This window comes from Diplotaxodon limnothrissa, linkage group LG6 (genome assembly GCF_057381915.1).
Source record: "Diplotaxodon limnothrissa isolate DT_005_m linkage group LG6, D_limnothrissa_male_GT1.1, whole genome shotgun sequence".
Taxonomy (NCBI): domain Eukaryota; kingdom Metazoa; phylum Chordata; class Actinopteri; order Cichliformes; family Cichlidae; genus Diplotaxodon; species Diplotaxodon limnothrissa.
The window spans coordinates 24,405,989-24,546,407 of record NC_140601.1 but is presented as its reverse complement, the minus strand read 5'-3'; the positions used below and the strand labels follow the sequence as shown (position 1 = coordinate 24,546,407).

General features: G+C 40.6%; 3 protein-coding genes across 3 annotated transcripts; all 3 read left to right on the top strand.

The window, feature by feature from the left end:
• The first annotated feature begins 16,371 nt into the window (after positions 1 to 16,371).
• zcchc7 (zinc finger, CCHC domain containing 7) lies at positions 16,372 to 68,048 on the top strand. The gene is made up of 10 exons (XM_085356998.1): positions 16,372 to 16,432; positions 21,078 to 21,627; positions 22,932 to 23,142; positions 46,109 to 46,158; positions 47,013 to 47,150; positions 47,238 to 47,408; positions 51,119 to 51,154; positions 63,287 to 63,382; positions 64,591 to 64,708; positions 66,170 to 68,048. The coding sequence occupies exons 2-10, from the start codon at positions 21,124 to 21,126 to the stop codon at positions 66,781 to 66,783; spliced, it is 1,938 nt and encodes a 645-aa protein (XP_085213124.1). The 5' UTR covers positions 16,372 to 16,432; positions 21,078 to 21,123; the 3' UTR covers positions 66,784 to 68,048.
• A 1,882-nt stretch (positions 68,049 to 69,930) lies between these two features.
• On the top strand, positions 69,931 to 81,735 carry pgm2 (phosphoglucomutase 2). Its single transcript, XM_085355986.1, has 13 exons — positions 69,931 to 70,136; positions 72,863 to 73,030; positions 73,653 to 73,844; positions 75,556 to 75,639; positions 75,795 to 75,988; positions 76,161 to 76,350; positions 76,833 to 76,930; positions 77,993 to 78,173; positions 78,446 to 78,539; positions 80,062 to 80,191; positions 80,287 to 80,479; positions 80,697 to 80,830; positions 81,145 to 81,735. The coding sequence occupies exons 1-13, from the start codon at positions 70,062 to 70,064 to the stop codon at positions 81,245 to 81,247; spliced, it is 1,836 nt and encodes a 611-aa protein (XP_085212112.1). The 5' UTR covers positions 69,931 to 70,061; the 3' UTR covers positions 81,248 to 81,735.
• A 418-nt stretch (positions 81,736 to 82,153) lies between these two features.
• tbc1d1 (TBC1 (tre-2/USP6, BUB2, cdc16) domain family, member 1) lies at positions 82,154 to 136,686 on the top strand. Its single transcript, XM_085356997.1, has 23 exons — positions 82,154 to 82,272; positions 83,107 to 83,761; positions 99,969 to 100,568; positions 106,276 to 106,365; positions 106,453 to 106,557; positions 107,541 to 107,673; positions 107,839 to 107,930; positions 108,803 to 108,919; positions 109,156 to 109,278; positions 110,107 to 110,249; positions 110,595 to 110,855; positions 111,926 to 112,042; positions 112,357 to 112,470; positions 115,353 to 115,486; positions 120,391 to 120,576; positions 123,501 to 123,662; positions 124,380 to 124,538; positions 126,889 to 126,989; positions 127,172 to 127,315; positions 129,373 to 129,532; positions 130,541 to 130,710; positions 135,066 to 135,242; positions 135,340 to 136,686. The coding sequence occupies exons 2-23, from the start codon at positions 83,147 to 83,149 to the stop codon at positions 135,541 to 135,543; spliced, it is 4,107 nt and encodes a 1,368-aa protein (XP_085213123.1). The 5' UTR covers positions 82,154 to 82,272; positions 83,107 to 83,146; the 3' UTR covers positions 135,544 to 136,686.
• Positions 136,687 to 140,419: the final 3,733 nt, after the last annotated feature.

The window sequence follows — 140,419 nt, the reverse complement described above, 5'->3', positions numbered from 1 at the left end:
GGGCCCCCTCCTCATGGGGATGGGACACAACAGCGGGTCTATTCTGGAGTCTCCTAAACCAGAGGAGGGAGACGACGGCGTAAGCTTTCATTCCTTCAGCTTCTCATTATCACCAAGTTGCACCAGTCCCGGGTCGTAAAAATATTGAGGTAATGTTAAAAGTTTTGCCAAAAAATAAAAAATAAATACGCAAAATAAACAAAGTAGCCTTCCCTCCTTTCTCTCCTTCTCGGTCCGCTGGCCGTGACCCCTGAACTGAGACTAACCCGGCGGAGGCTGAACTTTCTCCTCTCAGTCTGTTCAGAAATATTTAAAAAGACAAACATTAAAAAGAGCTTTTAAAAGACAAAAATATTCGTTACAGATCCACTCGCGGCTGTATTTTGTCCCAAGTTCTTTTTTGCACATTGCTTCTTGCGATAAGTCGTCCTCGGTTGCTTCTACTGGAAAACTCGGTTATCTCCCATCAACATAAAAAACCATGAAAGACAGCGGATAAGTGCTCACATCTTGAAGATTCACATCCCCCCAAAAAGAAAAGTAAAATACAGAAAAAGTGCACAGGAGGAGGGTGTGGGGGGACGCGCTCTCCCTCTTTCTCAACAGAAGGTACTGAAGATGACTTGATATCTGTTGCCTTGTTTGAAGGAACGAAAGGCAGCACTCAGCCCTCGGTCACTCTTTCTCCTTCCTCCTCCTTGCTGACCAGGAACCCTGCACAAACGAAGATGCGGGCTTGTGCGTGAGTTTTGATTTCTTTCGCGCCGGAGAAGAAAAACAGTTCTCTCCGAAATTTAAGGGAAAAAAAGATCTACTTTTCTCCGCGCTCAAAGCACAAAAAACGCCACAGACTGCGATTCAAGTCTGTACATAAACGGGCTTCTTTAACTATACAATAGAAAGCTGCCTGCGCCCAGCATCCGCGGTGGCGCACGGCGAGTTTCAGGACCTGGTCTCTTGCGGACAGCGCCCGCGCTCCCAACCCCCTGGAACCCTAACCTACACGCGCCGGCCAGCTGCCCGTCACTCACAGGGAATCTGGCCAATCACAGCGTGAGCGCGAGCCACACGTCACCGCCAGCCCCAGATAGAATCGGGCGGGGGAGGGTGGCGATTGGCTCGAGCGAATCCCGTAGACCAATGACGCCCCGCAGATTTACGCGTCAGCCAATGGTGAGGCTCAGCGAAGGGACGCCCGGCTCGGGGAGTAGATGATCATATGTTTAATTTCAATTAACGAAGTAAAAAAAAACTAATGCCTTTATACCCATTTGCGCTCAATTTATTCATGTCAATATTAAATGGCTAATTAATTGAGTATTACTAAAAATGAGGCTTAGTTGCAGCAGGCTTTTATAAATGAAGGGATGCTGAAGAACTTAAATAGCTAGTGTCCATCTTTGTGTTGCATGAGTAACTGTAGCTGTAAGTGGACAAAAGTAGATTTCATAGGCCCACAGCCTTTCTGGGAAACGCGTTTGAGTAAAAAATAAAAATAAATAAAATAAAAAAATAAAATAAATAAAATCTTTATATTCACGTAAGCACAGGTCTACCAAAGTCAGAGTGTTTTTGAAAACAACTGGCCCTGCATACTTTCTCTGTTTCCTCCCTCTTCCTTCAGCACAATGCTATAAATCTTTAGCTAGGGGGACAACTGGGAGAAAACATATGAAACATGCATTCCCACTCATTACCTAACTGATCGCGGATCCAAACGGATGTCGGTTTTTACGAAAAGCAATTGGCGAGCTGCGCGTTTACTCACCAAACTACAAGAGGGGATTCAATACGCGCTCGTCCCACCTGATTTGAGAGGGCATATCGAAGCCTCGCTCCGGTAATATTAACCAAGCAAATAGCCTAAAGCATGAGCCAAATTAAAAAGTGTTATTTCCCTTCTTCCTGTGTCTAGACATTTAATCGTTTTGGTGCATATGTGCCGCATGCACATAAACCCCTCTGATTAGATATATTTGTACAGTCATTCGCAGACACTTAAACAGGAGGCAGAATCGCACAAGTCATTTCTGCCCGTCTAACAGCATCACTAAGCATGCGGCTTTTGTGACAATCTGTCAAGTCAGTGTCACAATGGAGACCTAAACAACAACCACAACAGTCTTTAGGTTATTCTGCCTACCTGTCAAGCTTATCCTCAAAAGACCTACGAGCTCGATGTACCTCAAGGCAATGCACAGTTATGGAAAAGGTCAGTTTGTGATATGATTGAGTCTATTTAATTTTTTAGATTAGCAGATTTCTTGATTTGCAGTTGTTAGCGTCTTTCCTCTGCTCCTCTCATGATCTGCACTTCTGCTCATTTTAAAGCGCGCATCAGCCCAGAGAGCTCATGTAAACTCAAGTACAGCATAACTAGAAAATAAAAAGTTATCCCTAAAATGAAAAATAACACATTTTGACGCTGTTTCAGAAATCTTTCTGAAAAACTGGAAGCTTGGAGGCTTTGGGGTTTTGCTTTCTGGTTAGACTGGCTCCTCTGTATGGGATGTTTGCGGAACTAACCACGAGGGGGCGTTCAACCTTGGGCAACACCCCCTTACGCGCATGCAGGTGCACACACATACACACGAAGACAAGACGTGGCCTACAGGAACTTTACCATGAACATACCTTAAGTTAAGTCCTCCAAGTAGACCAGTGAAGGCCTAGAAGGACCAAAATATCTCCTAAAACAGGAAGAACAATAATCCCAGCACGGGATTACTGCATATCAAACATTTTCTTTCTTTCTATTCTTTTTTGTCTGTTTCACTAACCCAGACATCCAAAACACAAAATACGTTTTCATGAATCTCCATTGATTCCACGTCTCTGTTCTTTAATCCACTGAAAGTAGACCCTGTTTTCAGGATCCACGCTAATCCTCATTCATATTTCACATCTCTTTGCTGAGTATTCATCAGTTATGAGGCCTCGTGGAAAAACACGACAGACAGCAGACGAGCCTCATTCTGTTTTTAGCCTTGCATTTTTCTTAACATTAAAATAGAAAAAAAAATTAAAACACAAAGAAGTAGTAGTAATATTTTTAATTTTGATATTTAGATTTGCCACCTACACCTCAGGCCTGAATTTAGGCCACAAGACGAAACAAAATGTCGAAAAGCAGGGGACCGCTGATAATACTGAAAATTCTCTGAAGTGGGACCAAGAGTGGAAAAAAAAATCTCCTGGCCTCGTGACGTTTAAAATAGGCCTAAATGAACCTAGTTTTAAAATATGACAATATCTCATTTTACTTTCTATATAAATATAAACTACTAGTAGTAAATTCGTAATATATATTGTATTGGCGGAGCAGGTTATTTTGCTATCTTGGAGGGGTCTCCAAACAAAGACTCAAAAACAAAACCTGCCATATGATACTTTACGTATTTCTGTCACTGAATCCGTTCTCCTTCTGCACCCAGTCTGTTTTTATTTACTGAGATATAGACACGAGCGCTTCTCTCCCCACAGAAGTAAATTACAGCCGTCGCTCTTGTCTCTCCGATTTGCAAATTAAATACATAAGCAATTAAAAAATCCAAACACAATCAATCATGTATACAAATTGTTGTTGCTTTAGGGTTTGAAATTTGGAGAAAACTTCAATCAGGGTAGGATGACTTTAATCCGGGGATCCAAATCCATTACCATATTTCATTACCTCTCCACTGCTGGAAACGGGAGGATGGGAGGGTGGTAGTGGTGGAGGAGGAAGAAGAAGAGGAGGAGAAGGATGAAGGGTTTGTAGACTTTTTTAAACGTTAGTAAGAATGTGGTGGAGTTGTGCTAATCATTTGGAGGCAAATTGAACCCACTGTTGTTGTTTAGGAGTTCCCCCCTTTCACTCTTGCTCTCCCCTTTTCCCTCTATCCGCCAAGAAGGCTTCGGCTGTTTTGCTTTTTTACGCCCGAGCCTCAAAACGAAAAAGCAATGAAAAATTAATAGCGCATGTTAACTCCACCAGCTCGTTTATTACACGCCCGCTGACTGTAAACATAATGAGAAAGCTCCCGTATCTCTTCTTAAGTTTTCATTTGCTTATAAAATATAAAAGTCATAACTAATAAATAAAATATATGGACTAGAGAGTGAACCGTCTTGGACTTCCCGGGGTGGAACTCGACCGTGTGCCAAGCAGGTAAATCGCTGAGACTGCTTGTCCCACCCACAGGCCCGATCAGATGGTCCTATTTGTAATCATTTGGCTCTTTCATAATGCAAGTAAAGACCAGTCTGTCATCTGCCAGGTGGAATAGAAAGGCCTCATGGCCGTATATCAGCCTAGTTTCTCTACTATGATGGGGCACTTGAGGTCAAAGCTAAAGCAGGCTACGCCATGTGAGGTCATGGTTGTCTTTCTCCCTCCCCTCCCCTGCCTCACTTCTTTCTCTCTTCCATTTTCATGGTATCGGTTGTGCATCACATAGTGTACTCTGCACAGTTTAGTGAGCGTTTTGGTCAACAACTTTTATATGGTGGCGTGTCAGCTTTGACTTTTGGAAAACACAAATCCTGTAGCTGAAGCTTGAATGGTCAGAGTAGTGCAGAGCAGTTCACTGGGTTTCCGAGGCGCCTGCATAAAAACAGGCTGGTAGAGAATGACGCAGAAGAATATACGCAGAGAAACGATATCACTGAGTGGGTCGTATTACTCTCAATACACCTGTATTTTACTGTGGACAGAAGACAGGCCAAGGGGAGCTAACATCATATACGAGTGTTGAAAATGTCTTATAAGACAGATAAATGCCTTGCGTGTTGTTGTTGTTGTTGTTGTTTTAATAATAATTCACAGAAATAACAGCCAAGCTAAATGGAAAGAATCGAGCTTTTCTCTTTCACGCACTACCAGAAGCTTTTCTAGATTCATGTTCTTCCCCATTGATTCTCCTTTGTACTCCAGGCACGTATCTTAAAGTGAGAGGAAACATGGAGAGGCCGTAGGTACAGGCCCCGGGCCCAGAAGACTTTACACATCAGCATGGGAGGGGCCCTCCTTTAAACTCTGATTTCCTCAGTGGCTAAAAGGCTATCATCCAATTGCTACAAATCCCATCGTTTTCACCGTTTATCAGGGGCTAGGCCCACTCCACAAAAGACTGCAGAGGAGCCCTGGCTTGTCTTACAGAGCAGTGGCATCATCTGTAGAGAAATTTTCAAAGAAGGGTGACTCCAAGATTAAAAAAAAAAATTCTATTTCAAGACAAAGTGCCATGCTCTCAAAAGTCCTCCTTGACGCAATATAGTATAAATGAATGCGCAAAACAGCATTAACTGCAGTCTGAACCTCTATTAAAAATGTTATTCAACAGCTGTCTTAAATCTGTGAGCGTACATTTCAATATTCTTTCTAACAGGCAAAAGGAGGGGTCATGAAAGCAGATGTTGCTTTTCTGGAGGAAAAAAAGCTGCGTGGAGCCCGTTCAAAGAGGCTGATCACCTACCCACAGTTTCTTAATGACAAACGACGTTTTATCAATGCAGACACAGCGGGCAGCAATATGAAATGATGTGATATCCATTGGGTGCCATAACAAGGTCGATGGCCTGATCCATTGCTGTACCAGACCCTGCTGTTTTATGAATAGGCCTATAGGAGATTAACCTGTTGAATAAAATAATGGAGACACGAAGGAAAGAGTCGAGTTCACATCCTTTAGAGATTTGCATTTGACTGAAACGACCAGAGACGCCAACTTCTGTTTAACAAACTAGAAAAACAAATATCTCACATGGCCACCCTCACAAGACGCATTTTACACACATTTGTGAGACGTGGAGATACACAGGGACCACGATCTTGCGCAAATCCACGTTGCCTTTCAGTTCTAATCACCCACTCGGTACTAAGCTAACCCCATCAGGTGATTGACCAACACGTGGAGATGACCTGAAGCTCAATGCCACCCAAACCCAGCAACTTCAGCCACTTTTCCTTCTATGCCAGCAAATGACGAAAATAATAATAAATACAAAATAGCAAATAAACACCAAAACATATCTTTTAAAGAAGCAAAATTATAAACCGACAGCACTCAGGCACATTTTTTTTTATCTTCTTTATCTCTTTAAATGAAGCCTAAGGAATTTCTAAAAGACAGCAACACGAAGACTAAAAGTTTCTGCACTTGTCCACAAAAGTCACAAACTTGAGAGAAAACATTGCAAGTAAAGCACGTTTTACACTTCAAAGTTAGCACAAAAGTTTACGGAGTGTTTCATTGCAGAGATCAACTCCAGAAACTTTTGTATAGTTTTTGTAATAGTTTAATAACTTGGAACGGCTTTAAAGCAAGTTTTTTTTTTTAAAGAAACGTTTGTAAAAAGCTAAACTTTAACGTCAGTTTAAAAGTTTTGTCGTAAATAAAATTAAAAATCAAGAAAAGCACAAGTTCACTAGATAAGCAGATGAGTTCTAGCTCTTGATGAGAGCAAAAATATAGCCAGAGTGAGACGGCGCGACCCTACCTGCTCTTCCCAGCCGCAGCGCAGGACTCTTGGGCCCCTGGTCCATGTTACTCGGTTAGAACAGGGGGAGGCGATGGAGGGAGAAAAAAGGAAAAGATCAAAAACTTTTTTCCAGCGTCTCCCTCTCCTCCTCCTCCTCTCTCTCTCTCTCTCTCCCTCTCCCTATCTCTCTCCCTTTCTGGGGCAGTTTTCTTCTCTCCCCCTTTCTCCCCCCCCCCTTTTTTTTGTCCCCTACTTTTGGGGCGACTTGTAGGTTGAAATAATTCGACCCTTCCGCTCCCTATTGCACTCCCTGCAAGTGCTCAGTCAGCTGCAACTAAACGCTTTAGGTGGAAAAAAGGCTTCGGGGGGAAGCGTGAAATGATCACGCCGAGTAAAAGAGCCGCTTTCTCAATGTGCGCTCATGTCCTGTCCTTTTCCTGCACGAGCTTGCACACACAAATTCAATGGGTGTACGCGCTCACGTGCACACATTAACGTGCGCTCCGACGCACGCGCACGGCCCTGCATACATAACATGCAACTTACAACCGCCACCCTTCCCTTCAGGGCCGCGCCCCCTCCCTCGCATCTGTTACCAAGTTCCACTTTACTAAACTTTCCCGCCCACACCCCACTCTCCCTCTCTCTCTTTCTCCCTTTCATGTTAGATTCATTTCCTCTGATACCTCTGATTCATTCCCGGTTGATTGCTATGCAGGTTGATAGGTAACATTACAGCGCCGTGCGTAAAACTAGTGCGCTTTTTTCTTTTTTCCTTTTACTTAGAAATAAGAAAACGTTGGTTCACAGGTGGATTTCTGTTTAGTGTCCTTTCAGTGTCTCCCAAAAGAGTGCTCAAAGGAGTTTCTCCAACTTCTGTCCTCCTCTGCCGGTCTACACCTGTTACGCAGGATGCTCTTTACGCACGGACTCAGAGACTTTGGAGCAGGTGCAATACGTCGAGCTACAACTTCAGCTAACGTCACTGCTCTGCAGTTGGAGCGTACAGTCTTCCTCTGCGTGTATCTCGTGAAAAGAGTTTGTTACAAAATGGATAGTTCTGGTCCTTAGTCTTGATTGTCAGACACACACCTGTAAGCGCGTTACATTTAATTTAGAAATCGATTTTCCAACTGAAAATTTCCACTCATACTGATACTTACCGCTTTCTTTGGGTTTCTTAGAGTGTCTAGTGAAACACTGACGATATAGATCTCCTGATTTAGTGTTCCTTTGTAGGCTTTTCGTGTTATTACGGTCAGGTTTTGCTGTCGCTTTTCGTCAACAAGCCCAAACACGCAAATGCCCCCCCCCCCCCCCCCCCCCCCCATAAATTATTATAAATACATTTATTACATTTATTGATACATTTGCAACCTTTAAAATCAAACAGATATTAATCATAAGGCTGTGTAAATAATGACACTTGAAGACCAAAGTACCACTTTGAAGGAGCAATTTTAAAAGAGTTTCGCAGCAGCGTGTTCAGTAAAATTTTCACCAATAAGAGGGCATGAGGTAAAGCCGGAACGAAGGGGTGTCTCATGCAGCAAACAAACGCAATTGAATTATGCTTAAAAGAGGACTGATTCCAGGCGAAAAAACGTGGAAACAGCAGTACAAACGAAAGTGAATTTACTGTAAAAGACAAACACACAACAGTCCTAACTTAAGACTTCACCGCCAGTTCCTGCCGATCGTGACCATAAACAGGAATTAAGATTTAAGAGCGAAATTGAAGCAGTGGGTGTGTCTCTTTACTCGGTGTCTAACTTCTTCTTGCTTTCCTCCAGACAGCTGCGGGTCTCAGGGTTCACGCGCAGCCCCGAGACAATTGAGTGAGGAACAAAGCGCGAGACAGCGACCCATTTTGCTCTGCTTGTCGCCTCGCGCTGCAACACTACGACCCTGACCTTCGGCTCGCGCCCACAACATCAAAACATCAACATTAATGTTTCCTGTGTGGTGGCGAGAAAACAAAGAAGGAGGCTCTACTCTGACCTTCAGGCGGGGAAGCAGCCGCAGATAAATCAATTACAGACTTTTATGAGGAAAATATGAATTTATGCCGTGTTGGAATGGACTGTAGGCCACTTATGCGGGGAAAAGTTAGTCAACGGGATCTTTTGAACCCGCCTTTGCACATCGCACAGAGTGATTTGGTTAATAGTGCAGCCTGGTGTTGTCACTTTCCAGGCTAATGATGATTAGGCCTGCACACACTAACGTGGATTCTGTGTTTTGCCTGCAGGGGAAAGCTCTCGAATCCCCGGCAGAACTGTCTCATCCTTATCACTTCATGGACCCCCAAAAGTTGAATCTGTATGCAAGGCCACGGCTGCGGATTATTCACTACATTTCCTAAATGTGTGAGCTCGTGGAGAGAAAAATGTGCAATTATCTGCTATTGGGCTCTTTGAAGAAACCACACTATTGCATTCTGCTTGGTTTTAATTTGTGTGTTTTTCCTTAGTCTTTTCCAGAGACGCACATAAAGATGAAATGCACATCTTGCCACAATTATAATTTCAAACTACAAAACATAAAGCGGACACAGTTTGAGGGAGGGGGTATTTTTAAATCAGATTTGACTGGTAATTAATCTTCACTGTAGTGCAGTGAAATGCAGAAATGTGTAACGATTTTTATTAATCGCTCGAGGCAGTATAATAATAATAATTATTATTATTATTGTTATTGATGAAGATGATGATGTTAATAACGAGCTATAGACCATAAAAGGAAAAATTACTGTTTACATAGTGTATATGTAAAATACATATATACATCACGCATTTTAAATATATTTATGTAACAATGTGCACATAATTATTTGGGCTTATATGTTGCGTGTATGAAATATTTTACATGCAACAGGTTTTTTTTACATTATTTATTTATTTTGTTATTTTTTATTGTTTGTATTTCAAACATTTAGACAAGAAATAGTTTTTCCTAAATCCCTAAAATCCCATTTTTTTAATTAATGAATTTATTTCTTTTTTGCAGTCTTTCATTTGTCTCTCCACTTTTTTTTGTTTTTGTTTTTGTTTTTGTTGTTTTGGCCTGCAGGACCTCTTCAAAGAACTCTCCACAGTTTAGATATTAATCATCACTTGTTTGTTTTTCACCCCGTACTAATTAATGTAATTAATATGAGTGGGGAGTAGCTGGATCGGTGACCCGAGCTCTGACCGAGCGGAACCGGAAAGAATCGCATTAAAGCGCGAGATAGAAGAACTAAAGGGACGATTAAAACAATAAGTAAACACGTAAACACAGGCGGAAATGCTCCTCGTCTCTGTGGGACTTTTGGCTTTCACCAGACCGGTTTAATTTAGTGTAAACTACACGGAAAAGACAAAGGCTTATTGCAGGCCTGCAGTTCTGTGGGGTTTCATTGTGTCAGTGCAAAATTACACATGCATCTGTGTTATCTGTGGAAGTTCACAAGTTGCGTGTTAAAGGTCCCGCCTCCAAAATTTCACTTAGATGCAGGCTATGCAAATTAGATATCGACGTGATTTACTTTTAACTATTAAAAGTAAAGGCAGGGCATTTGGACAATGACAGTTTGATTATGCTGTATTTAAATGGGGATCCAACTATACACAGCTTTTAATCCTATGCCTGGAGCTAATGTGTGCCACTGTAATGCTGGGTTTAATTTATATTTAATAATAATAAATTTGTATATCAGGTGAAGCAATACACTTTACTGCATTTCCCATCAACTGTAGCAGAGAGGAAAGCATCAGAAATAGAAAGTAGTAGCACCTTAAAATATACTCAAGTGTTCATTAAAATATTTTGTCTAACTTCAAAATGAACTACATTTACATTTCAAAAGAAAATTTAACAAAAAACACCCAACTTTACCTGATAATGATGTTTTGTTTGCTACCTAAATGTTATTCTTAAGTCCAAAGCCTCACATTCATATCAACACTGTATTTTTTCATATTTAAAAATGAAAGGGACAGAACTATTTAAAAGCAGAGTATACTCTGGACTTATATCTTATATACTTCTTCATTTTACAATAAAGAAAAAATTAAAAAATTGTGGTTTTCCTGCTTTTATATATTTGTTAATCCTTCCTTAAATTCTGGAGTATTTAGTAACTTTTGTTTTTCAGCAATGTTATATGAATAAGTCTCACTCAGGGTTTCTAACTTGAGTGTGTATTAGGTATGAGTTAAAAAAATACTCCCTCTCATCCACTTATGTGTTACATTTCTTTACAGTACATCAGAGAAACCTAATACCGACAGCCTTACAAAAAACCCCAAAAACTTACCTCTGGTGCTCATTGTTTTCCTAGAAATACTCAGAGCCACAGTGCTGATTGAGCTTACCTCTATATCCCTGGGATTTAATTCAGAGTGGCACTTCACTGTGGCGACACAAGGTTCCCTTTCTGCGGCCATGGTGCCTGGGTATCGTTGTGGCTATAGAGGCTAGAAAGGGGGCTTAAGGGCTGCAGGGCGGATTGAGAAATGGGACACATTATTTGTCCATGAAACATTATGTGACACAACATGACACCAGGCCATTTGTATGTAAAGGTAAACATTTCAGCGTGACAATTCGACAAGAGCGGACAAGGCTCCTGTCAATGTGGTTTTATACTTGCAGCTGAGAAAGAGGTGTTGTGGCATCGTGTGGTGATGAAGTGTGTATGTGGGACTTTGTGTGTGTGTGTAGAGCTTGTGTTCACAAATTTAATCCCCATAGACACAAGTCACTTGGTCTGGCCTGAAAAGGTGTTGTCAGGCTTGCTCTCTTGTTTTTTTTTTTCCAATTGAAAGCATGGACAGACTGTTGATCACAGAGCTTCACAAAAACAGTTTCCTCTGGGTGTGCACACAAGCGTGTGTGTGTTTCACCTGTACTTGACATGCATTCAATATGAAAAAAGATCATCGTCAGAGAGTCCTGATAATGCAGGTTAGATTTTAAGCTGCAACCTGAAACAAATAAACCCTGGAGCATCCCGGTGGCATCGCTCTGGATCTCCACTCTTCTTTGTTGGCTTGTTGTCTCTTAATTTAAGAGATAGTTTAGTTGTGAGCCCTGATCAGATGCATTGTACTTTCTGGTGTCAACAGAGTGTCCAGCCACTGTGTTCAGTATTGTAAAACAACTCATTTTAAATGAATTTAGCATCGTATCATGAAGTACTTTAAGTGTCAGGTTTGTCATTTCATCCATATGGCCCAGGCATAATATGAGGTCATTTGTGGCTGATCTGTGTTACAAATTCTATGTCTGAAGAGAGGTTTGGAGATCAAGCTTGCTAAACTTTGTGTAGAACTGAGAAAACAAAGAAATATTCTCTTACATGGTACAAAATTACAAGCAATACCCCGGTGACGAGTTATCATTCCCCTCTGGTTGTGCTTTATCATTTGTTCCTTCCTGCCTGTGAGCTTTGCCACTGATTAGTACATGCTCTACTTGGCATATTAACTCCAGAATCTACTGAATCTCTCTAATACACCACCAGTTTCTTATCCCACAAAGCTATTTGACGCTGCAGTGTCTCTTAGAATTAATGAGAATGTAACACCTGCATTAATGTGACCAAAAAGATCAAACCTTGACTGAGGCGACAGATACGATAGATTACATGCGATGCAGTGAAAAAACCCCAGTGATGATGGGGCTTATACATTCTGTACATCCAGAATATGTGAATGACTTCAGCACTGAGGGCCCCATATGGGTGACGCACAGGAGCCGTTTTTGTTCAGAAGCGCTGATCCAGGGAGAGCCTTTTTTTTAAGGGAATTCCTTCTGCCCGGCTGCTTCGATACAGACCGGATGGTTGAATTTACATATATACAGTAACAAGAAAGCATGTGGCAACAGTAGAAAGGGAAGCAGACCTCTTTTAGAGAACTGAAACGAGCTGATGCAACCAGTTATGGATGGAGTAAACATCTGAGCAGATGCTGGACGCGTTTTTGAAACACCTTACTATTACTTCTAGATCTCCGCTATTATTTTCCTTTTTCAATACAAATCAGCTCCACAACTGTTTGGCTGCTATATTTAGATTTTTATTTTTTTAAAAACTTCTATAAACATTAAATGTGAAGCAAGAAGGCAAATGCAGAACATTTAAATTTGGAGTGGATGCCCATCATGTTAATTTTTGAGAGAATGAGCGCAGATTAATCTCTTAAACCCCAGTTTAGCTTTTTGGGGCTTGTTTTTGTTTTGTTTTTTTGGTTTACAGTTTGACTTGCACAAAATATCTCTCAAAATTTAAAAAGCTGGGAGACTGTAGGGCTAAAACTGGTCATATTATTTTGAGACACCTTTACTTATCACAAGGCCAGGATTGATTCAAGCTCACCTTCACCTGCTTTTAAAATTAGAGAGCGACATCAGCTCAACAATGAGTCACTAAAGACTGATGCTGTTATTGAACCTGTTCTGACAAAAAATTCTTAACTTGAGCTGCACCAAATAGAAATCAAACACTTCTGTAGGAATCTTATAGTTAGTAGAAAAAAATATGAGGTTTATTAAAAAACACGTTCCTGTTGGAGATACTCCATTGGTGGTATTCCAAACCTGCTGTTGAGAATAAAATATTTTTTGCTTTCTTAAAATATTCTGCTCTCTCTGGCCAACAGCAATATCTATCACAAACAAACTGACATGCATATTTCAAAACCAGTGACATTTTTTTTTATTTTTCATTCGGACTTATATAGTTGCCAACCATTGTCCTCACAACTGATTATTAATTGCATGCTTACTCTCAGGTAAGCATAGTCCATGGTTTCTCATAATGCAGTCAGAAGCTAGAGGTCAGATTTTTGCCAGAGAAAGCAAGTGTTCCACTCCATTTTGTACAGGTTCTTCAAATCACAACTGCAGACAAAAAGAACAGAATTGGGGCTTTTTTTGTCATCAGTTACACACTTACAAAACAAAAATGACCATCAGCTGTAGAATATCGCCTTTACACCGGAGCGGCTGACAAGAATCCAGCTTTGATAAAACATTCCGGAGAAAGCTTTTCCAAGTCGTCCGATACCAAATGGAAAGAAGGGGCCGCTATGGAACATACAAACACCACCAAATGAGAGCAATGACATGCTTCTTTTAACTTCTTCTCTTCAATAAAGATCATTCATCAGGCAGAACCATCCCTTCTGGAATGTGTGATTGGAAACGAGGGGACTTTAAATCCCTCTCCCGGACACTCCATCCATCTTCAACACGCCACTGGTCTGGGCACCACTGGCCTGGAGATGAATCGCTGAACCAGATGCCTCCATTCAGCCGATCTCTTCTACCTTCATTTAAAATAATAACAGTAAATACCACCAAATGCGTAGAACCCAAAATCAGGCAGTCACATCACAATTTCACTGGGGCAGTCAGGCATCTCGGACCTGCATCCAATTTAGAGAGATACAGGGAGGCAGAGGAAGCAGAGGGTCCCACGCCCACCCGTCTGCACCTCCTAAAAACAAAACAGGTGCACAATATTAAGTATGCACCTGTGTGTACGCACAGGTGTGTGTATGTGTATGTCAGAGGTATACATAGACTAGAAAAGGTGATAGTGTTGTGACATGAGGTATAGACTAACCTTTGGAAGGAAACAATCCAACTCTGTGATGGCCTTTCCTGTGATGACACGCATGGAGAAACCTCAGGAATCAGATGGCATTCACCCTCTGATTCCCTATCATAACGCCATTCTCTCACCACTATTATGATGGCGACATTTATAGCAGGATATACAGAGCTCGTAATTATTCTCATGATATGGAGGAGAGGAAGAGGGAGATGGATGTTAATGTTACACAGCTTGCACAAGAGCCAGGATGGCGTAATTTTGCTGTATTCTACGTGTCATAAATATGACTGATGGCGATACCCAGTCTGTTGAATTACATTTACATATAGATTTACATTCCCATCAACATGTAATAAAGGCACGGGCCTGAAGGTTCATACTAGTCACTCACACATTCATGCTCACACCAAGTGAGCATACCTACATATTCAGAGGATTTACAGCTGGTATTTGGACCTTACTGTAGATGTATACATCAGAGAAATGATGCAGTAAAACAACATATAGGGCCCTGAGGGATGTTTTGTTTGCAGAAACAATATTTTTGGAAGTAGAGCAGCCTGGCTGACTTCAGTGTCAAGTTTGACAATTAAAAGTTTAGCAGAGGAGGTTCGCGTTCATGAATCACAAAGAAAATCCACCTTAAGTACGCAAGACTTGAATACTAACTGTTGATGATGGAGGTCTCTTACTTTGTTGACAGTTTTGGACATTTTGTCTTTGTCAGCAAAAAGCTGGAAGCAAATGAGAGGAAATGGGTAGATTCCCCATTTGGACTTAAACCAAATGAGTATCTCCATTCCCTTGGCTGCCAGCACACTAACAAACTATTTAAACCAGTGGTTTCATATGATGATGCTTAGCAGTTAAAGTAAGAGAGAAAATATTAATGAAGCCTACCTGCGCAAGCAAACAACCTACAAACAACAACAAAAATCTTTTTTTCTTCTAATTCTTAATTGACAGCCTTCTTAAATTATCTTGTGGTACCATGAGGGATTATGACCTTCAGATCTTTTGAGATCAACACATTTTCATTTCATCTTTTCTTCATTGAATCAATGTTGGAATTTTGATAAGAAAATGAATTTCTAGTTGAATTGTTGTAAAAGAAATCCAAATCAAAGAAGAATAATCTCCTTTTATATCAGAATAGGCATCACAAGCAGGGGTGCCACCGGGGGGGGGGGGGGGGGGGGGGGGGGCAGAGGGGGCATTGGCCACTGCACCCACACTCTCTCTCTCTCTCACACACACACACACAATATAAGGCAGGGGAGACTGTCCTATATTGGTAATAATGTAATAATGTTACAGAAACGCTTGAGCCAATCCCTGGACACATCACTGGTGGATCTCAGGGCCAACACAGAAACAGGCAACAGTTCACACTCTAACATGATGTAATATTTATTTGAGAATCATTAAAGCAGTGGACTTCCAGTCAATCAATCATTCAAGACAGATTATTTTGGAATTCAAAGTCTTCTTTGGTTTTCATATAAACCTTTTTTTTTTTGGTAATATCAACTTTAATAGCAGGCAATTAACCAGGCATATAATTTTTTTCCTTCTCTTTTCATTGCGATATTTTTGAGTAACTTATACAGCATAATAAAACAGGAAGTTTTGTTTTTGGTGTGCCACCCCAATATTTTAGTAGACCGCATATGGCCAACCCTTTGAAAACATTTTGGAGGCACCTCTAATCATAAAATGAAAACATAGATAAGGAAAAACAAAACTAAATGTACAAGCAGGACTTGAAAAAACAGTGCATATCTTTGTCTCTATATAATCAATTATAATTCACTATAGTAATTTAGTAAAAAACATTTTACGAAACATTGTTTTTAAAAATTTGCTGCTTTAAATTTTAAATGTTGTGTTTGTAAAATGCTGTATTTTATTATTTTGTCTCTGTCTCTTTTTTGTTTAGTAAATTGCGTTTTTTCGTCGTTCTTTCTAGCTCTAAAAACCCCATAATTACTACCTACAATACTGACACAACACAGGCTTGTCAGTTGTTAGTAATGAAAATAAAAAGACAAAAATACTTATTTTAGGCAAAGGGGAGAAAACGAGCGAAATACAGTCTCAAATAACTATTTATAGAATAAAGGCTCTTCTTCTTGGTATCCTGTAAAAATTACCTGTGTTGGGGAAATCATGACCTTTCAGTGTCCGAGATGCACTTTGTTTCAACACTCATAACAGTCTTCGCATTCGACGTGAAATGTTACGGTCGGCCAACTTATTTTCCTCGGACAAACCCGGAAGTTGTTTGTCTGTCTCCTGTGCTGGAGGCGCAGGAAAAGCAGCTCCAGCCTCCGGTAGCAGTACCTTTCCAGTTTGTTTCCAAAGGTGAGCTCATACACACTGACATTATATATTAAGCACACACAGTGGTGGCCTTGAGTAGGGCTGCCTCAGCTCCTTGTATTTATGTTCTTTCATGTGTGTTTGAGGCTGAAACGCTCCATTGTTTACATCCGAGCAGTTGCTCTGCTGCTTAGAAACACGTGGATGGAGTGGACTGAGACATGTCAACCAGGGACTGCCGATACGCTAAAATAACTTTTAAAAGCCCAAAAAAAGCTTAGCGAAAATTTCCGAGCTACCTGTGTTTTATGGCGTGTTACTGTTTAGTGAAGCCTCGGTACTCTGATAAACAGCTCGCATGTTCCCCAGTAAGCTAGCTCGTTAGCATTGAGCTAGCCGGGGTTACCATTAGGCTAACTACAATTGGAGAGTACACAGTTATAAAACTGAAGTTTCTGTTTGTCACTGCAATGTAACCAGGCTGCTGGATGTCCGAGATGTCTGCCTGTCACTCTAGTCTGTTTTTGGCAACCTAACTTAAGTCAAATGACCGCTTGGATGTTATAAACTCCACATTGCAACCATAGCATAATCACACATTCACTAAAATTAAAGAAAAATGTATGTATAATCAAAAGGCCTCATTACACAGTTTTGTGCAAAAGGTGACTTCTGATGTTTGTGTGTGTTTTAAACTTGTTTTTTTTTCTTAAATTGTTAAATAAACTCTACTCAGCAGGGTTCTTGGAGGGGTTATATATATATATAAAATAAATAAATGACCTGTTTTGAAAGTATTTTTATAACTGTGTAATTGCACCTCCAATACAATCAATCCACTCCTTTTTGGTCACTAAATATATCTTTTGTAGAATTGTGATGTTCTACAAAACTGTGATGTTTACTGGGATACATAAATGATATCTAAAAGCTTCTTTGTCAGAAACTCATTGCATCTTCTACATTGTAGCAGGGAAGTTCTGGCTTAAAATTACTTATTATCATTCATGAAAGATATGTTTCACATAAGTTTCACAAATTACAGGCCAATAAGTCATTTACAACAGGTTAAATATGGGCAATCATTTTTTGGTAGACACTAGAAATCACCTTTTGGGAGATGATCACTCTTTTGCATGGCACTGGTTAAAAAGTGAATATCTAGCAAAACATTGTCTAGTATTCAAACTGCTGACCTGTAATATGTCAGACATATCTTCCTTGAATGATATCAAGGTATTTTGCGCCAGAAGTGCCATATGCCAAAATGGACAGTATTGGTTATAATGTAGAACACAGACTATGTACAAAATGCAGAATCTTAAGGACATTTGTCTTTATTTTATCTATTACTCCCTTCAAAAATCATGCTGAAGACAGTTTATGTAAGAAAAAGATATCAGACATAAAACACACAGAAACATAAGAAATCACTTTTGTCATAACGCTTGTTCAATACCTGGCTGATACTGATTTTTAAAGATTGCAGTGGGTGGTATGGTGGTGCAGTGTTACCTGTTGCCTCACAGCAAGAAAGTCCTAGGTTTGAATCAAGTCTGGAGCTTTTCTGTGTAGAGTTTGCATGCCTGCCTCGCAGCCTATGACAGCTTAGTTAGTTTCCAGCCTTCTTGCAACCCTGAAGAAAATAGGAGGATGGATGGATCTATTCCAATGTCAGTATATCAGCCAGTATGTTTTTGGATAGCATGTAGTACTGCAAAAGTGTTATATGTAATGTAGTCACCAGTCCTTAGCTGGGCAAACTACATGCAGACACCATTTAGTTACCTCAAGTTAATCCAAGCATCTTATAGGCCATTATCCTCCAACCAATACATTAATTGATTATATTAATAGATTATTATTGGTTCAATAGAGTTTGTCCATTCTTTTAGTATTGTAAGTATAAGATGGCCTCCTAATTATTAAGATGATGATGTGCTTTGTTTGAAGAATTGTGCTCTGAATGATATTAGAAAAGATCAGTTAAGTTGATTCAATGTTTTTTTTGTTTTTTTCTTTTCTTGAAACATAAAATGTACTTTTCTTAACTGCTCATCCAGCTCAGGTGGATCCCAGCTGTCTTTGGCTGAGAGGCGGATATCCGTTTGTCATGTCTGTAGGGACAAATGACCATTCACGCTCACGTTCACCTCTCTGGACAATTTAGAATCACCAGTTAACCTAACATGCCTGAATTTTACTTAAAGCTTCTCAGATACATGCACATTCACAATTGAGCCATATGTAGGTGTTTTCTGTTCTAATGATTAGTTAAATCTCACAGCTATGAAGTAAATTTTCAGAGTCCCCAGTTCACTTTTTTTTTTTTAACCAAAACTACAGATAAATTAAACCTTGTATTTCCTGTTTCGGTGTAAACCCATAGGGACTCACGTGTGAATATGCACAGCTGGCTAATAGAAACGTCAGTGCTTGATATTTGTTGATCTCTACTAAATTCATTGTGTCCTAATGCAGCATTTGTAAAACGCATTTCAGCTGCATTCATAGGTCTTATCATTCATAGGTCTGTCTGATCTATATTAAATCAGACATTTAGACTGTGAGCATGATTAGGATTGAAACTGAAGTAACTAAATAGAATTTAGACACCTTTGCATCTTGCCTGTTGTTTTTCTCTTCACTTTTTTTTCCTGGCATGTCAAAAAGTTTTCTGTGGAAAACCCCTCTCTGGTTTTGGTGAAGCTGAGTTGCTTCACCAAAACAGATGCAATGGAGCTAACAGAGTCCAGAGGTGTTGTTCAGGTAGCATTTTAATTGAGAAGATTAGGAGGAATCACCTGTGTTGTCAGACCATGACTGTACCCGGCCTTTAAGTATAGTACATTAAATTCCACTACTGTAAAACACAGTGAGTCATTTGTCGGCTCCCAGTCCCTGTGAGCTGCTGAAACTTTCAACACAACGGTCGCCCCTCACCAACCGGTAAGATTTTCTGTCCCTTTAATCCCTTGTGGCCGGCTTGTGACCGTGTAGCGTGGCTTTTATGCAGTGTGTGTGCGGCCTGGGAGCCAATCATCTCCAGCCATCATGGCACAGACACGCAGGACTGGACAGAGCAATGGGCCGGTGCCCCTTCTCTGTCCACTTTGTGTGTGTGTGTGTGTGACTGTGTGTGTTAGAAAAAGACAGACAAGCACTGGAAAAATTAACACCACAGTGCGTAACCAGCTAATTCAACAATTTTTTGGTGTCACGTTAAGTGTTATTTAAAGTCGTCACCTGGCAGGTAAAAAAACTTGGGTCTTGTTTGCTTGAGCCAATGAAGACAGCTCCGATGGGAAAAAAAAAAGTCTACATGTTAAAAAAAAAAAAAAAAAAATCTGAGTTCTCTTGAGCTGTGTCCGCTCAGATTTCTTAACAAGGCCTCATGGTTTTCCGAGTAAGATGGAAGTTTCCTGTAATTGATGTTGGCCTGTGTTTCCTTCAGTTCGACAGCGCTGTGGATACCCGCCATATAACTTAAGAGAGGAAAATGACGACAGCACAATTCTGGTAATAAAGTAGAGCTACTAATTAGTCTTGTATATTAGACCTGACGTGGTTGATCAGTGTTAAATATTTGAATGGTGGGATAAAGATTTCATGTGCACAGAAAAAAAAGAAGAAATTCTAAACATTACTAGAATTGGATTGGTATTGATGAAGATTTTGTAGCTGATATCAGGCAAAATGAAAACTAAATAAGTTTAATTTTTGTATTCAGTTTTGAATCTTTTGAAAAACACACTCAGTTAGGAGAAAGATTGGTTGCAGCAAAGGAGCACATCTTTTTCTAAAATTAACAAATGTACACTATTATGACACTAGTAAAAACACAATTTGCTATTTGTGCCTTATTTTCCCGAATAAACCGCTGAGCAGGTGAATCTGAATCCAAAGTGATGCTTTGCAAAGAGAATAAATAGAATAATCCTTTAATTGTCCCACAAGGGGAAATTTGGGTGTAACAGCAGCAAGAAAGACACATATGCAAACAAACAGTACATAAGACACAGAACAGAAACATACACAATTTTTACATATTTACATCAAGGACAATGGTTACCAAAAACAGAGTACTGTACCATTATTAAATTAAATTAAATGAAGTTAAGAGGCAAACCCTGGTTATAGTGTGACTCGGTTGATAAAATAGTGCAAGTTACAGCGCTGATGTAAACCTCTGTTTGTTGGGAGCAGTTTTGATTGTACAGTCTGACAGCTGCAGGGAGGAAGGACCTGCGGAAACGCATAAAGAGCTGCTGGTTGGTGAGCTGTTATGATTGCCTACTTAAAGCTGGTTTATGTTGGTGATGGTAACCAGTGTTAGCAGTTTAGAAATGAATTGTTAAAAAAAGTGAAGTTTCCCACGCGTAAGAATTTCTTTTGATTTTATTTTGACTTGCATAATAGAAAACTCTTTGATTTTTTTTTTATTGTGGGTAGATTAAGCCTTTTATTTCTTTGGGATTTTGGAAATGTGAAAAGAATTTGATTGACTCGTCTTTACAAACCAAATGATAATAACTAGTGGTCAATAACTGTAGGCTAAAGTAAACTGTCTGTTTGTTCTTCTTTTTCCAACTATAACACAGCAGTGTATTAATAATGTATAATTTGATGCTTGATAATGAGTTAGACAATGTGATGCTGTATTATGTTGATTTTGTGTGCTTTTCAGCCACTGAAGTCGCCATCTCCTCAGGTGTGTGCATGTGGTTGTGAGGATGTACAGTGTCTACCAGGACCGGGAGAGATTGGAGGATGATCTCTATCAAGAGGAAGAAGTGGACTCTGATGGGTCAGAGGCCAACAGCGAGGTGGAGTTCCACCTTTATAGCCAGCTCCACTACTCATCCAACCTTGGGGAACTAGAGGAGCAGGAGGGTGAAGAAGAGCAGAACCATGAAAGAGAGGACACCCGGCAAAATAGGGTTACAGATGGTGATAGAGGACTAGAGGAAAAAACAGGCATCAAGGCTCTGACACCTACTAATGGCAGCCTGCAGCAACACCTGAAGCAGAAGAAGAAGAAAGAGAAAAAGGACAAGCCGAAGAAGAAAAGTGACTCTAAAGGTCAGAGGTTGCCATCATCACTTTTCGAGGAGGTCATCGTGATCGACTCCGGCCCTGACGTCATCTCAATCTCTGACGATGACAGCGCTGAAGGTGATGAAGGGATCTGTGCTTTAAAGGGTCGAGGCATGCAGACTTCCACTCCAGCGCAGCAGGTAGAGCAAAAAGTGAACTGCTATCCGTGTGTCACATTTACTTTGTTAGCCAGTATTACCCTGCTGATGAACTGTAGATAAAGTCATTTTAACATCAGTCAACACAGTGGCAGAGTAACTAGAAAGTTTGCAGAGTAGTTGTTGACACAGAAGTATTTATATTTAAGATACGTTTAAAAAAATTAATTAAAAAAAAAAGGTAAATGCAAAAATAAAGACACATTTTATGAAACATATTATTTATGGTGTTTCCAGTTTATTAAAAAAAAAATCCGTCTGGCTTAGGGTAGTGTTAAACAATCTGCAAACTTGTCTCTGACATGCATAAACAAGAAAATGTGTTAAGAAGCACCTCTGAGCAGATTAAACATGCTAAGGAACAGATGCTTTACCTCTGAAACAATTCCTGTGGACACTGAAACAGCGCTGAAGCTCAGCACGTCAGTTTGCAGCTGCACCCTGTAGTCTTGGACTTAATTGCCCATCCAATTTGGTTACTCCTCCAGCCATCCAAGATCAGCTGCCTTTTGGTGCCTTGGGTATTAAGTCAAACCTTAACTTAACTTAAAATCTGAGTTTGTCAGTCATAATCAAAACTGACTGAATGTTGATGACAGTATGTGTGAGCGGTAAGTCTGCCAGATGTCCGTGTGAAGAGTAAAACCAATTTTTTTACTTCAGGTTTTGACACTAATGCAACTTTGACAAACTAGGCCAGCTGGGGCCTCATACTAGCAGCAGATAAATGTTTGCATATGGTCTTGCACAGAATGGGGTCAGGGGATTAAATCCACAGTTCCCAGTCACTTAAATATGAAGCTTATTACAAAAGGATGTCCAATGGCTCAAATGAGCTGTAAAAATAGATTACGCCCAGCATGTGGACATCTAACTTTGAAGACTTTTATGAACGTCTTCTTAGACATAGCAAAAGTCACCATAAAGTTAAAGCCCCTTTATTTTGTAATTTGTGAGACATTATCAGAAATCTGGCTTCCATCTTCATTTTTGATTTTTTTCTGTCCTTTGCAAGCTACTTCTCAGTGGTCACTGGCACCAGGCTTAATTACTGCTGTTTTCCATTTTGAGCTGTAGCATGGCTTGTGAATGACTAGGTGCTGCAGGTGTAATGCTAGCAGTGAAGTAATGATGTTTAACAAAGGACAAAGCAATTTCACAAACCATCACCTTTATCGCTGCTTTGTCATTTGATCAGTTCAGTAAAGCTGCAAGGTAAAAAAATAAATAAATAAAGGATTTGACATCTGATGCACACTAATTGCGTGTATAATTCATCCATGTAGGATGCTCAGAAAAGGAAAAGGACTCCAGGTGTGCCTGTGACTGTGGAGTCCAGAAGTTCACAATCGGATTCAGAAGAGTCAGAATCCGAATCTGAGTCCGATTCATCTGATTCGGATGGCCTGGAAAGCTGGATGATCCTGGGTCAAGGGAATCAGTTTGGCGACCACTCCATCTCACTCAACCTGGAAGGAGGGTCTCACAGCGAATTGGGTGTGTTGTGTGTCTGTCTTTTGTGACCTTATTTAATCGTGACTCCTGTTTGTACTGAGAAATAGTTAGACCTACAGTGCTGTGAAAAAGTGTTTGCCCCTTTCTAGATTTCTTATTTATTTGCATATTTGTCATGCTTACATATGGAAGCCCGTTTCCGCCACTAAATAAAAACAAAAAAGGTAGTATCCATAACTCAAAATTTCGAGTTACTTTTCTCAAAATTTCGAGTTAGCTCTGCCAATCAAAAATATATGTGAATGAGGTCGCTTTCTTGTTACCCGGAAGCATATGGCGCAGAGGAACGCGCACTCAAAAATGGATCCCAACAAATTGGCGCTTTCGCGAGTACGTTTGCTGATAGTAACACCATGTGATTCAGCTAATAACACAGGGATTTCATCATTTGTGAAGCCAGGCTGAAAACACTCAGCAATCTGTGCATTCACGACTGGATATAATACCGGTAGCTTAGCTGTAGCATTTGTAGCTGAGGGCTTCAGCTTCCAGGTAACAAGGAATTCACGTAGATTACTGATTGGCAGCGCTAACTCGAAATTTCAAGTTACTTTCTCGAAATTTTGAGAAAAAAACTCGAAATTTTGAGAAAATAACTCGGAATTTTGAGTTACGGATCCTTTTTTTTTTTTTTTTTTTTTTTTAGTGGCGGAAACGGGCTTCCATACTTACATGTTTCAGCTCATCAAATAAATATTTTCACGGCATTGTATTTGGGCTGCACCTCTTGTGTGGCCCAGTTCATTCAGAACACTTAGTCTACCTGCACAGCCCATTGATAAGAAGCAGGCGTTAGGCTGCACTGAGAACAATCTGTGTGAATGCGTGTTTGTACATACATAAGCAGCATCTATGTCTGCATGTTTACGAACTTGTAAGCTTTTAGCATTCCTGGCACCGTCTGCCCAGCTGCTCGCTTCTCTGATGCATCTTTAAATATGTTTGTGTGCATTATGTATTGATATATGTGTGTGAGTCTGCAAAAGTGTGAATATTTGTGTTTATAACATATTCTGGCTCTAATCAGCATGCATGCGTACATACACGTGGATACCAGCAGTCATAACGCTAATGCCAAAAACAAACAAACGGAGAAACGGTAACGCAGGAGGAGAGGGAGGGGAGGTTTGGGAGAGATGGGAGTAATCAAAAAATGAATAAAAATGTTCCCTGCAAATCTCTTCAGATCTACACATTATCTTAACCTGCAGCCTCAGCAACCTCTCCGGCTCCCTCCTCCTCCTCCTCCCTCCTACCTAACGCTCTCCCATCTCATTCTTTTATCCTATTTTCTCACTATTGTGCTCTCTCTCTCCCACTCTCCCTCTCACCGTTTCTTCCTCATTTGAATTTCCCTGGGCTGATGTTTCTGCAAGAGTGCTCACTGCCTCCTCTACACACAACTGGGCTAAAGGAGGGGGTCTGTAGCTGGTGGGAAGGCTTGAGGTTTGGCCTGGTTTTGGGAGGAAAGGAGGATTTTAGGTCTCTGTCTTTCTCTCCCTCTCTGTCTCTCTCGTCTGGTTTCTCTCTGTGATCTTTGGAGCTTGACCTCATGTCTGCACATGGGGGGTCATGGGTGTGGTGTGGATGGGGTCTTAAAGTGAGAGGAATCGGGGAGGGGGGGGGGGGGGGGAGTTTTTCAAAAAAAAGGAGAAATAAAGGCGAGGAAATTAAGGGATGAGCCTGAGTAGTCTTGAACTGTGCCTGAATTTAATACAACTCACTAATTCAAACTTGGTCCTGAGTATGTTGGGCGTTTACACTAAAAACGGGCCAAAATATAAAAATTTTTTTCTTAAATCTTAAGAAAAAATTCTGAAAAGCACAAAAACTAAAATTGAACTGATCCCAGATTACCGTTTTCTATTCATTCCAAAACCGATAGGGCTTATCGTGGGGTGCTGTATGAAAACTATTAAAACACATTAGTGAGCCACACTCCTGCCACTGTAAAACATTTCCAAGTGCACCAAATGTGCCATTCTGCAGATGCATTCCCTAAGAAATACATCGTTCACTTTTTTTTGTAATTCTTTGAAACAAAAAAAGCTTCTTTTAGAAATAAATGGTGTTTTAAAAAAATAGATGGTAACCATTAGAGCTAAAAGACAGAAGTTTGCTTTATGCAGTTTGTTTTATGATTAAGCAAAATTCACGAACTGTGTTTTAAAGGTTGTCACCTGTTAATTAAATTAATAATCAAATAAGATGTCTGTTGATCTCAACTGAAAATTTGGTTTTATAGCTCTTTGAAGAATTATGAAAAAAATATTTAGTGTTATTAAATCTTTGAGAAAAAACTAACAAAAAGTCAAATGATTTAGTGTGTACTAAATGTAACCTGACTAGTAGTGGGTTTTTAAGGAATGCAAGAAGTCATGATAATCAATATATCTGCATAGATTTATACACGCATCTCTAAAGTGTTGCATACTCTGCTACATGTGCTGCACGTTTTCAGATGGGTTTAAATGGGACGGCACATATTTATGTGTGACGAGCCAGTATTGGACCGATAATGTCGCTTGCTGATACATCTTTGTGTGAAGTACGCGCTGCAGCTGACTTGAATGTATGTTTGGGACACAGTTTTGATTCCCTCTTGCCTCCACCTCTCTGATGGTATAGGTTTAAAAACACAATCGTATGCTGAATCATTTTCTTCTTTTACAATTCATTTCACAAGCTTTTTTACTTGGAAAAGATATTCAGAGAAAAAGGCCAATTTTAGGTCGCTGAGATATGGTTGTTTGAATTTTTATGGCAACCTTAATCTTAATCGTTACATCCATAAACCAGGGCTTCAAATATAAAGATTGATTTCTGTTTTTTATATGCCATGTTGTGAGTTCTGTAGCTTTGGTTTCTGCATTTGTTTGTGTGTGTGTGTGTGTGCGCATGCGTGTGTGTGTGTGTGTGTGTGTGTGTGTGTGTGTGTGTGTGTAACCATTTTGCACAGCAGCGACTAATAGTATTTGTACGCCTAGACCCCATCTCAGCATCACCATCAAATCACATTCACTACACTTAGTCTCTCCCTCTCGCCTGCAGAAATTTAATCTGTTCATCCTCTTTCTCTCCCTCTTCCGCCTACATGTTGTCACTTGTTCACATACTTTTACAATCTAATCTTTTCTCACCCCTTGAGATAAGTTTTTTTTTTAAATAATTTTTTTAATCAAGAACGTGAACACACATGCACACACAGTCTGAGTGGCTATCTGTCACCTAGCTGTTAGTAGCGGGTCCTGCTGGGTGGATCTGTAAGGACAACGAATAGGTAAAACAAAAAAAAAAAAGAGAGAGAGAGAGAGAGAGAAAAGATAGTTGAGAGAAGGAGGGTGAGCAAGGGCCGTCCGCCTGTCCGGCAGCTATGCAGCAGCAACCAGACGGAACAAGAGAGCGAAAACAGGTCTTCCCAAAATCCAGCTCAGTGCCTTTCCCACCCGAAGAGGTGTGCGTCTACTTCCCCGTGAATGAATCTGCGGTGTAGGCGGGGTGTGCTGAAGCTAAACTTGAATTGTAAGTGGTTAAACTTCACTCTATGGTCACACTCCCCCCCCCCCCCCCCCCCCCCCCCCCCCCCCTCTCCCCCCACCCCCAGCTCTCTCCTCTTCGCTTTTTTTTTTTGTCCCCTCGATCTTGGTCAGTGCACACCAAACTTTGTTTGAGGCTTAGAGTCAGCTCTGGCTTGCTATCAGGGTGGCCGATCACATCAGAGTGAGCCTGAGTGTGTGTGTGTCAATGTGTGTGTGTTTCACTGAAAGTCTTGGTGAATTAGAGAGAAGTGAGTGTTTGTATGTAATGGTTAACTCTGACTCAGAGAAAAGCGAGGTAAGTCTGTTCACTTCTCTCCTCTTCTTCCTTCATCATTTTCTGTGTGCCATCTTTTATAGTCCTGAGAGGCTGTTCCATACTCAGATTTGTTTGTGGAAAGTAGTTGCACAAATGTTTTCAGCTTTAGATATGTGTGAATGAGCCACACTACTTTAGGCCTAAAGCTTTCTTCTGCTGCTTCTTGCAGCATCTGTGTACTCTAAAGTTGCATGCCAGTGTACGCACAAAGTGAAATACGGATTTAGCTGTGTGTATTTTCTTTTTGCTCCGATTATGTGTGAGAGTGCACGTTTATGTACAGGGCATCGGGATTGTAAAATGAGATTACAATGGCACGTTGGGTAGTGCAGTAGGTGTGCGTGTGCATGTGTGTGCGCGCGCGCGTGTGGGTGGGCGGGCGGGCAGGCGCTGCAGAAGGGAGACATGGATAGGATCAGCTCTTATCTTGGCTGCCCAGTGCCACACGAGGTGTAACGCCACACCCACGCTACCACACAGTGTGTTTGAACAGGCACACACACACACACACACACACACACACACACACCATGAAGTCACTGTGCCATAGTTTGACTTGTATTATCCTTTTTTCTTTTTCTTTTTTTCAGAGGATATGCAAATTAGATGAGACTACAGTGTAGGCCTAATATTAGCGCATGCAAAATAAATGGTGGAAATTCAGTTGAATGGCCGGTGCCTTCATATCTAAAAAAAAAAAGAAGCTTTTGATTGAACAATCATTTTGATGCCAGCGGCCTTTGAAATGTAATGACATTTGGAATCGAGTAAATGAAACAGAAGGTTTTTGTAATGCAAAAAAGAAAAATCTCCTTATTGAGTATTCCATATTTTGTTAAAATTAATTGAGCATTTACTGCTCATCTTTTGCTTATTAAGATGTATTTATGTTGTGTAGACTCATTAAAGATTTTATTATTTAGCCCCTTGCAGCATTTTTGGACATGCTTTGCACTGTACACAGTGCAACTTGTTAGCTTGTGTTATTTATTATTGTGAAATATAGTGCAGGATAATCCTCATGCTGTTCCTGCAGACTCAGAGATAGAAACTTATCATTGTTGGATTTCGTGTTTGTGTTCTTCTGTTCAATTGTACTTTAAATATTAGAAAATCAGCACAGCTGAATTCTTCCTTCTTCTAACTTAGCTTCAGGACGTCTTTTGCCAAATGGTTTCATAAAGAAAATTGAGTAAAATAATTGCTTACATATGTGACAAAGAACAGGATAGAGGAAGTAGAAATTGTGAAGCACCACTTGAGTCTATATCTAAAAAATCGTGGTGGACGGACAGGTAGTAGAGCTCAGCATCAGACAGAGGTAGAGAGAGATGAGAGCGGTAGAAGCCAAAGTGGATGAGACAGGCCTTGAAAAGCATCGGCCACGGTGTCGGTCTGTCAGGAACGGTTTGTCTCCAGGCTAAGATCTCAGAGTGGCTCGAACACGGCCGGATTTCTGTCTGCACAAACTGATATCCAGCGCTGTCTGTCAGCCCCGTCTGTGTGTAGCTGATGGTTCTGCTGTTGAACCTTCCCACATAAGTCGTGACCTGATGTGGCTCTGTACAAAGCTGCGAATCTGGTTCAAATGCCATTATTTTTAGGAAAAACGAAAGCAAATTTTTGTCTCACGAGCCGTTTTCAGATTTCCAGCACGTCAGCTGCACTTGAAACTGTTCATATGAAGCTTTAAGTCTGAGCCAAATATGAGTTGTCGCAATGTCATGATGGATTGATTTTGAAATTCATTTAAATGTTAGATTTATAGTTTATGTATGTGACATAATCACATTTATTTTCTTATTAAAATGTGTTTTGAAACTGTAGCGATAATAGTTTTTTTTATGTTTTATATTTTGCAACATTTTCTGCATCTACTGTTATTCAAATTGCAGAATTACGGTCAAAATACTGCCCCTGCTTTTAGTTATCACGGACACGTTTTAATTTCAGCTGTGCTGCTTCTACTGCAGAGTGTCTTTTTTTGTGTGCAGATATCTGGAGTTTATTTATACCGCTTTTATCTGCATCTGGACAGAACAAGCCATCCTGTCTGAAAGTAATCTTTGTCAAAATAATCTATGAAAATTTTGCTATTTTTTTTCCTGGAAACTTTGACTCAAAAACACCCACAGACATCTGCGGTTGCGGGTCCAGGTGCTCATTTGTATTAATGTGGCTGTTTGTTCTTCAGCGTGAGTGAGGGGCAGCATTTGAATATAATCTAGGAGAAAACATTTTGGCTACATTTACAGAAACCTTTGCACAGCCACCATCTGTCGGTCAGGGAGTGGCATTTTGATTCCCGAATTTGAGATGGTTTAAATTTGTTTTATTTTTTCACCCATTTTAGTTTGATTTGAGATATTTTTTTATGAAATGTGGTTGTTTTGTTTTTAATATGTCGTATTGTAGAAATGAGAGGACGTTTGAGAGCGAAAGTGAAGGTGCGATGCCAGGTTGTGTGTGTGTGTGTGTGTGTGTGTTGGAGTGTGAAGGTGTGCGCATCTAAAGAGAAAAGTGTGTGTCAGCCTCACCACGCCTGAGGTGAGCCCAATAACCGTGCCATGGCCCACTGGAACGAAGTTTCACCATCTTTAGTTCCGAATAGAGAGAGAATGTGACATTAAATGAAATGGTTTTCAATGCTTTGCTTTTTTTTTTTTTAGCTGCCGCTGATGAACCGTGGTTTGGGATTTTTGTCTTTTTGAGCGTGAGATGTAACATTGCATGAGAGGGGCTTCTTTTAGCAATAGCACACAACCGGCTGCTTGCGGTAACTGTGGCCTGGAGGAAGGGGTAATAAACTGGAGACCAAGGGGGTCCCTACTGTAGTTTAATGCGTATGTATGTGTGTGTCTGTGTGGGTGGGTGGGGTGGTGGGTGGATTGAATAGGGAATCCCTGTCTTCTACTTGAACCTTTATTTAACCAGGATATCCCACTGAGAGCAAGGATCTTTTTTTCTTTTTTTTTCTTCCTACGGAGACCTGCAGCAGACACAGTGCCCTGAAGCTACAGTGTAAGACATCTTGACAAATACACAACAGAAACACACACGCACACAGACACCCACTCAAGTCTGATTAAATAAAACTTCTAGGCCTCAACACCTTAATCCTGCATTGTTTGTCCTTGCAGTCTGCTTGGTCCTGTAACTGTAGCTTTTGGTCAAGTAGTTACACAAAATGTGGCCGTTTTCACAAACTGTCTCATCCTTTAAATGAAGGACTGGGAGGGAAGGGACACAGAGGAGACTAGCAGAGAGGAAAAAAATGTCAATTACAATTACCAATAATAATCATTATAATTAAGCAATCACTTAATAAGAAATCAAATTATTGTGGGGGGTGACAGTGGGACAGAGGGAGGTCCCGTGGGACTGTATTAATTTCTATTCTTTTATTTGACCCGAGAACTTTCCCTTTATTGTCTTTCCTTGGTTTTTGGGCTAGGAGGGGTTGTCGAGAGGGCTTTATTAACTGGTAGCCTAGGGTGATGATTTTTTTCTTTCTTTTTTTGGATGGTGGAACGGGGTTTGAGGGATATGTATTAATATTAATACGTTTTTGGGCTGAGGAACAGGAGGAAGAGGACTGAGCGATGGAAGGGTGAGGGGGGGCGTAAAGGCAGTCATGGATCCACAAAATCACCCCTTCTCCTCTCGCTTCATTTTTAGCCCTGGTTCACCTCTACTACTTCTCAGAGCTCCGGCACCAGCAAAGAGGGGAGCTGTCTGTTTTGAAATCATAAGTTCAGTTTAACAGTCAACAGGATAAGAGGGAGAACCCCAAACACACAAATACACCTCATTTAGGGTTTGTACACTTGCTTCGGTATGCAAAGGGTTGCCTAATAATAGCAAGCCAATGTTTTTCACAAGGTCCCAGAGGGGGTGTGGGTGTGGGTGTGTGTGTGTGTGTGTGTGTGTGTGTGTGTGTGTGTGTGTGAGAGAGATTCTTGGCAGTGTACCACACAGACACACCACACAAGTGTGCCTGTTTAGCAGTTTCCTCTCCAGAGGCTCCTGGCAGTGTGTATGTGGCCATTCCAAGGCTTCTCCCCATGTCTCTTAATTAAGGCACTCCTCAGACAGAGACCAGCTGGGCCTGGTCTGGCCTAGCTGGCACTCACTAATTTCAGTCAGTCCAACCCTTCCCTCATCTTCTTTGCTTTTTTGTTTCTTTCCTACTCACCTTTTCTCTTCTGCAGATTTCTTTGGCCTTTGTTTCCCTCATTGATTGACTTGTACGTTCTTGGATTGCTGCATATCGATGGAAGTGCCCTCTGCATGTTTATAACATATGTAAGCTTAACTAGTTGACCTTTCCATCACACCTGCCTTCAATAAAGCACTAATTAGGAGTCCCATTAGTATCTGAGAGTCTGCTAGTTAATCGGCCCTTAAATACCAGGATATAGGTGTTAAGGAACACGTTAAATGCTTAAGCAGTCGTCATGAGGGGGGGAATACCATGAGAAAATAGAAAAAAAAATATCAGTGTTTATTCTGTGTGGGATAAAATAAATGTAAAGGGAAAAAGCTCTCTAAATCTAAGAAATTATCCAGTCATTTTCTTCCTTTTAAATTTTTTTTTTTTTGTAGTTCGTGGCCGATGTTCTCAGACACACTGAAACATTGTGTATTTAACTGGCAGGATATGTCATGCCTCTTTGGTCACATCTCTTTTGAAAGACTAAAATGGACTTGCATTCCTTATGCAAACAATGCAGAAAAATGGTCGCTGTCTCTAACTCAAATGTTGTGACCAACCAAGATTTCCATAACTTCATAAAGGCAACATAATATATCAACATGATCTACTACAGATGGCTACAGCAAGCGTATGCTAAGGACAAGCGTACATCCATATCACAATCTGCTTTTCTTCCCTTAACCCTTCAGCTCCACCCTCCTTCACTCCATCCATCTCATCTCTTTATTCCTCCACTCCCATTCCCAACCATGCTTCCGTACAACAAGACCAAGCCCTGGTTACGGGGCTTGTTGCTATGCCAGGTTGCAGGCTTTTCCTGAGTTAATCCAGTTTCTATCCAGGATGTATTTTAGTGTTTTCACGGCTAGCAGTGGACACTATGTCCCGCAGTCTACATTCAGACTTCCTGTAAAGAGGTTTAATGTGTCTAAATGTGTGATTTATCAAATTTCCTCAATATTGTATGATTAACTCTCCTTGCACACATGTGTAACCGGTTTGTGTCTGTGAAGTTTAAGCCTTCGCCTGTGCGTGTGCTCCTGCACACACGCATGCCTGTGCATTTGCACACCTAGGCCGCCCCTTTATCCGGGGGATTATGGTTAAATGAAATGCTGAGATTCTGGCGGCGAGCGACCGATAAAGCCGAAGTCGGCGTTAGGAGAGAAAATTAATTATTGGGGATAAAATCAAGAGCGAAGGAGATAGTTACCGACTCGTTGGGGAGTTTAGTCATTGATATTTCGGCACAGGCTTCCAGACAACATGCAGAGTTCATCACACCCTTAATGTGATACTAGTTTTGTGTGTCTAAGTGTGTGTGGATGCACCTTCGAGCTGGGCTTTACAAACTTTTAAAGGTTTTGGTTGAGGATCAAAAAGCCTTTGGGTTTTAACGCAGCCGACATACTGATGTAGCTTTTTTCCCCCCCATTTTTCCCTGCGGATCAGCTGGAATGTCCTCGGGGTTTCCAGCAGCTCAAGGACTTTTATCCTTTGAGTATTCACATTTCACAGCATTCAGTCATTCTTGTCTCCATTAATGTAGGTTTTTCTCAGAGCAAGATTTAAACAATCTTAAATTAAGTTAAAATTTAAGTGGAGCTGATGCAAAAGTCACATTACTCTCTGCTTTAGTTGTTTCAGCCAACTGGTACAAGTAATCCTGCCAAAATTACACTTTAATCAAAGCCAGGCTTCTGAATTTCTCTGATTACTCAATTAAAAGATAATAACTGTCAAGAACAGCAAATAAAAAAAAAAAATAGTATGAAATCTAGATTGTAGAAGAACTTTGATTGTTAAGTTTCCCATCATGTTGCAGATTTAGAGGCACTTTAAAATAACTGATACCACTACTTTTTGTCTAGCTGGATGATAAAAGAAATCTTTCTCTAGCATTCACAGATTTTGGCTTTCATGAAGAATTTGTATTATTGTTTGTAATCAGAGGAAAGACATTAAACCTAATAAAAAGGAAAGAGAAATATCTAAAATACAGTGAAAAACTACACTTTCAATTCACATTTATAATACTGTGTTTTTATATTTTACAGATATGTTTTTTTTTTTATTTATTGGCAGCTCACCTTTATATCACCCTCTTCTCTTAAACAATCTGTGTTACCAGCCACTGTTTTCGGATCATGTAGACTTTCAAAGAGTTGGATTATTTTTATTTACTTTTTTAAGTCTTTGGTTCCAAGTGTTAAAAATCAGCTATGGACAAATACCCACCCTAAAGGACTTGATCTTTACAGATTAGTGTGTGTGTGTGTGTGTGTGTGTGTGTGTGTGTGTGTGTGCATGTGTGTGCTGTGTGCGTGCAGGTGAGCATTTTTTTTTTTTGTCCTCAGAGTGGAGACTGATCAATAGTAATTGGGTTGAGTGTATCAGGCCTGTTTCTGTCCTTTGTACTGTGGGCCTTTTGTAGATGGACACAGTGCCAGAAGAGAAAGGGGACAAGCGAGGGAAACGAAATAAAGGAGAAGAAAAAAGTGGGGGTAGACGGAAAGAAAATGGACAATGTTTGCAAGTCGACGAGCATGACCAACTCCATCAACTAAAACTGTGGAATTTGTTCAGTATCACATACTAATATATAAAAAAAAAAAAATCCAGAAAAACCCTTTCCTACCATTCTGTGTCTTCTGTCTTTCTATTCATTCACACTAGAGGCATAGAGAGTGTATGTAAGTGTGTGTGTGTGTGTAGGTTTCTAGAGCGGTGGGGATCTTTTAAAGAGGTGTGACAAAACACAGATGACTCGTTAAGTTGCATTAACGGGGGTCTCACTCCTTCCTCTCTTTCTCCCCATGGTTTACAAAATCAAGCACACTTCCAGAGTAGCTCTCCATCCTCATCCCTCACTCCTCTGTCTCTTTTATGACTTCCATAAAAGCAAGTGTGTTGAGTGAGCGTTGAAACTCCAGCGGTATTAGCAGGGAGGCATTAGGCATAAACTCTAAGGTATATTAAAGCAACGGCCCTGTTGTTCATATAAACACGCCAATTCAATTTAGCCTGCCCCATGGGGAATGGGATTTTCAGCTGCTTCTGAAAGAGGAAGAGGAGGAGGGGCAGGGGTTCTTGGAAGGAGGTAGCACGACTGGTGGATGAGGTAAGACGAGAAGAGGAGGTGGGATGAAGGGATCTTGGAGAGGTGCAGAAGGAAGAAGAGGGAATCGGGAGGGGGAGTGTGGTGACAAAAAAAAGAAATAAAGGTTTGGCACATGTGGAGATTAACATATTAGACTGGTGTGATAGCTAGTTGCTGGAATTCATTATTATTGCTGCATTAACTACTATGACGTAAGCGTGTGTGTGTGTGTGTGTGTGTGTGTGTGTGTGTGTGTGTGTGTGTGTGTGTGTGTGTGTGTGTCACTGACACATATACACACTTAGACTGGCAGGCATGGGGGCTGCCAGCATCTGTGGTGTCTGCACGCTTGGACAGAGCGTTATGTGGGAAACCCTACAGTTATATTATTCAATCCAAATTCAAATGGGCTTGTCAAGGAAGCTCCTGCTTTTTATTACCTGTCAGAAAAACCAAGGGATGGATGGAAAAGAGGGGAGCGAATTAAACGACAGTAAATAAGACCCCCCTATCTCTCTGCACTCGCCCCCCTGCCAGTCTGCCATTCCTCCATTCGCTGTATTTTGGAGAGACACACAGACACACTTGGAGATTTTGACAGCATGTTGTTGTTCAGCTCTATCTGTAGTTTACCTTAACCAGTCTAGTCTGTCAATCAGATGCTGGAAAATGTAATTATTTTGTTCATCACCGAGTCTGAAGCCAATATGGAATCAGCTTAGCCAGTCAATCGGGCTGATGGTAAAGGAAAGGGGCTCAGACATTTATTGAAACTCATCTGATGCCTTTTAGAGGTCTACAAATGAGGAATTATGGGAAAGTAAATAAAAGAGGGTGTGAGTTGAGATTGAGGTGGAGGGGATTTCTTAAGAATGACTTCTGCATGTGGGAAGTGAGGGCATGGTGTTTCCTCTCTTTGCACGCACACAGATCCTGAATAGCCTCCTCCCGTCTTGCCCCTTTCAGCCAGGCATAACCTCTGCCATCTGTCCGCCCCCTCCTCTTCCTATCTTCCTGTTTTTTCTTTTTTTCTCTCCTCCATTTCAGCCTCCTCCACCTCCTCTGCTCTTCCTCTTCTTTCAGCCCCCCTCCCACCTCAAGATGTTCATTTAGGGCCCTGTTTCTTAACCTATACTCTCTGGTGGCATTCACAAGATTGTGGAATATTAGTCACGTGTCAGGGGAGTATCCATGTATCTCTGATAAGAAGAGGAGGGAGGAGGACAGTGGCAGGGTGTTTGGGTCGTGTAAAGCCAAAAAATTTAAAAAAAGCCTGCTTTTTACATTTTCAACCACATCACATGAAATCAAAGGTCCTGTTTGTGTTGTGTTTTTTCATATTGCAAGTACTCAGTTCTATCATTGTTAATCAGAGTTTGAGTTTGCACCCCTTTGTCGGTTTTGGTTCTGATAATTCATTTCCCACTTTCAGTCTGTCTTTTATGTAGTTTAAAATAAAGAAAACTCAAGCTGTTTATTTGATATGGTTCCATAATTGTTAGTTTGACTCAATAAATAGCGAGAAGAATTGTATGGTTAAGTCATTTTTACTTTTTCAGACTAAACTATTGAACAGTGACAGACATCTAGAGGTCCAGTATGAGCCTGGAGATGCTATGTGATGGATCCTTAAAGTCTTAGGCCACAACCAGGCCATCCCTATATTTATGTATGTTGCAATATGTTGTTGACAGTTACTGATTTGTAGATCATTTGAGATCAAAAATAGGTCTTTTTAGTTTGAAATAGGTGATGTAGTTTTACTCCCTACTGCACCAGAATCTAACTTCTAACTTCTTCCTACCAGGTGCATAGGACAGCTGGTTGCAGCTATATTTGAGTGAAGTGATAAAAGAGCCATATTAGGCACTCCCTTTCTAATCCTCTATTGTTCTTTGTCTGTCCCCTGGTCCACAGAGGGGCTGCTCTAATTAAAGACTAATAATTGTATTGTTTTATAAAGTCTATAGGGACAAAGATTCTGCTCTTCAATCATTCACTCCCTCCAATGTACCCTGCCGATCGAGGGGCTATCTTGCTGGTTGAAGTCTACAACCACAGCAGTGACGGGCTGTTTTGGGTGTGTGTAAGAGAGGGAGGGCTGTGCGGCATACACTAGGAGGAGGAAGGAAAAAGCCAAATCTAAATTAAAACTTTAAAGCACTATTATTTAATTACCCTAAAGGCTGTGGATTTGAAGGATTGAAAGGGTTTCTTTGTTGGTGTGTGTGTGTGTGTGTGTGTGTGTGTGCGCGCTTCCACTTGCAAACGAACACACACACACACTGCTGTCCAGGATTATTTCTTTTTTTTTTCTTTTTTTTTAATTTGCCATTTCTTCTCAAAGTGTGTGTGAGTATTCATGTATGTGCTTGTATGTGCATGAGACCAGAGTGTAACCCCTTATTGGCTGCCCTCTGCTGTTGTCCCTCCTACACACACACACACACCCATCCATGCACACATGCTGAAGCGCCGGCAGATAAAAAGGCATTATGGTGAATTCCACTTAATGACAAATTTTTAATTTGGGGAACAGGGCCTGGTGAATGGAGCTTAATTACCGGGGCCAAAGATCCCTCGGAAAAATAACCCCCTCGACGTGCCCAACCTGCCCGATAATGGAGCGCTCCGCAGAATGGCTCAGATTAACCAACGCCGTTTATCAACCACCACCCCACCCCACCCACTCCCCCCCTTTCTGTATAATAACAAAAATAACAATCATGAAAATTCTATCTGCCTCCCAGCCCCCATCACCCCGCTTCTTCTCTTGCCTTTCCACCCTCCCGCCCACTGCCTGGCTCACTCCCGCAGGAGGAAATTCATCAAAATGAAATTGAGGTTGCAACTCACTGGTTTTATTAAAATATATTTGCCCCTCACAGACGATGCGTGTTGTGCCACAGAAGACAAAAGGGGCACCATGAATAATTTGGTCAGATATTTTTTTTTTGTGTAATGTTTTTGACATTTTGCGTCTGCTTACACAAGTACGACTTTAGCCATGAAATACTTGTTGACTATAGTCTGCTCTACCGCAACACTGATTTAGGGAAACTCCATCCTGATTTTTTTTTTTTTTTTTTTAACTTATGGGTAGCTTTAATGAAGCTGAATCTTTTTTTCATTCAGGCAATTATATAAGCACAAAGGATTAAACTTTAAAGTTGGAAAATTTTGGGATTTTGGAGTGTTGGTTGGGCACTGCCAACACTTTGCAATGTAGTCATTGTTTATTTACATGGCTTTACCATTTAGAGACGTAACTGTAAAGCTTCATTAAAAAATGTCAAACAATTAGTTAATGGGCAAAAAACATTTGACTGGCTTGTCAGACTTCAATCTTTTAATAAATCTGTTTGGTATGAAGCTTACATTTTTGTGAATACATATGCATTTGTTCCACTTATAGTGTCTATAAAAATACAGTTATTCAGAATAACTCTTCTAGACTGCTCCATCTCTTGATTTATGTGTTTTTGTTTGTTCTTAACAGCCAAAAAAAAAGTGCTGCTGTAGCTTTAAATCAGTCTATAATCTCCCAAGTTCACGGCTGTTAAAGTCCCAGACAATGATCTAATCCGATACTGAGACATGAACAAATCATTGTGATAGTAAGTGTTATGTAAAAAATATGAGTTGTAACTTCTTCTTTTTTTTTTTTTTATTGTCATGTAATGTGTCATCAGCACCAGCGATCCAAGCATATTTATGGCAGTTAAATGAGTCAATTTTCAATTCAGCCTCCTTTTTTGAATCATCGGTGACGATATGATGGTACAAGTCAGGACTGTGTCTTTAATAAGAGCCACTCTGGTTATCAGCAGATTGATGGAGATAATTTCTAGTTTGAATTGAAAATCTGCGCTAAAGAGGCAGCTAACGGATATTAAAAAGACACAGTGACTACGTGTCTCCTGTCAGTCCCGGACACGTTTTGGCTCAGTTTTGGATAACTCGAAAACACGTACACAGGCACACTGGGGGCACACAGCCTCGTTCACTTTTCTTGGCCTTCTCTGGTCCCCGTTGTTGTGTACCCTGATTGGACCATGTGGTTGCCATGCGGTTGCCAGGCCGCGCCCCTGCTGTGTGGTAATTGGTGTCTGTGGTGCTGCTGCGTGGCGATGGTACTTTGACTGACAGGTTTGGCCACCTGCCCTGCCCTGCCTGCCAACATGGCGTGGAAGAGGGTGAAGAGGAGGGGAGGAGGTGGCACAGGCTGGCAGGGGGTGAGCGCTCGATGTGTCACGGAGGAGGGGGTGGTGGATATATCAGATAATCAGACGGGCTGTGTTGAAATATGTGTTTGCTGAACATAAGGCAGATTCAACAGGGACCACGGTGATGGCATCCGTCTTCGGTTTTTCACCGAAATGGCAAAAAATTAGTGGAAAATCATTTTGGTTCTAGTTTTAAACATTGTCTTTGTAATTTCATCCTGTTTGATCAAAGTGAGGCTAATGAACGCTTTCTGGGCTGTTTTCCAGAATCTTGTAGCAGAAAGAAATAGTTTGACCACCCAAGCAGATGTGTAAAAAATCTGTCTCTTTGGCGTTTTTTAAAATCTGCTGCCTTTGATTATCTGGCCGAGGGTCAAAACCATTACAGTCGCTGGTTTCTTTAGGTTCTGTGGTCATGACCACAATTTTTGAAATAAAGCTAATATAACTTATAGTATTTGATATAATGTTCTCTTGAGTTACGCTTTGAGTCCATGATGTTTTTGGCAGTATGACATAAGACATGTCATACTGCCAAAAACATCATCACGAGCATGAAAGAAATATTTTATTTTTTAAAAGATATTTTTGTATTCCATTGTTTTTCTTATTAATTACACTAAAAATAAGAGTTTTCTATGCACTTCTGTGCTTTATCTTGCAAGTATATCAGTATGCCTCCTGGGCGGTGGTAAAGTGACAGAGTAGCACAGTTTGCCTTTGCCTGTTGAACTGACAGAAGGAATATGTGTAAAATTACAGGCACGTGTGGGTCAATTTTAAAGATCCGTATATGGACCAGGTGCGGCTCTCAGTTGATGACACCCATCTTTAACCTTTTTGACTTGCTGGTTTGCCACCATAGCATAGATGAAATTCACCCACAGACATATAAAGCAAACCCTCCTATGTGATTTTTTTTTTTACGGAGGCAGACAGACTTGATTCTCTTGAGGTAAAAACAAAGACACCCTAGTTGTTAAATAATGTAAATAAAGTCTAGAAATTAAACATCCTCATATGTTTCTCATAAAGATGGCAGTACTCAAAGCTTGAATCGTTTTCTACATAAGGAGTGAACAGGTGTCAGATTTAAATGTGCATATACAGTCTTATTGCTCTCATAACATTGATATTCATAAGTTGCTTTATATTGCCCAGTTAATACCAGGGAAAAGAACACAAACTGAAATATCCCCAAATATCTCTTATCTTGTAAACTATTATAAGCCTGAAATGAAACTTTGTTTGCCATGAGATTTTCTGTCTTGCCTTAAGAATCTAATCATGAAAAAAAGGTTTTCATAACCCTCAAGAATGTTTTTCTTTCATTCCAGACAGATTGCAGCAAATCCCTTTTGTAAATGATGCAAATATTTGCCACAGAGCATCAGCATTCACGTTTTTTCGGGCTCTAGGTATGTTTATATCCACATATATACATTGTTTTGTTTTTAATTTACAAAAAAGTATTTTACATATTGGCTGAGGTGATTCAAATCATTGAGGATAGTGCAGTTGTGAACAGTACTGTAAAAAAAAAACACAGCACAAATAATATCATTTTTACATCATGATGTCACAGCTGGTTTCAACTGGTAATGGCAAGAAAAGCACAACTTCATCAAACTTCAGTTTAACGAAATGACCTTGTCAGGAGTAGGCAGTACCCAAACTGGGAGTCTTATGGAGCGCCGCACCAATCAGTCCCAGATGCTTGTGTGGTCCTATGTGTAAATTAATTTCCTACTCTTGTTAGGCCAACATGTACACCACCAGGAACCTGAAAATACCTGAACTGAATCCAGTCACCATTCACATAATTATTACACTTGTGCTTTTGAGCCAAAACATCTCATGTGGCGTACCCTCTTCTTCTGCGCTGCGAGACTGGAGAATTGGTGCCACCAGCTGTTTATCTAAAAATGTTAGTGGGTGGAAACATTTGCGCTACATTTGGATGGAAACCACCTCTCTCTAACAGAGAGATAAGTAGAGATTGGAAAAAAGGAATTTGAAGTAAGTAGTGTGGTTGTACAGCTGTTTATCTACTCCCTACGTGCCAAACATCTGCACACTAGGGTTTATGACAATATGATTAAAATTTTCCAAAAGGCTACTGTCAGTCCAACAACTGTGAATTGTTTATTTATTCGTGGAGAGTTTTGAATACATACAGTTGCTAGCTTTGCTAGCAACATGCAGCTAGCTTTGCTAGCAACATGCAGCTAGCTTGGGTTTCAGGACAGCATGTTGGTTCAAAAATATGTCACAGTATGGAGTGAAGACATCGACTCTGATACTTTTCTTTCTGCGATGCTGGGTTTCCACAGCACTGTATCCGCTAGTCATAGTAATAAAAATCTCCGCCAATCTTCTGTTGTGTTTTACGGGCTTGGTCAGACTTTTCTCTCAAATTAAAGAGAGGAGTTAAAAATGTGGTGCTCTGTACATGTCTGTTGGACAGAAGGGAAGGCTGTAGGGCAAGGGTGATGTCACAAAGGAAACACTTTCTTGTACACACTCACACACACACACGCACACACTTAGAGCATGCACACTCCCACCCACCCTCACCATTGTCATGTATAGTGTTGCTAATCCAGCCCTGTCGCTTTGGTATCAAACATAACCTCCATTTTGGGAGGGGGTGGGGGGGGGGGGCAAGACCTCTTACACATTCCCTTTGTGGGTGTGGGTGTGTGTGTGTGTGCGTGCGTGCGTGTGTCTGTGTGTGAGACGGTGCCTGTGTGTGCGTGTGTATTAATGGGTCTGGTCAGCAGCTTGTATAATGGGCGGGCTGGCCTAGGATGCCTGTTTAAGTGTCGGGACAGGGAAAAAGACTGGGGTAAGGCAGATCCATTGAAGCCTTTGATGTTGCTGGGACAGAGGGGAGAACAGCTTGTATATGACACACACACACACACACACACACACACACACACACACACACACACACACACACACACACACACACACATTTTAGGAAACTGGTAACTGGTTAGAATTGCAGTTGATTGTGTCGTTGATGTTCTCAGTGCTGTCCTTGGTTTACCAGACTTAAACCATCCTGTCTGGGCCTCATCCCATGTGTGTGTGTGCACGTCACCCCAGGAGAGCTGGGTGTTCATGGTTCATTAGCCACATGTACACTTCCGTTCTGTTCTCACTGGTAGAAGAGACAGATTTAAAGCATTCACACACATACATCCCCCCCACCCCTTTTGTTTTGTTCTGCCGACTCTGATGAACAGGAACGCAGCCTCCTCCCCTCTCCTCCTCATCTTCTAGTAATCAGGGTACCTATGAGACAGACAGATAGCATCTGTTGCCTTCTCTCCCCTGATCAATCTCTCCCTCTGTTTCTCCCCCTCTTCCATGTCATTGTGTTGCATTTCCCGTGACGATGGAGTGATGAGATAATGTACGAGATGTCCTGCAGAATCTAAGTCTTTGGAACCCTCAGTAAACGCTGTCAGTGAGCTGCTTCAGAGAGTCATAGCAGATGACTTGAGCACCACTTGGTGCTCTTAACATTAAACAACCATTTCTCTCTTCAGGATATTTGGGTTTAGACCACTAAGATGGCTGTAAGGAATGCTTTGCCATTAGATCTGCTCAAATTGAACAGTTGGAGTCAACATGGCGGAGGCCTCTCTTGAGTGCGTTCAGCTGCTCGGTGATGTCGCTGCCATCTGCTTTTTGAGCTCCAGACTCCTTCAGATCTGCTGGGCCACGATGGAACGAGGGTTTGGTATTGAACAGGGCCTCAAGGTTGATTAGCATATTTTTACCCTGTGTACAGCCCCCCTCCTCCTTCTTTCCTCTCCTCTCCAGCACCCCTCCACCCATGTGTTTGATTCCTCGGCCGTGACAAAGAGCTTCACCCTTTATTTGGTGTGTTGTGTTGGTGAGGTGGGGGCATCGAGTTGGGGGCGTTGGGCTGGGGTGTGTGGATAGGGGGTTAGATTAAGGGAAAGCTTCCTGCTCTTTATTTGGGGAGTCCCCCCGGGAGGTGCTTTGGGAATGACTTTCGTTGAGTCACTAACGCCTGCTCACACACATGCACACACACACCACACACATGCACGCACCTTTCACCCCTGCCTTTTTTTCCCCCCATTGACTGCTGGATACCGGTGACACACATGCGTTCTTCATACAGAGGCCCCCCAGTATGCTCACACTTAGATCAGTACACCCCACCACCACCATCACACCCACCCTAAACTACTACAGTTTAATATAAGTTACTTCAAAGTGATGTGCATAGACAGAGACAATGTGATACAGCTTACATACATAATAAATGTAAATACTCAAAACCTGAAGTGAACATACAAAAGCAAACCAGAAGATTAAACAGTCATCTGTCGCTGTACTTTCCCCACCCCCAGCAGAGCTGAAATAGTTTTGTGGATTCATTGATTAACTGATAGAAACGCTATTCTGTGAAATTGATAAATTAGAATAAAAATGGTATCTTCTAGCTTTTTCAGGATGAGCCTTTATTTAGTTTTTTACTTGATGTCTTAAAAATTGTTTTATTCAGACAGTTTAATATTAGGCATTACTTTGGGCTTTGTCATTGTATTTATAGTTAAAACAGCTAACCAATGAATAAAGTTACTATATGGGGAAAATGTTTTTGTCCCCTTCTTGATTTAAATGTTTCAGACCATTAAACAAATTTTATTATTGGACAAAGATAACCTGAGTAAAATAAAATGCAGTTTTTGAATGATTATTTTATTTATTATGGGAAAGGAGCTATCTAAACCGCTATCTAAACCTACCTGGCCTTATCATAAAAAGTAATTGCCCACTTGCCAAATCACAAATTTAATGTGATTAACCACGCTTTTTGGAAAACTAGCCACGCTCAGGCCTGATCACTGCTAGATCTGTTGAATCAAAAAATCATTTAAATAGAATCTGTCTGACAAAGTGAAATAGGCTAAAATATGTTAAAAGCAACACATTATGGCATGATCTAAACTTAAAAACATCTGAAAAACAAAGTCATCGGCATCGATCATTCTGGAAAGGTTTACAGAGCCATTTCTGAGGTTTTGGGAGAACCACAGAGCCATTATCCACAAATGGGGAGAACATGGAACAGCGGCGAACTTTCCCCAGGGGTTTCCGGTGTTCCAAAATTACTCCAATAACACATCAACGACTCATCAAAAAGGTCACAAAAGAACCCAGAACAATATTTAAAGAACTACACGTCTCAGTTACCTCAGTTAAAGTCAAAGTTCACAATTCAATAATCACAAAGAGACTAAGAAAAGATGGCATACACTGGTGATTTGAGGACAAAACCAATGCTAACCAAAAAGAACACAAAGACTTGTCTCACATTTGTCTTACAGTCTTGGGGGTCATCAACATTTTGATGACCCCAACATTTTGAAGACTTTTGGGAAAGACTTTCTGCAGCTAAGCGGATGGCACAACATAGAAGAGCTAACTTGTAAGGCCAGGACTCCGCAATCTGTTCACACCTACAAGCCAGTGGACACTCTTTCAATGATGAGCATGTACACATCCTGGACAGGGAGGAACGCTGCGGGGAGACAAGGTGGCCGTTTATTTTAAAAGGAAAGACCATCTCTTAATTGAGAAGGAGGCCTACATCTTTCACAATCTTTCAGTGCTGTGATTGCAGCCATTACCCAACTCTGTGAATAATACTCATGGCCATTGATCAGTGTTCATTGATCAGTATTTGGCGATCTGTAGTCATGACAATTTATATATTAATGATCAAGAAACTGACCTGACAGCCCATTCTTTGTCAGTGGTGTTAGTTTCAGTCATTATGCAAATGTACCATTTATAAGGCTGGAGAAGCCTGCAGTCAGCTGAGACTGAAGAAGTCACTTGGATGCCTAACAAAACATTTCACCCTCTGAAAAGGCTACGTCCAGATGAACAGAATCAACTTTTTGGGAATCATCTATGATGGTGGATTATATCTGCTTAATTTAAGGAGAAAAAAAGCCCTAAAAAGGGAAACTGATGCATTATCATTCAATTTTAGCAGGCGTGTCAGTTCAGTTAATTAACTTTCTGATTTGCTTCTGCCTGCTACTTTCTCCATTTTCACCTGAGTTATTTCTTTTTCATCCTAAATTAACTTATTTCCGTTCACTTTGCTATACACCTTATAGACATTTGACCACTGCATCATGAATATATAGCAAGAAGATGCAATACAACATCTGTCTGTTGGGATAATTTTTCCTTTTAGAGATGATAGGTATAAGGTAATACCAACATCTTTACAGGTCGTTCTCCAAATTTATCAGCTATGGGAGGACCATCAGGTGATTTTGAGTCAAAATTTCAAGCTTACCTATGTGATGACATTAGGTTGCTTGCATTGGTTTTTTGTTTGCTTGTTTTTGTTTTTTTTTGGAGGTGAAGGTCGTGGCAGAAAGAAGCCCCATCCAAACAGCAGCCATTTTAATTTGTTTGACAGGGAAGAGAGGTGATAACCTCCCTCCGTAGCCGCTCACCCGGGGAGGAAAGGTGGGGGGGAAAGAGAGGTAGAAAACAACGAGAGAGAGCAAAAGCAAAGGAAGGGAGGGCTGAGCAGAATGGCGATAAGGGGCTGGATAGAGTCAGTAAAAGAAAGAACAAACGAGAGTGGTGAAAAAGGAGTGTGGAATATTTGATTATGGCTCAAGGCTGTATATTTGTATAAAAACTAAAGACTGTCAACCAGCAAATCGCAGGGGTCGACGGATGGGTGTGACTTTATGTGTGTGTGTGAAAACACGCCAGCTTGTGTGGGTCATTGCTTATCAGAACATAATTTATGCCGAATACACATGTCTGTGTGTTTCTGCGCGTATGTTTGTGTGTATGTTACGATTTCTGGATGTCAGTTACAGTTCTGTGGGCCTGAGGAGAATACAGCGGCCTCCCTCAGGGTGCTGTTAGTGCCACTCTCATACAGATGTGCTGGGCTGCGACTGTGTCAGTTTCTGTGTGTGTGTTTGCGTGTGCGTGTGTGCATGCATACCATTCTCTTACAGGAAACTAAAGTTATTCCTCAGGGTTTCCTGCTGGGGTGGGATCTAGACACTTGAATCTATCAGTTCTTATCAAATATTTGTTCCAATTGTTGTTTAATGTTACTGTGAGAAAAGATTTCAAAAACGATATTTTCCTCTTGTTTTTTTCTCACTCATTTGTCATATAAAGCCCCACGTTTGAATGCAGCTCTGATGTTCATCCATTGTAATTGCTTTTAGGCACTCTTAAAAACCATGGCTCACGACTTGTGTGTGTGAACATGTTATGCTTGGTAACTGCAATCCCTTTGTTATTCTAAAATTTGCAAATTGTAATTGTTCACTTACTTTCTTGTATTAAAGTGCTCATTACCCAGTAACTGATGAATTCATGTCAGGTTTTTTGTGTTGGTTTGTATTACATTCAGGAATAACTAATAAACCTTATAACAGAAAAATAAGAGCCTAGCATAGTCTTCTCCCTTAAATTTGTTTTAAAATGTATTTTCTTCTTCTCTTCCAGATGTTGATGCAGAAGGTGAAACTTGGTTGGTTTCAGACAAAGACAAGGAGGTGGGTGGCAATGAGCAGCTTTTTAGTGCTTTCTGTTTGTTGCCGCTTTGTTTTTGGTTTCTATCAATCAAAATCAACTATAAATAAACATAAAAGCTAGTATTTGCATTACATATAGTTTTAACTGTGTTATTTTATACTGAAATGATTATTAAGAGTTCTGGTAAAAAAAAAATCCTAATGCAAGTTCAACATGTAAAGCCAGCTCCATATGTATTATTAAATAACAACAGGCCCCACCTGGTCATGAAACTGCCTGCTCAGTCTGTTGTCCAATTATGTTTGAGCATCTGGGGCACTATGTATGAAAGTGAAAACAGTTAAAGTAATACTTCTGTAAAATCCCTTCAGTCCCATCTTGATTGTTTAGTGTGAAATTCCCGTGGTAGTGTACAGAGAAAAAAATGTGTGTTCGACCAACAACTTAGCGACTCAGTCGTAGCAAAAGTATTGAAATGGCCTCAAACATTTAAGCACTGAAGCTGACAGAATATCCTAGTTAGCCTAGTGTTGGTGACCTATTGCTTAATTTTAATAAAATGCAGCCACACAAACAGCTGACTCCAAATATATATTTATTAAATGTAAACATCAGTAAGTTAGACCCAGTAGCATGAGTTTTTTTCCTCATAGCTGCTAAAAAATATTGAGTTCATCTTGTAAAACTATTGATGCAGCTGCTTTGTCCTTGTGTAATTAACACCAACAACTGACAGAAAAGTGAATGATGAGGCTTTATCGACCAAACACCAAGCACTAAACCCTGTGGCTATATATCCTGTATGGCTACAGAGTTTCTTGATCCTTACACTAACACCGTGATGCCATTAATGCACTAAACTTGTGTTTTTCAGGCTCAAATCTATAACAAAAGAAAAGGTGTCAGGATAGCAGTGCAGCGGGTGTCGAACAGATACTATACTGATAAGAACGTCAACTGCCGAAACTGCAACAATTTTGGACATCTCTCCAAGAACTGTCCTGACCCTAAAGTCAGTCCTGATCACCACATAGTGGCTCATATAGCACTTTTATAAGTACATAAAGGTTCTAACCACGTTTTGTGTGTGTATGTGCAGAAGTTGCTGCCATGCTTTCTTTGTGGGACTCCAGGCCACCCAGCCCGTGACTGTCTCAAAAGGCACTGCAAAAACTGTGGCCTGCCAGGGCATCTTTATGATTCCTGCAGTGAGAATTCATACTGGAACAGACATTGTCATCGCTGCAACATGAAGGGACACTACCCTGACGTGAGTATTACACCCACTTTTATTTTACTTGAGAGTCAGACTTGCACTAGATGATCCAGAATTGTGGATATGCAAACATTATACGCATTTCAGAGTGTTGAACATTATATTCCCAAATCATGGGAGCTATGAGAATCCTTCATTTCTCTGAAGGTTTCCCATGACGATGGTGAATGTTGTTTCTGTTGGGCAATAACTCCTGGCGTTGTTAGTTGTAAAGCTGATATGTAGTTGAGGTGTTGGCTCTGTGCAGGTCAGTCAGGCTCTTCTAAACTAAAGTAATGTATTGCCCAGCTGAGACTGGAAAGGCCTTTCCCAAAAATCACTTTGCTGTGACTTTAATATTTTCTTCCACTGAAAGTAAGAGACCACAGAGCTCAAACACATGTACACTTATAGTTTTAACCAGAGAGCCAGTTTGACACAAAGAAGCTCAAACTGCATAACAGGACCAAACTGAACACATGCATGTACACATGCTTAAAGCTGAGGGAGGCAACATGTTTTGGGGTAAAATGCATATATGAAGAATTACTGTACACACAACTTCACTTTGCTCTATGATAAAACATGGGAACTGCCACAGATTGATACTGCGGCTTGGGCTTTTAATAAAAATTACTGCTGAACATAGAAATCAAAACCGCCTTCATCACAATAAATGTGGTTTGTTTTTCACTTTTTCTTTCCACTATCATCGTTTTTTCCACCTCTCACTCCCTCCCTCTTTCGCTTTCAGTAATAATGAGTGACCAGGGGTCAGCAAACGCTGCTGTTCACATTAATTGATACACTTCAGTAATTACAGCTTAGTTATGTCTCTGCCATGCTGCATATTCCAGCTATGGGCGCGTGCGTGCGTGTGTGTGCGCGTGTGTTGGCACTGAAGGGTGAATCTAATGACCATCAATGACAATTATCCCGCCGCAGTGTTCATTACCTTGGCCATTTACACTAATGCCACAGAATGGAAAACCCTGCAAGAAGTCAGTCTGTGTCTCTCCACCTCACACCCCACTCTTTCTCTCCCTCTCTCTCTCTCTCTCTCTCGCTGTCTCTCTCGCTGTCTCTCTCTCCTTCTCGCGCCCTGTCTCTCCGTCAGTCAGTCATGTACTGTGCTCTGTGTAATGGATGAGTAACCAGGTGAACACCAGAGGGAGAGTGTAGGCCAGGACACACATAACCCAATTTTTTCTTTTTCTCTTGCTCTCTCTCTGTCTCTCTTTCTCTCAATCTCTAAACCCATTCCTTTCAGCTCGTCATCCAGATCTTCAAATTGATCTCATTCTACTCTTTTGCATATTGTTTTCCAACAGCAAACAAAGGTGCAAAGTTGTGTGGCATTGTAATTACCTTTTTCTTGGAACGTATCACTTTTTTTCTCCTCTTTTCCTTACACTCACAAATTATACTGTATGTATTAGTGTCTGTGTTTGAGAGAGAAAGAGAGTCAAGTCTCAGTCCCCTGGGCCTTTCTGTGTCTCTCATTAAAGACAGACGGTTGATGGAGCGCGAGTGTGTCGCTCGCCTCGCCTGTCGCCCTCGACAACAACACACCACCCTGGCGGTCTGGAGGGAGAGAGCAAACGGGGGGGGGGGTTGAAGAAAAGAAAAGAGCTAGATGAGAGGTGGAGGAAGATGCAGCTGTTGAAATTCATATTTGTTCTTGTATGTATTCAAATCAGAACAGATCACATTAAGCCAGAAAAAGTACCTACTGTTCTCACAGGCTGCTGTTTCAAGGTCGGGATTTGAACCCACACTTGAGGTCAAATTAGTGACTTTTTAGTGGGATTGTAATTTATATATTTTACAAAATATGTTGAGGAACTTTGGTGTGACTGAACAGTGCTGTTTGCACAGAACAGGCTTGAATTTGTCTCCCTCATTCTGTCTCACACACTCTCTTGACTCAGTAGGTATGTAAGTAGATAAATCTTGTTGCCTGCGGCATTTTCAATTTCCCAGTGGGAAGTGGTGGCGGTTTGGAAAGGATGTTGGAACGCTTAAGGAACAGCGTGGAGAAGCCCCGGAGATAATGCTTTAGCCACACTGGGACAAAACGACTGACTGCTTTACTTACCGACTGACTGCAGAGAGACACATGGATAGAAAATAGTTACTGAGAAATCAAGGTGATCAGACTCTAGAGAGAGATGCAAGAAGAGACTTATGGTCTTAGACGGGCAAGCAAATGACTCCGTGGCCTGCCAGGAGTTTCCATTCAGCCTCTGAATTGTCTTTCTTGTCTTTTCTCTCACCAGTTAGACTTTCATACCTCTCCCTTGTGTTTTAAAAATCTGATGTTGATGTTTTCAAAATGTTTTGTCCTGATTTTGTGTGTACTGTCAGAGTCCAAGTAAACTGGTATAAATGCAGTTTGGTCCACAGGTTTTTGGACAGTTTATCTGTATTTTTTCCTCTCTACACCAACACAGTGGATTTTAAAAAATCAATATGTGACTGAAGTGTGAACTGCATTTATTCATAGTCCCAAATATTCAGTGGCTCAAAAATAATTGGACAATTGAGTGATAAACAAATTTAGGAGATAAAGAATATGGAGTTGATTCCAAATGTTGACCTTTAGTAGCTGTTAACTGGATACCTGAGGTCCAAGGTGCTGTCAGTGCAAGTGAAGGACGCAATCATTACGCACATACTTTAGGAGTGGTCAGGTCTACAACCTGGTTCAGTCTTGAAAAGAAGTTATAGATTAGACACAAGAGACACCTTTATGAATGGAAATAACAGAGGGTTTTCAACAAGGTGCAAACCATCGATTCCACTCAAGAATAGGGAGGTCAAAAAACATCTAAAAGAGCCTGCACAGTGCTTTAAAAAACCCTCTTTGAACAGATGAAACCAAGATTAACGTGCACTAGAATGATGGAAATAGAGAAATATTGAGAAGAAGAGAAGCAGTTCATGGTCTGAAGCATACCACACCACCTGCCAAACATAGTGGAGGAAGCGTAATGGATGACGTGGACATGTATGGTTGCCAGTGGAACTGGGTCACTGTTTTTTTAGATGAAGCGACTGCAGATAGAAGTAGCAGCATGAACTCTGAGGTGTACAGGGCTGTGCTGTCTGCTCAGCTCCAGCGTAATGTTGCAAAACAGGTTGGACAGCAAATGGATAATGACCCAAAGGATAATGCAGACATTAACTAACAATAATATTCTTCAATGGCCAAGTCATTCACCTGATCTTAGTTCAGCTGAGCATGCTTTTTACTTACTTGATTCATTGAATTTAATTTCAGTTCAGGTTTATTTATATAGCACCAAAGCACAATAACAGTTGCCCCAGTACACGTTTACTGTAAGGTCACTGAAAAAAGAGAGCGTAGGGAGGCAGGACTGAAGACAGACCTGCAGATTTTAAAAGCACAGACTGCAAAAATAAGGACTCCATCTATGTATTAACTACTATAAAACTATTCTCTCATTTTTTTATTATGCCAGTTTGTCCAATTACTTTTGAGCTTTTCAAAATGGGGAAAAGTGACTGTAATTTCTAAACACTTTGTTGAATACTTCATTAAAACCCCTTGAATTAAAGTTGAAATTCTGCACTACAATCACATCTTGATTGTTTGATTTAAAGTTCATTGTGGTGGAGTATAAAAAAAGTGTTGTTTTTTTTTTTTACAAAGCTTTGTAAAAGGTATTTAATGACACAGTGTGTGTGTTTTTCTTTTTCAGGCTTGTCCAGAAATCTGGAGACAGTATCACCTGACAGTGAGTATCTTTTCACAGAAAAACTCTGTCAGCAAGTGTCATAGCAGAATTCTTCACACTCCTTCCATTTCTCCAGTTATTAGTTCTTTTTTTGTGAAAGGAGGCTAATATTGTATCAGGTTCAGTCCTGAAAAATGAGAAAGGTCCCGCTTCTTTTTTAGAAACGATGCCAAAGTCGAACAGACTGTGTGCAGGGGAAAGGAGTAAAGTGTAGGTCAAGTATACCTTTTGGATCAAGGGTTCAGATGGTGTTCAGTAGTTTCCTCTGCTCGCACTCGAATCTTGAGCTCATAGATAAAAATTCTGAGATTTGTATTTTGCGTTTGTCTAATAGCTCTTTAAAATAAGGGAAGCTGCTTTTAACTTGTGGTATGAATTCATACAAATGACAGTAAAAGTGAAAACAGGAAATCATTAAACACCAAATGTGTTTTTGTTTTCTATAGAATGTTTCACCAAATATGTCTTAGTTTAGGTTTGAATTTTTTCTTCAGTGAGTACAAGTGGAAACTTTTGTAAATGTGCATATTTGATTCATTACTTTACTGAAAATATTAAATATGTAACTAATGGTACAAACAATTTTTGTATTATTATATTCATGATAAATTATTTAGCAAAACAAAGGAGGTAAAAGGAGGTGACCTGAGAACAGCAGAACGAGTGGTTTTAAGTGGAAAGTCCCAAAATTTATTAAGCTTGGGAAATTGTAAAAAGCAATTTGTGTGGGTTTAGTTTGCACCACGTTTATGTAGGATTTCTGCTCAGAGTCTGAGTTAAAGCCAAGAAAGATAAAAAAAGAAAAATGATGGTAGTGAGGAGTGATAAAGCCCAATCTAAATAGACATCTTACCTTCTGAAATTTGTCTTAAAAAATACATAAAGCAACATTGTAGTGAAACATATCAATTAATAGCTCATTAAAGTATTTTTCAGTGGAAAATACTAACAAAAATAAATGTACTTAATTGTAAAACTTTGCACTAGCACTAAGCCGGACTCTCACCACTGCTGAATTAGAGTAATTGATCTTCTTGTTACATTTATTTTTGAATCGTCAATCAACGAGGTGTTTCCATGAGTTTCATAGAGGCAAAGGTGTCATGTGATTAGTCAATAAGTCAGTCGTGACTGGTATTGACTTTGCCCTAAGTGAAGCGTGGGGGTAAGAAATATAGTAAAATATTAAAGAAGTACTAAAAGTTATGGGAAACTTGTCCTCCTCCTTTTCTTTCATCAAGTGCTCATGTGACATTAGTGTGTGTGTGTGTGTGTCTGTGTGAGACAGAAACAATGTGTCAAAGAGTAGAAAACTGTTTGACAGTCACATGGGCCATATGTCAGTGGGGAGGCATTTGCTTATTTATATCTGTGTGTTTGTGTGTGTGTCTGTATGTTTGTGTGTGTGTGTGTGCATCTGAGCGAGGGGGTGATATAGACCTCAGCCTAAGAGAAAAGAGCAGCTTGTTTGTCAATTAAAAGACGTGATAAAGCATGAAATGGGCTGCCAACACCACGTGGGACGAGGGAGTGAGAGAGGGGGAAGAAGAGTGTGTGTTTGCATATATCTTGGCATGCACTGTGTGTGTGTTAGGGGAGGTCTGTCACTCTCCTCTATGGAGATTAATTAGCAGGGGCTGTCTAATGAAAAGGCAGCATCGTTAGCGCTAGGGTAGCACGGCGGGAGAGATGGAAAGAGGAGGAGGAGGAAGTGGGAGGAGGGAGCGGGACAGAGAAGTTCCAGGGGAGACGCTGGCAGAGAAGATGGGAGTTGAGTTTAATTGTTGCTCCTGTGTTTGGCGGATGAGCCTCTATGATTTACAGCGGAGTTTCACTTTGAACCACAGACGAAACGAGAACATGCTGACGAAAGTCTCCGGTCGCCTTGCGGGATGATGAAACCATTTTGTTTTTTTGTTCCCCGCTGCACTTCCGCATGTGCGTTTGTGTGTGCAATGGTGTGCTTTAACGGGTGGAGGATTGTGACCCAGGTCTAATTGAAGTATTTAAGCCATTTAAGCACTGGGAGCAGAAGGTCGTTACAGATCCAAACTGGCATGGGGGCTAGGGGCCTGCGCAGACACAAACACAGTCTCACACATACAAACACACCCACACACATGCATACACAGAGCTCCTTCTGTTTAAGACAGCCTCATTTTATTCATGATGCTGCTTATGACCCTGAACTCCCCAATGTGAGAAGGTGTGTGTGCGTGCGTGTGTGTGTGTTTGTGTGTGTGTGTGTTCGCTTTGGGAGATGTGACTCTGTCACCTTCCGCTGGGCTCAGCCAGGTGTGAAAAGGCATTCTGTCAGACCTCCCTGCTACTGGGTCCATTTATCCTTCGCTGTGTGTGCGTGCTTGTGTGTGTGTTGGGTCCGTTTATCTTCCATGAGTGTATCTGTTGTCTGCCTGCACCTGGCCCTCAACTAACAAACTCCTCCAAACCACACAGTATAGACCACAAAGCCCTGGGGTATTTACCGAGAAAGTACGATACTGACACACATGGACACACACAAACACACACACTCCTCCTACAAATATATAGAGCAGCAAATGGGGTAAAAAGATATCCACAACATTTTCATTGTGTCTGTGTCATACAGATTTGAGCACCTTTTTTTTTTAACACAACTGTAGCACTTGTAGAAAATGTAACTGTTTCCTTTTTGAAGAACGGAGTTTACTTCTGCTGTTCAGTCTATCTTTCTTTTTCACTCTCCTACGCAAACACCACTTCACCCACCCACCCACAGACGCCCTGTTTTTTTTCTTCTCCCCCTTTCTTTTCCATTGAAGCTTACAGTGTGGGGTCACTCCTTTTCCTGCAGACCCATGTCACTACCCCCATGTATGTTATTATGTTCTTATGATTTCCACCTAATACTCTACATACTAAATATAACAAAAAACTCCCAAAATACTGGTATTATCTGGCTGAGGTCGGCCGGTGCAAAGTTCTGCCATCGACATATGTTTTGTTTTCCAGAAGGCCCTGCCGCCAACATGACTTGTTTGAACTTTTCTTTCGGTCTGTTGGTCATATGATTTCTGTTACGTGGGCATGCCTACAACTACACCTGCACTCAAGTTGCTACACAAATGGCTTTTTTAAATTTATACAAATTGCCTTTGGCCACTTCTGCATTGAGGTCAGACTGTGGAAAGTGTGACTAATAATTATTTTCATTTATATTACTGATAAATCTCTCTGATTTTATAGATTAATAAATATTTTTGCCACTGGTGATATTTCAGATTTATAGTGTTTATATGATTGAAATAAAATAGAATGGCACACATTGGTGAATTATTACATATACACCACATAATCAGCTTTAAAGACCAGTTAAATATCTAATGGGCCAATTGAACAGTCTTTTTGACAAGAGGCTAAAAGAACCATATTTCTATTTCATAGCTAACTACACGCAAGACAAAAAAGAGGAGGATGAGAGGACAGAGAAGGACAGGGTGGAAAGACTGAAGTCATGTAGGGACCAGTAGGAAAGCACGATTAAGGGGGGGATGGATGGCTGGAGGGATGATTGGATGGGGAGCGAGGTTTAGTGACCTGCTATCTGTATTCTGGCTGCTTTAATTCATGTAAATATCATGCATAAATGTGTGCATGCATACACACAACAAACATACAACTCCCAGTCACTTTTTTTTCTTGGTGCCCAGACCCTGCTCTGTTGCATTAAGACCAGAGTGCCACCCTCTGGTAGAAAGTGAAGGCTCCCTTGCCTTTAACCAATGAGTGTATGTGAAGTGGGAATTATCTTTCTTCTAACTTTTGAGACTCTGAACGAGGGTTAAAGCTCAAGCAAATGTCCTGAATGCTTGTATTTTTTTTACTTTAATAGAGATCAAGTGTCTTTACTAAAGAAAAAGAAGAAGTAGTTTCAATGTGTTTCACCTTTATAGCAGAAATGTATGTATGAACAAGGGAGAGGGAGGAAGGCAGAGGCAGTTGGAGAGGGTGGGGGAGAACTGCTGGAAGGCGGGTGGGGGTTAATGGTGAGTGCATTAAACGGTGAAGGAGACAAGAGAGTGAGCAGAGAGAGTGAATCAGTGCGCCCAGAAGCTGATTGGTGCAGGTATATCGGTGTGTGAGCATTGATTGGCCTCCCTTTAGATAGTAATGGTGACACCTGTACATCGGTGTTTATTGATCAGCAGCTCTGCCGAGTGTGTGCGTGCGTGTGTATGTGTGTGCTGAGCCAATCTTGCGATCGTGTCAGGGTGTGTGAATTGATCTTTTCCTGTGGGACAGGTGTGTAAATGTGTCGGGGTTGCCCGTGAAAAAGCGCTCCGTGACCTTCCTAGTCGACTCCAAAATGAAGCCGTTTTAACTCCCCCTCTCTTTCTCACCTGACTGCCTTTCTTTCCCCTTTCATTTAGCATGTTGTACCCTTTTATACATTTTTGTCTGTCCGTCTTTCTTCAGAAGGTATGCTCAGTTCACACATGTCTTTGTTAGCGCAAGGTTAGGACATTTTGCCCCTTAAATCCTCTTATTTCTATAGGAAAAAATGTCTCGTTAAGACAGTCGACTTTTCCAAGGTACAAAATATTTCAGGAATCCTCATTTTCTTTTCTTTGTCTGTTTTAAGTTGAGCAGAATGAATAGCTGAAGAAAAAGCTTTACTCCAAAGAGGGTCTCCCTCAGATTAATTGTGAAAAAAGACAGTTTAAAAAAAAAAAAACTTTAATAAATGTTACGTCACAGGTAACCCTGAAATCCCTCCGCTGTTGTGTAAAATAGACCTCAGTAGTGGTCGGATGTTTTGGCTGGTTTCTGTGGGGTTTATGACTTTGGTTTATATGACCGTTTAGAAATAAATATATTTACTGGATATTTAGAGGTAAATGGTAGATAATGTGTGTAATCTGATTTTTAATGGACAGAAAAGAAACATGGCTGCACTTTAGCTGTTATTCTGGTTTGAATTTATAAACATTTGTATTATTTCAGTGCAATATCATAAATGTTTTATTGCAGTAATATTAAATACAATGAAGACTGATCAAATCCTGGTGTTATTTTACAGTTAACACATTTAGATATTGTATTTGATTTTTTACGGAATTAAATTGCTGTCTGCGTTCACACAATTATTAAGTGGTATTGTTTGCTGACCTCTCTCTGTGATTGGCACACCATCTTCACCTTCATAAAAGTAAATGTTTTAGTGCTCTGAGTGTCCAAATGAGACAGATTAAGCAAAAGCATTAAGAGAAGATTGTCCTGATGCCCACACCAGCTGCGTTAAAGACAAATGAACAACTCTGATTGTATTCCTCCTATCGAAGTCCTACTTCTGCGCTGAGATCAGCCTTGGGCTTTTCTGTACACTGTGTGAAGATAGAGCGCCATTCAGTGGTCAAACAGGCAACTGCACTCCCATACGGATGCAGGGGAGGGATTTTAAGCCAGATCTTTTCAGGAGGTTTTTTTAACATCAAAAGTATTTTTACCCAGCATAACAGAACATGAATGGACTTGTGTGTTTAATTTCACAAGTAGTCTACACACATTAAACATCTCTGAACCCACCCGCCCCTCTTTCCCACCAAACAAGAAATGAAACCAACAAATACAACATGAAACACACAAACAAAAAATGATGTTGCCTTGGAGGATCAGAGGTAAACTGATTTTTTTTTTTTTTTTTTTTTTTTTTTGGGGGGGGGGGAAAAGCCAACACTCAACCAACCAACAGAATAAATATTCAGGGGGACGGCACAGACAATGGCGGAAGCATAAATGTTACCACGAGGCAGTACATGGATATGGGAACAGAAAAGAAGGCAGAAGAGCTTAAAAATCAGACACTTAGGAAACAGTAAGACATTATATGAAAGTTACAGCATACTCAGCCAAAGGTGCTGCTGTTAAAAGTCTAATTAAACCAGTGTAGGCTGTAAGTTTGCATAGAGAAATGGTTTTATATGAATGAACACTTAACTGTCACTCAGACAAAACTTAATTAAAATCGCACTCTTTCCCGCAGTAATAATATACCAACATTAAGTCTTCTCACAGGTTTAAGTTTGATCTTTATTCCACTTTTTGTTCTGTCCTTTCTTCTGTTTGGCTGACCGCTCTTTTTTTTTTTCTTACAAGAATGTCCTCAATTCAAAGTGTGCTCTGTAAAAATCCTTTAAATCCACATCTATTCAGTGAGCTGTTTTTGCTGTCTCATCATTGTACAGTACAGACTGTCCAGTCTTCTCACCTCGCCGTGTCAAAAGGCCCTCAACTCTTTATTCTCCCTCAGACTGAAGCGCTAACAGCACCGGAGGAAGGGGAAGGTGTTTGTGAAAGGAAATGGCTTTTGTGTGTCTTCAGTAGTCAGACGGATAGCACAGTTCATAAAGCAGCACAGGGCACCTTATAACAATCTAACTTCAGATGATTTATTTTAATTTCAGTTTCTCACGTCATCAGCATATTGTCATTTATAATAATCAGTTGTTTCGATTGTTTCAGTCATTATTAAGGAATCATGTTAGAATTTATTGGTACGGGCTTTTTAAGAGTCCCAGTTTCTGTTTTATGTCATGTTAAACTGATTATATTTGAATCGCATGTTGGTGATCAAAGAAACAAGTATTTTAAAAACAAGATCCTATACGCGGATTTTTCTAAAATCATCAGATTTCTGGAAGGAAAAAGACAAATTAATTATTAAGCAACATTTAGTTGTATGACAAATCATCACCTTGTACCAAACTTGCAAGAACAAAGAGTGTTTAAACCTCAATGGCATTATGTTGTTTGTTATTACACTGTTATTACATTGTCACTTAAATTTTTACATAATTGATTGAAATTTATATATATATATATATATATATATATATATATATATATATATATATATATATAAATTTAGATTAACAACGCTGAAAGCAACAACCCTTTCAGGAACCAAATCCATATGTACCAGCCACTACGAAGACTAATATCATTTTTATAAATATTTAAATTGAAATAACTTTATCAAATATGTGAAGAACTGTATTTGGTTGTTTGAAGCCAAATTTTGATCAAATTTATTTAGTAAAACTGCATTTTTTTTAGTTCATTCCCTCATGGCGACATTATGCAGACAAACTAGTTCTGCTTGTTTGGGGTTTTTAGGTGCTTCCCTTCCCAAAATACTTTGTTCAAACTACAAACAAAGGCTTAGAGGTCCTCATCAAAGCTTGCACACACTTTGCTATCCTCAGTAAGAAGACCAGGGACTCTGTATTTTGGAGTTTATTAGTATTTGGTAAAAGTGTCTTTAGATAATCTACTGGATGCACATGCAGGACCATAGGAATGTAAACAAATGCACATGTTCACGCACACACTCACACACAGGTGCAGTGTTATCAGAGGTCTTGCAGGCTTGCAGGTCATTGTGAATTTCCGCTTAGCTGGATGGTGTCGATTTGTGTGTGTGTGTGTGTGTGTGTGTGTGTGTGTGTGTGTGTAGCTGGCTGAGAATGTAAAATTAGGATTTGAAATACTGACCAGAGCATAAAAGACGCGGTCCATCTGTATGTAGTGTATCTAAATCCGTGTCTCTCATGTCCATACGTGTTGTCTATGGGTCCTATATTTAATGAAAACACAGCCTCACGCTGGCCACAGCAGAAAAGAAGCCTCTCCACTCAGCAGTGAGCACTAAGAAAAGAAATCGTACAACTTGGTTTTGAATAGATTAGCTTGTATCCCCTGTTCCGCCTTCCACGGTGTGACCAGATTACCGCCACTTGCTGCCCCTAAAGGGGGGTTTTCTCCAGAGGTGGCAACCCACCGCCTCCCAGCTCTGCATCACATTATCGTTACATTCCAGGAGCATTTTTTTTTCCTCTCTAAAGAAAAAAAAAATCCAGACTCGTACTGATTGTCTACAAACTGATTGACCAACTGACAGGAAGAGATAGGAAGAGCCTCTGGGAATTGCACTGTGTGAGTGTGAGTCCTCACCGGGTGCGGGGTTAGGGTTTCGGTCTTTGTGAACTGGGAGACACAAAGAGGGCAGGAATCACATCTGGTTATTTGGAGGATCCACTTCCTCTTCCTCATTCATGGCCTACCTAACTGCAAACATGCCGACCTCCACCTTCAGCAGTCTCCTTAAACAGATGGATTTTTGTCATTCCTGTTGATGAGTGACAGTAAACACGGTTTATATGCTTTTTTTTTTTTAATTATTCCATAACAAAAGGAGGATTAATGGTTAGGTCTGCAGTTCATTCAATGCATCCTGTCTGGGAAGATGTACACCTTACAGCCATTTCATCTCTCTGATTCACAACAGTCTAATTAATCCTCCCTGTTAACCTAATATGTACATAGTGGTATGTTGCGCGCACACACACACACACACACACACACACACACACACACACACACACACACACACACACACACACACCACAAGGCTCTGTTTGTTTTGGTATGAGCCCAGTAGTCTTGTGTTGTGAGGCTGCTCTCTATGATAAAGCATGCAGAGTTGGTCCCCTGTGGGTCCAGTAACATATGCAAACGTCTCCCTATTGCTGCAATAACATATGCAAAACAGCGCTGCTGGCCCCGGCCCCTATGCTCCCACCACCCGTTACTGTTCAGATCCCGCCCCCCTCTCCTCTTACACACACACAAGCCTGTTTGCTTCTCGGATTTTGTTTGATAACTGTGTGTGTGTCTCAGTGTGTGTGTGTGTGTGTGTGTGTGTGTGTGTGTGTGTGTGTGTGTGTGTGTGTGTGTGTGTGTTCCTTCAGATTTTAGTCTGTAACAGTCTGAGCTTTGTGTTGGCCGAAGGATTATCACAGCTTTGCCACCAGCAGCTAAGGCAAGGAGCAGAGGCGAGCAGGGCTTAGAGAGACACGGTGTATGTGTTGGGACAACTGTGGGAAAACACATTTGTGTGTGTGACAGGGAGAGAGTGCTCATGTATCTGTGCGTGCATGCATGAGAGGCCACGGATGGTTGGTTGTCTATGTCCACACAGTGGAGCCCTCAGGACCTTCTCAAATACCCTCGTACAAACTAACACACACACAAAAACTAAACCAACGCGTCATTCCTCTTCCCAGTTTCAGTCCTTTTTTTATTTTTTAGGTCAGGCTGGCTTTATGCTTTATGTGTGTGATCAAAAGCTCTTTAGGTATCAAGGGAGTCTCTCCTGTTGTGTCTGATGCTGAAAGTCTCTTCTAATGCTTGTAAGCAAGTTTATGAAGAGACATGGACATTCTCAGGGTCTTTTGGGAAATGTTTAGGTAAAGCAGATATTTTTTGCTCATGTGCAGGGTTTGTTTGTGGTTCAATCCCTGTCTGCTCCAGTCTTCATGCCATTGTGTCCTTGGGCAAGACACTGAACCCCGAGTTGCTGTCTGTAAAATGACACTCGAGTGTAAATGTGTGTGATTGTTAGATAGAAAGCACTTAGCTGCAAAAAAAGCTTGTGCAAATGTGGTATGTTGTATAAAGCACTTTGAGTGCTTGGATGGAGTAGAAAATGCACTATATAAGAACCAGTGTATTTTCTATTTAAAAACAAAAAGATGATTTCCTGCAGTATGTGCCTATTTACCTAGAGCACTGGGTCACTCTAACTTTTTTGACTGCTAAAAAATATAAAAGGAAGAAAAAAAATCACTCTGTAGGTGAACGAAAATGCATAAATACTGAAACAATCAGACTTTGCATCGGCAAAGATACCATTTTCTAATTAAATCTTTTCAAATTAGCTACATAGTTTCTTTTCTTTTTTTGAGGTTGCATGAAATACCTTACTGTGAGTAATGATCACTGTGCATCACAGCCAACGGTCCCAATCTTTAATTCAGGTGTTTTCAGTCCCATTACCACAGGTGTATAAAATCAAGCACCTAGCTGTGCAATCAGCCTTTATAAACACTTTTTTAAGAATGAGTCTTTCTAAAGAGCTCACTGACTTTGCGTTTTGTCCTGTGATTGGATGCCACCACTGCAGCAGGTTAGTCTGTTACATTCATTCCCTCCTACATGTTTCCCAATTAGCTATAAGTCATATTTTTGAAAGTGTTTAGGAATCTCTGAAATGATCTGGCCGAACATGTAAAGTTACAGAGCAGTATCAGCAAGTGCCGAGGCGAATAGTGTGTAAAAGTCTAAATGTCCTCTGGTGTTAACATCAGCACAAAAACTGTGTTCCGACAGCTTCATGTGTTACCACGACTGAGCAACTCCTGTAGGTGACATGTGCAGGTGGTACATGTGCTTTTGTCCATGTAGTGTAGCATCCACTGATGACCACCACAGCCAGCTGTGTTATTCAGGTTTTGATGGAGGTGTAATTTTTTTGTTTTTTGTTTTTTATTGAAATACTTATCTTAACCCACCAACTGACAAACATTAGCAGTGCTAGCATATAATGGCTTCCCCTTATCTAAATAATTATTTTAGCTCTTTATTCAGTCCTGTTCATTATTGGTGATTATTCCACTCAATGTTGGTACATGGCATTAATACGAAGCGAGTAGACTCTCCATAGACATAATCTGTGTAACTCAAGTTAATGCCCTTCACTCGCTATGAGTGATCCAGAACTGAACACATACCGACCAACAAGGAAAACATGTTGTTTTGCATAGCCATTGATGTTGACTCCAGTTTCCCACTCGGTTTAGACTTCAGTGGAAATGTTCCTGCTGCAAATTTATACTAAAATTATGTGTCATATTAGCTGTCGCTGCACAGCCATAGCTGTCACTCCTCACTAAACCATTTAAAAAAGATTTAGAAAGGCACCAAGCTGCGGTGATCCCTTAGGGCCTCACTCTGTTTAGATGCCCGTGATAGGCAGTGTGAGATCAGAACAAGGAGAGGAAATGAGTGAGGGATAAACGTTCATCCCGTTAATTAATATCGGATGAGGCAGAGAACTCCTCGCATGCACACGCACATTCACACCAGGTATTCACACAACTATCACAGGTTGGTGTGAGAATAAGAGGGGGATTTCGTTTCTCTCTCTCTTTTTTTCTCCGATGTCTCTCGTGCTTTCATTCATTCTGTGATCAGAGTATGTGGAGATAACGCAAGCCCAAGGTCAGGGAGAGGGAGAGACAGAGGGAGACCTACAGCCAATTTACATGAAAGATGAATGGAAAGAGGGGCAGGAAGGGTGGAGGTCGGGTGGGGGGCTCGAGACAGGGGCTGTGATCTCCTTGGGGTGCACATGTGTATGTGTGTGTGTGTGTGAGAGAGAGTTTGTGCTTGCGAGAGGTCTGTGATCTCCTGGCCTTTGTGATGGAGATGGGCCCGGCAGGCCTGACCCGATAATGACGCGACGCTCTAATAGCATTCATCCTTTCTGCCGCAAAACTACTCAAGCGGAAAAGAGAGGGAGAGAGAGGGGAAAAGTGTGAGGTGTAGATGTGGGTTTGCAGGGGTGTGTACGGAGGAGAGGGTGAAGCGGGAGGGGATGGGGAGGTTACCTAAGCTATGTTTAAGAAATGACGTGGGGCGCAAATCATTTGTAATCTCGGAATCAGGGATGAGAGAGAGGGAGGGGGCAATTTCTGCGCAGTTTTGTGGTTGTGTGTTTTGGAGAATAGCATTAGGGGGGTGTGTGTGTGTGTGTGTGTGTGTGTGTGTGTGTGTGTGTGTGTGTGTGTGTGTGTGTGTAAGTGTAACATTAGCAGTAAATGCACTCTGCCTGTGTCTCCTCTCTCTCTCTTTATCAGTGTATATTAGCTGTGGGCGCTGGAGCATGGAAGGCTTTCAGAACATTGGCCCATAGGGGACGGGACCCCATGTCCAACAAACACTCACACACACACACAGTCTGACGCACACAAACACAAACACACACAGTTACTTATCATACAGGGTCATTACAGGCCTCTAACTATACCTCGGAAATCAGTGGTTTATATCAGCGCCCCATATTCTCTGTACAATACACTGCAGTCCGCTTCATTGAGAGCATGGGAATGATGGCAGAGGAGAGGGAGAATGAGACAGAAATGGGAGGTTAAGCCACCGTTTTATTGTGTCCATCGTGTTTATCGGGGGGGATCCGATTGTGGTTTTTATTTAAAAATATATTTTTGATTATTTTTTTTTTTTTAACAGACTAAGCATGGCCCTCCTGTGAAGCAGCAACCAAAGCCCAGCAGACACTCTCATGCCTACTGCTACAACTGCTCACAGAAGGGACACTTTGGCCATGTAAGTAACCCTCACTGTCTTTCTTTAGTCTACGCTGAATTGTCTGTTATATTACATGTGTAGGTATTTGCCATTTTGTATACACCAAAAGAATAAAGGCCAAAGTGGAAGCAGATTCTTTAAAACAAAAAGAAACAATATTTTCTTTAAGGGATATATTTAATTGTAAGTACTTTTATTATTTGATTAAATAATTCTTTACTACTACTGTTAGGTCCAGTACTGCCTGACTGAGAAAAGTCACAAAATGATCTCATAATTTCAGTTTACGCAGCAGTTTGAGTCAGCAAGTTGAAATTTTGAACTAATAGCTTAAAACTTCAGCTTGGCTCTTGACTGGCAATTTTTATTTTTTTTGTGTGTGTTTTTTCCATTGTAGAAACAAGCTTCCATGACCCATTTGAACCAGGAACAACCCTGAAATTCTTCCAGCTTCTATGTTAAATAAAAATAAATAAATTCTAAGAGTTCTCATTATTTGTATTCTAAAATTTCATAAACGCTAAGCTAAAATATCAAATCATCAATAGCTTGCTGCAAAGTCGTCACGTGAAGTTAAAGATATAAATTTTTTGCAGCTTAGTTATGTTGAGAGGTTAATTTATACTTAACCCATTCACTGCCATTGACGTCTATAGACGTCAATTGAAAAACTTACGTTGACTTGGCAGTCAACGTAAATTGAACTGAAGCCCACCAGCAGTAAAAGTAGACCTGCAAGGAGGTGCAGGGTTTGCGCACGTAAGGGATTGCGCAGTGAGACAAAAATGTGGTGCAAGTGGTGGTGCAAGTCTTGTTGTGTTTCACTGCCAGCCATTTTCAAACGGCTGGCAGTGAAACACAACAAGAGTTAAAAGGCTATGCCAGCTTTATTACGAGGCTCAAATAGCAGCTTCATACAGATGTTTCTGGTCAAAATGGACTTTTTTGACAGCGGATAAGGAAACAAACACACAGACAGAGATTATTGTAGTAAGATATAACCTCCTACAGGTTTTTGTAATCAACAGCGTATTTCACATCCAACGTCTTCGGGTTTACTCATCAGGTTCCGCATGCGCAGAGTTGTTTTTTCTACAGATTCTAAAAGTAACATAATCAGCGGGATTTCTGTAGGATTGGATTTGACCTCATGTGCTGCGTTTTTATTATGTCATTTTAAATATATTGCAGGCCTTTTAATTCTGTGTCTTGTGTGTTTTCCACAGGCATGTATAAGACAGAGGATGTTCAGTGGAGTGCATCCCACAACCTCATTGATTAACCACTATGACACTGTGGAAGAGATAAGCCGCAGACAACACAGGATAAAGATCAGGGCTAAAGGTAAATCACATAAAGAAATAGGCCAGTAAATATCTATCCTTTTTATGGCTGCAGCTATTATTCATTTTTAGGCCAACGCCTCTTAGTAGCGTGTCTTGGTCTAGGCGCAGTACTAAGCTTTCCTCCATGGGCTAAAATCCTTGGGCTATATGCTTAAAAGCCTGGTCTGTGCCAGGACACCAACTAATTTAAATAAACTCTACCAATTCTGCCAAGAAGAGCGGGCAAGTGTGCAGCCGGAATTATACCAGAAGCTTGCTGATGGCCACCAAAAGCATCTGAATGAAATTCAAAATTGTGCACTTGCTTCTTGTTTTTGTTTTTTAAGTCATTAAATGGTAAATGCCCTGTATTTGTATAGCGCTTTACTAGTCCCTAAGGACTCCAAAGCACTTCACACTACATTCAGTCATCCACCCATTCACACACGCATTCACACACTGGTGATGGCAGCTACATTGTAGCCACAGCCACCCTGGGGCGCACTGACAGAGGCGAGGCTGCCGGACACTGGCGCCACTGGACCCTCTGACCACCACCAGTAGGCAACGGGTGAAGTGTCTTGCCCAAGGACACAACGACCGAGACTGTCCGAGCCAGGGCTCGAACCGGCAACCTTCCGATTACAAGACAAACTGCCAACATTTGAGCCACGATCGCCCCACAGCATTAGTGACCTATGCTGTGCAATCATTCCCCCCTGAAAAAAGAACTGTTCAAAGCAATAATTAAAAGCTGTTCAGCGTGTGAACCGTAGTGTTGCACAGTTGCATATGAGAAAACCGTGTTTGGAAAAAAACTAAACACAACATATCAGCAGAAACACCTCACACCATCTGTTAAGCACGTTGGTGGAGGCGTGAAAAATTGTGCTTGTTTTGCATCCACTGCAGTCTACTGTGAACTCCTCTGTATACCAAAGTATTGTAGAGGCTTGGCTGAAAACAGAACAGTGATTAAAGCACAGCAGGAAAATGAAGAGAATCAAGGTGATGCAGTGACTGAGTCAAAGTCCAAACCTCAGCCTGTGCCCGTGCTCAGCAATGATTTGGCGAAGAGAACTGTGCACAAACAAGTGCCTGCAGACTGAAGCAACATTGTAAAGAAGAGGGGGGGGGGGGGGGAAATTCCTCCACAATCATGTCAGATACTGACAAAGTCGTGCAAAAAAATTACTTTTGTCAACTTTTTGCTCCTAAAAATTGTTTCATAACCTATTCGGTCCTTGGGAGTACTTAGCTCTTCAGACTCTGCTTCAGCATTTTGGCGTCGCTTTGTTAAACAGATATTAGTCATGTGAGGTTGTAGTTAAATGCTGTTAAGGACCAAATTAATATTTTATGTCTTGGCACATAAGAGTTTTTATCCATCTGACTTTGTTTTTTCAATCATAAGAGAAAAAGATGAAAATCATCTAATCAAATCAGATCCAATTAATTATTTTTGTTTTTCTTTCCCCAGAACTGAAGAAAAATGGCGGTTTTCAATCTTTTTCTGAGGCCCTTCTCACACCAGGACCCCCAAAGAAGAAACAGAAGATCAGCTTTCATAAAACCAACCACCAGTCCTACCATACCCCTCGGCATACTCCTAACAACCACAATCCCAGGCCCAGCCATTTATTTTTTAATAATAATGACTTAAGTGCTGCAACACCCAAAACAAAAAAGTTTAATAAGTACAAACAACAGGAAAGCATAGGCAATGTTAAACCATGGAAACCTAAGAGACCTGTGCCCACCTCGAGAAACCCGCTGCCAGCCGCTAAACCAATTTTCGATGAAGCAGAAGACTTTCCCAGAGGGGGAGGGATGGGAGAGAAGAGGAAGAAGAGGAGAAAGAAGAAGAAAGTGAACCATGTCCCTTCAGCACAGCCAGGGGGACACACAGAGAAAAGATCTAATCCTCTCTTTGGCTCTGTTGGAGGAAAGGTGCATGGGCCTAAAGCAAAGCAAGAGAAGAGAAAAAAGAGGAAAAATCAAGCCCCCGCGACTGCTGACAAAAAAACTGGTGCGCAGATGTACCCTGCAGACGATAATCTGTTCTTCATTAAACAAAGAAAGGGCAGAAGATAGCATCTGTTTGTGTGAGGTTTCAATGTCAGAGTCTGTCAGGGCTCTGATCTCTAAAAGCAAAAGTTAAGACCGTGACTTTTAGGGGCGTGTCGCACGTTTCGTTAACTCAGGTCTCGACATAAATACCTGAAATTATTGTGGCTTTAAGGGCCTTCATGGGACCTTTTCACAAAATATTTTAACAACAGTCAAGAGTTAGGTGATGTGTATGATTTTTGGAAATATTAAAAGATGCTTCATTTAGTTGCTTCACCTCCAGGGTCCTGATTTTGTTCACAGTGGCTCGAAGTCACATTGTGATGCTTGAACAGAGCAGCATCTTTAATCTTGTTAATAACAGCTTAAAACGAGTCAGAACGCTGAAGCTGTTTATTTACTTTCCCCATGTGGTCAGTGTGAGAATACAGCTGTCCCCAGATTTAAACAGGAAGTGGCCCTTATGTTTGGAAATTGACTATGTATAAACAGCAGTTCACAATTTAGTTAGTCCAGTAAGTCACAGTTCTGTGGATTTTTAATGAAAAAGGATCATGGCCTGAAAGGAATCTGGATAATATTTGCGTAAAACCAAAAAGGTTTACTAAAACAGTTTCAGGAGTAATGGTGACTTAAAATTTATTTCTTCCCATTGGTTCCATCGTGTTGCAAAAGTCTCATTTTAAAAAAAGAAAATTAAAAATATTTGCAAGTTCAATAAGCTGATTTCCCTGTGCTTCTGCTTTGAAAGTAGTTTTTTAATGTTGCTGCTGCTCTTGGAACCAGAAGCCAGTGTATATTTAAACACGTGTTTGTGACTAATTTCATTTTCAATTTTAACTGAAGGGTAAACTGCTGCTCTTTTCTGTAACCAACCCATGCGCTTGTAATTTTTCTGTATTTATGAGCACTAATGCATCTGTTACGTACAGACTAATAGAGCAGTGATGAAAAATCAGCAGACGCCTATTTAACCGTGATCCTCTGTCATTTGATGTTGGAGAACTCTGTCAAACCTGAAAAAGATCGCTTCAGTCAGAACACAAGTATTTCTTGTATTTATTGAAGGTGATCACTTTCAGGAATGTTTTCTTGTAAGCGGACAAGTGGACTCAAACCACTGGTCCCAGATAACATGCATCACTAACATGTGGCCCCAACAGTGTTGATCATTTAAAATCAGTTGTATGCGTTCTTATTTGTTATTGTCGTAGCTAAATGAAACCCTGAAATAGGAAATCGTGTGAAGTGATCCCTTTGTAATATGACCACTGGTTATTCAAAGTGTCTGAGGAAAAATAAAACTTGAATCTCTTCTGTGATTGAGGAAGAAAGCTTGGATTGCTTCTGCGCTCGCAGTTCTTTTTTCTTATCTTCAGTGTCATTGTTATTCAATACAATTCATAGCACTTGGCTCGGGTTGATAAATGTCATAGTGGAGGTTGATGGATGAATTTTAATTTTCCCTATGCTGGGGAAAAATAATTTGTGATCTATAACAATGAGTCACAAACTATTTGTTAAAAACCCTAAGTGGCCTACTGTTGACATTTTGATTGAGGTCCAGTCTTTCCACAGACTGAGCAACAGTTTTTCTTTACTATTTATCTGCTGTGTAGCCTTGTGCTTTCATGATTTCATGTTTTCAGACGATCAGCTTGTCAATTTTATCTTTATTTTTGTGATTTATTAAAGGCACGAGGTAAAAGTACACTGAAGACTGTCAACTGCTGCAGAAGATAGCTATATGAAAGTGCCATTTTTGTACGTGAGAAGAGCAATGAACTTGGTGATAGATGCTTCCAGTATGCATTATGGAGCCTAGTGCTCTGTGAAGGGCGGTAAAGACCGGTGGATGCTGTCACTTCTCCTTAATTTGGCTTCAGTCAGTGAACCCAGACAAACTACAGAGACAGCTGATGGAGGGATTTGAATGTACTTGCCTGTGTTATCAGACATGAGAACTGAAAGATTAAAACTACACTCACACTGGGTCAGAGTGATCCAGACTTATTGTTCGAAACAAGTTAAACTCTTACACAGCTTTGATCTTTAATTGGCTCTTAAAAACATGCTTCCATTCCTCAGATGAATGAATCACAGTATAAAAACATTCACTGATAATCATCTTCATATTTCAATCTTTCAATTTATTTACTTTAAAGAGGATATACTTTATATCCTCTGCTGGTCTTTACTGACAGAACAGAAATGCTGATGAAGCTTTAAAAGGACACAGGGCTGCAAATGGAATTTTTTTTTTTAATTTATTATTTCTGATCAAATAGTCTCATATGCCACAGGGCTCCTGTCCCACTCTTGGTGTCAAATAGGGGGAGGTCCAACAAAGGTCTGACACAGACTCTGATGGATACATCTGGCCCTTTTTATCTACTGTTCACTGAAGCCTCATCACAAATGTTCTACGTGGAAGGGTGGGTAGTAAGAAGCCATTCTTATGGAAATGTGGAGAAAGGATAAGGTATTCCAGATTATACAAACGTTTCACTGAAAATCAGTGGCAGCAGGTCACATGGGGTAGTAAGACAGAAATTTATTGTTTTAGTTCAAATCATTTCAGTATGTATGTAGGCAATCAGGAGAGAGTTGAAACAGTGAATGTCTACAGACATCTGTAAAACACCTTGGAGGCTCTGTCTTGATTTGGGGCTACATTTCAGCCAGTGGTGTTGGGGAACTTGTCAAAATGAATGGAATTATGAACACAGAGAGGTCCCTTCAGTTTTTCATCCACCATGCAAGATCATATGGAAAGCATCTGATTGGCAGCAGCTTCATTTTTCTGCATGACAATCACTGAATGTAGTAAAGGATTATCTACTTCCCATTTAAATTGTAAAAATGTAAATAAATGAGAGTGGGTTAAGACTTTTGCACATTACTTTAAATACTGGTACCGTGATTCCAGTGACTGCTGTAGTTGTGTAATTATGGTTTTTTTCCTCTAGGAAAACAAAGATTACGCTTTCTGTAACAGTTTTGAAACAATCTTTCAATTAATTTTCTCTGGTTAAAATCGATGACTGTATAACTGTTTTCTAGAGTCATTGGTTAAAATAGTCCATGAAGGCCTCGCGCTTGTTATTAACCACAGTTACGACAGCTTCTGAATGCAACACGCAGGAAGCTCGTGACGCAGAACGTCGCTCCGCCCGCAGCAGCAGACAGTGGTGCTAACATCTTCAGTTTTTAGCCAGAAAAAGTTACTGAAGGAGCGCGTTGATCTCCCATGAGCATAGACACTGAGCTGGACAGACTGTTGACTCTGGCCAAGAAGAGAAATGGAGAACGGTACGTCCTCAACCGGTGACGCCCAGCTGGACCAGTCTATACGGCAGTGGCTGCAGTACGACAAGGTGAGCTGACAGCTAGCGTGCTAGCTCAGAGTGCTTCCGCTTTGCTGTAGTCATCAAACACATTCAGGGTTATCTTTGTACGAGCGATTTTATTTATTCTCGGGCGATACATGAAGATTCCAGTTAGTAACTTTGTGAGTTTAGTGGTGTCCTTGACTGGTCCTTTCATTTAAGCATGCATCAATGAACTTTTTGTGATAGTGCTCAATTTAGATTTTAATTTAAAGTTGTAAAAATCTGCTACTTGTTTACTATAATAAGTTGATATAAGTTTATATTGACTTGGGTTTTAATTTATCTGTATTTTCTGTTAAAGAAGTGCCCATTTCCCACGAATTACCTCAAATCAAGTATCTGCCATTGAATTACTAAATACATGATTATTATGCCTAAACCAAGAAGCGCAAAGAAGAACTGGATTCTTCTTTCTCTGTGAGAATTAGATGATAGCCTGTTAATAGTCTGGATAAGCATAACAGAAAGTAGATCTGATCTGTCATTTGAAAGCAGAATCTCATGTGTCTTAGATCTCGGCTTATAAAACACTGTAAAGGAGGATGTCCAGTTTCTTTAGCATTGTTTTGTCTCAAATCACCACGGACTTTCTGCTTGACCATCACCAATTTGCTAGAAGATTTTATGGTCTAATATTTGGACATATATAATGATCAGTGTGAAATTTCAGCTTCATATGTCGTTTACTTTTCAAGATGTATAGTTCTGAAAATTATCTCTTGATTCATTTCCACCATATCTTTTTTTTCACATTGCGAAATCTCAGAATCAGAATCAGAAACTTTATTGTCATTGTCATGAGAACAACGAAATTAAGAATGGTCCCCGATCATTGCATCATCCCAAATCTGAGGCCATGTTTGAGCATGAATCAGAAACTATTAAAGATAAAAGCCTGAAATTTTTCAAATTCTCACCTTAAAATGAACCAGGATGAGATGGATCAAAAAATGTCTGATTATGACTGGTTAAAGAATAAATAAACAAAGAAAGTAACCCGAATTATAAAGTCCAACATTTGAACATATAGTAATAATTGGAAAAGAAAACACACTGCAAAAAAGACAACTTTCTGAATGGGACATAGATGTATTTTACAAAAAATGCCAAATAAAACTTTGTCAACATGAAAAAATGCTGTTTTCATTCAACTTTAATCTGGATGGAGCAAATATGACAAATTTTTCTACAAAAGCAAAAATATAAGTAGGTCCTCTAATCCAAATAACGCAAAATTCTGGAGTTTAATGTACATTAAATTCTAATAATTTCACATCAATCATTACATGCGCCCAAATTTTAAACCATAAACTTTTCAGGGACGTCAGATGTGGACGAACAGAACATATTGTAGAAATTTGATGCTTTGAGATGAGAAAGACCCTTAAGCGTTTTAGCTAGAAACCGTCATAATTCAAACTCTTTTTTTTTTTTTTTTTTTTTTCTTCTTAAATAATCTTTGTCAGCTATTTTACATCCAACCAACAAATCAAGTCAAAGAAGCCCTTGTTCACACAAAAATAGAAGAAGTCGTTCTCCGGGTTGCGTAACTCGTGACCACTCCACGAACACTGACCTGCCCTCCCCTACTAAATTAGTTTGAAGCTATTTTACTTCCAAGAACACGAGAGCTAAATTAAAGTCATCATAGAGCCCTTTTGACATTTCACCCTACAGAATTAATACTGATCTGCAAGGTTTTAACAATTACAGGTAGTTTTTCTCTACTTCTCCTCCTGTCTTACGTGTAAAATTAAACCAGTTGTGGATTTCATGGTAAACTGAACTGTGCCTACTTTATGAAGCCAGTCATCTGCTTGTGAGTGACCAGTGGTGTTCCCCAGGGCTCTGCTCTTAGACTTCTCTTATCTTAGACAGAGAAGTTTCCACTTGGGTTACGTATCCACAAACATTCATCACTGCAGGTTTGCTTTCTTTAAAACCAGAAGTCAACTTGTGCTTGTACTCAAGTGTCTGTTGTTACTGAGTCTTTTTCATTTTAATGATTATAAATCCATAACCCTCTGTTTGGTCCCCAAACGTTTGTCCAAATTTTGCAGGAGACTCTTCCTCCTGTCTGCAAGCATCAGTTGTTCCTAATATTATATTTATTTTTAATATTTACGTCATTATTTTTATAAATACTACAAAATAACAGAATTATTTAGTGGAAAATAATTTGAAATTATAAATCAGTAAAACAGAATATGACTCAGATTTTATAATAACCCAGTCAGCTGCTGGTCATACATTCTGGTATGTTGGTCATTACTGAAACAGAACCAGTCACATGGTCTTAACATGCTTACAACACAAATGTATAACCAAACTAACCCGGCTACTACCCGACTATCAGACCTACACAAACACAGTCATTCTTGGCCTTAAAGACATATGGGATGTCACAAATTAGGTCACACTGGAAAAAGACCCCAGATTCATTAGTCTTGAGATAATTGTGTTACAGCGGCTTCCTCAGGGGTCCACGTGGTCAGAAGTGCCGTCCTGTCTGGACGTTCTCATAGTAATTCCTAAGTAGACTGATTCTTACCCTCTAAACTTTCCTGTTGTCTATAGAAGCTTTTGTGTTGGGTTTTTTAATGCTAACTTTATCATCAAGTGACAACACTGTAGACAAGATTTTAAATCTTTAATTGTGTTCGTTTATTTATTTATTAATTTGTGGATAATAAAACATTTCCCTTCCCCAGAACCCCAAAACGAAATCCATGGTGCAGGATATGGTGAAAGAGGGAAACATGGAAGCTTTGAAGAAGTGTTTCTCCTCCAGGATGGAGTTTGGCACAGCAGGTCTGAGAGCAGCCATGGGGCCTGGCATATCCTGTATGAACGACCTCACTATTATTCAGACCACACAGGTGGGTCAATACTGCAGCTCAATACGTTTCAAGTCGCATGCAAAGTTGAATGTTTCCGTTTTTGATTTTTAGTCTTTGTTTTGTGAAGAAGTTGAGGAATGCGAAGTATTTTATTGTCACCCAAAACCCCCCAAAATCTGGTTCACACTTAATTTTATAGCTGAATTTAAGATCGTATAGATTGCTTTATAGCACTTCATAGTTTATTCCTGAGTTGCTGCCTGTGTGTGAGTCAGACCTTCCCCTTAGTTCTTTTCTGGCTCTAGAATAATGGAGATTGCTGTTTTTGCACTGAAGATCTGACACTGCAGGATCGTGAAACTATATATACAAGCAGTCCTTCAAATCACTGATTTGTATAAAAGCTAGCTCAGTTTTATGATGATTGCTTTTATTCATATTGTTCTGAATATATATCCAACTTCATGTTCTGTAATTATTATTTTGTGATTTTTATCTGATTCATTACATGATTGAAATTGTTATAATCCGGGTTAAAACCCATCCATAGTTTGTGCCTTTTTTGTGAGAGGTGCTGTGTGTATATATATTTATTTAAAGTTATAATCAACCATTCTCAAGACCTTTCTCTTGTATCTTCTAATCGTTTCCTCCCTGACAGGGTTTCTGTTGCTACCTGGAGCAGAGTATTGGGAACCTCAAAGAGCGAGGGGTGGTGATTGGGTACGATGCTCGCGCCCACCCTCCCAGCGGGGGCAGCAGCAAGCGTTTCGCCAGCTTGGCTGCGGCTGTATTCATCAGCCGAGGAGTCCCTGTCCACCTCTTCTCTGACATCACCCCCACGCCCTTTGTGGTAATCACTTGGTTTCCTGTGTTTTCATCACTTGGGTGTTTTTTTTTGGATGTTGCAACACGTATTCAACACAGTCAAAAAAAATTAAAGCAAATTCCAATTTAAAAAAAAAATCCGCTCACTTTCCTTCAGTGTACAGTGCAACATGTTGCATAACACATGTAGCAGTCATCAGATTATGTTCACTTTGAAGAAAGAGGATCTGTGATTAGCAATTTAGGCTTTAGACATCAATACCACTTAAGTCTTGTTTGTATTTCCAGGTGATTATTCAATATATCTATTTATCCACTTATTTTATTCAGTTTTTGCTCAATTTTCCTGTTGCATTACTTATTTTCCTTGTGTAATAGTGAGAGCAGCACGCAATATTTATCTTGTTTTTATATTACACTTTCCAAAGCCAAGCCGTAAAGTGCTAGTCCAACACGTGAAAAAAATAAAATACATAGAACAACAGGTTTCAACAAGTGATTTTAAAAAGCCAGCAGATAAAAATAACTTTTAAGAGAAGATTTTAAAGACTGCCTACCTCAGATGTTCAGTCAGGGAATTCTGTATGGCTTAAGAAACAAGCATAAAATGTTTCAATCACTTCTAAAGCTATGAAGTCGTCAGTGAAGAGCTGCAAAGGCTGCTGTAATGCTCCCTCTGCTTCAGCTACGTGTTAGAAGCCTAGCAGCTGCATTTTCATTTAATAGTAGCCTGTTTATGTTACGCTGGTGTAAGTAGTCAACTCTGGAAGAAATAAAAGCAGGACCTTGTTAAGTCATGCTGAGATAGGAGTGAATGGATTTTAGGTGTCTGTCTAAGCTGGATGAAACAGGACTCCATGAAATTTTAGACACTGTGCATCAAAAGATGTCAGATTCAAAGATTAGCCCTGGGTATGAGCCTACTTAGACCAGAGGAAAGATCCACAATCATTCAGCCTTAGTGAAAATGTAGACTATATCTCTGCAGGATTTGCCCAAAGGCCAGCATGCAAACACACAGCAGTGGTTTAGGCCCGTTCTCAGTAGGCATTCATCGATAAGTCAACCAAATATTAGTATTAGCCAATATCTGCCTTTTTCTACTGGCAATCGTGGCTCAAGAGTTGGGAGTTCGCCTTTTAATCTGAAGGTTGCCGGTTCGAGCCCCGGTTTGGACAGTCTCGGTTGTTGTGTCCTTGGGCAAGACACTTCACCCGTTGCCTACTGGTTGCCTACTGGTGGTGGTCAGTGGCGCCAGTTTCCGGCAGCCTCGCCCCAGAATTTCATAAAAGCGTATTCCTCGTTCTCACTTTTTCATCCTGATTTTATCTTTCACTGCAGTTTTGTGGGAAAGAAAATCTTTGTGTAGCACAGTTTTGTTGTGAGTCTTCAGACAAAAGGAAAACGAGGGAAAACGTCTGCTGCTCAAATTCACCTGATGTTCTCCCAAAGTAATTAAAAAAAAAAAAAAATTATATTGACATTTTCCTTAAGTGCACCTTGATCACGAGTAATTGCCTCCATGATGGCGTTATAGCAGAAAACATTTTAACCATTTGGCTCTCAGTAGAAATGAATCCAATCCCTCATAGTAACCAACTATAACATTGTTTTATTAGTAACATTTTCAAATAGGCTTTCTTTGTATTTCTTAACTTTTTTTTGCTTCTGCATGGTGTTCTTAAAATATTTATCATATATGAGGTACTATTGTCTTTCTCTCATTCTCATTGTAGCCTTTCACAGTTTCCCACCTGGGTCTGTGTGCTGGTATCATGGTGACGGCCTCTCACAACCCCAAACAAGACAATGGCTACAAGGTAAGACCTCATCATTGCCTTGTCTTTCTTCCTTAAATGCATCAATAGCTTACTGATAGTTTTATTTATAATCTCTGCTAATTTAAAAATTACAAAGTTCCAATTTCTTTCCCATAAATTTCTGAAACATTTAGTTTTTTCTGGTTTTGTCCTAGGTGTACTGGGAGAACGGTGCCCAGATTGTGACTCCTCATGACAAAGGTATATCTAAAGCCATTGTGGAAAACCTGGAGCCTTGGCCTGAGTCGTGGAACACGGAGGAGGCTCTGAAGAGCACTTTGCTCAAAGACCCCTATCAGGATATTAACACAGAATACTTCAAAGCCATCCAGAAACACTGCCATCACAGGTGCTGCATAGATACACAACTTGCTGAGCAGCATGTACCATTTAAAACATGCTAGCGATTCTACTGTGTAATGTTTTAAATGCATAAGCTGCCATGTAGGCCGTACAAGTACATGATGCTTCGAGGTAAAAACTGTGGATATTCATAAATCATGTTTTGACTTTTTTTGCAGGGAAATAAACAAGAAGTCAGAGGTGAAAATTGTGCATACATCTGTGCACGGTGTTGGTCACACGTTCGTCCAGTCAGCATTCAAGGCTTTCGATCTTCGTCCTCCGTACGCAGTGGAGGAACAGAAGGATCCAGACCCCGAATTTCCCACCGTTAAATATCCTAATCCTGAAGAGGGAGAGGGAGTCCTGGTGCGTAGTCAACATTTGTCACACCCAATCATATGTACAGTTGCGTCCGTAGGTTTTTGGACAGTGACACAGTTTTAATGTTCACGATCATGGTGGATTTTAAATCAGATCATCAAGATGTGATTGAAGTACAGACGGGGAGTCTCAGTTCAAGGGTTTTTACAAAAGTATCGCATTACTGTTTAGGAATGACAGAATAGCCCTGTACACTTAAGAGTTCATCCTGCGCCTGTTTCACTTTGTTTGACGATGACACACCTTCCTCTTTGAGAGTATTCTTGACATTTTGTGAAGTTGTTTTTCTTAACTAAGGAAATAATTTTGTAATCATGCACTTATTCTTCTTGTATTGAGATTTCCAGTGTACAGAAACCAAAATGAAAGTACAACAAATGTTTCACTGCCCTAAAACATATACAGCTGACTGTAGTAGATGACTGGTTTTGGTTGATTGTGTAACAAGTGATTGGTTGTTCTTGCAGACATTGTCATTTGCACTGGCAGAGAAGGAGGGGGCCTCTGTGGTGCTGGCGAATGACCCTGATGCAGATCGACTGGCCATTGCTGAGAAGCAGGAGAGGTGTGTTTGTGTGCATATACAGCTTTAATAGTGTTTGCAGCAGAGTTTGACACAAACTCATTGGGCAGGTTTATTAGGGTTGAATGAATAAAAATTATGGTGACCCACACATTTTAGAGCTACTCAGGACCTCCAGCTGCTCAGTTCCGGGTCTTCTTTGTCATTGTTTTACATGATGATTTCATCTTTTCAGTTGGTGAATGATCAGACCACTCTGCACCCAGACTCTTGTAATAAATGCAGTGTGTAGTTCGGCATCATCTTGCTGAAATATGCAAGGCCTTCCCTGGAAAAGATGTCTAGATAAGAGCATGTGCTACTCTAAAACCTGTATATACCTTTTAGCATTGATCATGCCTTTCCAGATATGCAAGGCACCAATTCAGAGATGCAGCCTTTTGAACTGACTGCTGATAACATGCCGGATGGTCCCTTTCCTCTTTAGGCTAGAGAACAAAATGTCCATTTTTTTTTCCAGAAATAATTTAAAACTTCTATTAATCTGACCGTGGATCAGCCTTTCTGGATCTTCTTCATATGTAGCTTCTCCTGATTAAGCTTTAACCTGAATTTGTAGACGGCGAGGTGAACAGAAGGGGGTTTCTGAGCCCACGCAGTAATTTCCATGACAGATTCATGCATGTTTTTAATGCAGTTCTGCCTGAGACCCACTGAAGATCACAGGCATCCAATACTGACTTTTGGCCTTTTTCACGCGCACATAGAGATTTTTCCAGATTCTCATAATCTTTTGATGACATTATGTGTTGCAGATGAGAAGATGTTAAAAGTCTTCACAATTGTTTCATTGAGGAAGATTTTCGCAGTTTGTAAATGCAGCTTTTTGCAATTTGGTGAATCTCTGTCCATCTTTACTTGTACGAAACTCTGCCCTCTCTAAGATCTTCTTTTTATACCAACTTATGTGACTGACCTGCTGCAATGTAACAGTTTAAACATTGCATATTACAGAATGCTTTGATGATCACAGATCGATGACCCTCTGCATAAGGTATGTTAGCTTGCCTTCACTTCCATAACCTCTGTCTGTGTCTGTGTTAGTGGACGGTGGCGTGTGTTCAGTGGTAATGAGCTGGGAGCATTGCTTGGCTGGTGGCTATTTCGCTGCTGGAGGGAGCAAAACTCCGACGCTGCTGCTGTGAAAAACCTCTACATGCTGTCGAGCACAGTCTCATCCAAAATACTGCGCGCCATTGCCCTGAAGGAGGGATTCCACTTTGAGGTAACAAAGTTGTTTTTAAAATAAGATCAGTTAAATTTCCCCATGCATCAAAAGATTCTGTAAGATGGGCCTAACTGGAGAGGAGTGCTTGTATGGAATTCCTGCTAGTAATCGTATTTAGAAGAAACTGAGATAAATTTAAAAAAAAAGGGCTATGAGACTATTTAACAATACTGTTTTAGGTTTCACCACCGCACGTGTTTCAGATTGAATGTTTCAAACCATTCTCCGTGGTTACTGTTAACCAAATTTCTTACATAATGTTTGGACAGGAAACACTAACAGGGTTCAAGTGGATGGGTAACAGAGCCAGAGACCTTTTGGACCAGGACAAGACCGTGCTGTTTGCCTTTGAAGAGGCCATAGGTATTATCACACGCAGCACACACACGAATGACTGTTTTCAAACTGAGACCAGTCCTGATTCATGCTTTGTGGCTAATGCACACAATGATCTCCACAGTGTCACAAGCTGAGTTAATTTTAACTGCCTAAAAGTATTCAAGTAACATAAATTTGTGTGGGATCAGTTGATGACAACAACATTTTTCTGTTTGAGTTTTTGGGAGCTCACAAGATCTAAACTAAAGTTTAAACTCAACCTAAATCTAAACCTTTCAAAAACTTGCTTGAGGATTAAAAAATAGCCTTAAAGTGATGGCAGTAATGAAACTGAAATGTGTAGTCACCTGTTGGTGAACTAAACTAGATATATAAAGTGCACAGTGACATGGAAAAGTAAAGTTACTATGAACGGTTAAGTGAGAGGTGTGTGAGCTGATCGCTGAAAGACATGAAGTTAATTTTTAACTTCTTTTGGGCCTTTCAGCTTCAGAGACCTTTATCCACAAACGTCTTCTGCTGTGGCAGCTGTCAGCAGCCACGGCTTCTCTAAACAGCTACCTGTGTCTATGAAAGTAAAGAAAGCTGGTTCCTCATCTCATAGTTTAATCAAGAAGTGGCAGTTAACAGGAACAGAGGAGGTTAAGTTGAGATCTGTAAGACCAAAAAAGGGAGAATTGCTTGTAGGTTTGCTAAGAAGACCAAGGACAACCCCTGTTTAACTGCAAAAGACCTTCAGAATGAGTCACCAGCAGTGCACTGAGGACTAAACAAATATGACCTTTATGGAAGTGGATGAGCTTTTTGGCTGTAGTTGTTTCCACTTGCAAAGCTGAAAGTATTTGAGTGGGAGAGGGAACAATAGATCCAGTTTAATATCAGCGAATAATTCTGGAAGCAAAGGTCACACCATTTCATCTCTGACAAGGAAAGTATCACAAACTCACCTCAGACTTCACAGTGGACTAATTCAAGAGGTGCAAGATGATGCAGAGCTCTCACAGTCCCCTGAACTAAACACCACTGAAAACTGTGACCAAAGGTTGCATCATTACTGTGAATAGAAGTGCTTCACTTTCTTTGTGCCGTCCTGAAGTATACTTGCATGTATACTGTGCACTGATACTGAAATATTTCTGTGGAAAAAAAACAGTTGCGCTTTACAAGTGAATCTAATCACACAACGTAGCGCAATCTTGGTAATTTGGTTAATGAAAATATGAGTCATCAAAATTAAACATGTAAAAACATCAGATTCATGTGATGTGATCTCAGTCTTGATTATTAAAAGGTTTGAGCCGTGCTGACAGTCAAACACAAAGGCTGAGTTAAAAATAAAAGTTGTTTGGGGTCAATACGATTGTTAGTAAGTCCAACACACACATACAACATAACAGCATAGTTTCCAGCATTCCTATATAATAAGATTATGATACTATAATTGGAATCTCATTCCTTTGGATACACTGCTACTAAAAGAAGTGGCAGCTGACTACAGCAGCTGGAGGTTTATATAGTCTAAGTGAACTCTGTGTGTGTGTTGCAGGGTATATGTGTAGTCCCTCTGTATTGGACAAGGATGGAGTGAGCGCTGCAGCCATAGCAGGAGAGATGATTTCCTTCCTGGCGACTAAAAAAATCAGTCTTTCTCAGCAGCTCACTACAATCTATGAAGAGTAAGATGCACACACTTGCCTACATTTCACCTTAAACTTTGAATAACCTAAAACTGCAGGCTCTAGCTCTGTCTTTGATTATTTCTTATCATCAGGTATGGCTACCACATCAGCAAGAACTCTTACTTTATCTGCCATGACCAGGAAGTGATCCGCAGTCTGTTTGAGCGTCTGCGCAACTATGGTGGCACAAAAGACTCGTATCCCACCGAATGTGGTCGTTTTGCCATCGACGCTGTGCGAGACCTGACCACCGGATACGATAGCAACCAACCCGATAAAAAAGCTGTAAGGGCACAAACTTCACACCTGCAGTTCATACACTGAGAGCATAACAAACCTCTTAATTACACATTATAATTGTGTAAGAGTTTCCTTTTAAAACAGTTGTTAGTTTTAAACTGCAGAAGTTTTGTGTTTTTAATTTTGCTCGTCTTTCCAGTTTTATTTATTTTAGTGTGTCTCTCCCTCTGTCCATCTAACACTCCTTCCTCTCCTCTCTCAGGTTCTTCCCACGTCTAGCTCCAGTCAGATGATCACCTTTACCTTCTCTAATGGGGGTGTGGCCACCATGAGGACCAGCGGCACAGAACCAAAAATCAAATACTACACTGAACTCTGTGCTCCTCCTGGTAACAGGTAGGTTACTTTAGAGGCAAAGCTAATATAAGCAAACTATAGAACTGTTAAATTTTTCTACACCCTGCAAAATGGCTTTATACATCTTCTTTTGTCTGATATCAGCCCAAATCCTGAAGGAATTTAATGATGGGCAAAAACGTTTTTTTGGGTTTTTTTTGTTTGTTTTTTTTTGTAGGAATAAATAGTTGTTTTATTTTCTCTGAAGATAAAGAAACTCCACAGTTTGAAATGTCATAACTGAACAGTGCAACTCTAGTAATCCCTCATAAATGTCAACGGGTTTTTTGTTTTTGTTTTTTTGTCTCTAACAGTGATGTGCCGCACCTGAAGAAGGAACTGGATGACTTGGTTGATGCCATCATTGAAAACTTTTTCGAGCCAGATAAGAATAAGCTGCAGCCAAAGCCACAGTAGCGCAGATGGGTCTGTAACAACAAGCAGGACAAGCTGGGCTTAATATCTCTGACCAGCATGCCACGTGTTGTCTGAATTCTCCAGACGAGATTCTTTTTAATTCTGGCTTTACATCAATTCATAAACGTGTTAGTGACAAGTTAACCATGTGGCTCTTTTACAATTTGGAGAAATCATGTTGTTGTTGATGATAATTAGTCATTTTAAAATGATCTCAAGGGTCATGTGTTCCTATATTTTCAGTAGTCAAAATGTTTCACAGCTTCATGTTTTTGTTTTTTAAAATTCAGTTTACCTCAATGCCGGAGATCTTAAAGCGCACAAGTCCAACCATCTTACACCCACAGCCATTCCTGTTTTCACACTATTATGCTTTCTGTATTTCCTGTTTTGATGACATGCATTCCACAGTGTGCTTCAGCATCATTTGCTTTGCTGCTAATGTCAAGAATTAGAGGAGTGTGTAAATGAGAACATTAAAAGTTTATAGCGCCATCAAGTGGAGACACCGACTCCTCGTTTCTTCATACTGTATGTTGTTAGAAGTGTTAGAAGTCAGAGGTTTTTTGTTGTTGTTTTAACTTATTTTCAGTTTAAATTCATTTGATGGAGAATAAATAATGTGCGTGTTCCGGTATTCTTCATGCTGAAAAATACAACTTTACTAAATAAAGATTCTGACTGTACATGTGGAGGTAAACGTGAAGTAACAAAAAAAAAAAACAAAAAAAAACGAGGGGACACACTATCGATCTGTTTTGTGAGTTCCACGACGCGCACATTTGTCGCCCCTGCATCCTTCGCCAGCGCGCACACTCAGCATGCACTTGTCATGCCCCATCTGAGTACAGAGGCGAGGAGGACGGTAGGATTTGGTCTATCTATATTTAACTCGAGCTGAAGACGGCTCGAGCTGTGTAAAGGGCTCTCTCTCGTTCCTCTGTAGGCAGTTACTCTTACACCATAAGATTTCTCTCGGCGGTGGTTCTGCCGCTAGCCACGACAGACCGGCGTGACCGGGACAGGTAAGGAAGGAGGAGAAGATGAAAATGTTAAACTGATTAAAACCGGACGTTGTGCGCGTTGGGAATCTCGGGGTAAACAATATTTGGTGCGGGGAGCAAATCGCGCAAACCCCCGTGCGTAAAAATAAACGGCTACGTGCGTAAAATGACCAAAACCCCGTTACGATCCGTTGTTTGCCGCCCGCTCCTTGTATAAAAAATAGCTTTCACTTCCGCGTGATGCTCTCGAGCAGCATACAGATCTTGAACGTAGCACCGCTGATGAAGTTAACGATTTATTTATATTAAGGCAGGTATGAAAACGTTTGCCTTTTGCTTTTTCGGGACTTTAACGTGATCGTTTTGGTTAAACGGACAATGTATCTTTACTTAATCTTGTACTCGTGTCCTAGTATTAAGGTTCTGACGCTGTTGTGTAATTTCTCACGGATTTTAAATGAAAAACGTAATGTGCAAACACAGGTGAGCGGTTATGTAGAGCTGTATGATTAGATGAAGTGAGGGGGTCCCTTTCCCCTCTGTGACAACTAACCGGTCAAATATGATATTTGAAGGATTACCATCATTTGTTTGTGTGTCCTTGAGAATGTACCACTGAGTCTCACACACAAATCAGGTGATTCATAGTGTCCTGGGGAAACTGGCCTCATTCTACACTAAAAGCAAAGTCGAGCAAACATCAAGCTACAAGATTAAGTTCTAATTTGCAAAGTAAATGTTTGTGTAGCACATTTGTGTTCATTTGAAATCTCATAAGATCAAGCTAGATTGCAAATGCCTGCGGCTGTCCTTTCAGCTGTTTACTGGCTCTGATCTCTAACTGATATTTTGTAGGTGAAGTGGAGGCAAGCAGCTGCCTCAGGTCACAGACATCATGGAGGGTCTCTACTTTGAAGTGAAGCCAAGAAGGAGTGAAGCTCTTGGACCAGGGAGCTCTGACAAACCCCGTTATAATCTAACTCCAAACCACCGCTCATGTCCTTCACTTTCACATCTGACCTCTGCCACGCAGTGTCTTCAGAAGCTTGGGAGGGAGAGGATTGCATCATGGGGGGCAAAGATGGAGGTGGAAGGAGAGGAGGACGAAGTACGATACAAACTGACCATGATTGGTTTTCGGAAAGTCCACCATTTGACCACCATGGCTATGCTACCCTGGGTGGTGGCTGAAATCAGCAGGTCCCAGCCCGGTGAGAGGGAGCAAGGTGGTGGGGTGCAAGCTGGGGGGTCTGGAGGTAGACAGCTGGGTCCTACTTCACGCAGTCAGACAGTTTTTCTGTGTGTGTCAGCATCAAGGGTACGATGTGTGTCCACGCTGGGAGAGAGCCTTGTATGGGACCCTCTGACACACACAGTTCTGTTTGAATGTCTTCCTCACCATGTGACCAAGCTAGTTCACAACAGCCAGGAACCCAGTAGCTTTGCCTGCCTGGTGAAAGGCACACAGACTTGTGCCTGCTATGTCTTCCAGTGCCAGTACAGAACTAAGGTATGTATAAGTGTGTGTGCATGTGTTCTTGGATTTAATTACTTCAATCAACAATCGGGTAGAGCGTTTGAGGCTGTAGAAATAAACTACACATGTATGCAAAGTTACAAAACAAAACGTGTTTCACAATAACACAGAACAGCTTCAGAGCTATGGTAAATAAATGCACATGAGCCAAATTAGAAGTCCAAAAACGTCAAAGGGAGTTCTCTCACGACAAGCAACGGCATATGTCAACCACAAACATATCAACACAAGCTCAGCTAGTCAAAGTATATGGAAACACAGCATGTCAGATAATCTGGAGCACCAAGGTACAGATGAGAATGACACGAGGGGATCACCAGCCGTGTGACGACCTCTTCCTTATGTTTGCACAAATGACAAAAAGCTGCCTGAGCATTCAGTGTGACCGCATCAGTATTTATTATGACAGCCCACAGAGAGAAACTGGATCTGGCTTTGGCTCGCTTGCGGCCCACATGCTCCGTGCTTTTATTCCATTCAGCAACACGAGCAAACACAGACGTGCATTTGATCCACTAACAGTGACACACTGAGGACCAACACACCCCTGACCTCTAGTCCTTTTACCTTTCCTCCACATGACATGCATGGCCAAAAGCCTGTGTGTTCAAAGTGAAGTTGCAGCTGGTGTTAGATCAGGCCCGAGACATTCGATAGCATGCCATGCCCAACATGCCAGAGACTTAAAAGAGTTGGCCAGATTAGGAAGATGGAGACAATGAAGGGTACTCGATGTGAAACGTGATGAGTCAGAGAAGTCAAAATACAAAATGTCACATGTGCACCGCAAGAGAAATACCAGCACGCTTCAGTTATGCCTACAGCCATCATTTACTGTGTGGGGTAATGTAAATATCACTGAGTGTACATCTGTCTTAAATGCACACATGTGTTCTTCAGCATTTGCACAGCGACTGCAGACATGCCTGGATACGCCTGTCTGTTTTGTTGATCAAGAGAAAATGAGCATACTTTACATGAAACGTGCAGGATGTGAAACAACGTTACCATAGAGATCACTTCCTGTCGCACAGATCCTGTTATGATGTTATGTTTGCAGCAGAGTGAGCGCTTGTTGTTTTCATTACCTTTTCGAACATGTGACCATGATGATGTCAGGCTGACCACCTGTTGCTCAGGCTTCTCTCGCAGTTACATACATTCTAATTATAAGTGGCATCTCTACACAGTGCTGCGGGGCTTTAAATAGTGAGATAATACAGTCTTTTCTTTAGTGTTTTAAATGTTGTCAAATAAGTTTTTATTAAGCAGAATAAAAGTGCATACTTTACAGCAAGATGGGAATCTAGAATGAACCCTCACCACCAAAAGCACAAAAATCATCAGATTTTGAGTCAAATTAATTTTACATAACCTTACATCACAGACTTCACCCTGCCTCTCGCACTATGACAGCTGGGATAGTTGGCAGGAATGAGACAAGATAAGTTTCTAAATCTTGTGGAGGATCCGGATCATCTGGAACAAGGCACAGACAGCCAGGGGAAGAGAGAGGCATCAGGACAGATGAATGTCAGCACACTGAAAATAGGGCAGAGGAGAGGAAATGGGGAGAATACGGGAGAGGGAGCTTTGAGGACAGCAATTAATCTAATCTCATCTAAATTAGGTGCAATACATTTAATGGGAATGAGACCTGGATTCATAAGCCTCAGCACAAATCCTGATATTCTGATTCCAGAGGAATTGACCGGCTTTGGATAAGGGCATCCAGCCTCGTGTTTTCTTTTCAACTGTGAGGATAGACAGGAGCTGAATATGCTGTGGAAATTACAATGTAATTGTGTTAAAAGATTTGAGAAAATCAGACAGGTATGAGAGGGGCATGACCAGTCACAAACTGTGTTTCATCCAAAGCATCTCACAGTCTGATGGTGGAAGACGGAGCTGGAAAAAAGTATCTCTGCAACAGGCATGGATCGACTGAGAAAATGACACAGTTGTCAAGAGTCTCTGTTCAACCTGCTGTCTGAGCTGTGTCAGCCACACACACAAACACACACAATATCGCTCTTTGCTTCTGGAGTTCTTGTCACTTGTCACACCGCAGTAACAGCAGTTTCACACAATTTGACACATTTCTCAAATGGGGCATTTCAGTTTGGACTGTTGTGATATGAAATGTGCACCTGAACATACCAGATCAGGGTTGGTTCATGGCTTTCTGGCTTTCTTTATGAGAACCGTGCCAAGTAAAACTTTTGAATCAGAAAAAATATCTGTATTTTTTTCTTTAAGCACATATTCAGAGTCAGAGAAAATAGAAGTTCCTGTTCACTGCAGGGGACAAAGAATGTACCACCATGAAGGATTTGTTCTTGTTGCTGCATTAGTGGTTCCTCTTGACTGGTTACACGGTTATAATTTAACTGCCTCCGGACAGGAAATGCAGCTCTCTGCTCCATGTTGTGCCATGTCATACTGTTATCGCAAAAGAAGCTATTATATTGGATCTCCATATCTGCAACTGAAAAACTGTAGAGTTGCTTAACAGTGCAGTTGAATATACACATCTACTTTTTTTTAGACCACTAATGTTATAGACATTTAAGGTAAGTGTGTTTTTAGATGGTTGTCATTACTATTTCAGGAGTAACACTCTGTTACAGGTGCCACTGTGCTTTGCAGTTTCCCTTGTGTGTTTTGTAAATGTTTGCAGGGACATGGGATCTTTTTGTGGTTAAAAATGAGACATTATGGGAAAAAGAACCACCAGCACTAAATTTAAGTACCTCAGCAAGAAACATAAACTTCCTATTCTCTATCAAGGGAGAGAAATGATCTCAGGAGGTCGGTGGGGCCTCCCCTTTCTGCTGAACTAGTAAATAAGAAAGTAACCACTGGGTGTCACCACAGAGGTGTCTAAAAATCAGTGTTTCGGTGTGAAAATCTGTTTGCATGACTTTGTATTTGTTGCTGTGCTTTTGTGTGATTTCAGCTTTAAATTTACGTTTTACAAGCCAGCTTCTCTTCACTGTAACTGGTGTCCCTGTGCAATCTGTGATTCGTCTGGCGAGTCGAGAGCAGAGACGAAGGTTTGTTTTGTTTGTCAGGTTTAATTTGTTTCTTGTATCTTGGTTGAGAGATGAAGCACAGGGAGATATTATTACATTTTGTTGCAGCTCCAGATCACTTGCATCAAAATGACTAAATAAGACCTTGGAGGAGAATGTGCTCTCTGAGTGCCTTTGTGTTCATTAGCAAAGTTACTAAACCTATTTTTCCTTTAATGTATGGTAGTTACTAAAGAATAGATACTACAGTGCTAGACTGTTTTTATTGGCGTCTACTAATTGAGGAGTTACCACCATTGCACTTACAATATTTTATTTCTTGCTTCGTTGGTAATAAAAAGGTAGCATTCATGAACACCAAGGGTTTGTTTTAATCACTAATAGGCTACCATTTGTAATGCTGAACAGTAATTTGTGAGAGACTTTGTTGAATAAAATGCATTGCTTTCTTTGGATATAAATTGATGACTAAGCTATGCATAATAAATAGACGAATACGATTTTCATTACACAACTTCCCATTTTATCTTATTTTTATGGGACTGTTATTTTTGCAATTTCAGAAGAATAATTTTAATCCACATTCAGCGATTCAAGTTTATTAGATATCAACAGTGAATGGTAAAAAATGCTATTGCACTTTAATTAATCAGTGCTTAAAATAACTACTTTTTATTTAATCCTATAACTGTATCATTGTACAAGCCGTCCACTTTTCTAGGCATGTGCTGTGAAAAGTAACTAGTTTAAAATGCAGTGTGGTGCTCTAGCAAACTTCAGTATCATCTAACGTTGGTTGTTCGGCGTGACAAAACTGTGTCTAATGTTGACTTTGACGTTAATGAAGACTTGAAACTTTTGCGCCACAAGTGTGCTTTTCATCCCAAATTCTCCTTCAGTGGCACTCCCCAAAGGCTGTGCATTCCTGGGTGGAAATGTTGTTTATATCAGCGGTCCCCAACCTTTTTTGCGCCACGGACCGGTTTATGCCCAACAATATTTTCACGGGCCGGCCTTTAAGGTGTCGCGGATAAATACAACAAAATAAAACTAGTACCGGTACCGAAAAAAAACAAGATTTATTCGTAACACACGTGAAAAGACTCAGGAAAACCGAGTTAACGATAAAAACGATAACAAAATAACGATGAAAACCGATAAAAACCCTGAAAACCATACATTTCACACCTGAGCCTCAACTCTCGCGGCCAGGCCCGGGGGTTGGGGACCGCTGGTTTATATAACGTCATGTCGACGAAAATAACAGATCTGCATTCTTGTAACGGTAATGGGAAATCCACCCTAATTTCTGCCGCCGAAACTTTGACTGCTCCGGGACAGGAACTGTGTCCATTTTCTCAATACGCGGAGGAGGATTTGGCTACGACAAATCAGACGCAGTCTGTGGTGAAGGGAAACGGAAGTTACCTATTTGCTTTCAAAATAAAACAGAAATTTCGTTAAAGAGTAAGGGATTTACACGTTGAGCGCTGGAACTGTTTTATTGCGAATGTGTGTACCGGAAGCTGAATGATCTTACGCTTGCGAACCTAACGGCGAACGAACAGCAGGATCCACCTCGGCTTCAGGGAGAAAAATCAACTTTCCAATGAAATGATATTGAAGCGCTTCGCGCTGGCAGGGACGAGTTACGGAGAAGTAACAATTCAGATTTAGTTTTTGTCAAGTTTATGGCGGATGGGATGAAAGCGCGATTCCAGCGATTCAGCCTGTTCAACAACAAACAAGAGTCGAGAGATGTGAGTGGAGTTTGAAGGCGTTGTTTTACTTTGTGTGTGATGCTAAAGTGGACAGTTAGCTAACGTTGAGTAAGCTTTTACATTAGCTAAATTTTCGCAACCTGTTGTTAGCTTTCGTCTGTGGTGGCCTTAGCCTTTTAAAACGACTCCAGCAGAATAGTTGTTACATGTCTAGTAATGTTTTGTGTAGCAGTTAATGTATTTAACACCAAATAATTTCGCTCGTCTTTATTCCAAATGTGCTTTGCGTTGTAGTGACTACTGTACTTCATCCTGTCAACTGGATGCTACCGTTCAGTTCATTGTGACCCTACCATTGGTTCGGGTGTAAAATGGTAGCTTTGGGTGGTCATTCAGGCTCATACAGTTCACAGAAGTTTGATTGAAGCTGGAAAGTGTAATGTGTATTTACAATAGATAAATATGTCTACTTTTGAAACTTCCTCTAAAGTTGTCAGATCAAAATTTCACCTCTACTGTGGTGCTTTCATGCGTGTGAGGCCATCTATAGATGTGTTTGTGAGTGAAAATAAGTTGAATTTGAATGTCACATGCACTGTCAGTAATGTATTTACTTTATTCCCTGCAGAGTGCCAAGAATTAAGGCATGAACACCTCACCTTTTACTCTTCAGAAATGTGATGGGGCTTTTGACACTTTTTCCTTCTAATTTACATAATGGGCCTAATAAATAATTTGTAAGTGAATCGTCATTCTCCTTACAAGTTTAGAGAAAGATCACTGTGGGGGAACGTTGCTCTTCCCGTCCTCACTCACAGTATTGTTTAGCATAAACCATAACTGTGCTTAAGCACTCCAGTAATAAAACAGGGTTTTTCCTTTCCTAGATGATGTCAGAGCTCCTGCTTCTGTAAATTGTAGGTTACTAATTGTCAGACCCTTTAAAGAGCCGAATACGTGAAAATCCAGTCTGCTTAGCTGCTGCCAACTCAAGCCAAATGTAGGTGTATGTGAGCGTGTGAGTGACTCATGGCGATATCACCTCCAGATCCATTGTGCTCCTGCCAGTGCTGTAGTCCTGGAACAGGAGGCACGTCTTGTATGGCATATTAGTCATAAAGTCTGTCATGAGCTATTACGTCGGCAGTCTGTCTCTTTTGAAACGGCTTTGATTGCATGCAAGCTCAAAAGCTCATACTGAAGTGAAGCTCAACCTTTGTGCTGTAAAATATCAGGGACATTTTACAGAACCTTTGTCACAGCAGCCTTTTTTTGCATGTTATGGTAGGTTGTGGGATTCGTTGGTCTCAGGATCTTGTGTCTGCTTTTTGCTGATGATGTGGTTCTGTTTGCTTCATTGAGCCATGACGTTCCTTTTGTACTGTGGAATTTGCAGGCAAGTGTTAAGAAGCTGAGATGAGAAGTAGCACCCCCAAGTCTGGGGTGAGGAGTATAAATGCGTTGTTCGCAAGTGGTGCTGACACTGTCACTTCACTAGTTGATTGATATTCCCATGCCTTCGGGAGTGACTGAAAGAGTAAGATCATGCATACAAGCGGTGGAAATGAGCTTCCTCCGAAGAGTGTTTCGGCTCAACCTTAGAGGTAGGGCGAGGAACTATCATTCGGGAAAGGCATCGAAAATGTCCAGTTGAGGTAACGCATCTGATCAGGATTTTTCCTGGGTGCCTCCAAGGTGAGGTGTTTCCAGCATATCCTATGGGGAGGAGGTCTCAAGGCACAATGGAAAGATTAATCTCTCAGCTGGGTTGAGAACAGGGGAGAGGGAGCTCAGACTGCTGTCCCTGTTACTGATCACATGAATTAAAGCTCTGAACCAAAGCAGAAAGTAACAGCTGTGTTTTACCTAGAACTTCATGTCAAAATAGCTGGTGGGAAAAAGGTTGATTTTGATATCAGTAGAAGCGGGAATCTTTTACCATGATAGTAACTCATTATTTGTTGAGTTTTGATTAAAATTATTCTTCAGTTGGAACTGCTAACAAGTATTATCAGGTTACTTTGAACCCAATTCTTTACAGAGCTTAAATTTAACCTTCTCTGGTAAAACAGCTGATTTCTGACTCAGCTTGGAAAGTACCGCACGCAGCCTTTTATTTTTTGACCAAATAAAAAAAAAAACCAAAAAAAACAACCCCAGAAGTGATTGAAGTTAATGATTATCTAAACTGTCCAAGAGAGCCTTTAGAGTCCCCTTTTCCTTTTTGGCCACCTGCCTTTTCCTCCCTCATTTTATGCGACTTGGCTGCTCTTTTCATGTGACACACTCCATGCTCTGTAGCAAAAACAAGCTAGTAAACTGGAGGCACCTTCGAGTCGTTATATAAATAACATGTCCTTGTGAACTGTCAGACTGCTTTTTGCCTGTTTGTCTGGGAGTCTGTATCTAACCATGTCCATTCAGTGGCTGTTTGCCTCTTCAGTCACTGTGTCAGCTCTAACATTTCCACGCTACAGACATTCAGTCTTCTAAGATGAAAACATTGAAGGTGTCGGGGATCTTTACTGACTTAATTTATTCTCAGTCAAGAGTTCACTCTGCACTGCGTTTAAACAAGTCCTTACATTGTGGGCTTGTTGTTACTATTGAATGAGCTCATTGTCAGGGGTTGTTTTTTGTGCTGAAGTAGTTTTTCAGTCTGTTGAAGTGATGTCAATATGTTGGAAGCTTGTGGTTAACCATTTTCAACCATATAAAATTGCCCTCTTTCTCCTCATTGCGCTTCGCTTTCCGTCAGCAATGCTTCTCGTTTCTTGGTTATACATTGAACTTTGAACTTGGCAGAGCTCCACGAGGCACAAGACTCAAGCACATGATCATGGGAAGCAGAGAAGTGGGACTTTCAGCTGCCTCGTCATCTTTGTTGTTCATTTTCATGTGTCTTGCTGGTGCATTAGTGGGTTTTAAGGGGCATTTCTCCTTAAATTGTAATGTTTTTTCCCAGCTTTTCTAGTTTGAATCATTCAAGTTAAACGTGTGTTTGGGCTCAGTCTGTGTTTAAAGTGAAATTATCAACAAAATGTTTTTTGGTTGGGTTTTTTCCCCCCTCCTCTCACCCCCAGTTATGGCAGATGGCTGCCCCTTCCTGAGTCTGATTCTGCTGGAGGTTTCTTCCTGTTAAATGGGAGTTTTTTTCTTTCCACTGTTGCCAGAGGTCATCTGATTTTGTGGGTTTCCTTGGTTTTCGCTGTTTTATTGTAGGATCTTTACCATACAGTATAAAGAGTCTTCAGGCAACTGTTGTTGCAATTTGGTGCTATATAAATAAACCTGAATTGAAATCAAATTGAAATTATTTTTGTTTTAGAATACATATTGTTGGGTTAAAATAGATACTTTCCTTTGGAGTATAATTAATTAATGAAGTTATATACATTCATCATGGTTTTAAATTGCACTGCTGTGTTTTAGTTATTGGATTTTGGTGGTAAACCAATGATGTGAGTCTCACTGCACTGGAGTTCCTCAAAGTTATAAATAGCCCTGGGGTCAGATAGTTCTGAAAGTCTAGCTATAAAAAATATTTAAAAAAGAACTTTTAACTGAAAAATATTTCCATATTTATAGATTCTTTTAAAACAATAATCTCATTGACAGTCTTTTTAAAGAGTTTCTTATAGGGGCCTCTTTGTGGAAAAAAAAATACATTTTTACAATATTCCTCAGGCGCTTACCTACAATTTTGTCCTGGTTCATGTTATATTCTGATGTTTGAGGTTTATTTTCTCTTTCTGAAAAACACCAACAGGTTTGTTTTGTTTACTGTGCCGACCTGCAGCTTCTCTTTTGCTGTCTTTCTTGTGTAACTTCCTCCTTTTTTGAGGCCATTACTACAGTACTTCTTTTTAATTGTGGTATGGTGTGGGACATCAAACTTTTTCAGTTTTGTTCCTCTGTGAGAGGCCGAGTCTGTGGGTCACTGCCTGAGGCCGTCCAACTGCCTTCCTGTCTGAGATCGGCTTCATGTAAACGTTCCACTGTGAGAGATAATGTGTGCTGTGTGCCTTTAGCAAGGGCTGCACCCTCACAAGCAAAACTTCTGTCAGCTTTGCTTCAAACCTCCAAAACAGATGTGTTAGCATGCTACGAGAAGTATGGAAGAGGAAGGAAGCAGTAGAGGAGTACTCACCAAAAGGTTATATGAGAATAGATTAAAAAGCATGATGACATACAAATGAATTTGACTTTTCATTCACCAAATTTAAATTGAGCTATATTTCTAGAAAGCTGTTTACTGGATTTCTGCATTAAACTTCTAAAAACTATAAATATAGCTTTAGCTGTTTGTCATTCGCCAAATTACGCAAGAATCTCTGCTTCCTAGTTATGTGAAGTGCATTTTACAAGGCAGTGACTACCTGATGTAGAAGAGAGCGATAACATCGCCATGCCGTGCAGTTAAACAGGTTATCAATTACCAAGTGCAGAAAAAATGAAACTCAAGTTGTGTGTAGAAATACAGTAAGATAAAGTCTTAACAAGGACAGTAAAGAAGTGGCTATTCAGTATCTTTTATCACAGAGAGACACAAAAGAAGTCGGAGGAGGAGAGCCATTGGCAAGGACTAAATGTATCTGTTGGTTGAAGTGTTTCAGAGTCGAGCAGTGAAAGCAGGAGGACGAGGAAGGGGGGTGGGGTGCAAAGCAAAGAGTCTGTTGTTAGTGGACAGATAGCAGACTTCACTCTTCACAGAATGATTAAAAGCAAGTAGGCAGTAGAAAGCAGAGAGTGAGAAACATGGTGTCTAGATTCCTGTGTGTGTGAGTGAGTGACAGTCAAAGGAGGAAAGGAAGCGTTGTTTCAAGAGAGAGGACCACAAGATACTCAAAATGATATATAACAAGTATCTTTGAGTCTGAATAAGTAAAGGGACAAATACATTTTAAAAAGAAAGCATTTATTAATTGTGATGGATTGCTGCTGCAGTAACTAGGTTTGCAGTTGGTTGTAGTGTCATTTTGGGGTATTTTTTTCATTTCCCCTGCTGATTAAGTTATTTATTTGAGTGATTCAAGCAAAAATGTAGTTGAAAGAAATATAGTACTGTGCGTAGGTCTTGATTTGGCTCTCATCTCTATATTTTACTTCCAAAGATTCAGACTTTATTGCAGTTTTTATAGTGGCCTTGACAAGTAGCTCTCCAGACTTTATGAAGGTATGTCAGTTTTTATTTGGACATTGGCTGCTTTTTCACTCATTTTCAGTCCGAATTATGTGCTGATGTCAGCGTGGTGTACAGTCTCTCTTTAAAAAAATTGAGGAAAATGGATAAGGGCAGGACAAAAGAAGAAGTGGCAACGCTTACAAAACTATATACAGCACATGAAGAGTATCTGAAAGTCATGTCATTGAGATATAGGAGAGCAGCAGAAACCTGGCACAGGACCTGAGAGATGCATCAGTCTCATCAGAAATGGTCTCAGAGGAATGGAGACTGTCAAGAAGGCATCCTTAACCCTTTAAGACCTACCATAGAACCAAGTTCGCCAGAGCTTATATTATATTTTTACATGCTGTGGAGCCATTTTTGGGAGCATTTCAAGTTGCTATACATCAATACAACCATTATAGCCCAAACTTTAATAATATGTCTGCATTAGGTGCATAGTAATTACATAAATTGCAAAAAAGTGCAATAAACTACAAAAAAATTGAAAATCGTTTTTGTTTTTTTAACATATATTTCTAGTTAGAGAAATTTAAGAGGCTTATCCCTCAAAACTGTAAATACAAAAAAGTTACACAAACTAGTTTCCCACCACAGGAAATTTATTTTGAGTGTCTTCATAGTTTTATTTTTGAAATACACCAATTTTTATATACTGCAGGAAAAACGAAAATAAATATTATAGTGCAAATTTGCAAAATAACAGCATATGCATCAAAATAAACTATTTCCAGCAGTGCAATATGAGTCTTAAGCATCCCAGAAACGACACAGAAAGTCATAAAGTCAAACATAACTTTTTAAAACACATAACAAGTAAAACACAAGCTCATAAGGCCCCGATCGTAAAAAACTACATTTCCGCAAAATGACGTCACTTCCGGTTTCGGGCAGGTCATGCGGTCATGTGATAGTTCGCGCTGATGGACGTAGGAAGTGTTACAAACAGCTGATGGATCGGCGAAGCGTGTTTCTGGAATATCATGTTTTTGTTGCTGCAAGTGATTTTTATGCAGTTTTTGCAAAGCTATATGTGGAAGGAAACTGTGACCTAGGACAAGCTGATGGCATAAGATGTAAGTACAACTCCTCCAGTTTCATATGCAAAAAAAATTATTGCGCTAGCTTACTTGGTTGCAGAGCTACCGGGATTTAAAAATAGTTACGCAAAACAGAGCGTGCCCGCTCCGATCGGCTGTAAAGGGTTAAGGAAGAGACACAGGGAGAAAAGCCTGAGGTATGCCAGATGACTCAAAAGCTGGACTGAAAATCAGTGGGAACAACTTTTCTGGCGTTATGAATATAAATTTGAACATTTGGTTTGAATTGTTGCCAGTGTGTACTGAGGTGCTCAGAAGAGATGTACAACAGTGAGTATCTGTTGCTATCTGTAAAACACCATGTAGGCTCTGTAATGGTTTGGGGTTGCATTTCAGCCAGCAGTATTGAGAATCTTTTAAAAATTAATCTTGAAATTAGTTATAGGATAAATTTGTTGCTCGTGTGCTTTTTTTTTTTTTTTAGCGGGCGATTCAACTGGACCCAGTACTTAACTTGTATCTGTATGCCATATATTCAAGAAGAAGAAATGCAGTTGATGGTATTTAGCTGCATTTAGATGCAACTGGAGAGCAAAAAAAGCTGGAAACCTGGGAGTAAGAAGTAGCCAAGGATTGCAAGTCTGAACTAGGGCTGGCACGATTAGTCGACTATCAGAATCGTCGACGACTGATTTAATACTCGACGCGTCGTTTGAAGCTTTGTAAGATCACAAAAGACGCAGGAATAAGTAGTAGGATTTATGAGTGTAATAACGGACTGAAACAGAAGATGGCAGCACTGCATGTACAAGGATGCCAGCCGGTGTTAAACCCCGAAGAAGAAGTAGCTCTGTCCCAGAATTCATAGCGCAGCCCTGCTCAGTTTCCAACAATGGCGGCAGCTAGTTAGTTTTAATATTACTCTTATTATTCTTTCTGGGTCACAAAATAAACGTTTAACATATTTCAGGCAAGAATGTAACTGTGTAAACCTCAAATATTTGCTCAGTTCATCAAGACACCACATATTTTTAAAAGCGCTCTGACGTTTTCGGAGACGTCTGTTACCCACCAGGTCGATAGCTAGCCGGGGGCAAGGCTCACTAGAGCCGGTGAGAGCACCGGACTCCCGGCAAATCGTTTTCAAACCCACCACCGTCTTTCGCTACTCAGGTTAAACATATATAAGTCACTTAGATAACTTAAAAATGTTATTGTTTGGTTTTTTTCAGTATTTTATTTGTTCCTGAGTAAATCGGTTTGGCTAAGATTAAAGTTATAGTTTTTACACAGCTGAATAAACGTCAAGCAGACAACTGATTATCAGAAGTGTGAGATGCTGGAGAATCTACTCCGGTGTCCTGTTATATTTTAGATAGCAAGGAGTTTATTAAACTTCACCGAAACAATCTGCAAATTTTATTAAAATTTAAACTATCATCTTGTCCTTATTTTTAGTTAGCACAGACCTTAAACACTTAAAGCTGTAAGCTAATGATAGTTATATAAGAGCAGATGGATGCTGGTGCAATAAGCTGTACGTTTTACATCCAATGGATGCACGATCTGATTAGTGGACTAATTGCAAAATTAATCGGTGACTAGTCTTACTTACTTAGCACTTAGTTCCTCCTACGCCGGGCGGCGCATCGGGCAGTGATCTCCATCGATGTCGGTCAGCAGCGACTGCTTCAGCCTCGCTGCTGACTAGTCTACTATCAAAATAATCGTTTGTGGCAGCCCTAGTCTGAATTCCTACCTTTGCTTGTGTTTGGTGGCAGGTTGGGGTGGGTACTGAGATAGTTTTGGATCTCGTCAGTAATTACATTTCATAATCATTCCCTACAAAAAGTTGTTGTGCACTTGTCTTTTTAATTTAAACTCTCACCACTAAGACCAAAATGTTTTGTGTACTTGTGTGCTGCAGACACAAATCCGAAAGCTTAAACTGTTGGTGTGTCACCCAGGAATGTATTTGGTAATCCTGTAAGCGCTGCAGTGTTGTGCACAACCTTTAAAAGTGAAGTCCCAAAACTGAACAGTACTTATGAACATACATGGTTATGTTCGAACCCTTCATACAGTTTTTATATCCTTGAAAAAAAGAAAAAGGAAAAGGCAACAAGTCAGAATACTTATTACACATTTGGCTGACACACCTATCCAGAGCAGCTTCCAGGTGAGGACAGAGAGTTATGTGTTTGTTTTGCTAAAAGCGCGCACCTCATGCTGAGGCAAGACACGGCAGGACCTTGCTGGAAGTTTGTCTGTCAGACTGTAGCTGCTCAGGCATCTGTCATTAATGACATCACCAATGTGGCTCAACCGCTGCTTCTGCTTAGCTCATCTGCTTCCTCATTTTTGTTCCTTGGTGTGGTACAATGATAGTGTGGTCCACAATAGGAGAAGGACGTATACTGTAGACAGCAAAAGGTTGTTTTCTGATTTGTATGGCGTTATCTTCTGTCCAGTGCTTGTTTGTAAATAGATTAAAACAAGGAAGTGGGACCAATTATCCAGAGAAAAGCCTCAGGCTGTTTGAATTGATCTCTCTGGTCATGCATAGCTTTTATAACTAGAGCCAAGCAATAAAGTAAGACATTAATCAAAGTGTGTGCAAGAAAATAAAATAAGCCTTGCAAGAATCACAAAATACATTAAGCTACCTGAGTGGCTTAATGAGTTGTTTTGCCTGGATAACAGAACGTTCTCGATGTGCGAGTAATCAGGAAAAGGCTTTAAATTAACAGCACAGAGTGTCCCTGTATAAGAAAATGGTCAAAGAGTGAGCTTTATGTAACAAAGCCAGTACTGAGGATACACCGATTGTGCGACTAGATCACACAGCATCCCAGCTTTGTTAGGCTTTCTTATATTTCTCTCTGTGTCACTTTTCCATCTTTATAATTGGCACACGCAACATGTCAGACTCTTCTAATGGTAATGGACCTTGTGTTAATGTGGAGAGTGTAGCTACAGAAAAGGGCTTTTGTGTGGGGAAAGAACCCAGTTACAGTTCATTTGTTCTCAACTGTCCCCTCTCAACCCTCAGAGCTCTAACCGGTCCAAACGGACACAGCTAGTGAGCTTAACTGAACTTGAGAGACAGATATTTCCCTTAAGAGGTAATCCAAGTCCAACACAGCTAAGAGGAGCCAGGGAAAGAGTGAGTATTAAACTGCAATTGCGAGGTTGCCAGAAATATGTCTTAGATGGACACTTCTGAGCTCTTTATTCTTGATACTTATTTAAATATGCAACTTTTTTCTGAAATGTTCAGCACAACAAGGCCAAACAACAGATAACCTAAAACATTTTGCCTTAAATTGAAACATAATGTCTAAGTTACCTAGGAGTGCTCTTCATTGCTCTGTTGTGTGAGCTTGTGAGTGTATAATATGTTTTGTAGCATTGCAGTTTTTTCTCCTTTTTTTTTCTTTTCCACCTTTTCTGTCTCTGTTATCCTGTTTAGTTATATGGAGGAATAGGAAAAGACTTTTTCCAGTAAAAATTTGGATTGAAATTGTACCTACCATAAGATCTCAATGCAGTGGTACAGTTTATAGGGCAAGAGAGGAAACTCGAGAAGATTCAGAAAGAAAAGAAATAGGTGCATCTAAAGGGGACAGGAGTACAGAGCCTGCTTTGAGGTCCCAATTTGGCATTTTTTTTCACCACCAGAAGACAACACAAGGGCTGCTTTATTCAGGGGTCTCAAAATACTCTTCACACCATTTGGCAGGTTAGCTCATAGTGAGGTGTGGCATCTACATCGATGGATGGAAAAGTTGTTCTTTGACGTACGCCTTTTGTGTTTGTTTTAGTTTATCTGCTGTTGCTACTGTAGGCAGCCACCTGTTTGTGGACATGCAACCTGAATGCATGAACAGTGTGACGACTCAGTGAAATCACCACTTTAGAAATAATAAGGGAAGTTTAAACTAAAACATTAAGTGTCACGTCGATGCAGTGGTTGGCACTGTCAGCTAATAGACTGGCTGGCTGGCCTACTTTGGCTGCCTTCTACACTCAAAAGACATGAATGTTCAGTAAATTGGTTATTCTAAATTGGCCATAAATATGGATGATTTTCTATCTCTCTGTGTTAGCCCTGCGATAGGTCACCCCTGGTAATCTGTCCACATTGTATCCCACCTGTTGTCTCGTAGGCAGGCTTCAGCTATATACAGCTGAGGTAGAATCCAGTCACTCTGTGACCCTGAATGAATTTATATGGATGAAGGATTCAAAAAATATTATTAGAAGACGAAATTTGATGGTAGTGCTTGAACTCACGCAAGAGTAAAGGTCTCAGTAATGAGTTATTCCCTGTGAAATGTTTACTTTTGCACCTCATGGGGTTTTATTAGTAGTGTTATAAATATTCTTTCAAAAGAAAAAGACAAGTAAGTATGTCAGCAAGCATTGCCGTCGAATAGTAGTAGCAATATCAAATGTCTGAGCCCAGCAGGATTCGTATCAGTGTAAGATCGGTGTAAAATACATTTTACTCAAACGTTCAAACATGTATGTGATGACTTTGGAGTCCACAAACAAAGGACCACACCAGGTCAAAGCATGTGAACAAATGAAATTTATTTTACACAGGTAGCATCCCCCCCCCCAAAAAAAAAGCATTACTAAACATTAACTTTGAAGATCTGAAACTTAAACATAGTGCTGAATTGCATTGTTTGCACATAGTCAACAGGCTATAATTTCCTAAAGACAGTTTTGTTGTTAGATGAAATGTGTAGGTTATTGTACTGCACTTTTATGGATACATTAAAAAAAGTAAAAGTATTTTTACAGTGTACAGGTTCAAATTTGTAATGTTGTTTTGGAAATACTTCTGTTTGAATGTCAATCATTCGTGTTGCTGTGAACATATACAGTATAGCTGGCAATGTTGATGATTTTAAATAAATTCCCCACTTGGCTGGTTGGGATTGAAGAGAGATTAAATGCATGATTAAATGTTTTTGAGCATTTTGTGCATTTTGAGTTAAGCTTTTTTTCAAAGTTGTTTGTCTTTGCTTAGGCTCAAATGGATGTAATGTGACACTAAGAGCTCGGTTTTCTTCCGCAGTCTCTGTTTATGCAATTAGTCTAAAAATAGGTTTTCTAGCTAAATGCCTTACAATTACATAATGAGTCCTTACAGTACTTCTAATGATGTTCTCGTTATCTTTCCAGGTTCCTGAGATCATCAGTACATTGAGGCAGGCTGGCAAAAGCTCGGCACGCAACAATGACATCACCACCGTTTCCAACAAGGCTTCCACGGGTTCTGGAGGCAGCGATTCGTCTGAAACATGGATTTGCGCTCTCTCTACTACTACAACCACCTCCATGGCACCCGCCGCTGCTGTGTCTCCGACAGCGTTTGCCAAAAAGTTTGAGGTATTATACTGCGGCCGTGTTAGTGTTGCTCACAAGAAAGCCCCTCCTGCCCTGATTGACGAGTGCATCGAGAAGTTCAGCCAGCTGCGTGGCTCAGGGACAGCTGATAAAGGGGCAAATGATGGGGGATTGGTGGGTGGGCTGAAGAGGGCATTAACCTTCCAATCCCATGGACTGGGGAGTGGCGCTGTTAGTAACGGTGCAGCAGAGAGCCCAACCACTGGGAAACGCCCAATTCTGTTCAAGCGAGACCCCAGCTTTCCCTGCCTACAGGCCCTGGATGAGAATGGTCTCTCACCAGAGATTTCTAACAGCAACACTACCGATCCTCAGACGCGGTCCGCTGATGTGCAGCCCACCAGCCTGAAGGAGAATAGGACCATGTTGTTTATGGTGGGTGAAAAGGCGTGCGTGCACACACACACACAAAATTGAAGGCGTGTTCTGAGTTCTCTTTGGGATGCTCCAAATAGGGCTGGGCCATATTATACCGTTCACGGTAATACCGGTATAATGTTAGGCAACGATAGGAAAATGAAATATCGCGATAGAATGGGAGTAAAACGCGCATGCGCAGTGCCTTTGTTTTCATACGCACATGGCCGATTGTTGAGTGAAACAGATGAACCAGAATTGGTTTGTAAAAATGGTGCAACTTCTGTGATGTGGAACTGGTTTGGTGTTTGTCCGTCAGATACACAACAAAGCACATTTTTTTGCAGAACATGCAAGCGGCCGTTGTTATTGTCATATTTGTCGGACTAAGATGCTCTTAAATCTGGGAGTAATCTGGGTCCTAAACTCTGTATTCTTCAGGTCAAACAACACTGCAGCATCACTTAGAGTTAAAAACTGTCTAAATTCTTTCATCTTTAATAAAACGATCAGCATTGCTGCTTTACCAGGTGTAACTATAAAGTTTAACTTCCAGGCATCCATGAAAACAAAAGTTATTACATTTAACGGAGTTAGAAGTTAGCAAGAAGCTAGTGGAAGTTAGCTCGCTAGTTTCGCTAGTTACCTAAGCATGATATAGCATGTTCTGACGGAGAGATTTCTGAAAAAAATCAAACGTACAGCTCTGCTATCACTTCCAACATAAATGAAGACAGGAAACTAAACAGCAGTGACGTTTGTAGGGTTACTGAAGTTGGGCTAGCTGGTATATAATGATGTGCTACGTGATCGCTAGCGACACAGCTATGTTAGCATAACATAAACAGTGAAGCTGGAGGACGAACACTAACACTTTTCCACTTATAAAAGTTAACGCGAAGGTTCTTCATGGTTAGAGACAAATGCAATCGCATGGCAGGATACTGTAAACGGACCAAACTTCAGTCAGGAGAACAACTGAGATAATCCATCCACAATACGAGGTTAGTCATTAATATACTGCAACAACATGGGAATAGAGCAGCTGCCAGAGAATTCAACATTAATGAATCAATGGTACAGAAGTGGAGGAAGCAAGAAGAATGAGTTTAATAAAGTTTGATTTATCTGACTGCTTTGTTTCGCTTAATGTGCCTTATAATCCCGTGCACCTTATGGTCCGAAAAATACGTACTGCACACTGCAGTTTAATGTTGCAAAGCACCTCTTTTTAACTTCAGTGGATATTATACATGGTTATGCTCAGGATATGTCAGCCCATTTCTACTGGAAATGCCTTTTGGTTAAACTTTCAGCAAGGAATTTGCATTTGCACTGTTACATTTTTATAAAGCTTTAATGTACATAAAAACCAGCTTCTTGTTTAAGTGAAAATAAATGGAAGGTTGTCTTTTTGCGCTAGTAATGTTGTGGAGTTGTATTTTGTCTCGCATCAATTATATCGTCGGTTATATCGTTATCGCAAATTTTCAAATATATATCGTGATAAATATTTTTGGCCATATCGCCCTGCTCTAGCTCCAAACATCTGTATTTGTTTTCTATTAAGGACTTGTAAGCATAATTTTTATTATTATAATGTTACTTATTTAAATATTGCATGACAGTGTAATTAGAGGTCAACACGGTGGCGTAGTGGTTGTAAGTAAATGAAGGGCATTGTCCATCCTTCTTTTCCACTGAGATGCTGTTGTTGATGACACACTCAAACAAGGTGCCACCATGTGACCACATCAGTAATTTCCAGTATTTGTTCCTGTAACTAGCGAGTGTATCTAGCAATACATGCTTGACTCATTTTGTTGAATTTGGGTCACACATCGCCAGCTGCTAGTATCTCCCCTTCAGCCTGGTTATACTTGATCGTGTGCTTTTTGCTTCAAGTGGTGGAACAAGTTTGTTTCCACCTGTAGCAGGAACAGATTTCTTGCATATTTTGCAAAGTATTGCTCTTTGTTCAAGATTGTTGAAGAAGTTCCCCTTGTTAGGTGCTAAACTGCCATTGAAGGCTTGCACACAAACCATTATATGACACTTTTATGTCAAGTAAAAATTTATAACGGTATTACCATGAATGATATGGCACAGTCCTAATAGTTGGCATGTTTTCCATGTGCTTGATGGGGCTTGCTTGGGTGCTTTTTGCCTTCCTTCCACAGTTCGAATGCATGCTTGTTGGGTTAACTAGTGATTCTCAATTCACTGTAGGTCTGAATGTGAGCATGAATGGTTGTCTGTCCCTCTGTGTCGGAGCTTTGATAGACTGGCGACATATTCTGGGCGCTACCCTCTTATCACTGTATGCTGACTGAAATGGTCTCCAGATGCATAGTGTTGATTGTGAGAACAATTAAGACATTTCTGGCTTTCTGAACAGATTTAAATACCAGACTACAGATTCAACGTTGAGTTAAAAAAAAAAAAAAAAAAAACATGGTCCCATTATCTTTGTTGAATTTATCACCCATAATGCATACCATTTTAAATTAATGTACCAAAATTTATTGAATCCACAGGAAGTTTGATTGTAAAATTTTTTCCAAAGAACATTCATACTCATAAGAATACAAAGTATGTTAGTAGTGCAATAAATTGCTGTTCAAGATTAAAAAATAAAGCCCCTTATCCAGTTGCTCAAGGCCAAAAAGGCAGAGAAGAAAACAAATATAAAGACAAAAATATAATGACTCCGCAATAACAAATGCTGACTGCTGCTCAAAATGAGTCTCCCTAATTGACATTTTCATGACCTCAGTGGTCTCTTGCCAACAGGAATTTCCCTGTTTGTTTTACAGACAGGAAATAGTCACAGGTCAGTGTCCTGCTCTGCTCAGCAGATACAGACACATTATTAACACTAACTATACATCCTGTTACTGCCAGAGTAGCCTCATCCCAGTGCGATCATTGCCTCTCTTTTGCTTCAGTTATAGAGACACAGATCAAATATCTTCATTCCTCTCAAAAGGCTCTAATTATGTTATTAATATTTGATACAGAAAGGCATATTGAAAGAGACGCTGCAGGGAGGGGAATAGCTGTGTTCAGAGAATTTCAAAACTGATAATGGTCGGGGTCGTGGTAGATGTAAATAAAGGCCGTTGTCTACATATACAGGGAGTGCAGAATTATTAGGCAAATGAGTATTTTGTCCACATCATCCTCTTCATGCATGTTGTCTTACTCCAAGCTGTATAGGCTCGAAAGCCTACTACCAATTAAGCATATTAGGTGATGTGCATCTGTGTAATGAGAAGGGGTGTGGTCTAATGATATCAACACCCTATATCAGGTGTGCATAATTATTAGGCAACGTCCTTTCCTTTGGCAAAATGGGTCAAAAGAAGGACTTGACAGGCTCAGAAAAGTCAAAAATAGTGAGATATCTTGCAGAGGGATGCAGCAGTCTCAAAATTGCAAAGCTTCTGAAGCGTGATCATCAAACAATCAAGCGTTTCATTCAAAATAGTCAACAGGGTCGCAAGAAGCGTGTGGAAAAACCAAGGCGCAAAATAACTGCCCATGAACTGAGAAAAGTCAAGCGTGCAGCTGCCAAGATGCCACTTGCCACCAGTTTGGCCATATTTCAGAGCTGCAACATCACTGGAGTGCCCAAAAGCACAAGGTGTGCAATACTCAGAGACATGGCCAAGGTAAGAAAGGCTGAAAGACGACCACCACTGAACAAGACACACAAGCTGAAACGTCAAGACTGGGCCAAGAAATATCTCAAGACTGGTTTTTCTAAGGTTTTATGGACTGATGAAATGAGAGTGAGTCTTGATGGGCCAGATGGATGGGCCCGTGGCTGGATTGGTAAAGGGCAGAGAGCTCCAGTCCGATTCAGACGCCAGCAAGGTGGAGGTGGAGTACTGGTTTGGGCTGGTATCATCAAAGATGAGCTTGTGGGGCCTTTTCGGGTTGAGGATGGAGTCAAGCTCAACTCCCAGTCCTACTGCCAGTTTCTGGAAGACACCTTCTTCAAGCAGTGGTACAGGAAGAAGTCTGCATCCTTCAAGAAAAACATGATTTTCATGCAGGACAATGCTCCATCACACGCGTCCAAGTACTCCACAGCGTGGCTGGCAAGAAAGGGTATAAAAGAAGAAAAACTAATGACATGGCCTCCTTGTTCACCTGATCTGAACCCCATTGAGAACCTGTGGTCCATCATCAAATGTGAGATTTACAAGGAGGGAAAACAGTACACCTCTCTGAACAGTGTCTGGGAGGCTGTGGTTGCTGCTGCACGCAATGTTGATGGTGAACAGATCAAAACACTGACAGAATCCATGGATGGCAGGCTTTTGAGTGTCCTTGCAAAGAAAGGTGGCTATATTGGTCGCTGATTTGTTTTTGTTTTGTTTTTGAATGTCAGAAATGTATATTTGTGAATGTGGAGATGTTATATTGGTGTCACTGGTAAAAATAAATAATTGAAATGGATATATATATTTGTTTTTTGTTAAGTTGCCTAATAATTATGCACAGTAATAGTCACCTGCACACACAGATATCCCCCTAAAATAGCTAAAACTAAAAACTACTTCCAAAAACATTCAGCTTTGATATTAATGAGTTTTTTGGGTTCATTGAGAACATGGTTGTTGTTCAATAATAAAATTATTCCTCAAAAATACAACTTGCCTAATAATTCTGCACTCCCTGTAGGCTCGGGAAAAAATAAGAAAAGGACTGTTACATAGGCAGACTGAAGTTTCCCAATAAAAACCTTTTTAAAAAATTAAATGAAATGTCCGCTTTCACACTTTATGGCTGTTTCTGTGTTGTTTTATCAAACTTCGTGCATGATTAGCAACGCTGTCCGATGGCGGGTTCAGTCTACATGGTATAAGCCTAATTATGGCCTGATTTGGATGACAGTTTGGGAATGAAAAAGGTCTTTGTGAACGGCAGTCATTCGTTTTATCTCATCTTTGTGTCATACTGGATGAAAAGAAGAAGAAAAAACGACTTTGGTTTCCTTTTCATTCATTTTCTTACTCCTTCCTAATGAAGTCACATACACTGCAAAGGATGGCAGTCATAATTTGTATTGTGTAGTTTGCTGTGTCGCTCTTATTCACAAAAAGAGACATAATTCTGTAACTCACTAATCAGATATAGAATTAAATATAACACATATTAACATATGTGTTATATTTAATTCTATATGCATTCATATTTATTTCTTTTTCTGTGTTATCTTATTGTACTTCATGTTGTAAGTTTATATATATTTATTGTCAGGGCTGTATTGTTGTATAGTATGATGGTGTGTTATTTTTCTTATTTTTTGTTTTTGTCTGACCTACCACGGACTACAGATGAATAGTAGGCTTTTGGCTAAGTCTGACATTTCTATTGATATGTTCATAATTATTCACTACCCCTTTTAAATAATTTGCAACAGACAAAAAATGTTGTGTAGTATTTAATCCAGTAAGCAGAGTGATTTGCGACCTCTAATAAAAGCCTGTGAAAACACAGGCATTCTGTTTCCTTCTGCATTTAACTAAATGTTGGCCCTGGACACTATTTAAGGAAACACTGTATATAACTTCTGTTAAGTAGTTCTGTCAGTAAGATTTATAACTGTAGTCACTGCCACACCACAGTTGTCACACACTACAGAAAGAAAGCTAGTAAGGTCATAAACACACATGCATTAACTGTATTTTCTTTGTGTTTCTTTGTGTTTTAGGTGGGCAGGTCTCAGATCTTCTTGGTTAGTCCAGACACTAAGAAAGTTGCAATAGAGAAGAGCTTCAAAGAAATTTCTTTCTGCTCACAGGTATGATCGCTACAGTCCTACTACTATTCAAGCGTGACTATGATTATGATTTTTTTTTTTTTAAACCCACTATTTGTCTGTTTCCAGGGTATTCGTCATGTGGATCACTTCGGCTTCATTTGCAGGGAGACCGTGGAAGGGGGAAACTGCCACTTCGTGTGTTATGTCTTCCAGTGTACAGATGAATCACTGGTGAGACATGAAGTTGATAAGGATTCTTGCTTGTGTCCAGACACAGTTCATTCAATATTCCCATGTAACAGACTCCAAATAACTGAGTCACAGTTAAGATTTTGGACACTAGCGCAGTGTCATTTTGTGTTATTATCGCCAGCTGTTGAGTTTTTACAACAGAAGTGGTGCAGCTACATTTTTTTTTCAATTTTGAATGTGTGCTGAAAAGGAGAATTTTACCCATTGATTTTTTTTAATATCAGTCCCTCCCACTCAGTGTTTGGATTTGATCAGCCTACTTCATTTAAGAGTCAATAAGTTTGCTTTGGATTTAAAATGAAATGCCAGAAGGCAGGAGGGTGAAATTTCTCACAAGTGTTTTCTTTTTTTCTGTCACTTCAGATTAAATATATCTGTAAATCATAGGACCTATGACTCAGTGCATCTGGGCTCCACTGACTCATAGTGTGCCAAGTACTCAATTTTGGTTTGGAAAAAAAAAGCTACTGTATGATAGCTAGCTCTGCGCTGTGAGTATACTGTATTTCTTGAAAGAATCAGACACTTGTTCTGTTAAACATCAGCTGCCAGAGTTCATTTTAACAGGTTGTAAAATGAACATTACATAATGTCTGTTCCCATATGGAGCTGGAGTTTTGATTCCAGATGTGCAGTGGCTCTGCTTTCCTGTTTGCAGAGCTAGATTTCCCTTTAGTGTTGTTAAAGACCTTGTACACTCAAAGGGAGATGTTCTAGTGTTGGGGATAGAAAAGGAGCAAATCAGATGCTCTCCGGGGATTTGGCTATTAAAATTAAACAAACTGAACAAAACTGGTTTCACAAACCAAGAATTTAGGAGTTAACACGTATTATGAAGCATTTATTGCTCTGACAATAACAGTGTTGGGGAAAAGACATACATCCTAATATTTATTTGATATTTGCCTAAAAACACTGAAGCTTGTAGAGGGCAATAAATAATTTTATTTCACTCTTCTAAGGTGGACGAGATCATGCTGACTTTGAAGCAAGCGTTCTCTGTGGCCGCCCTGCAGCAAAATGCAAAGACTCAGAGCCAGCAGTGTGACAGCTGCCCGATGCAGCAGCTCCACAGGCTTTGTGAGAGCATAGAAGGTAAGAAGGTGTCCTTAAAGCTATAAGTGGTGTCTCTATGTTGTAGATGTGTACAACTCTTTATATTTAGGCTTTTAGGACTGTCTAAGCTGCTGTATAACAAATCTCTAGTGAGACTAGGCTTGCTTGTAGTGTGTTTATATTCTGTATTTTCTTTATTTTTAGGTCTACACCCATCTAAAACTAAACTGGAGCTTCAAAAACATTTGGCCACTTTGGACAATGATGATCAAGCTTCAGTCTTTGAAAACACTATGGTAATGAGCCTGTTGTGCCTGTTGACCTGAAGGGCGCGGTGTAAATGTTTAAATTTCCCTTCAGGTGGTTGTAACATGAAAACTTCCTAGTAAGCAAGGTCATCGAAGTTTATCGTGGATAAATGAATGTGGATTCACAAGTTTTTTGAGGGGGATTCACAGAGATACATTTTTCTTTCTTCACAGATAATTTAAATTTTTCTGCCACCTCATTTCTCAGTTTTGCCTTTACAGTGTTTTTTTCTCTCTTCACCTTGCTTAGCTTTTTGCTTTGTTTTCAGTAATGGGCTTGAGTACTTTTAATGGGGTCTGCTGATGGTATTTATTGGAAGGGCAGGCACGTTAAAAGGAAACTGCCAGAGTAATAATGCAGATACATTGTGCTGTGTGACTTAGCTAACATCTGCTGGTGGTGTAGTAAAACTGCAACCCAACAGAGCTAAGCATGTCTTTATTAGCTCACTGTGCTGTAGGTGTTAATGTACCTCGATTTCACCATTTTTTGGGAACCAGGTGTAAAAATTATTTTCCAAATGTAAACTTCTGCAGATGAGTTCTCTGAAACTTACCAGCTTAAACAGACTTGTGATCAATTTTAGATTTTTCTTTTTTTCCAGTTGAAACTTTCCATTTCTCATAATAATTTTATATATATATAAGTAGAATAGAATAGAATAATCCTTTAATTGTCCCACAAGGGGAAATGTGGTTGTATCAGCAGCAAAAAAACACACATATACAAAAAGAACAGGACACAGAACAGAAAACAAAAAACATAATTTTTACATATTTCCATCATTTATATATAATAAGTATATATAATATATACAAAAACTCATCAAATATATTGATTAATCTGTCTGTTTGTCCAGAGGGCTCGTCCTAAGAGTGATCAGGAAGAGAATGAGTTGATAATGGCTTCTTTGAGAAATCTGTATGAAGCGAGACAGAAGACCCATCAGCACACAGTGCAGAAGGAGAGCAAACAGGTACCTACTGGACACCCCTATGAAATACATATGCACTTCTGTAGCAGAACACACTCTTAAGTCCTACATTTCCTCTCTATTGTCATTATTGCTATGAAAGACTGGTCCTCTAAGGAAAGACAAAATTCCCTTTTTCTGACACACACAAATTGCCGTCATTGCATGCCTCTGAGGACCTCCCTTCCTCTCGCTCACTGTTGCTTTCTGTGTCTTTTCCTGTCTCTATGTGTATGTAGATGTGTGAGGATGTCGCTCCAGCTGTGGAGGCACAGCAGCAGAGTAGCAGCCGGCAGCGACTCGAGGAGTTCAAGAGCCGAGCCAAGCGCTCTCTCACTGAGTCCCTGGAGGGGATCTGGAAGGTAACAGTGCTGTTTCTGTTTTGGTTTGTGTGCAGAAGTATGTTCTGGTATGTGACTATATGCAAATTACATACCTGACCTTTTGGTTTGGTAAGAAGCAAATACAGTTGTTATAATAAATGTCTTTCTCCATGTGTGTGCTTCCCATGTTAATATGTAGGTGTTTAAAAAGTGCAAAACAGTGGGTACCTAACAATTCCCACTCCCACACTCCCAAAGAGTGCTACACCGTTGTAGTCATTTAGCTTAGCTTTTCCACATGCAAGAAGTGCTGTTATTTTATATAAATTGAAATAAATCGTGGCTGTACATTGATATTAATTCATAGGTAGGTGTTTGATTTTCAGTTTCAGGCTTTGGATATTTTTTTAAATTAAATGAGGACCTATAAACTATCAGACTAATTGCTTGCCATCCCTCTCACTTAGATAAAAAGCTCAATAGAACACATGAAGATAAGATAAAAAAAGCTTAGGACTTGGAGTGAAAACAAGCACAGCAAATATCTACTGACAGAGTGGCTCAGTTTACACATAAAGTGTAGTGAACAGTTCGGGGCTGAAATAAAGCTGAAATTATAGATTATGCAAACCTGTATTAATATATTTTCATTATTTTATTCATTGTTTTTGCAGTGTAACAGGAAAAAAAGCAGCCCGTTAGGATGAGAGAGTTCATATTTATAATATTTATTTTTAGCAGTTTTTAGTCTTTACATATAGAGTAAAGCACTGAGAAATTGGTTGGGAAGGTTGTGTGTCTTGGTTTGTGATCTTTGCTCACAGGTAAAAACCATGTGTTTAACACACGTGTGTTTGTTAATGGCAGGGAAGCAGCAAGGCCAGAGCTCAAAGGGAGAACAGCGAGGGAAGTGAGAGCAGCTCATCTATTTGTACTGTCAACAGCAGCCAGGATCAGCCCTGTTTAGATGATCCTTTGCCTGCTCATCAGCGATCAACCAGCCCTCTCAGGTAAACGCTCCTATATGCAAAGGCTACCTCATATCTCGGGTTACTCAGTGCTTTAAAGGTGAGAACTTGTTCAAGTCAATATGGGGTGCTGTGTGTACATTAATGAGGAAAAAATGAACTTAAATGATTTTAGCAAAAGGCTGCAATAAAACAAAGAGTGTAAAATGTAAGGCGGTCTGAATACTTTCTGTACCCACTGTATACTCTCTGCTCAGCGGTACATTGGATTAAGTTTAAAATCACATTAAGCTTTCTCTCACTATGTGGTGCATATCATAAACTTAGACTTGTGTAGAAATTGTTGCATTCATGAATTTTTATTCCTTTCCTTTTTATTATCTTCAGGTGTCACAACTCAACAGGAGACCTGAAGCACATTGACACTTCTCTGCCGCTGTCACACTCTTCCTCCTCTTTATCCGGGGATGCTCAGCCACAGGGCTTCCGCCGCCGGGCCAGCACTTTCAGCCACCCTGCCACCCCCTCCTCAGCCGAATACTCACCGGAGCACATACTAATTCACCCACCACAGGACCACACTGCAGCTACCAAGCACAAGCTTGTGCGACACTACTCCGTCAGCACGGACACTCCCCACCAGAGCAAGTGAGTAGAGCATGTGAGTGTTTCTGTGTGTGTGTTTACAGATAGACTAGTAGAAATTTTATTTGGATAGTATTTGTTAAATTTTACTTTGTGCTTTCATACAGTTGACTGTAATAATAAGGCAACTTAATGAATATTATAAGATATCAAAACGTAATGAACATATAAAAGAGAAATAGTGCCACTTATTAATAACAGACAAATACAGTATGATTATTTGTGTCTTCAAGATGCGTACAATGTCATGTGTGTAAAGGAACTCGCTGCTATGAGAAATTTAGAAAAGGATTGGTTTTAGTATTTTATTTAATTTAGATATTTTTTATAGCTTAAAAAATTGATGGTTATAGTGATGGTATTTTTACCTTGTGGTCTAACACCCTGTATCGGTTTACCTCAGTTCCCAGAATAAGGGTTGCAAAGCCAGTTTGGAGAGTACGCATCGCTTTGTCACTTTGAGAAAAAGATAATGAAACTATGGTATTTGCAAGTAGTAATGAAGCTGTGTGTGTGTGTTGTCGTTTAATACTGTGGTTCATCAAGTCTATGACAATGATGAGCAAGCAGTATCATCTTTTCCCAAACGTGTTAAGAGGATTTTTGTCATGTTTGAGTTTTCAGTGACACCAGCATATTTGTGTCAAAAGAAAGTGAAACTTGTACGTGGATTACTGCATCATTCCTCTCCCTGGATGTTGGCTTTACTTGCGCTCTATCTCAGCCTTCTGCAAACCTTTTTCTCAGTTTGTTTGTTTGTTTTTGTTTTTTTTTTTAAATCTACATGTTTCTAACATTTTTCAGAGTTTGGTAAAAACATGTTCTAAGTGATTGATATCAAATGCAAATGATTTTACTCATATAGACCATATAGAGATAAAAACACAATATTCTGTAGTTTCATGCTTGACAAAAATCTTGTTTATATGATGCATATGCACTTATAGTCACATGTTTTTCTCCTAACTCTATACCGGTTACTCTGAAACTCTCCTTCTGTTTAAATACATTTGTCATTGCCCATTATATTCTTTACTTCCTCTCATTCTCTCTGCACTCGCACTGACTCTCAGACACGTCCCATGCAACTCTGCTCTTCCTCCTGCCCTTCCTTGTCCTTCGTCCCACTCTTCTCTCCTCCTTCATCCTCCTTCCTCACCTTCTTCTGGAGCCCGGCTCAGTAAAAGAAGGTGAGAATCTGTTTTTTAGTTTAACTAATGTTTTTCTTTGTGTTTTTAAATGCTCTCGTACTAACTTTTCATACCTTCCTGTAGTCTTGTGTTCTGTATTTTTCTGTAGTTCGCCATTCAGACAGAGACATGCTAAATCCATCCCTCATTTATAATCGCTGGGCTGTGTTCAGGTTTTTCCACCTCAGCAGAAAATGTCATCATGCTTTTGGTGATATCGATGGAATTACGTCTGCATGTCTCTGTTAGGATGCGATTCCACGATTGTTCTTTCATTTGTTTTTGCCTTCTGTTTATCGCCACCTGCATCTCAGTCCTCTGGGTGGTCTCCGTGTTCGTCTCCACTCCTCCTCATCTGTCCCTAATTTTCTGAAATTTCCATTTCTGGCCACTGTCCGAGAGAATGATTGCCCTGACCCAAAGAACAGGTACACACACACTCGTACCAAAAGTCAGTGTAAATGTCTGTTAGTAATAGCAAAGTCATAATCTGTACTTAAGATAAGATAAGATAACCTTTATTAGTCCCACACGTGGGAAATTTGTTTTGTCACAGCAGGAAGTGGACAGTGCAAAAGTTATGAGGCAAAAATTAGAATACAATAAGAATAAATACAGTACACAACTGTACAGAATAGAATAAAATAAAATACTATATACAGTAGAATAAAATAAAATAAATATACAATAAGATAAAAATAGAATACAAATACAAATACTATATACAACTGAGTAAAAATACAACGATGACAGAAAGGATTATTGCACTTAGTATTATTGCATATGTATGGATGTGTGTGCTTGATCAGTTAAAGTCTTTATTATGGAGTCTGACAGCAGTGGGGAGGAAAGACCTGCGAAATCTCTCCGTCCCACACCGTGGGTGCCGCAGTCTCCCACTGAAGGAGCTGCTCAGTGCTGTCACAGTCTGCTGCATGGGGTGGGAGATGTTGTCCATCAGGGATGACAGCTTAGCCGCCGTTCTCCTGTCACTCACCACCTCCACTGGGTCCAGAGGGCATCCTAGAACAGAGCTGGCCCTTCGGATCACCCTGTTCAGTCTCTTCCTGTCCCCAGCAGAGATGCTGCCGCCCCAGCAGACCACGCCATAAAAGATAGCAGAAGCCACAACAGAGTCATAGAATTTCTTCAGGAGTGGGCCCTCCACCCCAAACGACCTGAGTCTCCGCAGCAGGTACAGCCTGCTCTGCCCTTTCCTGTAGAGGGCGTCTGAGTTATGAGTCCAGTCCAGTCTATTGTTCAGATGAACACCAAGGTACCTGTAGCTGTCTACAGCCTCAATGTCCATACCTTGGATGTTCAGTGGTTGCAGTGGAGAATGCTTGTGCCTGCGGAAGTCTACCACCAGCTCCTTGGTTTTACTGGCGTTGATCTGGAGGTAGTTCAGCTGGCACCAGTCCACAAAGTCTTGGGTCAGACCTCTGTACTCCTTGTCGTCCCCATCAGTGATGAGGCCGACTATTGCAGAGTCATCAGAGAACTTCTGCAGGAAGCACTGGGTGGAATTGTGGGAGAAGTCTGCAGTGTAGATGGTGAAGAGGAACGGAGCCAGAACCGTTCCCTGTGGGGCCCCCGTACTGCAGACGACCCTGTCTGACACACAGCCCTGAGTCCTCACATACTGTGGTCGGTCGGTGAGGTAGTCCAGGATCCAGGTAGTGAGGTGATGGTCCACTCCAGAGTTCACCAGCTTGTCCTTTAGAACCGAGGGAAGAATGGTGTTGAAGGCACTGGAGAAATCAAAGAACATGATTCTCACAGTGCTTCCAGCGGTCTCCAGGTGAGCGAGGGAACGATGTAGGAGGTGAATGACGGCATCATCCGCTCCAATGCCAGGCTGGTAGGCAAACTGAAGTGGGTCCAGTGATGAGCTTATTAGGCGCCGAAGCTGAGCCAGGACCAACCGCTCCAGGGTCTTCATCAGGTGGGATGTCAGAGCCACCGGCCTGTAGCTGTTGAGGTCCTTGGGGCATGAAGTCTTTGGCACTGGTACAACACAGGAGGTTTTCCAGAGCTGTGGGACTCTTCCCAACCTCAGGCTCAGGTTGAAGAGGTGCTCCATCACCCCACACAGTTGGTCCGCGCAGGACCTGACGACCCTCGAGCTGATGCCATCTGGACCCGCTGCCTTCTTGCCATTAATCCTCCTCAGTTCCCTCCTAACCTGGGTGGTTGAGAGAGACAGGCTGGAGCCTTGTGTTGAGTGTGTATTGGATGCTGTTGTTGGGGGTGGGGGGGAGTGAGCAGGGTGAATAGAGGAGGTGTGAAGTGTCTGAGGTGGAACAGCAGCAGTGGGGGTGGGTGAGTCTGCAGCCGATGTTGCAGACTGCCTCATGGCTGAGTCAAATCTGTTGAAGAAATGATTCAGTTCATTTGCCCACCTCACATCCCTCCCAGGCAGAGAGTTCTGCTGTTTGTGGCCCGAGATGGTTCTGAGGCCTCTCCAGACTTCACCAACGTTGTTTTGTTGAAGCTGGTTCTCCATCTTCTGCCTGTAGCTCTCCTTCCCATTCCTTATCAGTCCCCTCAGCTCTCTCTGCACCCTTTTCAACTCCTCTTTGTCTCTGGATTTGAAGGCCCTCCTCTTCTGCTTGAGGACGGTTTTAATTTCTGGGGTAATCCAAGGTTTGTTGTTGGAGAAACACCGTACAGTCCTGGTAGGTACAGTGTTATCCACACAGAAGTTTATATAGTCAGTAATGCATGTAGTAAGGCTGTCGATGTCCTCACCGTGGTCATCACAAATCACCTCCCACACAGTCGACTCAAAACAATCCTTAAGAGCCTCCTCGCTCTCCTCTGACCATCTCTGTACTGTGCGGGTGGCTGGTGGCTCCCTGCGCACTAAGGGCTCATACACAGGGACAAGGTGCACCAGGTTGTGATCAGATCTGCCCAGGGGAGGGAGAGGTGATGAACTGTATGCCTCATCTGCATTGGCATACAGTAAGTCCAGTGTTTTATTGACTCTGGTTGGGCAGGTCACATACTGGGTGAAGGTGGGCAGTGTGGAGTCCAGTGAGGCATGATTGAAGTCCCCTGATATTATGAGAAGGGCTCTCGGTGATTGTGTTTGCAGTCTGCTGACCACAGAGTGGAGAGAGTCACAGGCTGAGTCACAGGCTGCATCCGCTTCTGGTTTCATACAGTCTTTGAAGTGGTTTTGATATGTGTACATGCACATGCATGCATACATGTATGTGTAAAAAGTAAGTTCTATCTATCTATTGACTGTTTATCAGGGCACATCTGTAACTACATCTCTGTATTTGGGTGTTTGTGCTGTCAGTGATGTAGTGGCGCTTTCCACACCAAGTGCAGCTGGTGGGGTCGGGGAAAGCCCTCAGCGCAGCCGCCGCCACTCGTGGAGGCAGCAGATCTTCTTGCGGGTCGCTACTCCTCAGAAAGGCACAGACTCCATCGGTAAGGGACACCCACACACACTTAAAACTTTTGAAATCATGGTTAAAGACATAATTCACTTCATGCTGGACCCCTCATTGTTCTTGAGACTGTAGATAACCCCAACATGCTGTGTTGTCATCATGCTCTAAAAAGCAATTCTTGTGTGAAATTAGTTGTATTCCTGTTTATCTTTGGTATATTAGTCTGTCTAATGGCTAATGTAAATTTTAACTTTGGATCCACTTCTAAGCTGAGAACAGAAAAGCTGACAGCGGCTTGCAAAGCTGAAAGTGAAAACACACTCCATAAAGAGTGTGTGTACATGCTTTTCTTTGCTAAAGCCCAGGTTTCTTAAGCATGACAAATTAGCATGAGGCTAACAAATGCGCTGATGGAGTAGAAAATTATGTGGGTGATCAACTAACAGTATGCTGATTTATATAAACATGACACAGCCACTTCATGTAATGACCAATGCATTCTAGCAATTGCAAATTACCAGGCTGAAAATGAGCAGAACTGATGAGGGAGTGAGTAATGTCTTTACAAAAAGTACTTTTTTTTCCTGCTGTAAATGAAATTGCTGGAGAGGGGTACAAGTGTGTGTTACTAGAGCAAGACTTTTAGCACACTAAAAGTCAAACCTTGTGTGTGTGCACACTGCTGAGTAAAGATAAAGGACAAAGTTTTGTGTAGAAATGACAAAACATATGACAAAAAAAAACAGGGTCAAAGCTTAGGCTTAACATTCTCTGTTCCCAGTTTGCACTCGCATTCTTAACCTCTCCACCTGCCATTTCAGATACACAAACATTCATAGGAGAAACTGTCACAGGAACATGAACATTTGTAGATAAATTGTTTCCTATTAAACCTGACTCAATTGAAGTACCTTGCTTACTGCATACCTTAGTAAATCACGTTATTCAGTTTAATAGTTTTTGCGAGTCTAAACAGGAAGCTCATATGCAAAACTGAGACTGCGCTGCTTCAGTAAGCTGTTACTACACTGTTATTAAATCTGCTCCTGCGGTGCAGACACAAAGCATTTCCACTGTGTGTCACTCTTTCATTTAGTTTTATGCTAAGAACTCTCAGAAGAGTTGAAGGCAGAGATTCATAACTTAAACGTAACTCCCTATCTGTTTATCATAACAGTTTTAATTTCTCATCTCCTCCATTTTGGGGAAGCAGTATACTTTTTATTACTTCTTTATTATTATTATTTTTTTTTTAACCTACGGAAGTCATGCATTAAACATATATTTATATTATATTTAGTTAATCACAGCTATATTTGTTGTTATGTAGGGCTGTAATGAATTGATTATACTAACAGTTGTTGGCAAAGCCCCAGACCTTTGATATCATCAGTAAATTGATCAGTAAACTGAGCAAATAGTACCCAGAAACCTCTTTCTGGATTTTGAAGTGATACTTTCTAAAATGTAAGGTGAAACTAAGAATTTGTGATATATTCATGTACTTTTTATTTGTTTTGGTTTTGGTTTTTTTTTACAAATCCAGTATTGGCACTAGATCAGTGGTCCCCAACCTTTTTTGCGCCACAGACTGGTTTTTGTCTGACAATATTTTCAAGGACCGGCCTTTAAGGTGTCGTGAACAAATACAACAAAATAAAACCGATACCAAAAAAAGACGATTCATTCATAACACAAGGGAACAGACCCAGGAAACCGAGTCAACGATAAAAACGATAAAAAAATAATTAAAAAAAACAAACCGCTAAAACCGATAAAAACTCTGAAAACCATAAATTTCATACCCAAGCCTCAACGGTACTAAATGACTCACGGACAGGTACCAGTCTGTGGCCCGGGGATTGGGGACAGCTGCACTAGATGATTATTCTGGTGGAGTGTTAATTTTGTGTTACTGCAGTATAAATTTCTTCACTAATGCTGCTGGTTGATTATTTGAATGCTTGAAAATGAAGATTTGCCTAAAAGCTTGAAAACCTTGAGCAAACAGTTGTAATTGTTGCCTGGGAAATGACAGCTCTTGTCAAATACCGTCAAGGTATGATGGTTACAAGTAGAAAACTGTATAACTTTGGGTAGTGAACAGTTACTTTGACTTCAGATAACTTTGAAATATCAATCACAACATATGTTGACATAAAAATGCCTGTATTTCAGCTTGTGGACATGTCTTAATCATACTAGTGCTTGCAAGTCTTTGGATTCTGTGTCATAATTATATGTACAGTGCACTCAGGACAGAAGAAGTGTTGACAGTTGAGATTGTTGAGCTTCTCACACTGTAATGCCAGTAAGCACCGAGCAGGAAAGAAGCATGATCCATGTGAGCTGATATAAAACCGTTTTCTCACACAGTGCATTTTATTTACAAAAAGAAGTGTTTTCTGTACTTTGTTATGTCAGTGTTCATTTTGTGTTATTGGAAGACTTGGACTAACAGGGTGTACACTGTTTCTTTCAGTAACATGCATGCATGCATTATTATGATTTTATTTTGTTTTTATGTCCACTGACTCCTTGATTCATCAGCTAATTGCTAAATTGCTGCTTTTCAAAAACTCATTGAGAATAACTAGTTTCACTAGTTTCCACTAGCGGTGTCCTACACTCCCATGTTGTTTGGACATGTATGTGCAGCACATAATGTGTTGTTAACTAGAATGCCTGTTGGTTGTTTTGTCTAGATAAATTATTAAAATGTTAACTAAGAGGCCCTCAAGATCTAACCACTGGGGGGTGCCAAAGATCACATTTCCCAATGTTACGCTTTGTGGCTTTAACGGCACATTACAGCTACAAAGATTTCCATACAGTTAAATAATACCTCCCTGGTGCACCTTCAGCAATATTTAAATCCTCACAAAGGTGGTATTCTTCTCAGGAGTAAGTAACATTATGTAGTTTTCCTATTATTATGTTGACTCGTGCACACGCCCAACTGGAGTCTGTTGGGTGGATATTGTATTTCATAAAATCAGATTGGTATGTTGGACTAATGTGGTTGTTTTCTTCACTTTAACACTGAATGTGCAGAGACTGGTGAAGTCTGTCTTTCTGCATGAATTTGCCCTGTAATTGAAGCATGTTAAATGTTTCAGTTAATGAAATGTGCAGCCAAAGTTTACTTTGACGCTCAACTGCAAGCAAGTGAAGGGAAAAACAGGGCTTTTTTTTTTTTTAACAAGTCAATGTGATGGGCTTTGTGCTGGCTGAATGCAGTGCTAAACTTGTTGGGTGTGTATTTATGTGTGTGCGTAGATGCATGAGGTCATGGGCGTGGTGTGTGTGTGTGTGTGTGTGTGTGTGTGTGTGTGTTTTGCTGGAAGTGGCAGTGTGTCTCAAGGTCATGTTGACAGTCCATACATAGACAGCGCCAGAGGAAAGCGCCAGCCTTGTTGACCCACTTTGCATGGTGTGTGTGTGTGTGTGTGTGTGTGTGTGTGCACACTGCAACCTGGTTCTGACCAGGTTGTTTGCACAGGGAGTGGATTGTGCCACTTTGTGCCAGAGTGTGTGTGTGTGTGTGTGTGTGTGTGTGTGTGTTTGTGTTTTTATGTTATTATGAGGAATATGCAGTACCATAGTGTTAGTTGGGGTAAGTAGGCGGGGAATTAATGTCATCAAGTATTGCAGTTTGAAAGTTTGACATTTTTTCACCTAAAGACAAATTGTCACCAGTCTTCTGCTGAAACTGCAGCAGTTGTCTCTCTCTAGTAAGAAACATGAATCTGTTAAGAGAGTTGTGCGCGTGCGTGTGAGTGTCTTAGTGTCTTTCTGTGTGTGTCAGCCATGAGTTTGCTTTGTCTTCACCTCTTTTATAACTGAAGAGCCATAAATTTGTGTGGTGACTCGGCTGGTTTCAGCATGTCTTAGAAACAGATGATCACTCCACAAATATAAGACTCGTTTTACACAAAGCCCGCCATTGTGGTGTGCGTGAGTGTTTTTTGTAGTATTGAAAGGATGACCTTTACATATATTTTTTTTTTTTTTCCTCAGAAGAGTCTTTGACAAGGTAAGCATCAGATTTACATACCTAAGTTAGGCTAAGGTATGTGTGTACGTGTGTATTTTAGTGATCAGGATCAATCGTGATATTCCCGCGAACTGAAAGAGAAGTGCGATCTGGATAGTTGGTATGTCGTTCCTCTAAACAACACAGGGTATTTTGAGGTTTGGGATCCACCCTGTACTTTGAGGTGGAGTCACACAAACGCTTTTTTTTTTTTTTTTTTTACTGTCTGTGTGTTGCACCCAACTGTGTCAAATATATCTATGTTTAGCATTTTCTTGTTGTTTTGCATGAGTGTCCGTGAGGTTCACCGAAAGAGAGAGAAAGAAGAGAGAGAGAGGGGTCTGGAAGGCTACTTGAATTTTTTTAGAGACGATGATTTTGTTCCTTTTTATACCAACACGTTTGAAAGTAAGAAGAAGTTGACACTCGCCTCTGTCAGGTATGAACAAAAGTTTTGTTCATACCTGTAAACAAAGTGAAGTGTTGAACAAATGTAAATGAAGTGTAAATGAAATGTAAATTTCTTGCTTATTGTCATTGCTAATGGTGAAAGAATCACAACACATCTAACACACAAACCCAGAACTGTGGGTCTGAATCTAATCGGAAGGCCTGCAGTTCTTAAACGGCGTGTTATCTGCTAGTCCAGATGAAGGAATGTGAATGTGCTGCTCATAAATGTTTTTATTAATAAGCTTCTAACTCCAGAAGATATTTGTGATTGTTTCATTTTAAATTGAAATGACTTGGAGTGTTTATTGCTTTTTTTTTTGCTCAACAAAACTGTTTTTAAAGATACATTTCTCAATCTAAATTAAGATCTTTTTTTACATTTGCTACAGTAAACATCTTGTGCAACATAATCTAATGTAAACTAATATGATAATCTTTTAAATGTCTTTAAGATGGGTCTGATGCCTGTCAGGTTGTGGCCCAGATCGTGGGTGGAGGATCTGGGGACTCGGCGATGAGACCGGTGCCTGAGGAGAAGACTAAGAGAACCAAAGAGGAGCTGAGGGATCTCTGGAAGAAGGCCATCCTGCAGCAGATTCTCCTGCAGAGGATGGAGAGAGAGAACCAGAAGCTACAAGGTGAGCTGGATGAATAAAGGGATTTTTTTTTTTTTAAAACAGATACACGCAATGAGCCCACACTGACTTTTGAGATTTATTCATATTTACAAGTAACAACTCTTAAAAAATAGCCCTAAACAGAGAAGTTAAAATAAACTTCCCTACAGTGAGACATATAATCAAACTTTGCTATCGCATTTCACAGTGTTGTGGTGTTCAGCCCGTAATCTACACAGCAGCTACTCAAGCATCCTGTTGAGGTGGAGAAAAAACTTCAATGTTTGCCTGAATTTGAGATGTACACATCAAAACGAAATGCACACAAAATAGAAAAACTGGATGAGCCAAATGGTGCTTTATTGCTGTGAAAAAGTGTTTTATTAGCCCTTAACTCTAAAATTTTTGAGGTGTGTTAAATATTACTGCAGTTCTGTCTGAATTCGCTCTGTCTACATGATAACATGCAGGTACTGTTTGTTTCACGTGGCTCATCGGTAGTCATTGACTACACGATGAGTTGGTTTCTCTGGAAGCTAAAAAGTAGGACGAGTCTTTGTTTAAGACACTGGCAACACGCCTTTCCAAATGCATGCTCTTAAAGCTTTGCAAATTGAGTATACACCTACTTTTCTTTATTTAAAATCACAAACCACAAATGATCAAGTTATATAACACGTTATTGCATGTGTGTGCGCGCGCGCGCCCAAAAGTGCTTCCTGGTAGGCACATCTATGGGTGTGCCAAGTGCACCACCTTTTTCCTGACCCAGTTGGCTCATATCTACACCCATCTAGCCATGTGTCATACCTCTGCCTCTATTTATGAACCATAAATTGACAAGCACATGGTGCTAGATTAACGAATGAAGGTCAATATTGATGTAAGAAAAAGAAAATACAGTTGGGACCACAGCCTCACAATTCTGCCTCACGCAGACACTCTGATCGCACTACACAAACACACACCAATCCAAACATTGCCAGCGTGTGGCGGCTTTCTTGGCGCTCTGTAGATTTATTGTGTTTTAGTCTCCCACAGCGTGCACTCCACCTTTCTGTCCGTTATTTGTCAGGGTGGAGCCCGACTCCGTATCCTCCATTCTATGAGTTTATCTCTCTCGCTGCCGCCTGGTTTGTGGGTCAACTATGAAAACACGCGCGTGCACGTCCATCCATGTGTGCGTATCTTTGTCAGCTCCAGGGTGGGTTATCCTATCCTGTTGTGTTTTATCAAGGGTGGAGTTTTCCGGCAGCAGTGAAAGAGAAAGAAAAGAAAGTAGGAGACAAGGAGAAGGCTAGACAGAGGAAAGAGAAGGAGCGCTAGCTGGGCTCCTGCCAGTGTGCCACTCCTGAGTGACGAGACACTGCTTGCTCTGAACAGATGATAAGACAGACGGCATGGCCACAGCCTCAGCATCTATTCTTACTATGGGTGTGTCAGCTATCTGCTCCGTCCAAGTTTTTTCCCATTAATCTAGATTATGCCTTCCAGGTCATTCCTCTACATTTCTGATTTATGTCCCATAAAAGGTATTCATACAGCTTTTTTTCAGTTTTTTTCCTTAGACCGTTTATTTTGTGAGTTCAAAGCAGCCCTAAAATTACATTTCTTAGTTTGTTTAATAACATTGTGCTGCTAGTCTTTTTCTTTCTATTTTTTTTTTTTTTTTTTTTAATATTCATTCAGCCTTTTTTCCTCTTACACCTTATTTTCCTAGAGTCCTTTGCAGTGCCGGCTGCGATGGGTGGCCTCCTGTCTCTGTCTCTGTCCTCCTGTAATGATGATATCACTCTCCCGAGCGCAGCCAAGCTGCAGCTGGTCACTGGGTGGACACCACATTTGAACGGAAAGGGTGGGGGCGTCCACAGGGGAAGAGGGAGGGGGTGGTGGTGGGACTATACAGACATGGAATTGACTGAGAAGAAAAAAGAGAGAAGACATGGGTTTTGGGCTAAGAGATTTGGGGAGGGAGAGAGGAAGGGTGTTGTCATAGAGAGAGGAACAGATGAGGGGTGCTGGGTGTGCCCTCACCTTCTTTGATCACTGGTGTCAACATGTTGCAACGGAATTCAGTTTGTGTTTTTCTGTTTGGTTTGTAAACTGTACTAACCTGAAAGTCCAGTGGGAGGTTTTCCTTTACATCGAACCAAAAAAGACAAACAAAAAAGTTTCATAAATAAAGGGGATGTTGCAATTATGTACGTCTCCAGTTATTGCTAATTAGAACGTGTGTGTCTCCATGTGAAAATTAAGGCATCCTCGGGGTATTTTTTTGACTGTGGGTCGTAAACAAGAGCTGTGTCTTTCATAGCTTAGAGCAACACTTTCTGTACTAACTGAAGGGATCTATTGAGAATTCCAGCTACAGGATGTTGCAGAGGGTCGGACAGACAGCTGTGGTCTTATGTTCCTTTGAAGGGGTTGCAAAGAAAACACCCATAGAAGCAGATCTAGTGACAGTAAAGTTTCTATAATCAGCATGGTTAAGCACAGTAGAGTAAATTGCACTCTGGATGCCATGTAAAGGGGACACTTTCCTTAAAGAACCTGAAGAGTCATCAAGCAAGTTGTCACCGCTGTTTAGTGATTTTCTTTTCTTTTCACTCACTATCACCTGTATCTTCTGACCTTTGCTGAGAAGTGTATTAATGCAGTGCAGCTGCATGTTTCTGCTCATCACTTTGCCACAACAAAGAGCGAACGAAAGTCAGGATTAGTAATTTATAAAGTGCACGGGTGCTATGTGAGGCTCATTTTAATACGCAAAACCAAACTGAAATCGATAGCGCATAATTCCGAGAGTTTTGAGCAGCGCACATAATGATGAGATGATGGGCTCAAATAGTTCTCAGAAACCGAGTCCTAACACCTCAGCTCCACCAGCAAACGCACAGTGTTGTTGCTTTTTCTCACATGTGTTGTTTGTGTGTTTGTGTTTGTAGCATCAGAGAACGATCTGCAGAACAAGCGCCTGAAGTTGGACTATGAAGAAATCACTCCGTGTCTGAAGGAGGTCACGCTGGTGTGGGAGAAAATGCTAGGAACTCCCGGGAGGGCAAAGGTCAAATTTGACGCCGAGACCATACATACTGCAGTTGCACAAGGTACATACTTGGCTCCACAAACACATGCTCTATATCAGTTCCTCCTGTAAATGTTTATTCTTCTTAAAATCAGCAGAGATTTTCAAATATTGACCAAACCTTAACGCACAAAGCTCCAAAAACTGTAACTTATCTTCATAACTGTTTTTTAAAATGTGGCAAAAGCAAGGTGACTGAATTCCATGAGGCATTCTACTCACTGTTTTTGGGCACAGTGAACTCGGTGTCTATTCCCTTTGACATTTTTATCTCTGGTGCGTGTCTCTAATCATCAGGCCTTTTTGTTCTGTCCATTTTCTAGTATCAGCATGTTCTGCAGCGTGGACAGGAAGGTTATCTACTGTGCACACGGCCTCGAACAACGAGTCCAACACACGTATTTACACACAGAAAGGTCACCATATAACAAATAGCAGTCTGAGAACCTGGTGAATTAGGGATACAAGCTGGATAATCCATCTGAGAGGAAGCTGAGAGTAAATTTTACATGCAAGAAGCGGGCAAGCGGTAATTGAACGATGCTCGGGATATTAGTAGATTAAAATTATGATGGAGACAACTTCTGTTACTAAGTTCTACAGGCATGTACAAATAGTTAATAACTCAAGAAGGGTAGAAATCCCTTTGGACATGGCGGACGCGTTTCACTCAACATGGTAGCGTTCTGTCCCACGTTTGTCCTCATCACCCTCTCCTTCCTTTATCGTTGTCTGGCAGGTGTCCCAAGGCAACACAGAGGAGAGATCTGGAAGTTTCTCGCCGAACAGTACCGGTTAACACAGACAGTCCCTTCCCGGCCCCCTTCTAATCACACTCCATACAAAGAGCTGCTGAAACAACTCACCTCACAGCAACATGCCATCCTCATCGACCTGGGTAATGCATCCACGGTTAACATGCAGGGTTAAACTGCGTGTGGGTTATCTAAATGTGCCTGGTACATTCGCTTTCCCATGTCGTCAATGTCACAAAAGTGATTTTTAACAATGTGTATATTTTACGAATCGCAGTCTAATTCAAAACAGTAAATAAATAAACACATTTTATGTCATCAGTTAAGTCTAATAACTTTAGTCTAATTGCAGTCGTTGTATGCATAAAATGCCTACACACTTTCTTTTACAGCCAAATGTAAGTTGGTTGTTTCTTTAAATAATATATTTTCTCTAAATGCTATGTATGCCACAAACACTGCCAACGCATTATTAATCCCATTTGAACCCCTGATTACCACTGGTGATCGTTGGCCTGCAGGCTGCCTGTTGAAGAAAACAAAAAAACTCGTGAGCTAAACTTGATTCATTGCCTTTTTTTCTGTTCTTATTTATGCTGTTTTGCAACGTTTGGATGACTCCCTGACAGTCACACTTAGACCACTTGCAGATTCACACTGGCAGTTTCCTCATGACCTTGGACTGATCCTTTAACATTGAAGCCCAATCAGGAGCATCGTTTGTGTTTTTGTGTTTAGACAGTCAGTGTCGAGTTCTACTGGAATGACCCAGAGGCGTCTCAGGTTGAACGTGCAGCAAAACTGTCAAAAGTGTGTATCACAGATTTTCCCCTTCAGGTGTTCAGAATGAGACTTTCGAAGAGTGAGCCAAACGTAACAGGAGCAAGCTGAACGGCTATAAGGAGAATGCCTTTAATGGTTTAAGAGCCATATTTACTTAGAAAGTAAAGTGTTTGATTCTTTGTCGTCATACCCTGTACATCTATAACCTTTAATATAGGTGCAACAGCTGATTGTGAGCACGGGAGCCTCTCTAATCCTTTTGTTTGGCGCTTCAGTCAGCATGCATACCAAGCATAATCACTACTTTGTAGCTACAGTGCATAAAGGAAAAGAAAACATAAGATTTTAGTAGAACTGTTGCTTTTAAATAATCAATTTGTCAGTCTCTTTGTGTGACGTGTGTGATGTTTATAAATTCACGTAGCCAAACACCTCATTGTTCCCACTGGTTTATGGTCATTCTTTGACAAGTACTGTGAAAAATGTAAATTTCCTTCTGCGTGATACCAAGAAGTCAAACGTACATAGCAAACGCCACATAAACTGCATATATTCTTTTGTATTTGTCAAACCTCATTTTAACACTTTCTCCCTTAAATGCTCCCAACACCTCCCACCCAAAAACCCACATACACTCACTACCTACACCCCACCCATATAACACCCACATATATATACATAGACACATCCACCCACAGATCTGTCCCTGTAGTGCTTCCCCTCCCTCAGTTTTTGCTTTTGACCCTGTGTTTTTCATGTTATTTACTCTACATCTAATAGGGCAGGGACAGCTGTAACGGCGTGCACATACAAACTGGTGGTTTGCATACATGGTCTAATATAAAGGTGTTATATGCAGTGTGATAAACACAGTGTTTGTCACACTGAAGCTACAAAAATAAGAATGCAGGTAGAAGATTTATGGCAGCTCAAGGCTATTTCCTTCACATAAACAAGCAAAAGAGGAATTTATTTATTTTTTTGGTTAGAATGTAGGTGCGTAACACATTGCATTCCCACACCTTTTATGTAGCAGAATAGACACACTTTCCTCCAGGCAGGGGAGGGAGTCATGACATTATGTTCACCAGCTTAAATCCCCCACGCACATTCCTTTAATATACACTCACATGGTTTTCATTCGGTTCTCTAAAACCTCACATCACTAACTGTAAATCAAGTCCTCAGTCCCCTGACACACACCTGCCAATTACTAGTCTGTCCTTCCTTAGAGTGCTTTTTTGTTTTGTTTTTAAATGGAGCGCATTCCTTATTGTCATTTTTGAAACATACACGTCCAATCCACTAATACACGTTAAGCCTCTGAAGCACGGGGATCGGTTCTCTTTAAAAAGCTGCATTCATCTGTGCGCTTCTCAAGAACCTGTTTGTAAGCGTGTTTGCTCCAAAAGAGTACGTGCATGCAGCTGCACTGAGCTCCTTTTTAACGTCAACAGCAAAGTGAGAAGTTCTGCATCCACAGCGAAGATCAGCAGTGTATATGCTTTGTTCAAAAACATGGACACACCCAGATGCTGCTGAATAGAATAGAGCGAATTAAAATAAACCATGAGAAGAAAATGTTACACTTCTAAAGCTGTGTCAGTGTTGTTTTCGACTGTGTATCTGGTGCATTAGTTTGAAATAATATTTAATGCAAACTACGGACGTTGCTGAGAGATAATATGCCGCTCCGCTCTTCTCTTCCAGGTCGTACTTTTCCCACACATCCATATTTCCAAGCCCAGCTGGGGGCAGGACAGCTGTCTCTCTATAATATCCTGAAAGCCTACTCACTGCTTGACCCTGAGGTATCATTGAATTCTGTTTTTGCTTTATTTCTGCCTTTCTCCTCTTTCATTCTGCATGTTTCTTTTGATATTCAGTGGAAAAAAGGAAGAAAAAAAAGCCAGCTGTTACCTGTCTTTTAGACTTGAGAGAGTTTCCCTCCCCTGTGTTGTCGGCATCAAGTTTGTGGTTGTCGTTTTTGTAGGTGGGATACTGCCAGGGCCTGTCCTTCATCGCTGGAGTGCTGCTTTTACACATGGGGGAAGAAGACGCCTTCGACATGCTCAAATTTCTAATGTACGATGCTGGGCTCCGCAAACAGTACAGGCCTGACATGATTATCCTGCAGGTACAGTGTTCACCCACACAATATTCTCTTGTCAGTGTCCCCAAACAACTTAATCTACATTATGTTTCCCTTTCTTAAATACTTGAATCACATGAGCAAAGCCCTCCAGTTCCAGTGGTTACGTAGTTGAGTAATGTCACTAACTCACATTTTCTGGAATTTGATGCTTCTTATTCCCCTTTTTTTTGTTTTTAGATGACACGTCTGCTTACGTTTTCGTTTTCAAACAAAAACAGTGAATTAATGGCCTCTAGAGCGTTGGTGAGGTTGAGACATGGTCTTAGTGCTTGGCATTGGAATTTAGTTGCATTAGTACTCGCCACACAGTTGGTAAATAGTGCTCGTGTTACAGATAACTACGTCATTGGTTTTGAATTCCAGTGTGGGATTGAATTTCATCTTTTGATAGAACTAGAACCAAAAGAGCTACATACTATGGTTAAATGCTAAACAACCTTGTTATCATGCTAAACATCATGTGTTTTGTTCCTGAATTCAAGCGCAGGTCACGTAACAATAAAAAGCTTGTGAGCTAATCCAGGGAGTCCAACACCAGTCCAACATGCGGCATACTCCACAATAATATTGCACAGGACTGTTGCTTTTTCTCAAGCTTCAAACTATGAATATGAACGAAGTGCTGTTACGATCTTGGTGCTCGTGATCCTTAATCAATAAATTCAAAAGGTCCTTGACGGCTTTCCACTTTGTGAACGTTATACACACCTTTTGTGAACAATCCCTCATTTTACTTTGCTGCTAGAATGAAAGTGTACAAAACCAGATAATAACTCATCAATCATTTTGTGGTTTTTGAGGTCAAAACGAGAAATTCTATATTGTCAAAGCAAATATGATGACGGGATGAGGCAGGTTGTCTGCTGTGGTGACCCCAAGAGGGGAGCAGCTGAAAGAATTCCTGGCGAGTCTGGTTCTTCCACACAAACTGTGCCAAATCTGCTGTTAATCAAAGTGATTACAAGCTTTTACGGCAGCACCATGTGGCTCTTTGTGACCAATTTCACTCAGCGGCAACCAGCAGCTACTCACCAGCTGGTTGAGGTAGACACATTTTTCCCTTGTGGTCTGTGGTGGCCACAGGATCACTATGTTCTAGGTCTGTGTGACTGATTTCATAGTATTTGCAAGGAACCTCATGTAACTGGTTGCATCCTCATTTTCATCCAGGAATAGTGGTTGCCAAGCAGTCAACAACTGGCCTTTATGGCTGAGGCCTAACCTGAAAGTTCTGTGAGGTGCTTAAAAGTTTTTCCCATCCTTGTGTACAAACACTCATATGGCTAACCCCGATCATAAATAACGTGAAATTTAATTAAAGATGGTTTTAAAAATAAACTGTGTTGTTCTCTTTGAGTGTTAAGTGACGATAATACACAGTGAGGCAGCAGCATACACTTAAATGACATCTGCATAATCCAGCACTGGTAAAAAGGCCATTTTCCATAGTGTACCCTGACTAGTTTAAGAGTCACTGTTGTCAGCATTTCAGTTTAACATTAATCTAATCAAAACTTATTTCTTATACCACTTTAAATGAGGCACCTTCGGTAAACTTGGTGTGGATGTGATCTACCACGGATAACGTTGGAGTTGCTCTGTAGAAAGACAAATTGATATGACCTCACCGCAGCACTTTGTATGAGGGAGTTAGGAAAGTATTCACATTTAGTGCAATACTCTATACTTTGCTATGGTGAATGAACGGAGTGGCTCATTAATGATAAGTGAAAAATTGCTTAAAAAATAATTGTCATACCACACAGGAAGCCCTCGTTTTACCCTCCAAGGAGGTGACCTCATAATAAGGTGTCGTGTTATTGGTCCATTCTTAAACTTGTGTTTGCGTCGTAAACTTAAGGGGAAAAAAATCTTTCCATTTTTTACCAAGACGTTTGTCTTCCTGAATACTCTCTATTAAAATCCTACAAATGTTCATGTATAACAGATCCAGTTTTTAAAGCATGTGTGAAATAATAAAAGCCCCTCATACAAAGTCATGTTACACCTTTACAACGAAGTGCTGTTGCTCCTCTCAGATCCAGATGTACCAGCTGTCGCGGCTGCTTCATGACTATCACAGGGATCTTTACAGCCACTTGGAGCAGCAGGAGATCGGGCCCAGCTTATATGCCACCCCCTGGTTCCTCACGGTCTTCGCCTCACACTTTCCCCTCGGGTTTGTGGCCAGAGTTTTTGGTAAGCTTTGAAGGCTTTCTATTTCTGCACAGTGGATTTGGTGGGTCGCCGCCTTGTTTCTTCTTCCTGATAGAAGCACAGCGGTATTGACGCATGACAGGAAAAAGGATGACGGGGCGTTTACAGTGATGTTTAGTTATCTCTACTCCCTAGGTATCTCATCTAATTAGATCTTGAACCCAAAATGCTGAAAGGAAATTGTCAGAGCTAAATGAAATTTTAGTAACTGATTGAAGATAAGTAGTACTATAATCCTGAAAGTTTGGTGAAGGAGTTGGGGAGGGACTTCAGGCAAAGTAAAGGATTCAGTTGAGTCATGTGCACACTGAGACTCAGTTACAGTTACTGTTTATCTGTTAAGTGACCTTTTCCTCATTTGTGTAAATGCCATCACGCCCACAGAGGGTATATGTTTTCTGCAGTTGCCTTTCTCTCTACCTCATTCCTTCCGCACTTTTGTTTTCACGCCTAATTTCTTACATAGTACTCAGTCATTGAACCAGACTCACTGGCTCCTTGTGCTCATCTGAGCATAACACTTCATTTGTGTGTGTGTTGACGTGCACGAGCGTGCGTGTGTTGCGCTTAGCGGCCATCACATTTGCACTGTCAGGTCTTTGATATCATCTGTGGGGCCCACACCTCTGCTGCCATTCCTTAATCTTCTGTATGATCTCATGCAATCCTGCCTAACCCTTACCACACCCTGATGTATTCACAGTATACACACACAAATGCTCTCTGGCTCTGCAGATTCACAATGGCCTACATTTATGTTTGCTTAAACGTTTTCTGCTGATGTCAAATCATTCTTCCCATTAATGAGCCTTTAAGTTGCCATTAAACAGGGTAAGCTCTGCTGTCAGCACATGTCAGTATTGATTTTTACAATATGTAATTTAAGAGTGCCGTCACGCTAGAGCCTTTTTTAGCCTCCTTTCCCTGTGTTTTCTGGGTTTTTTCCCCGCTTGCCTCTGTAACTTATCCTTCCTTTTTGTCCTCTGTCAGATATGGTGTTTCTGCAGGGGTCAGAGGTCATCTTCAAGGTGGCCTTAAGCCTGCTGGGGAGCCACAAGCCTCTGATCCTGCAGCACGACAGCTTGGAGTCTATTGTGGATTTCATCAAGACCATGCTACCCAACCTGGGCCTTGTACAGATGGAGAAAACCATCAACCAGGTTAGACAAGGAGACAAAGTTGTTTAGTAATGTGTAACTACTCATTTTAACTAGGGCTGCTCGATTATGGCAAAAATGATAATCGCGATTATTTTCACTGAAATTGAGATCTCGATTATTTGACGATATTTATTTAACAATAACAATGTATTGAATAACGACTTTAAAAAATAATATAAAATAGTGTGCAAATACTGATAACAGTGCAAATGTTTGCAATATAAAAAATAAATGAAAAATGTAAACATCTATGTTTAGTGAACTTTGCAGTGTTGCTCTGTGGTGCAGCTACGACACTGTAGCAAAGTTTACACACTATGTCTACTTGATCCACGTCTGACTCCGCGAACCCATAATGTTTCCACACCACTGAAGTTTTCTTTACCTCTCTTTTCAACCAACGGCAGTCACTCTCCTCTCCAAATAACTTCTGCTTAGCTTTCCGAGCTTCCCTCGGGTCCTCTTAATTGTTGTGACACGTGTTCGAAATGCAGAGAGGTGCGCTCGATTTGCCACACGGAGCAGCGCGAGAGTAAAGCACGAGGGAGGGGCTAACAATCGGCTCAGTCATTTTTAATGATCGTTGAAAGCCCAGATCGTAATCGTGATTAAAATTCGATTAATTGAGCAGCCCTAATTTTAACACTGGAGTACAGAAATCTATTTTTTTTTTTTTTAATTTTTTTTTTTTATCAGTGTGATCTTATGTATTGAGTTTTGGGAGCTATAGAAAGGTTGTGAGCCATCGTCCTATTGACAGGGTTTTAATAGTTTTGCGATTTCATTAGTTTTTATTTTTATTTAGTTTTGACTTCAGATTTTCAATTTTATATCAGTTTTAATTAGTTTTTACCAATTGTTTGCTAGTTTAGTTTAGTTTTTATTTTATTTGAAAATCCTTAGTTTCAGTTTAGTTTTGATTAGTTTCAGTTATAGTTTTAGTTGTGTTTGCAATAATTAAGTGTAACAAAATCCCAGTTTCATCATATCAGTCATGCTCTTCTGCTTATCCTTGGGTATGTTGCTATTCCAGCTACCATACCCTGCACCCTGGACAGGTCGCCTGCCTGTCGCAGGGCTAACATGCAGAGACAGACAACTCACATTCCCAGCTATGGGTTCTTTAAATAAATAAATAAATAAAGGCAGATGAACAACCATTGATACCAGGCAACTATAAAATGTATATCTTGGCCCCAATAAGACTATTAACTCTTGCAGCACCGGGTGTTCATAATTTTGGTTCATATGAATTGATAAACTTTTTGAAGGCAATTGACTCACACAGTTATGTAGATATCTCCGTCCTGTTGTCTCGGGATGCATCACGCTGCCTTGCCTGGGGTTAGCTTCTGTTTCTGGGGATGAGGGTTGAGTGTGCTCCCTTACCTTCTCAAGGTAAGCTAGGTTAGCCTTCTTGTGTGAGCTTTTCAAGTGCACTTTAAGGTTTGTGGGATTTTTTTCCCTTTAGAAATGCCCCTCATAATTTGTCTCTTTCCACTACAAGACACTTGCTTCATCCAAAACACAGTCATGTTCAAAGTAATCCCAAATTTGACTCTGGCGCTTTCTCCCGACTTTTCCTGACATGATTCTGCGCGTGGATGGAGCAGCAACACAGACGACTCGACTAACGTACTGCCACCTGCTGGCATAATGAGACAGCAAGAGAAAAATCTGGAAACTAAACTTATTTTCACCCTTGACTATTGTATGACACGCACACATCAATGAAAACTAAACACATTTTTGCTATAAATTCAGGTAATTTTAGTTAGTTTTGTGAACACTCATTACAGTTTTAGTTAGTTTTCCTTTTTTTGTTTTTATTTTTGTTTCCGTTAACGAAAATGTTTTTTCACTTCTAGTTTTCGTTATTTCGTTAGTTTTCATTAACGATAATAACCTTGCCTATTGAGATATTGGTCTGGCGTGATTTTTAATTTTCATGTTTGAAACAAAACTAACAACTAGTTGGATGTAGGACAGTGAGAAAGACTTTCTCTATGAATTCCTAAAGAAATATCTGTTCACAATGTACGTGTGTACTTTCATTTTAAAGAGCGAGTGATGCATAACTATTCTAGATAAATGTTAGTCAGCGGTAAAAAGTAACTTCTTTTTTTCCCCCCAGTGTTTTCTATCAGACTCTTGATATTTGGTCTTTTCTATGGTTGAAAATAGGGCTGGGCTATATCATACCGTTCACGGTAATACTGGCGCATGCGCAGTGCCTTTGTTTACATACGCACATGGCGGCGACGCAGTAAGATGGGCCTCTCACGCTGATCGACTCGAGTGGGTAAAATCTCATAGTCTTGGTCAGGTTTCACTTTTTAGTGTAATTTATGGTTGCCATGAGAAAATGTTAACCATTAAGGTGCGCGGTAATGTGGCTGTCAGCTATCACTAGGGATGGGTATCGTTTAGGTTTTATCCGATACCGGTGCCAAAACCGGTGCCAAAACCGGTACTTTTGAAATGGTGCCGGTGCTCAAACCGGTGCTTAAAGAATGGAGAACACAAAATTGGTCCAAAAACCTCTCATGTTCAGCTGTTTTTTTTGTAAAAAGATAACAATGTTAGCCTTTTCTGCAGCTAGAGGGCATATATGGTATCACTCTTGGCTGGAAGCAGTGCTTAATCAATGGAAAAAACACAAACTTTGTCCTAAACCTCTCATGTTTAGCTGTTTTCCACTTTTTCTTTGGTTATTTTAGCCTTTTTGGCCAGGGTGAAGGGAGTATCTGCCATCAAACAAGAAGACAGCTGCATGTAGCTATGATGATGTTTGCTAGTTCACCTTACATGCATTAATGTAATAACGTGGTTAGCCTACTCAACGTAAATTACACGAACAACATTAAGCTATTCACACAGAGAAGAACGGCTGCTGCTGCCATCATCATCCTCATCATTTCTGCTACACTGACAGGGCTAGGGGCCAGGACTCTATTCTTCGGGTTTTTGGGGGATGTTGCTAACTCCGGGTCCGATAACAGGCAACCCACGCACAGTAGATGCGCTCGGTGTGAGCTCTTGTAGCAAGCTATCAAATACGGCGCATTTCTCGGCTTTTAAAAAAAACGCTACGCGTCGCCAGGTGTCTCATCGGATTTGAGGTGTTACCTCCTTTGACAGTATCACAGTATCAGCTTAAAGCACTTGTTGCTGCTAAGTTTGCATCTTTTGCTGTGAAGTACAGCCAGACTTTTGACCGCTTCGCCTTGGACATTTTAATCTGTAGCTCTGCTCTAAAAGAACGTACGTACCTGGGCCCGCCTACTATCCTCGGAAACGTAAAATGATTGGCTAGAATCTAAAGTGTATCACAGCTTAGGAAAAAAAAAGCACCGAAATAAAGCACCGAAATGTGCGCTGCTTTTCGGTCTGGTTACTACCGTTTATGTCAGAACCGATACCGGTACCCATCCCTAGCTATCACAGATGACACAGAGCTAATAACTCATGGTAAGCTATACTTTAGAAGGTACGCGCTTATCTTATAATTTCTATGAGATGGCAAACTGCTTACTTGCCGGTACTTTCCCTCCAGTGCCACTTTTTCATATCGGATTATGTATATGTTACATGTGTTATGACTCAGTTTCATCTGAGAAAAAAAAAAAAGAAAAGTGGGAGTGAACATACTGGATGTGTGGAGACTCCAGGTCAGTTCATTGTTTTGTAATGCCGAAATGTGAAAAATTCTTTGGTCTGGACAACAGCAGCCTGCTCAGTGTGTGTAATGTGTTGACATTGTAGAGTAAACATCCCCAGTTTCACACGAGGCTTTGTTCCTAGTTTTGACCACCATTGCTGTGAGTAATGATAACGTAATTTTGCTGAGAAACACAAAGTGCCCTCAGTGAAATAAAGGGAATACACGTGAGCAAAAGACTATTTTTTTAATTTAAATATATAGATATATATGAGAAATCTCAGTTAATGAGCAGCTCTAAACCGAATGTGTTTGAAGTCTTGTTGAATTGTGTGATTGTGCGGCTGCTTTTGTTTACTGCCTCCAAATGTTGTCTTTGGTGAGAACAATTAGGAATAACGACCGAGCTGCAATAATGAGAGCCGAGTTATAAACAGCAGTGCTAAACTTGTGGAGTACTTTGAGTTTCCATTATTACTCAGTTAAATAGTTACAAAGCCAAAGCAAGAGTTTTAGATCAATCAAATCAGTAAAAATAACAATTAAACCCACTTTTAACCTGGTCATATTCCTTTTATATCCTCCTCACATACATTCTTTTATAATGGTATGACACGATGGAAACACGATTCTCCTGTTTGCAAGCAGTTCAAATGTTCACCCAGCTGAGAGTTATTAAATGCCTCTGCTTCAGGTTTGTGAGATGGATGTGTCCAAGCAGCTCCAAGCCTATGAGGTGGAGTACCACGTGTTGCAGGATGAGCTGCTGGACACGCCCCCGACCCTCAACCAGCACCAGCGAGCTGCGCAGCTGGAGAGGACCAATCAGAGCCTGCGACAGCAGAACCTCGACCTGCTCGAGGAGCTCCAGGTACACACACACACGCACGCTTGCACAAAAGAAGAAAAGCTGCCTTTGCCCGTTCTTTGTTCCATTAGGTCACCGCTCCCTCGCTGTTCTCACCCAGGTGTCCCACGCTCGAGTGTGCAACCTGGAGAGTCGAGTGGAGGCTTTGGCCCAGGCAGAGGGGCAGCTGAAGGAGCAGGTTTCTGCACTGGAGGAGGAGAAGAAGCAGCTGCTGAACACCATCACACACCTCCAGGGCCTCCTCTCCAACCTCGGGATAAACGCCAACCCCGACGGACAGGCGCTGCCTTCACTGTCCATCTGACAGACAGTCACAGCAGCATCAAAGCTGGAGGGCAGAGAGCAGCACGAGAGCAGGACTGTGGACTCGCTGCTTCACCTGCTGGCGAGGGTTGATTAATGAGTCTCTGCCTCGACCCTGCCGCCTCTGGAATGTTTTAATAATAATGATGATGATGATGATAAGAGGACAGATGAAATAGTGGCAGAAATGGGATTGAGGTTGAAGGATAGTACTCTCTTCCTGTGCTCTAATAAATAAACATAAATAATCCCCAAAGATGGCGCTGACTGTACCGCCGGGCCTCGGCTGTTAAAATACTTTTGCACCTGTGTGTGTGTGTTTGTGTGTGTGTGTGTGTGATAAATGGAGTTTGTTTGTGTTTTTGGATGCAGCAAAAAATGTACAGCAAGCTTGTAGAACAAAGACTCCACTCTGCAGTATTCAGAGCACTGTTACAAATATCACATTAATTAAGAAACACAAGTTCCTCCCAAAGAAAATGAGATTGTAAGAAGGAGGTGAGATGAAGGGATGGGTGAAGAAATAAACGGCAGCAAAATGTTTTGGGGGGGGTTTGTAATGCAAAGGTTAAATATAACATCGGCTAAATGATGATGATGGTGCTCATATTCTGAGATCAGGGGTGAACTATTTTTGATTCTTCCTAGGCTTTCCTGGCCCTGCGCAATTTGAACTTGAACTTCATTTAAGTTACAGCAGCTTCCAGGAAAAGCAACACAATAAATCCAGTTCATTTCCTGTTGTTTCACCTTTAAACACATGTCAATTCATCTGCATTGATGGGAAAAATCTGATATCTTAGCCGTGCCGCTCCAGCGAGGGGAAGTCCACACATTTACTGAGGAGCTACTCAAAATTACGGCAAAAGATGCTAACTTTAAAGAGGAAAACTTCTGCTGTTGAGACAATCTGTCACCCGTAAATCATTTACTGTATGCAACACACTGAATTCTTCAGCCCGAGCTGCAGCTTGGTGTGCCTGTACGTGAGTGTTTGAATGTCACTGCGTGTCAATGTTCTCACTGATTGCAACAAACCTGTCGGTTTACACTGTAAAGATATTTTTCTTTTACCCCTGACTCTCTTTGCACATGTTCTGTTTTACTATGATTATTGCTACTCTGTACTTTAAAATACATTTCATATTCTTCCAGCACGTCTGAAGCCAGCTTTCTTTGTGCGTGTGTGTGTGAGTGAGTGTGTTGCACTCCAGACCAACATGTGTCGGATGTATAGATTCTTCCACTTCCTGTCTAAACATGTCAGTCATTTTTGAATACCAATATAAGGTTTCCAGTATATAGACGTGCGCTGTACACCGTACTTAAAACACAGACATGTATTTGTTAACAGGAACTCCTCCTGAGGTTGGAGAAGCGGCGTGTTCGGGCAAGTTGTGACCCTGTTAATTTGCATATAGTGTGAGAGTGGGTACATGAAACAGGAAAGCCAAAAAAAACACCAACAGCAAGACCCCAGACAAGACAGAAAACAGAATTTCTGCAAAATATTTTGTAGTGCGTGTACATGCATGCTTAGTTTTTGTTTTGTTTTTTGCCCTCTGTGATTGGGTTGTTCTGTTAGTCAAGCAGAATGCAAGAGGACTATACGATTTCACCGAGAGATCTTTTTCTCCTTCCATTCCTAAACCTGTTCACGGGCCTCTCCAAGCATGTCTTAATCAGCCACCCAGTCGGGTTGGAGCCATTCTTGGATGGTTTTTTTTGTTTTTTTTGTTTTTTTTTTGCTTGTTTGATTTTGTGTTTTTAATCACAGAAATGTCACTCATGGAGTTTGCTACAGGTTATTTGTGTGCAAGAGTAAAATGTGCTTATTCAATTTAAAGAAAAGAAGCACATAAATGGTGCGTTTCTATATACCACGCTTAAGTTGGGATGTTAATGAATTAAAAATTAGCTACAGTTTGATACGCTATGCAATGATCATATTACAGTTAGTAGGTCTATAAGACACTTTTTTTTATAGTTTGGTGAACTGTGTACACCACCAAAGTGAATACTGAATGAAACAGGCCGCGTGTGATTGAAATGCAGACTTCCAGCTCTAATTCAAGGTGTTTTACAAAAGTTTTGCTATAGAAGTCTGACAGAATATCTCAAAGGAGGAAAAACAGTCTTTGATGACGTCCCTGAGTTATAGACTTCAGGCAGTCACTGACATCAATGGATTTCCAAGTGTTAAAAGCAATCCTGGAATATCCTGAAGTGTATTAATTACTTTTGAGCATGGCCAAAAAACCACCCAAAATTAAATTATAATTAATTAATGTTGGCAATAGATGACATGGCTGCAAACAAAGGACTGAAAAATGGAAGAAAGCCACAGGTGAGTGTGCTGTTTTTTTTCTGCCTCAAATATTAATAAAATAATGTTTTATTTTAATAAGTAATATAAAAAATACAGTTAAACGTGTACCTTCAGCTGCCCCTATCCCTAGCATCCTCGTCCAGTATATCCACTATCCCTCCTCTGCACCTGTACAAAGCATCCCAGCTTTGCCGCTCTAACTTTTGTCACCCTAATAATAATAATTTAAAAAGTGGTTGAAGCTCATTCAGAAATGTCTTTCCCAGTCAAACTTCAACACCTGATTATTCTTTTTCCCAAAATATGTTGGACTTTTTTCTGGTTGTGGAGCCCTTTGGGCCCTATAAGTGGCATTCAGTTGGAGTGCAGGGCATATGTTTGCATCAGCTACTCCCTCATAATCAAATACACCATGAATTTGAGAAAGCCAGGCCTTCCAGGTCCAGAAGTGGTGCTGCTCTGTAAATGACCTCTGACCGGCCATGTGAGAACAAAGACTTTGCCTGAGCCTCAGGGATCAACAGAAGAATTGCTAATACTGTCTGTTAACTGCTTCGCTGATCTGTGGGGTGAAGGCACAGCTCATGTCTTGATCCAAACCAAACACTGCAGCTGAGTGGAGATTTCCATGAAGCAGCAACAAAGAGAGTCATGTTCTCTACATAACATCCAGAAGCCAGACACACCTTCGTCTGTAAATGTCACTGATTAGCATGACTGCTCCTTACGTGGCCACACCTCACAGCCCACCAGAACCGCCTGATAAATGAGGTTTCTTATGTTGCAATTATGGGGTTTTGTAACAGTGGTGTGTGCACATGTGTGTGTGTGTCGCACCTGCTGTGTCAGAGCTCCTAATGTTACAGGCTGAAAAGGGAACAAGCTTCTTCTCTGTTGGGGAAAGATGATTTGTCACATGACTGTGGTTGAAACTCGGCTTACAGATTTTCTCTGGTTGAGTGAGCTGCGATGGAGCTGGATCACCCCGCGTCTGCTGCGCTGCCTACGCTGTGTGTAAACAGTCTACTGAATGTGTACAAAGTGTGTGTGTTTGTGTTAAATGTGTCCTGCTGCCCAGAGCTGTTCCATTGCAGAGTTTTATTTGACTTGGCATCTGTTTACTTGTCCACACTCCGCCTCAGCCCGGCCGTGCCCAGCCCTTCCCAGCAGGATCAGCTACACCACATGCCTGTATCCTCCTTAAAACCTGACGCGAACTCCCGCCATCCAAGAGCCTGATGGAGGAATTTTAAGCTATTATATTTCAGTAATAATGAAGAACCTGTGTGTTAGTTTCGAGATGATCTGTTTAGCTTTGTTTACCTTTGGGAAGCCACTGCTCTAACGTATGGCTTCTGCTTATGGTTGTAATAAAATATGAGTGAATACTCAGGGCCCACTTTGCTTTTTTTGTTTCTATCACTGTTGTATTTGTGCATCAGTGGTTTGAAATATATATATTTATTAGACTCCAATTTATACTTGGTATTAATCTCTGGCTCTCTTCCACAGCATGTCTTTTATCCTGTCTTCCTTCTCTCACCCCAACCTGAGCCTGGTTCTGCTGGAGGTTTCTTCCTGTTAAAAGGGAGTTTTTCCTTCACACTGTCGCCAAAGTGCTTGCACGTAGGGGGTCATATGATTGTTGGGTTTTTCTCTGTATGCATTATTGTGGGGTCGACCTTACAATATAAAGCACCATGAGGCGACTGTTGTTGTGATTTGGACCTATGTAGATAAAATTTAATTGAACAGAAATTCATTGTAGACTGTTCTGTTTTTATTCTATCCTGCTGCTGCAACAAAAAAAATCCCTTGTGCCATCAGTAAAGGATGTGTGCAGGAGGAACTAAACCAACCCCTGAAATATGAAGAAATATATCAGGGTAGGACGTTATCTGCTCACCTTTATGCACCAGCAAATATAAATTTCACGCTTTCATGTGCTTTATAAAGTAATTTAGATGGTTTATAATCATCAGTGATGCTCTGTTTAAAGGACTGTAACAGCACATCAAGTGCCGTGATGAGGGTCAGTACAAAAGGTCAGGCAGTGTCAGTAACAGCCCATAAAGCACTGCAGCAGCACTAAATATTGATAAGCAGCTACTTTCCCTTTAGCGCCCAGGTAATTCAGAGCGATGGAGGCTGTAAAGTCAGGTCCTGATTAAACAAGACCTTTGAAGCTTCTCGCTTTACTTTCACCCTCAAGCCTATTTAAAAAAATAATAATAATCTGAATGTTTGTTTTAACTTGCTTAAGAATGATTTTCCTATTTTCTCCCCATTCATTATTCGTTTGATCTCACTTTGAATAGGATTGTGAGAGGAAACAGAAGAAGTTAATGACATTTGTTCCTTTTGGATGTTTTGGAAAAAACAGAAATATCCACAAAGTCCATTTAATGTTAATGTCTCAGACTATTAAAACACACGTCATTATCAGTATTAGTGCACTCACCGCTGGCTGAACGAGTCTGTGACAGGCAGGAGCCTCTCCTTGACCCCACCTCTGACACGTGCTCTGCTGCTGTAAGTGAAAAGAAAA

Excerpts from the sequence above, each read along its gene's own strand:
- zcchc7 (XM_085356998.1), top strand. The coding sequence starts at position 21,124 with ATGTACAGTGTCTACCAGGACCGGGAGAGATTGGAGGATGATCTCTAT. Across the intron at positions 21,628-22,931 it reads CTTCCACTCCAGCGCAGCAG|GATGCTCAGAAAAGGAAAAG; the intron begins GTAGAGCAAAAA and ends TCATCCATGTAG. Across the intron at positions 51,155-63,286 it reads GGAGACAGTATCACCTGACA|ACTAAGCATGGCCCTCCTGT; the intron begins GTGAGTATCTTT and ends TTTTTTTAACAG.
- pgm2 (XM_085355986.1), top strand. The coding sequence starts at position 70,062 with ATGGAGAACGGTACGTCCTCAACCGGTGACGCCCAGCTGGACCAGTCT. Across the intron at positions 70,137-72,862 it reads AGTGGCTGCAGTACGACAAG|AACCCCAAAACGAAATCCAT; the intron begins GTGAGCTGACAG and ends TCCCTTCCCCAG. Across the intron at positions 76,351-76,832 it reads AAGAGGGAGAGGGAGTCCTG|ACATTGTCATTTGCACTGGC; the intron begins GTGCGTAGTCAA and ends TTGTTCTTGCAG.
- tbc1d1 (XM_085356997.1), top strand. The coding sequence starts at position 83,147 with ATGGAGGGTCTCTACTTTGAAGTGAAGCCAAGAAGGAGTGAAGCTCTT. Across the intron at positions 106,558-107,540 it reads AGTGTACAGATGAATCACTG|GTGGACGAGATCATGCTGAC; the intron begins GTGAGACATGAA and ends CACTCTTCTAAG. Across the intron at positions 126,990-127,171 it reads ACTCACTGCTTGACCCTGAG|GTGGGATACTGCCAGGGCCT; the intron begins GTATCATTGAAT and ends TCGTTTTTGTAG.